Raw genomic sequence first — 144,179 nt, forward strand, 5'->3', positions numbered from 1 at the left:
CCCAGGAAACATGGATAGGGCAGCCTAGAAAAACCAGTGCCCTCCTAACCATACCCAAGAACTCTGAGTTTGTTTCCGATATCTATTTTGCTCTCCGAGTTCATGGTGACCTAGCCCTAACCCTAAGTGGAATTTTCCTCCAATGGGATTTTCCCATGTATTTTATCAGAAACATAGATAGGGCAGCTTAGAAAAGCCAGTCCCCTCCTAACCATACCTAAGTATTGTGAATTTGTTGTTGGTGTCCATTTTGCTTTCAAAGTTCATAGTGACCTATCCCTAACCCGAAGTGGAATTTTCCTCCAATGGGATTTTCCCATGAATTTTCCCAGGAAACATGGATAGGGCAGCCTAGAAAAGCCAGTGCCCTCCTAACGATACCCAAGCACTTCGGGTTTGTTGGCAATGTCCATTTTGCTCTATGAGTTCATAGTGACATAACACTAACTCTAAGTGGAATTTTCCTCCAATGGGATTTTCCAATGAATCTTCCCAGGAAACATAGATAGGGCAGCCTAGAAAAACCAGTGCCCTCCTAACCATACCCAAGCACTCCGAGTTTTTTGACGAGGTCCATGTTGCTCTCTGAGTTCATGGTGACCTAACCCTAACCCTAAGTGGAATTTTCCTCCAATGGGATTTTTCCATGAATTTTCCCACAAAACATTGATAGGGCAGCCTAGAAAAGCCAGTCCCCTCCTAACCATACTCAAGCACTCCGAGTTTGTTGGCGATGTTCATTTTGCTCTCTGAGTTCATTGTGACCTAACCCTAACCCTAAGTGGAATTTTCCTCCAATGGGATTTTTCCATGAATTTTCCCAGGAAACATGGATAGGGCAGCCTAGAAAAGCCAGTGCCCTCCTAACCATGCCCAAGCACCCCGGGTTTGTTGGCAACGTCCATTTTGCTCTTCGGGTTCATGGTGACCTAACAATAACCCTAAGTGGAATTTTCCTCCAATGGGATTCTCCCATGTATTTTACCAGGAAACTTAAATAGGGCAGCCTACAAAAGCCACTCTCCTCCTAACCATACCCAAGCACTCCGAGTTTGTTGATGATGTCCATTTTGCTCTACGGGTTCATGGTGACCTAACCCTAACCCTAAGTGGAATTTTCCTCCAATGGGATTTTCCCATGAATTTTCCCAGGAAACATAAATAGGCCAGCCTACAAAAGCCACTCTCCTCCTAACCATACCCAAGCACTCCGAGTTTGTTGACGATGTCCATTTTGCTCTCTGAGTTCATGGTGACCTAACCCTAACCCTAAGTGGGATTTTCCAACAGTGGGATTTTCCCATGTATTTTACAAGAAAAAGTACACAGGGCAGCCTTGAAAAGCTAGTCGCCACCTAACCATACCCAAGCACTCTGAGTTTGTTGGTGGTGTCCATTTTGCTTTCCAAGTTTATAGTAACCTAACCCTAACCCTAAGTGGAATTTTCCTCCAATGGGATTTTCCCATGAATTTTCCCAGGAAACATGGATAGGGCAGCCTAGAAAAGTCAGTGCCCTCCTAACCATACCCAAGCACTCCGGGTTTGTTGGTAATGTCCATATTGCTCTCTGAGTTCATGGTGTTCTAACCCTAACCCTAAGTGGAATTTTCCTCCAATGGGATTTTCCCATGTATTTTACCAGGAAACATAGATAGGGCAGCCTACAAAAGCCAGTCCCCTCCTAACCATGCCCAAGCACTCCGGGTTTGTTGCCGATGTCCATTTTGCTCTCCGAATTCATGATGACCTAACCCTAAGTGGAATTTTCCTCCAATGGGATTCTCCGATGTATTTTACCCGAAAACAAAGATAGGGCAGCCTAGAAAAGCCAGTCGCCACCTAACCATACCCAAGCACTCTGAGTTTGTTGGCGATGTCCATTTTGCTCTCCGAATTCATGAAGACCTAACCCTAACCCTAAGTGGAATTTTCCTCCAATGGGATTCTCCCACGTATTTTACCCGAAAACAAAGATAGGGCAGCCTAGAAAAGCCAGTCGCCACCTAACCATACCCAAGCACTCTGAGTTTGTGGGTGGTGTCCATTTTGCTCTCTGAGTTCATGGTGATCTAACCCTAACCCTAAGTGGAATTTTCCTCCAATGGGATTTTCCCATGTATTTTACCAGGAAACATAGATAGGGCAGCCTACAAAAGCCAGTCCCCTCATAAGCATGCCCAAGCACTCCGAGTTTGTTGGCAATGTCCATTTTGCTTTCCAGTTTCATAGTAACCTAACCTTAACCCTATGTGGAATTTTCCTCCAATGGGATTTTCCCATGTATTTTACAAGAAAAAGTACATAGGGCAACCTAGAAAAGCCAGTCCACTCGTAACCATACCCAAGCACTCCGAGTTTGTTGGCAATATTCATTTTGCTCTCTGAGTTCAAGGTGACCTAACCCTAATCCTCACTGGAATTTTCCTCCAATGGGATTTTCCCATGAATTTTCCCCAGAAACATAAATAGGGCAACCTACAAAAGCCACTCTCCTCCTAACCATACCCAAGCACTCCGAGTTTGTTGAATATCCTTTTGCTCTACGGGTTCATGGTGACCTAACCCTAACCCTAAGTGGAATTTTCCTCCAATGGGATTTTCCCATGAATTTTCCCAGGAAACATAAATAGGACAGCCTACAAAAGCCACTCTCCTCCTAACCATACCCAAGCACTCCGAGTTTGTTGACGATGTCCATTTTGCTCTCTGAGTTCATGGTGACCTAACCGTAACCCTAAGTGGGATTTTCCTCCAATGGGATTTTCCCATGTATTTTACAAAACAAAGATAGGGCAGCCTACAAAAGCCAATCTCCACCTAACCATACCCAAGCACTCTGATTTTGTTGGTGGTGTCCATTTTGCTTGCCAAGTTCATGTGACCTAACCCTAACCCTAAGTGAAATTTTCCTCCAATGGGATTTTCCCATGAATTTTCCCAGGAAACATGGATAGGAGAGCCTACAAAAGCCACTCTCCTCCTAACCATACCCAAGCACTCCGAGTTTGTTGATGATGTCCATTTTGCTCTCTGAGTTCATGGTGACCTAACCCTAACCCTAAGTGGAATTTTCCTCCAATGGGATTTTCCCATGAATTTTCCCAGGAAACATGGATAGGGCAGCCTAGAAAAGCCAGTGCCCTCCTAACCATACCCAAGCACTCCGGGTTTGTTGGTAATGTCCATTTTGCTCTCCGAGTTCATGGTGATCTAACCCTAACCCTAAGTGGAATTTTCCTCCAATGGGATTTTCCCATGAATTTTCCCAGGAAACATGGATAGGGCAGCCTAGAAAAGCCAGTGCCCTCCTAACCATACCCAAGCACTCCGGGTTTGTTGGCAATGTCCATTTTGCTCTCCGAGTTCATGTTGACCTAACCCTAAGTGGAATTTTCCTCCAATGGGATTTTCCCATGTATTTTACAAGAAAAAGTACATAGGGCAACCTAGAAAAGCCAGTCCCCTCGTAACCATACCCAAGCACTCCCAGTTTGTTGGCAATACTCATTTTGCTCTCTGAGTTCATGGTGACTAACCGTAACCCTAACTGGAATTTTCCTCCAATGGGATTTTCCCATGAATTTTCCCAGGAAACATAAATAGGGTAGCCTACAAAAGCCACTCTCCTCCTAACCATACCCAAGCACTCCGAGTTTCTTGACGATGTCCATTTTGCTCTCTGAGTTCATGGTGACCTAACCGTAACCCTAAGTGGAATTTTCCTCCAATGGGATTCTCCCATGTATTTTACCCGAAAACAAAGATAGGGCAGCCTAGAAAAGCCAATCTCCACCTAACTATACCCAAGCACTCTGATTTTGTTGGTGGTGTCCATTTTGCTTGCCAAGTTCATAGTGACCTAACCCTAACCCTAAGTGGAATTTTCCTCCAATGGGATTTTCCCATGAATTTTCCCAGCACTCCCAGAAATTTTGCAGTTCATGGTGACCTATAGGGAATTTTCCTCCAATGGGATTTTCCCATGAATTTTCCCAGGAAAGGGTAGCCTACAAAAGCCACTCTCCTCCTAACCATACCCAAGCACTCCGAGTTTGTTGACGATGTCCATTTTGCTCTCCGAGTTCATGGTGACCTAACCCTAACCCTAAGTGGAATTTTCCTCCAATGGGATTCTCCCATGTATTTTACCCGAAAACAAAGATAGGGCAGCCTAGAAAAGCCAGTCTCCACCTAACCATACCCAAGCACTCTGATTTTGTTGGTGGTGCCCATTTTGCTTACCAAGTTCATAGTGACCTAACCCTAACCCTAAGTGGAATTTTCCTCCAATGGGATTTTCCCATGAATTTTCCCAGGAAACATAAATAGGACAGCCTACAAAAGCCACTCTCCTCCTAACCATACCCAAGCACTCCGAGTTTGTTGACGATGTCCATTTTGCTCTCTGAGTTCATGGTGACGTAACCCTAACCCTAAGTGGAATTTTCCTCAAATGGGATTTTCCCATGTATTTTACAAGAAAAAGTACACAGGGCAGGCTTGAAAAGCCAGTCGCCACCTAACCATACCCAAGCACTCTGAGTTTGTTGGTGGTGTCCATTTTGCTTTCCAAGTTCATAGTGACCTAACCCTAACCCTAAGTGGAATTTTCCTCCAATGGGATTTTCCCATGCATTTTAGCCAGGAAAAATAGATAGGGCAGCCTACAAAAGCTAGTCCCCTCCTAACCATACCCAAGCACTCCAAGTTTGTTGACAATGTTCATTTTGCTCTCTTAGTTCATGGTGACCTAACCCTAACCCTAAGTGGAATTTTCCTCCAATGGGATTTTCCCATGAATTTTCCCAGGAAACATGGATAGGGCAGCCTAGAAAAGTCAGTGCCCTCCTAACCATACCCAAGCAGTCCGGGCTTGTTGGTAATGTCCATATTGCTCTCCGAGTTCATGGTGTTCTAACCCTAACCCTAAGTGGAATTTTCCTCCAATGGGATTTTCCCATGTATTTTACCAGGAAACATAGATAGGGCAGCCTACAAAAGCCAGTCCCCTCCTAACCATGCCCAAGCACTCCGGGTTTGTTGCCGATGTCCATTTTGCTCTCCGAATTCATGATGACCTAACCCTAAGTGGAATTTTCCTCCAATGGGATTCTCCGATGTATTTTACCCGAAAACAAAGATAGGGCAGCCTAGAAAAGCCAGTCGCCACCTAACCATACCCAAGCACTCTGAGTTTGTTGGTGGTTTCCATTTTGCTCTCCGAGTTCATGGTTATCTAACCCTAACCCTAAGTGGAATTTTCCTCAAATGGGATTTTCCCATGTATTTTACAAGAAAAAGTACACAGGGCAGCTTTGAAAAGCCAGTCGCCACCTAACCATACCCAAGCACTTCAAGTTTGTTGACGATGTCCATTTTGCTTTCCAAGTTCATGGTGACCTAACCGTAACCCTAAGTGGAATTTTCCTCTAATGGGATTCTCCCATGTATTTTACCAGGAAACAAAATAGGGCAGCCTATAAAAGCCAGTGCCGTCCTAACCATATTCAAGCACTCCGGGTTTGTTGCCGATGTCCATTTTGCTCTCCGAGTTCATGGTGATCTAACCCTAGCCCTAAGTGGAATTTTCTCTCCGAGTTCATGGTGATCTAACCCTAGCCCTAAGTGGAATTTTCCTCCAATGGGATTTTCCCATGTATTTTACCAGGAAACATAGATAGGGCAGCCTACAAAAGCCAGTCCCCTCCTAACCATACCCGAGCACTCCGAGTTTGTTGGTAATATCCATTTTGCTCTCCGAGTTCACGGTGAACTAACCCTAAGTGGCGGAGTCTCCCATGAATTTTCCCAGGAAATATAGATAGGGCTGCTTAGAAAAGTCAGTGCCCTCCTATCCATACTCAATCACTCCGAGTTTGTTGGCGATGTCCCTTTTGCTCTCTGAGTTCATGGTGCCCTAACCCTAACCCTAAGTGGAATTTTCCTCCAATGGTATTTTCCCAGGAAACATAGATAGGGCAGCGTACAAATGCCAGTCCCCTCCTAACCATACCGAAGCACTCCGAGTTTGTTGGCAATGTCCATTTTGCTCTCCGAGTTCATGGTGACCTAACCGTAACCTTAAGTGGAATTTTCCTCCAATGAGATTTTCCTACATATTTTACCAGGAAACATAGATAGGGCAGCCTAGAAAAGTCAGCCCCCCCCCCTAACCATACCCAAGCACTCCGAGTTTGTTGGCAATGTCCATTTTGTTCTCCGAGTTCATGGTGAGCTAACCGTAACCCTGTGGAATTTTCCTCCAATGGGATTTTCCCATGTATTTTACCAGGAAACATGGATAGGGCAGGCTAGCTTATAGGCTTGTCTCACTGATATTCCCATAGGGATGGCCTAAGGCAGTGGTGGCCAACCTATGGTACTCATGCCAGAGGTGGCACTCGGAGCCCTGTATATGGGCACACGTTCTGTTGTCCGAGCCTTGTCTCCCCCTGCGATCCCCTCCTCACCAGCAGCCCCCCTGGAGGTGAGTCGGCCTCGAGCGTGGCCCACGTGGAGCAGCGCAGCCAAGGACATGGAAGCCAGGAAGTATGGACAAGTCTCTGCCCTCCCGCCCCATCACACACAGTTGATACTGTGGGGCGTGGGCAGAGGGCGTGGCTGCCATGGCAGTGTTGGGCTGCCTGGGCAATCTGTGGCGGACCCTGGAGGCAGTGAGTGGCCTGCTAGCAGATTGGGCAGCAGCCAGTTTGGGGGCGGAGCGGGGGCAGGGCCAGTTTTTGGGCACTCGGTCTCTAAAAGGTTCGCCATCACTAGCCTAGGGAATTTTTTTCAGGATTTTCCCCCCCTCCCCCCCCGTAGTTATCATCTGGACCTAGCCTGTTAGTCTTTCTTTCGCTGCCATCTTACCTTTTAGCAAATTTGGTCCATTTCTGTTCTTGTTTTGGAGGGTTCTTTCCTACATTCCATGTTATGTTATATGGTGTTCCATGATTATATCATATATGAGATGTTTATATAAGAAAATCATGAAAATACATAAATAAAAATATAAAAGTGCAAGGAACAATACAGTTATAAATGGGGAAAAAAAGGGAGTTATTATCTCTCCTCCCTGTTTAAGATTTACATGATTCCCTTCTTCCCATATTCAGTCCTTTTTGATCAGCAAATGTATAAATTGTCAGTACATTTGTTTGCATTTTTAATAAAAAAGTGCATGTATTTTCCATTTTTTATGAGAGTACTTATTGTTTTATCCCTGATTAAACAAGTCAGTTTTGACATGTCTGTAAATTCCTCTACTTTTACAATCTGTTCCTCCTTAATTTCTTCCGTCACCAAGAAACAGGAATATTGCAAGAGTCAGATTCTAGTTCCCATGTAGACACCATTTTTAATGTTATTATATAATAAGTTGACATTTAGAGAGAAATCAAGGGGCACACCTGATACCTGTACATGGCTGTCTTCATATTCGTATTCAAAAGGGCTTTGTTCCAATATTTGTTTTTTTTTCAGGATATGTGTTCCCTCCTCGCATTTTCGTATTGCTTTTTTTGAAATGTCTTGACAGTTACACGAATATGAAGCCTCCAACAACATAAAATATGAACTGGAAAAATGCACCTTTTTAATATAACATTTATCTCCTTTAAAGAACACATGTGAAAATATGCTGGGGCCAATAAAGCAAATATTTAATAGATATGCGGGGAGAAGGGTTTCACACTGTTGCAACAAAGAGCTAATTTAGATAGTAAATGTGCCAGAAGGTGTGGGAAATGAGCAGTTTGTCCCTCCCTTTTGAATAGCAGAGGCAGAGAAGAGACTTGCATCATCTTTTTTTTATATATATAAATATTTTTATTGAGTTTTATAAAGGTAATAAAGGGATAGGGTCAAAAAGGATAAGGCAAAGGGAAACATATAAAAAGGTTAGACCAGGGGAAAGGGGTAACACAAAAGTAGGATTAATCCCACAAAATAACATCGCTTCAGCAAGTCTACCAGTCCGGGTTTACATATTAAATCTTAATAATGAGAATTGCATCATCTTGTACACTACTTCATCCTGGCTATGGAGGCTTAGATTTTTTTTTTCTTTCATACTTTACTAAATTCAAAGGTAGAAGGATAAAAAGTAACCAAAACTATTAATCAAGAAAAAGAACAGACCGAGTAAAGAGACAGGGAAGAAATGCAAAAAAATAAAAAATAATTAATTATTAATTCAGAAAATCTTGAAGATCAACCTGCAGTCGAGACCAGAAGTATTTTTATTGAAGTTGATTGATAAAAATTTAGAAATTCCACATAGTAATCTGTTTTTATATATGATAACAGCAATGAGACTCCTATGTGCTCAATAGTGGAAAAATTCATTAATACTTATAATTGGAAGAATGGCTGATAAAGTTGATGGAATTGGCTGAGATGGTGAAAATGACTGAAGAAAAGACATTGAGTCAGTTTAATGCAGATTGGAAGCCCCTATTAAACTTTTGGCATGAAACAGGAAAAAAATGGAATAATGATAGATTTGCTGATTAGTAAGATTAATAGGTTCTTTTAAAAATGGATGTTATGCTGTAACCATGGATCAAAATCTTAATGTAACTTTTATTTATACAGACTTAGATTTAAATTAGAGGGTAAGTAGAACCGAGGTATCATCCAGGAAAATCTTTGTCCTTCCTGAACTGTGCCTTGTTTCTTCTTTTTCATAGAAATATTCAAGCTTAAGGACCCTTGGACTTACTGTACTTAGAGTTAGAAATCCTTCCAAGCTGCAGCTCTGTAAATCTTTATTGGTTCTATAGATGGACAATACAGTTAGGGAAGAAAGAGGGGAATCCCCTCACCTGTTTCGACACTTAGGGAAGCAAGTTCTGAATAATTGGCTAGAGATAGGTGGGACTGATAACTAGTTTGGAAAAGAAGATAAAATTAGGAAGCCCTTCTGCCCTGTAGTAGCAAGCCTTGGAGCTTCTGAAACCTGGAGAATAAGAGCCTTTATTAGCTTTATTAGCTTTTTGCTGCCATCTAGTGATAAATATCATTAACTTAAAATTGATTGCTACTGTGTTTTATACCACTGCAATTTGGTAGACACAAAAAATGCTGGTCTGTTAATATTGACTTTGCTCAGTTGAAAATGATGTTGCTAATGATCTAAGGCAGACTGTTTATGTGCAGAAATGGTCTCTATTCTGTTATAAAATGTTTAAGTGTAGATTAAAGGCTGGATAGTCACTACTGCATTTCTTTGCTGTTTGATACCAGGGGTGACTTTACTGAGATTTGGATTGGGTAGCAAGCAAACAGAACCAGCTCTCTGTCTCTCTTCAATATACTAAAAGTATACAAAACAACAACAAATGTTAGAAAGTAAGATAAAGAGAAAAAAAAGAAAGGAAATGAAAAAAGAAAAACAGACAATTACGCCTTTCATCTTTTTTATCAAATAAATACCATCTTAATCTTTTCCCCAACCTCTTCATTCCTTTTTAATCCCCCAATCATCAATTTGATCTTTTCTTTTTTTAACAAAATGTCCATGCATGTCCATGAGGTTTCCAGTCTTTCAAAAAAAAGTATTTTTTTTTCTCTGACCACAAACAGAACCAACTCTTTTGTCTGTAACAACGTTCAATTTCTTTTTTGAAATGAGCAACTCAAAGTGAGCAATTGCATTTCAGGGATAAAGTCTGGGGTTGATCTAGAATATTGGGAGACTGCAAATGGACAGCACAAGTTATGGTTTACAGATAAAGCATGCCGATTCTAAACCAAGCATGTTGGCTTATATGAACAAGAACTGTATCTTTTTATTTAGAACAGGGGTAGGCAACCTTGGCTCTTTTATGACTCCTGGACTTCAACTCCCAGCCATGCTGGCTCAGGAATTCTGGGAGTTGAGGTTCACGAGTCATAAAAGGGCCAAGGTTGCCTACCCCTGATTTATAGCAATTGATCATGTTCTCATTTTCTTGTTTCTCTTATGACTTTCTGTTAAGAGAACAATGGGATTCAGTGTTGTGTTTATGCCTTACGCGTTAACACTTAAATGTTTTTCAGCAAACCAGTGTTTGACTCCGTGCAGTTCTCAGAGGTGTGTCCTGGCTCAGGAAGAACAGCTTCTGCAAACGGGAGACCAACAGCTGGCCAGACATGTGCTGCTGTGCCTGCTTCTCATTGTGGGCCTTTTTGCTGTAAGAGTTTCTTTGGTGGGAGGCGCAAACGTGTGATTCTTGATGTGTGGTTGTTTTATCTTACTCTCCATCACAAAGTGTGTTTTTCGTATCAGCTACTAGCGTAATGTTATTTCTAAAGAAGTTAAATCATTATATTTCATTTATTTATTAATCAATTTTATATGGTCGCCCATGTCATAGAAAATGACTCTGATACAACAGTCCAATGAAATGGTAATTGGATAAAACAATCATTACCTTAAAGTGTAATAATTATAAAGCATTAAACTATAAAACAGAACTAAAATTGGAGAAGAAAATAACAGATGGAGGGATGTCAATAATAATGGAGTTACCTCACAAGTTCACTCATCCTCTGGAGTCGCCAGGCCTGCCAGCAGAACCAGGTGTTGAGGGACCTTCCAAAGATCAGGAGTGATGAGTCTGGCCTTATCTCTTGGGCGAGAAGATTTCACAATGCAGGCGCCATAGCCTAGAGCAGGGTAGGCAACCTTGGCTCTTTTATGACTCATGGACTTCAACTCCCAGAATTCCTGAGTCAGCCCAGGAATTCTGGGAGTTGAAGTCCACGATTCATAAAAGAGCCAAGGTTACCTAACCCCTGGCCTAGAGCCTGCCAAATGTAGCTCTCCAGATAATGGAAGTCATAGCACATGTATTCCATGGGATCTGGAGGGAGAGGCAGATGAAATCCAGAAGAGGTGGTTCCTCAAATAACCAGTCCCCTGCCAGGTAGGGCTTTAAAGATTAACACCAGCTCAGGAATTCTGGGAGTTGAAGTCCACGAGTCATAAAAGAGCCAAGGTTGCCTACCCCTTGCCTAGATGAAGGGTGAAGAACCTTTCGCCTTTCAGATGCTATCAAAATGTAACGCCCAGCATCCTTTACCACTGGCACGTTGGCTGAGACCATCAGAAAGGAATTCTGGGAGTTGAAGTCCATGAGTCATAAAAGAGCCAAGGTTGCCTACCCCTGATTTAGGCAATGCTGAATTAGATACTAGGCCAATTGTCTAATGATGTCAGGAAGCTTCCTATGACTTAAGAATCAGGGATTCAGTAGACAATTGCACCTGTACTCATTGTACTTCCATCTGTTACTACAGCTATGTTAGCAAAGCCGTTCCACACAATCTCCCTAAACAAAGGGTGGGTAATTCTCAAAGTGTGTGTCATTTTAGAAGATTATTTACTGGCAGCAACTGCCCAACTACAGCGGTGTGCTTATCCGCTTTCTTTTTTGCAGAAAGAAAATGTATAAGAACTATGTATTGTCATGGTCTTGTTACCCTTCTCCAGAAAGGTTGTTCAGACCTGCTGTAAACTCTTGGTTTTAGTAATAGTAGTCTACAGGGGCAATTCACTAAACTTGGAAAGTTCTGGTGGGAAAAAAATCTGTCTTATAATCCAAGAGAAAGGCCAGTGAAAGTTGTAGCAACAAGATACTCATGGTAGCATGTGTTCATTTGGTTTTTCCTTTACAGAACCTATCAAGCTGCTTGTGGTGGTTATTTAACCAAGAGCCTGGGAGGCTCTACGTGGAACTGCAGTTTTTCTGTGCTGTATTTAATTTTGGTCAGGTAAATATTTATCCTCTGTCTCAAATTAATAATGTGAACTTGTCCATACGTATTTAATAGAATGTTTCATTGAACCCATATATAAATGTGCACATTACAGACTGGAATATGTTTGTAAGGAAGAGAGAGAAAGTGCCTGACTTATTTTTGGCCTATTTTCTTACCGTATATGCCGGCGTATAAGGCGACTTCTGCAAGTGCTAAAATTGGCACCAAAGACAGGGGTCATCTTATACGCCGAGTCGTCTTATACGCCGGAAATACTGGTAGTTTCCGGCGTATAAGACGATGTTCTAGGAATGCGGCCCGGCGACAAAGATGGGGGTCATCTTATACGCCGGGTCGCCTTGTATGCCAGCATATACCGTACCTTAAATTTGATAAAATTAAAACTGCTCATTGTGCACTGACAAATGTTGCTTGTCCACTTGTTTAAAGGGGGAAATAATCCATGTCAGTAGTTAGGGGTGTTTCATTAATAGAAGCCATCCATCCAGAGAAAATGTTTTCCAAGAGAATGCAGATTTAACTGATCTAGATGGTCAAAATGAAGGATTTCAACTGGTCTTCTCCCTAATATGTTAAAGTCAAGCTGACATCCCACTAAAATGGTCCAGTGAAATTTAACCAGGAACTGAAATAATACTCTTGTGCTAATTAAATTCCTTTCATCCTTCCCAGGTAAACCAGACAGGTAACATAACTACTGTAGATGAGTTAGTTCTACCTTATTGTAAGGCTACATTAACAGAATCTTTCATATCTGGACAGATCTCCTGTAACCACTTTTAACCACCCATTCAGTTAGGGCAGGTCCTCCCTAAGTTTTATCTCCTGACTATTAAGTCACTGGGGGCTCCTCCTTTTCATCTTATTGTTTCCCTGGCCTCTCTCTTCCCCTTATTCCCCCAAGGTCATTCTCACATACTGTTAAAATTGCACTGAAAAGGTAATTCAATAAGAAAAAACTCCAAGCACAAAAGCAAATCTGCTTCCTGAAAACATGGCAGCATGGGAAGAGTCACAGGCTTGTTCCTTAAATAATCTTACCTTTATTCTTTCCTACGGAAGTAAAATGCTTTCTGAGAGCTTCAGCTTTATTTTAATTGCACTATCTTCCCTTGAGACATTATTTTTATTTCTTTAATGTTAGCATGCCTGCCAAATTGCTTATTGTTGCTTTTCAAAATACACTGTTCATTACAGTTGGTTCATAGCCCTTAGTTTTCTTACATTCTTAAATTCTCCTTCCAGCAATACAGGTATTCCTCCCTTAACAACTGCCCTGTTTAGCATCCATCCAAAGGTGCTGAAAAAAAGCACTTTATGACCAGGCCTCATGCTTAAAACTGTTACAGTGTCCCACAGTCACATGATCCTCATTAGTGCGCTTTCAAGCAAGCTTCCAAAAACGAGAGTCAGTTGAAAAAGCCAGCAGCCAAATCACAAGTCATGGTTGTGTAATGTCTCACTTAATGAGTACAGGTGATTTGCTTAACGAAGTGAGGTGGTAAGTCCATCACAGTTGCATGATGTCTCTCTTAATGCTGTATTACTTAACGATGGAGCTGCCATTCCCAACTGTGGTTAAGCAAGGATTACCCGTGTGCCCATTTTTTTTTGTTTTGTTTTTGTAAGTCATGTATGTCTCATTATAAAAGGAAGCATGGAAAATTAAGAAACTGTAATAACCCTAGCCGAGATAAACATACAGTTTAGGAAACTGTGATATGAGGAAAGAGACATTGAAAGGAAAGGATATTTTTGACTGACTTTAAAAATCACAGTATTGGGTATTGATGCCTAAGTATTTTTCCATTTCTTGGGCTTGATCCATGCTGTACTCTGAATTTTATTTAAATAAATATAAGCATTGTAAAACAGATTTCTATTCTGTCTTTTCATTCGAATTAAAAACTTAATTTTAGGAATTTGTATACAATTGTTCATCCAAATATTATAGTATTTACTTTTTTTCTTTTTCAGGGATTCATTTCTTTTGGAATGTTTGGTTTAGACAAACATCTAATTATTCTTCCATTCAAAAGGAGGTAATTTTAGTGGTTTATATATCCATTTAATTTCAGCTGCCTTGAGAACTTTTAACTCTGATGTTGCTCCTTTTTACAAAAACAGTAATCTGGTTTATCTTGAAATTCTGCTCCTTTTAATATAGGCATGAAGCAATGCTTTTCTGGTTATTGAGCATCAATTTATATTAATACATTCTGGATTAGGGAACCATTAAATGTTATTTAATTGAATTCCACGGTATTGGTGTGACATATAGGGTTTTGTATGAGTTATTATCCATAAAATACATTTTAAGCTGGTATAAGATTTCTGTATTTACATGAGTATACCGGCTTGGAACCTAGTTATTTTTTCCATGAATGAAATAGTTCTTTCATTCATATAATGTGATTTTATTCTTTCCCTATACAGTTTTTTTTTTCTCCTCACCTCATTTTCACCTCCATCTTACTCCTCAGTAAGCTTGCTTCTGAGGGTTAGGGAGCCTTGTCAACATGTTAAATATGGGACAGAACTAAGAAATATATATACGTGAATTAGGTCAAAGTGTATATGAAAGTAGGAAAAAGAATTTGTTCCCATCCAACTCCTCTTCAGTTTAATACCTAGCTTTAATGTTTGAACTATTTTAATTCTTCAAACTTGTTGCTTAAAAAACCTGTTTGTGACATATTAACCGTACACAATAACAATAAAACTTCACAGGCAAAAATATTTGAAATCAAGTCCTTGTTTTATGCTTTTTTCTCAGACAGTATTTCAAATGGGCTTTTTTTTTTCTCATGTAGGCTTGGATTCCTTTGGGGTACTAGAACTGTGGAACAGAGGGAGTCATCTGTCCCAGAGGAGATCCGAATGACTTGCCAACAGTTTGTTAATTACCACAGAGATGTGTGTGTGAGAAGCATTGTCCAGGATAGAAGGTGGAGTTGTTCATCAGTGTCAAAAGTGATTTAAATTATTCTAATATTCTGGATATCAATTCAGAAATAAATATTTACAAATCAACAGTTTGTAAATATGGATGGGTGTGTACTCTGCATCTGTAAATACCCTTCTTTTTACTAGGAGTATACACAAGACACACGGGTTCCAAACACCACTAAGCAGACAATTGGTTAACTGTTGATCTGCAAATATTTATTTCTGAATTTATATTCTTGGTATTAACTCTTGGTGTTTATATATTTTTTTAATTTATGTATCAAACCATAACATTATCATAAAGAGATTCTAGCACGTAGTTTTAAATATAGAAATCAAAAGCAGTGTAAACAGCTTGAACTAGGAAGTTTAAGCTGATGCTGTTACGAGTACTCCTCGTACTATGGCCAGTTACTTAATGACCATTCAAAGTTATGACCTACCTGGAAAAGGGGAATTATGTCCCCGTTAGGATGGTTACCCCCCCAACACACACACTCATGTAATCACACTTTTGGCATTTGGTAACACAGCAGCATTTACAAGAGTTTGCAGCATCCCATACAATGTATGGTAACATTGTATCTGTGTTTTACAAAGTTTTTGTCAAAAACCGGAAGTTACTTATGGGTTTCAGCAAAACAGTGCCATAGCAAACAATGGGTTTGCTTAATACTGCCACATGTCTTTTACAGCCAGCAAATTTGTTTAACAACTGCCACAAAAAAGGTAAAATTGGGCAGTCATATGACCAACCCGATTTATGATCATAATAGGCAGGCTCCATTACAGTCATATGTGGAGGACTATCTGCAATGAACAAAAGCAGTCACAGAAGAAGATATTATTATCTGACTTCTTTCATGAAGTGCTCTGTGAAGCCAAGAAACTTAAGTCTAACTTGTTAATGATGTGCTTTGCAGTTTTTAGTGATATTTTGAGAAATTTGCTGGCATTCTTAATCTTAGAATCTTCCCTATCTGGTTTTCAGCTGCTGTTTCAACATATTCACATTCTGTGTCTCAAATTTAGGATTGCATATATCCCCAAACTTTCATTTTTGGATATAAAATTCTGTGGAAGTAGCAAATAAACAATTTTTACATATTTGTTCTGCCTTTTACAACTATTTTTAAATTTCTTTATATTTTTTTTTGAAGAGCCAACTTTAAAAAAAGAAAAAGGGATCAATATTGTTTTTTTTTAATCGCTACCACTGTTTGATCTACATATGTTGCAATAAGTGATATAACCCTTCCTTGTTCTCCTTTTCATCTATATTTCTCTCTTTTCTTCTCAGATGAATGCCTGGCATTAGAACGCTAATGTTTGTTGTTGACCCAGCACTGATTTTGTTATAGGTTCCCATGTTACGTTAGTTAAAATTAACATAAGATGATTAATTAAAAGGCTATCTTACATAGTCTGTATGCTGGATTGGCTTAACTTTAGATGATGGAATAGTTGCATTCTTTATGGTAACATTTAATTAGACAAAAACCCTGAAATTCTAGAAAACCCTTTGGAAGAGGGCTTCATGCATTTTTCTTCTATTGACTGAAACGTTGAAGTACCACATCCATTTCAAGGCCTGTTGTGACCATTCCAAGGGCTTCCTGACATTAAGTATGTATGTGGATGCCCAGATGACACTTCTATTGGAAGGAAGAATGTTTTTATACTTGAAAAATAGTTCTTCAATTATATGGCAAGATAGCTTGGCTATCACTGTTGGGCGCTTAGTTGAGGCAGGCAGGTCATAGAAAGACTTTCCACAAGGCATGCATTACTTTCATTGTTGACCTCAGTCCTTATCCCAGTCATGCATAGTAGACCATAATGCTGCCTGAGATACTCAGCATGGGCTTAGAGGTGGTTGCATGCGGTTTACAGTTATGAATGGAGAAAAAAACACTTCCTGGAGTCTGAAATGAATCTGAACCAATTATGCTGTTTCTCAAGATCTTTGTGCATTAGCAATAGCAATAGTACTTAGACTTATATACCTCTTCACGGTACTTTTCACAGCCCTCTCTGAGCAGTCTATAGAGTCAGCATATTTTCCCCAACAATCTGGGTCCTCATTTTACCAAACTCAGAAGATGGAAGGCTGAGTCAAACTTGAGCCGATCAAGATCGAACTCCAGGCTGTGGGCAGAGTTAGTCTGCAATACTGCATTCTAACCACTGTGACACCAGGGCTCTTCTTTAGTTAGCTTAATAAGCATTTTAGGACCAAGAGACCCAAATTTAACCTACAAGAGTGGACAAGTTGATTTAATTCTCCCTAAATTTCTTCCTTTTTAGATTGCAAATGGAAGGCTATGAATGTTTTCTCCATAAAAGAAATATCTTGAGCTTATAAAACCAAAAAAATATTTAATCAAATGCCGTACTAAACAGCATTTACTAAAGCTCTATGTACTTCAGAAATGATTCAGCCGACAACTGCTCTGAAGAAGTGTGATGAGATAAAAAAGAAGCAGCTGTTTTAAGGAGTAGCAGTTGTATTTTTTTTTCCAATTTCTATAGAAACCTGAAAAATTTTTTTATAAAGGCTCCTGAGCTCTCATTCCTTCCCAGAACATATTTTCAAAATAATTTTTGAAGCACATACAGCCATTGAATAGAGTATTTAAGCCTTTCACATGCTAGATTAGGACTTTTCCTTCTGGAATAGAATTTGATATGGTTATCATCTAAAATGTTACCATTAATTCTTCTACTACTGTACAGGTAGTCCTTGATTTATGACCACAATTGAGAACAGAATTTCCATTGTTAAGCAAAGCAATTGTTAAGTGAGTCATGGTTGTTAAGTGAAGCATTGTAGTTAAGTAAAATCACACCGTCATTAAGTAAATCCAGCTTCCCCTGTTGAAATTGCTGGGAAAGTCGCAAATGGCGATCATGTGACCCCAGGAGACTGCAACCATTGTAAATACAGGCCAAGCACCTGAATTTTGATCACAAGACACGGGATGCTCTGATGGTTGTCAATGCAAGGACCGGTTGTATGCCACTTTTTGCCACTGTTAACTTCAAGGAGTCGCTAAACAAATGTTTGTTAAGTCAAGGACTACCTGTATATAATTCCAATGGTAATTTCTGTGATTAAAGATTAATTTCAGATTTTAAGATTATAGATAGCAAACTAATAATAATTTTACACTAACCTTATAAGATGTTCTGCATATCCTAGCTTTCATTAGATGGTTGCATGCATTTTGGCTGATTAAAAAGGCGATTGAGACCTGCCAAAAAGGAAAACATCTTTAATATATACTTGGCTATTAGTCCTTCTTTTAACAACCTTCTAACTATCATGCTGTCTTTCCTTGTTTCCCCTTGTCTTCATCCAACAAGCAGTGGTGATACGAGATTTACAGAACATGTGGGTGAATCCTTCCTTTGACATACAGGTGTGGCACAAAGACTGTGACTGGAGTCTTCTTCGGCTGTGATCTGGTGAACTGGCTTTTGGAAGTTGGCCTTGCCTTGGACCGCGGGGAAGCTGTAGTGTATGGAGAGAGGCTGGTGAAAGGCGGCATCATCCAACATATTACCAATGACTTTGAATTTCGGGATGAGCGACTGTATTACCATTTTACAGCTATGACAACTGCAATAAGGGACAGCCGAGGGAATGAAGACGCCCATGGAAGTTAGCCAAGACCAAGCCCTCTTACTCACATGTAATGCACACAGTTTGAGATCCTTTTGCTTATAACGTGGCCATGTTGATCTCTAACCCAAAGAGAATTAGGTCTTGCATTCTGAATGTTGGCTAAAATGAGTTGCTTTAGGGAATTACTTCAAATTGTGATAGGCGCGTAACAGGCTTTATGCTCAGTTTTTTTAAAAAAAACATAGTTTTTTTTAAAAATAATTTTCCTTGTCAGTACAGACAATACTGTGGACAAATCAACTCATTGTTATCATGTGATGTATTATTATTATTTTTTTTTAAGGGAACAGTAGATCATTTTGGTGTGTGCAGTTCTTACTCTTGTTTTAACTGGGAAGTTCGCTTATTTGTACTGGCAAAATAACTGTGTTAAAGGATAGAAATAAGAAATCAGCAAATGAATTTTGCTGTTTATCCTGATTCTTATACGAGTAAGCCAGTTTTAATCTTTAAAGGATACAGGTCTCTGTTTATCCATCTGTTTCAATCTGAACGAGATTTAAGGCACCATAATTGCGAGCTGGAGTTCTTCTTCAGATAAAATTTGTTTCATAATTTTTCACCTTGGTTCATTAGGCACGACTACCAAAAGTGGACCAATTTATTTCACAGACTGCAATCAGTTGGAGTCTGTAGATGCCATATTTATTTTGTACTTAATAATACCAAATTAATATTTTTTAAATTGTTAAATTGTACTTGAGTACTACTCTTGATATGCAAATTAAAGAACTTGAATTGACTTCTTAAATTTTAATTTTGCAATGCAAATTTTTAAGTATTCATAGAAATATGAATGTGTGTTTTCACCATGAAAGTAATGTATTTTTAAATGCATATGTTTATTAAAAACTCTGGTAATTTTTTAATTCTTAAGCAGCATTATAGAATAATAAGAACGCATGAACATGTTATTGGCCTTTTTAAAGTGAAGAAGAATCCTTAAATATTTTTTCTGAAAGTGGTTCATCAACAATATCGTTAAAAGAAGCAATTTGTCATGTTTCTTCAACTATTAAGAAGATCTGTTGGTTATCTTTATCTAACCACTATTTTTTTTTTACCAGATGCATGGCACATTTATGTATGGATATGTTTTATATTTATACAAATATAGATTATATTTGGAAGCTGGGCTTATTAAAATTATGGCTATTAACTCATAAAGAGTTAACTCTGTAACACCCTAAAAATAATGAACCTTTTCATGTTCACAATCTTATGTATTCAGACATAAAGAAGTGGGGGGGTTAGTTTTATTTTTTTACTATCAATACAGGTGAATTGAAATACTGCCAATATTTCTTCTGCATTGCATAAAAAAGGCTATCTTCGAAAATGGGAAAAAAGGTTTATATAAAGTCTAATTTGTAAGTTATCTACAGCTCAAATGAAAAGCGTGCTGTATTACAAAACCCAATTATTTTTTTTAAATTGGGAAGAGGTATGGTGAAACATGTTCCTGAAAGTAGTAGATTGATTTTCTTGCTGTTCCAGTTACTCAATAAATACAGCTATCCTGACTTGTATAATATTCCTTGTTAAGAGTTGAAGCAAAAAGTTGCACTATATGCTTTTCACTGCTTGTGGTTCAATTCTTAAAGTATCCTTAAATTTAGGCTAGACAGACTGTGTTCAAAGATCAATCTATACACTGGGATTATTTAAACATCATTTATTAAATAAATCATTTAATTGGTTCATACAAATATTAAGCTCCAAATTAACCATAGTTTAAATTATGATTTAATATAATAGGTGGATTCAAGCTTAAAATCCAGAGTGCCACGTAGAGTATTCAATTTTAAGTTTGTGACATTCAGCTCTAGATAAATTGTATCTGCCAACATGGGAAGATGGCATTCCTTTCTTGATATTTTTGCTATTGTAATAGCAATTATTTTATTTTTCATAATATCTGATACTACATAAGAATCTTTTTTTGCTACGGATGTAATTTCTTATTAATTCCTTTGTTCTTGAATTCATCATATTTTTATATATACCAAATTGAGACATGCAACTAATTATTAATTAATTGTGCAATTTTATTCACATATTAAAACTTCTACAGTACCTAACTACCATAGGCATAAGATTGCCACCTGAATGAGTTTCTGCCCAAATTTAGGCTTTCAACTCAGGAAATACCCCCTTTTTAAAATTAAAAGTTATATTTATTTCATTAGACAAATCAGGACTTAAATGTTCCTATGACTTGACTGCATCCTACTTCATACCTTTCTATACCTGGCTCCCAATAGTCCTCCTTTATTACCTGAAAAACATTAATTTTGATTGTTTTTTAAAACCAATGTTAACATTCGGCAGCAAAATGTCCTACTTATGAACACTGGATTAATTGCTTGAGCTTTTCTTTTCTTCCACTTACTGATGAGAAACCAAAGAAGGAATGAAACCTGAACCCAACAAGGTCCTATGAAGCTTCTCACAAACATTCACTATCACAATGTTTATATGGTAATCTTTCCCATTAGCTACAAATTTTTGTTTTCTGCTGATTATTAGCAATTTTTGCAGAAGTGTGTTGAATTATATTTGACTACCACCAACTTCAGATGATTCTCCAATAAAAATAATGTATAGAAGCAGTGAAATGATGCTATTCAGTGAAGCCTATTTTTCTAATAGGGGCCAAATGCATCTAAATTTCTATTGGATTGTGAAATCCAGTGCATAATGATATTGGAAATAAATTTAACATCCTATTCAAACTATCCTGATGTATCAAGTTTTTAATACAAGCTTTTCAGGACAGAATTTTTATTCTTTTAATCCTTTGTCAAAGACTAAGTCTGTATACCAATTCAAATTATATACAAACATCACTGTATATCGTTATTTTTAGATTAAAGGCACTAGTGTTAACCATATCCACGTTTTCATACTTCAGCAACAGAACTGTACAGAAAGAAATGCTTTCTTGAATTCTTAAAGTTGTTTTCTTAAATAGTCATATTTGTATCTGAGAAGCCATTTACAAGAAAATGGAAAATGTGCTGTAGTTTATTTATTTATTTTTATTTTTAAAATTTATAAGCCGCCCCACTCCCGGAGGACTCTGGGTGGTTAACAATAAAAACACATAAAACATAACAAAATGAACAGCACAAGAACAGTCATCCAGGGGTCAGATTTTATAAACCCCAGGCCTGCCGGAAAAGCCAAGTCTTAAGCAGCTTACGGAAAACCAACAGGGTGGGAGCAGTCCTAATATCCGGGGGGAGCTGGTTCCAAGAGGTGGGCACCATCACAGAGAAAGCCCTCCTCCGCGGCCCCGCCAAATGGCACTGCTTGGCCGACGGGACCTGAAGGAGGCCCAGCCTGTGGGATCTAACCGGACGAAGGGAACTATGAGGTAGTAGGCGGTCTCACAAATAGCCTGGCCCTGAGCCATATAGGGCTTTAAAGGTAATATCCAACACCTTGAATTGGACCCGGAGACCAATAGGCAACCAGTGCAGCTCACGGAGGATAGGTGTAATGTGGGTGTATCGAGGAGCACCCACTATCACTCGCGCGGCTGCATTCTGGACCAACTGTAGTCTCCGAATACTTTTCAAGGGTAGCCCCATGTAGAGCGTGTTGCAGTAGTCCAGACGTGAGGTGATGAGGGCATGAGTGACTGTAAGGAGAGCCTCCCGGTCCAGGTAGGGTCGCAACTGGTGCAACAGACGAACTTGTGCAAAGGTCCTCCCAGCCACAGCCGTCAAATGATGTTCCAAATTCAGCTGTGGATCAAGGAGGACACCCAAGTTGCGAACCCGCTCCGAAGGGGGGTATATTTTCCCCCGCAAGAGTCAATACTGGACAGTCGACATGGTCCTTGGGAGGCAACATCCAAAGCCACTCAGTCTTGTCAGGATTGAGCCTGAGTCTATTAACCCCCATCCAGACCCTCACGGCTTCGAGGCAACGGCCCATCACATCGGCTGCTTCACTGAGAGAGCTCGGGGAGGAGATATATAACTGAGTATCATCAGCATACTGATGAAACCTCACCCCGTGCTGTCTGATGATCTCACCCAGCGGCTTCATATAAATGTTAAATAGGAGGGGGGAGAGGACCGACCCCTGTGGCACATTGCATTCAAGGGGCCTCGGGGTTGACCTCTGCCCTCCCACCAATACCGATTGCAACCAGCCAGAGAGGTAGGAGAACCACCGTAAAACGGTGCCTCCCACTCTCACCCCTTCAAGCCGTTGCAAAAGGATACCATGATCGATTGTATCAAAAGCCGCTGAGAGGTCAAGTAGCACCAAGACAGAGGAATAACCCCTGTCTCGGGCCCGCCAGAGATCATCCATCAGCACGACCAAAGCGGTTTCTGTGCTGAAGCTGGGCCTGAAGCCAGATTGAAAAGGGTCTAGATAATCTGCTTCATCCAGAGACCGTCGGAGCTGGAGCGTCACCACTCTCTCTACAACCTTCCCCACAAAGGGGAGATTGGAGACTGGACGGAAGTTATTTAAGTCAGCCGAGTACAGGGTAGGCTTCTTGAGAAGGGGCCTCACAACCGCCTCCTTCAAGGATTGCGGGAAAGACCCCTCCCTCACGAAGCGTTGATCAACACCTGGAGCCAGCCTCGTGCCACCTCCTTGGCAGCCGAGACCAACCAGGAAGGACAAGGGTCCAATAAACAAGTGGAGGCGCTCATTGTTTACAATCCTTCGTTTTCTCAACAGCCACTTTAGTCTTTACAATATTTTGGGGTTGATTTGGTTAAAACATATTAATTCCAGAATTAGTTATTTCACTTGTTTGTTTTATTTATTTTGCTTCTTGTCCAACTAGATTTTTAAATGTTGAAGTTGCTGGGAGTTGAGCAACATATAAATTATTGTTATTAACTCTGCTTATTAAATGTGTATGACACTTGGCCATTAAGTGTATGCAATACCAAACAAATACAGGCTGAAAACAAATGCAAAGTAAACGAAGCTAGTAATTTTGTAGATATTTTAAACTTTGGATGGCTGCATGTCACATTTTAAATTAACAATTATGTTTTATTAAGGCTAATGCCAATATTTTATCTTCCAGCTAGCTTACACATGATAAATGCTATTTGGCCAGAAGTAGCATTGTACAATGAATAAAGCAGTTTTGGAAAATAACACTTGGATTAATAAAAGGAAACATCTGCAGATATTTTGTCAGGCATATATACTTATTTCTTTTTCAACACAATCTGAAAAAAGATTAACTGCTTCATCAACATTCAGGAACCCATTCTGGAGAATATGTTCCATCTCATCAATCTTTGTTTTCTCCAATTTGTGGATCTGTTCCATGATCAGTTTGGCCTTTTCCTATAAAACATATTTGAAAATAGAACCAAATATAAATCTTCTGCATAGCAAATGCTTGCTACAATTAATTTTACATGAGTCAGTTGGTTCTAGTGGTTAGAATGTTAGACTATATAGAGACCCAAATTATAGTTCATCTTCAGCCATAGAAAGTCACATGCTGACTTTTGTCCAGTCATTTGCACCCAGAAAAATTTCACTGAATTGTTTACTTTATTGATGTATTCACCACATTTCTACATCACCCATCTCATTTAAGTGATTCTGAGCAGGTAACAATATAAAATTGCTGTGGAGAAAAAAAAGGAGCACCGTATACATTGTTGTGAGCTCCTGAATAAAAAGTGAGATATAAATTAAACATGTTTTAAACAAGTAACATAATGGGGAAAATAGAGGGAAAGGTTTGCAACAAATGTTGAGTCTTCAAATAAATTATGAATCCCTTAACAAGCTCCTGCTTAAGACTCCAATCAATCTGAGAAGCAGCCTCTTGCTTAACACTTTATAAATTTCTGTCTTTTTAGAACAGTGTTTCTCAACCTTGACAATTTTAAGGCATGTGGACTTCAACTCCCAGAATTCCACAGCCAGCATTGCTGGCTGTGGAATTCTGGGAGTTGAAGTCCACATGCCTTAAAATTGTCAAGGTTGAGAAACACTGTTTTAGAAGGTGTTAAATGGTCAGATGTAAGGCTAGTGGCCTTGCACTTAAAGCAGATAGTCCTCGGCTTACAGCCATAATTGGGACCAAAATTCCAATGTTAAGCAAGGCAGTTATGTTAGGCTGCAGAATGGGGCAACTGGCTGTCCCAAAGGATCTCACCCGGCAAGACCTTCCCAGATCTCTCTCTCTTTTTTAGCTTACAATCCTTCATATTCAAAGCTACACAATTGCTCTGGGGTATATGGAGGTGTATACCTCGCATCTTATCCACAGGTAGATAATAGATGATGACATAATACAAAATGTCATGAATCATTTCCTGTACTGTCATTTGACGGAGCTATATAGTCTCAGTCAACAGGGGCTATCTCTTGAGTGTAGGCCCAGCTTTTCAAGTGAAGGCATCACATTGGGAGCATTATCCTTGTTGAAAGCACTGAGGATCCTGGTAAGTAAACAATTCGGAAAGGATGACCCAATGGGGTCACATGCCTCCTAGATATTTAAAATTAAGTTTAACAACAGCAGAGATCCCAAAGGTACTTTTTTCAAAAGGCAACTGGACTTTATTTTTCCTTTAAAGATATTTTGCTTCTCATCCGAGAAACTTCTTCAGGTCTTAGACAGCAGCAGAGTTCCAATTGTGATGTGATGCTCAGAATGTCTTCTCCTACACCAGGGGTAGGCAACCTTGGCTCTTTTATGACTTGTGGACTTCAGCTCCCACAATTCCTGAGCCAGCCATGCTGGCTCAGGAATTCTGGGCGTTGAAGTCCAGAGTCATAAAAGAGCCAAGGTTGCCTACCCCTGGATTAGTCAGTTTAAAGGAGCTTTCAGAAGTTCTCCTTGTCTACTCTTCTTTCCTCCCGGGGTGAGGGGTGGGGGGGGGGAGGTATTTCATCTGAATATACATCCTGGGCACACAAAAAAATCCTGGGTAGAGCGACCTTTCTCAAACATGCTGGGTAGGGCTGATAGGAGCTGGAGATCAGAGAAATTTGGAGGCACACACTGATGTTTATACAAGGACTAGAGCAGGGATAGGCAATCTTGGCTCTTTTATGACCCGTGGACTTCAACTCCCAGAATTCCTGAGCCAGCATGGCTCAGCTTGGAAACCTCTTCCTTTCCCCTCAGCATGGCTGGCTCAGGAATTCTGGGAGTTGAAGTCCACGAGTCATAAAAGAGCCAAGGTTGCCTACCCGTCCTACACCATTGGTCCTTTGCCCTCTTGGCAGGGAGGAGGTAGGGCAGCAACAATCTCACTGCTAGATAATGCATTGTGACGTCATCACCCACCTTGTAGTCTGCTCCTCTAGGCCATAGAAGCATTCATGGAAATAAAGGTGACAGAGAGTGGCATTCTGCTTTGCAGCTCACCAGGTTTTTATTGCATTTTTTTTGCTTTTGGTATTGAGTATTTTTGGCATCCCAATCAGGTGGCAGACACTCGATGGATGTCTGTAAAACTCTGGTTGCCAGTCCTTATCTTAAAAGCAGATAAATTGTAGGATAAATGTAGAACACTAAGACCTCCCTTCTGATAAAACTTTGGGGGGGGGGGAAGCTGGAAATATCAATAATTAAATTTCTTTTTCAGACAAAGTTTCTCATTATGTTTGCAAATTTTATTAATACAGTTGTGATGTCATGCGACCTCACAAACAAGGTACTGCCTCAACTGTGAAAAAGAAACTTGTTGGCATTTGGGAACAAAGTGAGAACATTTCTGACACACTGCATCCAAAACTTTACCTCTAGAAATTGTTTTGAATTCTTTGTTGTCTGTTGTGGTATGAAAGAGAAAAAAGTTTTATGGACTTAATGAAGACTCTTCATAGGGAACATTTATGGCCAAGTATCTAGATTATTATAGATAGTTCAAGAGATCCATTGCTGTATCCCCTACTTAATAGGATTTACATTTTTTAAACAATTTCAGGATTAATATTGTTTTAATATGTTAATATTTTATTTTGTTTGTATTGATTGTAAACCTCCTACAGTTGCTTCTAGGTATGATGGGTCACATATAAGTGAAACAAATAGAATAACAGAACAGGAAGAGATCTTGGAGGTCATCTAGTCTAACCCCCTGCTCAGGCAGAAAACCCTATGCCATTTCAGATAAATGGTTGTCCAATCTCTACTTAAAAGCCTCCGGTGTTGGAGCACCCACAACTTCTGAAGGCAAGCCATTCCACTGATTAATTGTTCTTAACTGTCAGGAGATTTCTTCTTAGTTTTAGGTTGCTTCTCTCTTTGATTAGTTTGCATCCATTGCTTCTTGTCCTGCCTTCAGGTGCTTTGGAGAATAGCTTGACTCCCTCTTCTTTGTGGCACCCCCTGAGATATTGGAACATTGCTATCATGTCATCCCTCGTCCTTCTTTTCATTAAATTAGACATATTCAATTCCTGCAACCATTCTTTGTATGTTTTAATCTCCTAAATCAACTTTACTGCTCTTCTCTGCACTCTTTCTAGAGTCTCAACTTCTTTTTTTATATCATGGTGGCCAAAACTAGATAGAATGTTTTAAGTGTGGCTTCGATGTAAATAATATTGAAAAGAAGGAGCACAGTGGCTCATGTGGTTAGGATGCTAAGATGACAATTGGCAGGCTCACGTTCAAGACCCGGTTGTTGCTGCTGCGGGACTGAGTGAGCTCCTGTCACTCGCTCCAGCTCCTGCCCAACCCATCAATTTGAAAATGGGCAACCAGATGGGTACCACTTTGGTAGGCAACTTAATGAGGACATAAAAGGAGCCCCCCAGCTGGGCATCCTCTGGGCAGCGGTGATGTCACTAGCTAATGCTTTCAACCTGGAAGTGCCTTGGTGCGCCCTAAATGACTGTAGTAATACTCTGAAGAGGAAGGATCTGAAGCAGCCCATCTAGGTACTTAGATATTGCTTGAAACATCTATTAAGGGCATCCAGGATTTCAAAGGATAATATTCTAAAAAGCATCAAAACAAGCATGATAAACAGTTGGGAGGATTTGGGTAGAACCTGGTGGCTTTGAAAGAAGCTTAAGGATAGATTACTTTAAGTATCTTTAGCAAATTTCAGAGAGCATGGTTCTACTGCATCCAGAACAGGGGTGCAAGCATGGCTACAAAGATCTCTGAAAAGTCTCAGACAAGAATCCTTGAATGAAGCCAGAAACAATCTGGGAGAATGACTCCAGGAATCCATACAAAGTGTTCAGAACGGATGTCCTGAAGAATCCAGGCAATATGTGAATAAGTGGCTTGATATAGCCTTAAATCACCTCCAAAAGGAAAAGCCTGAAACATCCCATCTAAGTTTGGAGGAGTGGTTGGAAGCATCTAGACAAGGTCTGCAAGGAGAAATATTTAAAGAGATGACTTGCAGGAAAGATTCTGAAATATGGAGGACAAAAGCACACGTTTACAAAGGAATTCCTTCTCAACAGAAAACAGGTATGTAAAGAGCCAACATATATTAAAGGTGGACCAATTCCTGTTTTTTTTTCCTCTCTATTCCTTATATATTGAGCCAAAAGGGAAATTGTTTCATTTCGAGTTCTGTCTAGCAAGATTTCTTCCAAGGGGAATTAAAAAGGAAGAGGACATACCAACTATTTGTTTGAGATGAGTTTCAGGGAACAAAAATCTATTTAATCCAGAAGCAGAATTTAAGTATGTTAAGCTAAAAAATGAAAAACATAGGCCAGAGGAAATAATTAAAGCTACAACTCAGAAGTTACAAAAGGAAGAAGGAGAGCTTGAATGTGAAAGGAAGCAGACTGTGAGGACAAAAGGCACGTGAGCACGTGACAAAGTGAACTGCAGCTAATGAAACCTGATGCCTTTTAATACAAAATATTAGTCTTTTCTAAGACGTTACTAGACTCCTCCTGATTTGTCACCAAGAGTTCAATAGGAATTCTGAATATAAATGGTTCAAGCCCTCACATCACTTGGAAAAGATCTCTTTGTGAAACCTTGCAAAATCATTCCCAACAGGTACAGATTAGGAACATAGGGCCCATCATTTGTTCTTAATAATGGTACGAGACTCCTTCAGTTTGGCTATCTGGGGCTATTAGGAGTTGAACTAAAAACACAGGGAAGGCTACATGCGCCCCAGCCTTGGTGCAGAGAATATTCAAAATAAAAGAACAAGATATATTCCTTGATATATTCCTCACTAGAGGTCTCAGGGTTAAATGCTGCATCTTTCTCTTTTGAATCTCAAGTCAGAGCCCAATAAGGACTGGAGTCCCTGCATTTAAGGAAAACAGTTACTCTTTTTCTTAGACCAGGGGTAGGCAACCTTGGCTCTTTTATGACTCGTGGACTTCACCTCCCAGAATTCCTGAGCCAGCCATGCTGAGGAGAAAGGGAGAGGTTTCCATGCTGAGCCATACTAGCTAAGGAATTCTGGGAATTGAAGTCCACGAGTCATAAAAGAGCCAAGGTTGCCTACTCCTGACCTAGGCTAGGAGTGATAGAAACGCTACCTTCAGATGGCATCATTTGGCTTCCATGAAGCTTTATCCCTTCATGGGAGCTATTTTATCAGTAAATAGATCTTGTGAAGGACATCGTGAATCCCTCTCTATGCAGGAGATTCACAGATATAGCCCCACAGCAGATAATTTAGAGCAGTGGTTCTCAACCTTTCTAATGCCGCGACCCCATAATACAGTTCCCCATGTTGTGGTGACCCCCAACCACTTATACATCACCGGGTGCCAGGGGTGTGGCCAAAGAAAAGGGGGGGAAAAATGGCGGACAGCCTTGTTTGGCGACCCCCGTGAAATGGTCGTTCGACCCCAAATGGGGTCCCGACCCACAGGTTGAGAACCACTGATTTAGAGTGACCTTTCTCAAATGGGATTCTATAAGAGATCACTACGACTTTCATTATATATATATAAACTTTGTGCACCATGTAATGGCAGTAAAAAAGTTGAAAAAACTGCAAATTCAACTATTGGTCGATTTAAAATAGTTTGAATGTAGAGACTAAAAAATACAAAAGCTGTGTCTGAGGAATTAAGAAGCAAAAATGATCCGAAGATTGTCACAGGACCTCTTGCAAATAGGTGAAATCTAAGATTTGTTTTTTTAAAGTCTTGTATATAGTGGTTTGTGATATAATCTGGTAATTACTTTTACTTGGGAAGATTCAACGAGAGTTGCAAAAAAGTACTGAACTTTCTAGAGGGAGAGCCGTGTTAGCAGTCTGGAAACAGCTTTTCCGACTAACACATTTAATAAAATTAGCCATTTAATAAGATTTACTAGTAGGAAAAGGTGCTTTCAAAAAAGATTGCTTTCAAAAAAGAAATGAAATTTATCTGAGAACTGAAATAAATTAATTTAATAATGATATTAAAACCACTAAAAATAGGTTCTACTGTTCTATCAAATCATATTTAATGTGTGGCTGTTAAAAGTATAGTTATAAAGAATTTTGGGGGGAGTTTACTGAGAACGCATAAAACCTGCTCCGACTTCCATAAATTCATGTTAACCCTATGTCTGAAAATTGATATGCCAGAACAATTTTTCAATGTCTATCAGCTCATACAAACACAACAGATTCTAGACGTTCTTACTTTGAATTTCAAAATTAAATCGCAATTCCTAGATCAACCCACCTTTGAGGACTCCATCATGGCAACTGCCTGTTCATGTTTTTGATAGAGCTCATGTCTCCTATCTGGCTTTGTATGAAATCGTGGCTTCTTTTTAACTGGATCCTCAGGGCCAAATACTGGAGAGCTGGTTTTTAGAAGCTGGGTAATATTTTCCACAAAAATGAAAGGTTTAAAAACAGACCTGCAAAATAAAATGAAAATAAGCAAATATGCAAATTAGTTGCTACTTTCACATTCCAGTGCTATATTTTATTCAGCATAAGTTCCAGGAGAACCTAAATTTTCATATCAATTCTCTCAATCACAGTCTAGTTGATTGGATAGAAAAGTTTCTGGAACCAAGAAGATGGCTTACCAGCAGATAAAGAGTCCTAGCGTACTTTAAAAAAAAGAAAGCTTCCAGCCCAAAACTACTGAAGCATTAAATGCCTTTCCTGTTGCAGAATCGGCTTAAGATGAATCAGAATTTTTATCAGATTCTTTAATCCTGTACTTTTCTAAAGCTTCTACTGATCTTTACTTAGGCTGGGTCATATTTAGTACTTCTGGAAAGGTTTCAAGCCTTTTGTTTATAGATTATGCGTCTATAGATTATGTTTACTGATTATGCAGCTGCAGATTATGCAAAAGAGACAATCAACCAGCCCCAAAGAGAAAAAGATTCCAGCACCTCCCCACCAATGATCAGCACTCAGATCAGCATAGATTAACTTCAAGGTCACCTTCAGACCAACAATCAAGTAAGCAACACCCCAATCAAGAAACTGCCAAAAAGCCATTACTAAACAGCCCAACCAAAGAATCCCTACCCACACAGACATCAGCATATAAACTGACAGCAAACAGCACTTTTTACTAGCACTAATGATGATACTTATCATAGTTAGGGTGATGAAAGGTGTGTAAGAAAACAAGCAAGCTCAGAGAGCATCAAGGACCCCCTCATTTCAAGCCTTTTATTTAAAATGGCAAAAAATAAGGGAATGGTTAAGATGTTGTTCTTATGACACATTTTCTCTGCATTACCTATCAGGATCTGGCGTTCCAGTGAAGAAATGAATACAAGGGAGACTAGGATCTTGGGGAAGTATAGAAACCATGCTTCCCGTGGTCATGAAGGCACCTTCCATGTTCAGGCCGCTCTCTTTATCTCGAAGAATTGTCATCATTGTCTCAGCTGTTATGTTACCTAGATAAGATAGGTTATTTGTTTAATACTGTATATACCACCCATTTAATATTTATGCAAAATTGCTAAAAAGCAGGAATAAAGCAACTTGCATATTGGTAAGAAATGGCAACACAGTAATTTTTTTCTTTTCAACTTTAAATTTTAAAGTAACTGCTAAAGACTTACCTGTTTACTCTGGCAACCCCTGGAATTTTTGTGGCCCTGCTGTATTTGTTATGGTTCATCACACAGCCAGACAGATGTCCAGACTGGATTTGTCTGACTAACGAGTTCTTCCCAAGGACCTGATATATGCTATTACTATTACTATTATTTAATTTTAAAAAATATTGTTTTAAGCTTTTAATTGTGGTTTATTGTTGGGAGCCAGCCTAAGTACTGTGAGGTGATAGTGCAAGGAGTACCTCTAAATAAATAAATGTGCTTGGTATCTTTTTCTCAAATGAGAGGATATGAAAAGCACCATTTTGGTCTCCGCTTCTAACAAAAAAAAAAATACTGGATCACACCTGCAGTTTCTGTTGTAGAGAACAGAAGTCAAATGGGCTTCTGGTTATGCAGAGAAAAAGATAACAAAAAATCCTGCAGGAAAAAGTAAGTAGAGCAAAACAGGAAAATATAAGAGAGCAAGGTGGAGAAAGAGCTGTTCCATGAAAATGAGAGATGAAGCAGAAGGCAAGAAAGAAGAGCAGAAGTGGGAAGGAAGGAAGGAAGGAAGGAAGGAGGAGGAGGAGGAGGAGGAGGAGGAGGAGGAGGAGGAGGAGGAGGAGGAAGAAGAAGTAGAAGTAGTAGTAGTAGTAGTCAAGGCACATGATCAAGAGTTGGATGCAGGCTGGAGATTAGGCAGTCTTGAAATAATCAGCAAAATCTTTGATCTCAGGCATCTGTAAATCTAAAAAAACCCCACTTTCTTTGCATGGTGACAGTCACTTTTCCAATCTAGATTTTCAGCATCTCTTCCTGTAAATTCAGAATATTCAGTAACCATTTTAAAATAGCAATTGCAGTATTTAAAGCAATTCCTTTGTATCAATTTTAGAAGTTTTCCTCTTAAATAAATGAAAATAAAATCTTTAGAGATCAGGGAGGTTTACAGCAATGTTTTTCTCTCAACTAAGTTTAAAAAAAAAACTCCTGAACTGACTGATCACTTGATCACTGGTGTGACTTAAAAAGTGGTTCAGGTAAGTACCTGAAAAATAGGGATTTAGCAGAAATATACTAATAGAACTCCAAAACATCCTTAACCTTAAACAAGTATTAAAAAGAAGTTCATCATGAAAAACCTGCTATTTTGCCAATGAATGAAATTTGCATGATTATAGGACAATCATACAGGCAAGGAATCCCCAGTAAAATGAATATTGAAACAGAAGGGTGCAACTGTGTTTGGCTTGTTTTTTTTTCTTCTTCAAAGCACACATTCCAATTTGTATGTTGAAGCTGATAGTAGCAAGGGAGAAAATATGACCTTTTCCCTGACTCAGTCATTTTGGAAACTCTAATAAAGCTTCAAAGAAGAAATATTTCAAAGCGGTGTGTCCCAACCATATCGCTCCAAACGTGTGGTTAATACCGCAACTCCAGAATCCGTGGGTAGCAGGACCATTGATTTACACTGTCTGAGAAACTGGAGATGTGCAACCTGAGCACATGAAGAGGTCAGACTGGAAAAGGCAGTCCTAGAGAATATGTTTCTGGCAGGATATTTTTGGATAAAGACAGAAATCGTGTTCTAAATAATATAAACAGTGGGAAAGAGATGGGGCAGAAAATACGTATGGGGAAAGAGAGACAGGTGGAAAAGAGAAAGACAGAAAAACTTTAAAATTGCTAAAGGGCTTAAGTTGCCAATTCAGAGGGTATTCTATATCTAGAACGTATCGGAACTCCTTGCATAGACAAATAATAAATGAATAATACATTTTAATGTTGTAAGATCCCTTGCTGCATTTGATTCAGAACTATGTGGATGATCCAAGTTATCCAGTACATAAAACTATGGTAAAACATCAGAAAAGAGACTTAAAAACAGTATTTTAGGATCTAGTCTGGGCCCTCACTGGGACAGAGGTTTAGTCTTCCAAGCTTTTCAACTGGAGCCCATCTTCAGGGAATGTCTATTCTAAGTTCCCTGAGGATGGGCTCCAGCGTGAATTTTATCCATTTATCCTGTTCTTTCAGATTATATATAGAATATATATAGAATCTCATTAAACACTACATCCAAATCCAACTATAAAATGCAGCTATAAGATCTTCTATAACTTAACAGAGGTACCTGCATATTTCTTTAGCAGTTTATAGCCTTCACAGTATCTGCCTCTTGCAGTTGTCATTCTGGCAGTATTCACATATGAGTATGTGGCAGCAAAATCAAATACTTCTTTACCATCCCACCAGCCTTTGCTTAAAGCATAATTCCTTAGCTCTGGATGTTCACGGTCAATTTTTGTTGTGATGGATAGCTGGTTGGAAATATTCCGTGTTCCTTCTGTTTAAAAGGGAGAGGAAAACATGCTATTACACTTCTAAATGTTTCTGCCCTAAATTGACTTACTTAAAAATTATTAAACTGAGATGTCTAAATTTACTGTTAGAAATTTGGGAAGAAGCTAAATCCCACAACATGAATGTTGACTGCTTCGTGACCCACTCCTTCCTCATTTGCAATAATTATACTTGACCATAATAAACACATTGGGCCAATAATAAACTAGACTTTTTCTCCCAGCTAAAACTAAATAACCAACAAATATCAATTTAAGCACTAGCTTAAAAATGAAAACCATGACTGGAAAAAAGAAATTAAGCACATGATCAGAAGAAAGCAGCCAGGTCATGGCAACTGAAATGGGTGCCAGTTTTTAATATAATGCTGAGATTTTCATTATAACTGTTCACCAACTTATTTTTTTTAAAAAAAGATGAAGATAAAGCATGTTGCAAAGAACTGCTAATTCCCCCCCCCCTATTTGCCTCAGAGGATTATGGAATGTATCGGCAGAAAGAATAATTTCTAAAATGTTTTCCTTTTCTAACCCATTCTCTTTTTCTTCAGTGCTGAAGAAATCTGAAGAAAAGGAAGTAAGTTGCCGCAGAAGCCTTTCAGGCTTAAATGAGGATTATAGCTGCTTTTTATTTTTAAAGGTTCTGCTGGCAGAGAATCCAGATTGTAACTGAGCTGAAACAGACTTGCTTTCTTGTAAAAACTGTAATAGCATTAGTGACCTCACTTACTAGTATAGCACTGGAGAGGGAAAGGGAGAGAGAGAGAGAGAGAGAGAAAGAGAACTGTGTGTAAGTAAATAGGTAGACAGATGATAGATTAGATCAGGGGTGTCAAACTTGCCCCATCACGTGACATGTTGTGATGTATCATGACTTTTTTCCCCTTGCCGGAGCTGGGGTGGGTGCAACTTCTGCATGACACATCCGGCCTGTGGGCCGCCAGCTTGACACCCTGGATTAGATGATAACTGGTACTGTAGATGATAGATATAGACAGAGATAGACAGACAGACAGACATTGTCCACTGAGAAGTCTTAAAACTGAATAAAGGTTATTATTCATACCTTTTACTTTCTCTGCAGCCCAGTGCTTTCCAGATGTTTCCAGAATCCAAGCTTCTTTTCTGTCCGCTATCAAAAAGCTGTTATAGTAGGTAAATGTCATTTGACTCTCCATACAGTTTCCACCTTGATTATATTTGTCCACCAATTCAACGATAACATCAACAGCTTTTTCTGCAGTATCTGCTCTTTCAAGTCCAAGCCTAAAATCAAATCAAAGGGTTTTAGCATTCTGTAACTTTCTTCAACTTCAAAAGACAGAATTTGAACATGCTCATTTATTTCTCAATCTGGGCTCATGTTCAGAACCTTAAAACAAAGTTTTTGGGATGAAAACTATCACACACACCTACACAACATCCTAGCAACTACAAAACTGCAATGACACAGATGCCATGTCTGTTTGGGCATGCAAAACTTTCCTACAGACATTCTCGAACTGGTAGGCTGTCTATAGGGAAACCATATTTTATGAACTACAATTGACTTATGACCACAATTAGGAGTGGAGCTTCTCTTGCTAAATGATCTAGCTGTTAAGTGAATCATGGCTGATTTTACGACCTTTTTTTTTTTGCTGAAGTTGTTAAGCAAATCACTGCGGTCATTAAGGGAATCCAACTTCCTCCATTGACTTTTCTTGTCAGAAGTACCTGGGAAAGTCACAAATGGTCATCATGGGACCCTAGGATGGTGCAACTGCATAAATACATTCCGATTGCTAAGTGCCCATATTTTTGATCATGTGACTGTGGACCTTCCGAAGGTTGCCAATGTGAGGAACATTTGCAAATCATTTTTTTCAGCACTCACATAACTTCAAGTGGTCATTAAATGAATGGTCATGGGGCAATAACTACCTCTAATGTCTTGTAGCTTTCATAGTTTCTGGACCAGGTCAAAGTAGTTCCTTCAAAAGCTAGGTTTTAGTTTTCCATTTTAGCAGCAAAATTCTGCATTAAGCCCCCATTTACCCCATAAACTCTCCAGGTCAAATATTAGTGTTGTTTATTTTCCATCTCATACAGTAGTTTCCAGAGGTGGCTGTTTGACAAAGCACCACGAGTAAAAACAACTAATTAGTTTCCACTTGGTTTCACATCTTATCCAGCAGACTTAATGATAACCTGACAAGGTCCATGCCAAGGAGTGCTTCATCACTGCAGACTTCTTCTTTTCCCCATATGGCTTCATTCCCAATGCAGACTCCACATTCATTGGCTCCCATTTCAGCACCCCATAGCCAGGATGGACGGCTCAGGACAACTCCGTACGTTTTTGGTACTTGTTCGATTTCTATATAAGTACACTGCAGGGATGATAATTTCAAAAATATTTTATGAATTACTTTTTAAATCACATACAACAGATACAGTACTTCCCCGCGCTTTTACTGCTCTGGGACCCTCATATCTCTCACTGGAATTATAAGATTCTTTTGAACAAAATGAGGTCCTGGAATTTAGAGGTTCCAGTGGAAAGCAACGAGAGCAAAAATCTGACTGCCCTCACAAATTTGTTCGTATTGTCTAAATGTAGCAAATTATGGCCTCAAATCCTTCCTTCAACACCATTTTTTCTTATGAAAACTATATCTAAATTCAGTGGAACTATTTTCATGCAAGATTTTATGTTTAAATTCAGGATAAATGGCTACGGACCACAATTAGAAAGGAATGCCAAGAAACTGATGAAGTGTTTTTCAAACAAGCAACCGCCCTAAGTGGAAGAAAGGAGACCTATACCCCTAAAACATATTCTAAATATTCTAAGCTAGAGAATATATTTTGTTGGAATGGCCTTGAATTGTCTATCTCTTGCTGTACAAGGTAAGGAGAAAAATCATTCAAATTTAAATGTTCTGACATTCTATACCAAACCAAATATTGATGAAAAGGATTAAATGTACTTGCTTGCAAAAGTTCTTAAAATACCACATGCCTCAAATTATGGAGAACTACTTCCGTTTGGTGCAAATAATAGTAACCAAAGTCATACACATTGTGCTGAACCATTGCTTGCTTAATCATGGTTTGATTACAATTGGCTTGGATTAAATAATGAATTAAATCATAAGCCACAGTTTATATATTGTAATGGGCGAGATCCCAGAATATACAAAACCCGAATTCAGACAAATCATACCATGGTTAATTGCAACCTTGAGCCAAAACCTGACAGCTAATTTGTATTCTCCACTGATCAGACTTGGAACCAGCCAGATTTTGATGGCTGGCCAACTTCCATTCTTGGCTTACAATTTCAATCCAATATAAGTGTCTAGTAGAATCCTCAATGATGCAAAAATGATGAAAGATACATCATGACAAAATAAATCTCTTTTTCTTTTGTACCTGTGTCCAGATTTGACTGTAAGTTTACAGGTCACATAGTTTGCATCAAAAAAGCAGATTTCATCATTCCAATTCTATGTAGATATCTATGCAGGCAAGCTATACAATTGCACAAGCATGTGATTTTGGATATAAATATGTTTATTTTATCTTTTAAGTTTCTCAGATAAAACTTCCCAATAGGTTTTATGACATTTCTAGAAATGTTGCTCTTACCTCAACTTTTTGTCCCAGATCATGAACAGCAGCAGGAAAAAACACAATCTCCTGGACTTCATCAGAAGGCCTATCAGAATTTTTTCCAAAAATGACTTGGCCACCTAGTGTGGCTGGAGGCAGAGCCACAAAAGTATCACAGGAAACGGGTTCAGCAATACTATTAGCCATCCTGAAAAATAAAGTAATAAACAATCACATCTCTCTGATTGCTCAATAACTGATAAATCACTATCATATTTTCCCTTTGGATAAATATTTTACGAAAAATATAGTGTTCATTGTTCAAGATAACACATGCCCCTATAACAAATTCTCTCGCAAATATATGGACAAAAATAAATCATTGAACAGAACTATGTGTGTCTAACTAGTGTTTCCAACTTTAGCAACTTTTAAGATATATAGACTTCAACGCCCAGAATTTCCCAGCCAGCAAAGTTTAGAAACACTAATTTTAGATCTTTTAGAGACATCTACCATTCAACCGTTTTTCCCACTCTTTATTACTGACAAAATTATTGAAATTTTCATAAGTTCTAGAGAAAAGATTATCCATGATTCAATTTCATCTTAGAGTCTATTTCTCTGCCCACTTGAATTACAAAATAGGCTGCGTGAATCCAGATGCTTTTTGAGATCAGATGCCAGGTACATAAGTAAATACTATATATGAAAGCCAGTTTGGTTAAGTAGTTAAGGTGCTAGCCTAGAAACTAGGAGACAGTGCGTTCTAGTGTCTTCCTTGGGCATGAAAAACTAACTTGGGTGACTTTGGGCCAGTCACTCTTTCTCAGCCTAACTCATCTTAAAGGTTTGTTCTTATGAGGAAAATAGGAAGGAGGAGTATTGTTACGTTTGTTACCTTCTATATAAAAAAGGTAGGGGTTTTTGTTTTAATGGAATAGGCAGCAGGAGGAGGAGCCTATCAAGGGAGAACTGCAGTTGCAGATAAGAAACCAGAAGTGCGAAGTAAAGAAGGAAGGGAAAGATGGCCAGGCTAAATCAAGCTACTGTCAGAAAGACAGAGGAGGCAACTCCATCCACATTCTCCACTAGCACAAGTTTGTCCCAAACATTGCAAGGAGGTTGCTTTTCCCACCCTGGATGCTTCTCAGAACTGGGCTGGTGGAAGACCAATAGGGGAAGATTTGTTTTCAAAACAACAGCAACCTCACTGCTTACTGATTAGCTTTTAGGCAGCTTACACGAATAACAATAGATAAAACAGGCTTAGGGAGCCAAAACACGAGTTGCTAAGGTTAAGGTTTTAGAGTGCAGGCCTCCTTTCTTCCCCTTAGGGCGGCTGCTATCCCTGTTTTATTATCTTTAAGAAATACTCCATCAACTATTTGGAATTCCTTTCTAATTCCAGTCTGTGGCTCCTTATCCTGAATTTAAAATTAAAATCTTGCACGAAGATGGTTCTGCTGAAACTTGCAGCTAAATTTGCAACTACAACTCCTGCCTCTGTTCTACCCTGGGGCGTCGGTTCCCTTTTAACCATTCTGGCTTGCCGAGCCCTGTTTATGGCTTTACGTGTGTAAATCAGAGCCTGCTAGCTTGCGCAACCCAGACCCTCACCCTGAGCCGCTTTCTTGCTCCCGCAAAGCCGCACCCCGCAAAGCCCTACGTCAGACCCCACAACTCGGCCTGGCGTCGCCGCCTTTGCCTTGCGCTTAGCAGGCGCCGCGCTGATGCTTTTTCCGCCCTTCCAGTCGCCCTGCAAAGGCAGCTTCCCGGCCTTCTCCACCAGCTGCAGGAAACGGCGCTGTTTGCCGCTCTCGCCCCGGAAGCTCCGGGTCAAAGCCGGAGCTAGCCCGGGTGAAGTAAACAGAAGTTGCGCGGAGGAAGGCCGCAGGAACCGTCGCGACGTAAAAAAGAGCCGCCGCTGCAGCTCTTTCTCCGACCCCGCGGCCGGCACTGCCGCCGCCGCTTCCTCGTCACCATGGGGAAGTCATTCGCCAACTTCATGTGCAAGAAGGACTTTCACCCGGCCTCCAAGTCCAATATTAAAAAGGTGAGCTGCCGTCGGTCGGGGCCATTTCCCGGAGGAAAGCCGGAGAGAAGCTCCCCTTCCCTCCCTGCCACCCGTCGACGTGGAGGCCCGAATCAGAGATGTTTATAGTCCTCGGCTTACAGCAGTTCATTTAGTGACTGTTCGATGTTACAACGTCACTGCAAAAAAAGTGACCCGTGACCCTTTTTCAGACTTACGACCTTTGCCTGCATTTCGGTGGTCACTGCGTGACCAAAATTTGGATGCTTTGCAACTGGTTCGTTTGTTTATAGTGATTGCAGTGTCCCCGGATCATGTGAACACCTTTTGCGACCTTCTGACCAGTAAAAACTATGGGGAAGCCAGATTCACGTAACAAACAGCTGGGTTATGTGGCAATGATTCACTTAACAACAGTGGCAAGAAAAGTCGTAAATTGGGGCAAAACTCACTTAACAAATGTCTCACTTAGCAACAGAAATGTTGCACTCAGTTGTGGTTGTAAGTTGAGGACTATCTGTATTGATTAGACCAGGGGTAGGCAACCTTGGCTCTTTTATGACTTGTAGACTTCAACTCCCAGGCTGGCTCAGGAATTCTGGGAGTTGAAATCCAGAGTTATAAAAGAGCCAAGGTTGCCTAACCCTGGATTAGTCAGTTTAAAGGATCTTTCAGAAGTTCTCCTTGTCTACTCTTCTTTCCTCCCGGGGTGAGGGGTGGGGGGGAGGTCTTTCATCTGAATATACATCCTGGGCACAAAAAAAATCCCCTTCTGTCCTCCAAAGTAAATCAATAAAATCCAACATATTGCCAATGTACCCCCTCTCTTTTCCTGCCTCTGCTTTGCTTTGCTTTCCTTGGACATAATTGCCCTGGTAGAGACCAGAATTCGTTGTTTCCATTATGAGTCCTCATTACACATTTTAACAAAAGAGTGGGACAGGGTGCCCCTTTTATACTATAATGTCTTAGGCCAGTGGTGGTGAATCTATGGCACGAGTGCCAGAGGCGGCACTCAGAGCCCTGTCTGTGGGCACGTGTGCCATCGCCCCAGTCCTAGGCCTTCAGCTGGGTTTCGCTTTAGGCCTCTGCCGCCATGTGCAAAAAAAAAAGGTTCAATCAGTCAATTTAAACTCGCGGGAAAAAAAAAGATCTTGCAAAGTTGGAATTGATTGATTGAACTTTTTAGTCCTACCCAGTCTGCCGTTACCACGACAGCCCTGCCCACCCAATGGGCCACACCTACCCGGCACTCGATGATGCATAAGTGGGTTTTGGGTTGCAGTTTGGGCACTCAGTCTCTAAAAGGTTCGCCATCACTGTCTTAGGCCCTTCTTTTCCACAGTGTATCCTATTGAATTTAAAACAGGTGCCGGTTACTAGACTGTAAATTTGCAGCTATAACATGTTGTTTTATATGATTAAGAATAAAGATGGGGCAGAAATAAAGTGGAATGAAGGAATTTGCAATGGAAGGGTGTAGGAGGAGAAATTATCAAATGGATCCCCAGACATCATTAAAGCTCAATCAGGAAAACTTCCCGATACTTTGAAGTACCACTCCCATAGATCCTTGACAGCCATGCTGGCCTGAGCTGAGGAGAATTAAAGTAAAAAATCACTTGAAGTATTTCAGGTTATCTATCACTGGCATAGAGCTAGTTGTGTCTAGAGGTTAAGGCAGTGGTTCTCAACCTGTTTAATGCCGCGACCCCCCAACCAGTCGTAAGTCGAGGACTACTCAACCGGTCGTAAGTCGAGGACTACTCAATTGGTGCAGCACCGTTTGCAGAATGGGACTTTTGGTGGGCGCAGCAGGGCAGAGACAGCCTGGACAATTCCTCTTGGCTTTTGAAAGCCAATAAAATTAGACTCTATTCAAGAGAGTCTATTCTATTGGCTTTCAAAAGCCAATAGAATAAAAGGGAGTAGCACAGCTAAGGAAAAGGGGGAAAAATGGCGGACTGCGTTGTTTGGCGACCCCCGTGAAATGGTCGTTTGACCCCAAATGGGGTCCCGACCCACAGGTTGAGAACCACTGGGTTAAGGCATCAAAATAGAAACTGGGAGGCTAGGAGTTCTAATTCTCCCCTTAGTCATGAAAGCTAGCTGGGTGACTTTGGGCCAATTACTTACTCTTTTTGAGCCCAAACCATTTCACAGTATCGCTGTTTGGGGAACAATAGGAGGATAAAGGAACATTACATAAGTTTGCCGCTTTGCGTTATTTATAAATAAAGTAAAATAAAGTAAATAAATTGTAGAGAACATACATTTATACTGATGGTCAGGTTTGAAGGTGTAGTGTGCTATCTACAAAGATATCTACAAAATATTAATGGAGACTGATGCTTAGGCTGGGTTCTCACTATGATTTATCAATCCAATTTTCTGGATGTATATGACACTTTGTGTGTCATATAGTGCCAATTTGGTGTAGTAGTTAAGGCATTAGGCTATAGTAGAAACTGCGAGACTATGAGTTTTAGTCTCACCTGAGGCACAAAGGCATCTGGGTGATGTTGGGCCAGTCACACACTCATTCCTAGGAAGCAGGGAGTTGCAAATCATTTCAGAAAACACTGCCAAAAAAACCACAGGGACTAGCCCAGTCAGTTGCCAGGAGTAAAAAACTGACCCAAAGCCACAAAACAAAAACAACAGAAAGATGACATACTAAACCATAAACTAAGTATAATTGCCAGGTTTGTCATTCAGTATATTATATTAATGCAGCTTAATTGGTTCACTTCAAATGTCTTTTTCTTCCAAGAGATTGATGAACAAATTCGTTGGTTCAGCTACCTTTAGGGGTGTTTTCCTACCAACCCTCAAGCAAAAGAGTGCCACAGAGGCTCAGTTGCATAGCTTGTCATTTTACACATGTTTTGCTTCTTTTGTCAAATTGTCTCTAGATCAGGGGTAGGCAACCTTGGCTCTTTTATGACTCGTGGACTTCAACTCCCAGAATTCCTGAGCCAGCATAGCCAAGGTTATCGACCTTTACAGAGATCTTAGTATCCATAAGAGACAAACTATTATGGTATGTTCCGTGGATCATAGTGATAGTAGTCCCACAGAACATAGTGAGCTGGAGTTCATTTTCAATTTCTAATAAGAAAGCTAACTTCTGTATTAAATATTTCTGTTAAAAGGCCCATCATTTCTTACTGGAGTCTTTCAAGAACACCTGGATGGTTTGGGGTTTTTTGGTGATAATTAAAGTTACAGAATTTTACAGCAGTGTGAGTGCAATATGAAATTTCAGAAAGAGAAAGGAGGGATTTTTTCAAGAATGATACTTAAATCAATTTATTCTAACTAGGTATGGATGGCAGAACAGAAAATATCTTATGATAGAAAGAAACAAGAAGAATTAATGCAGCAATATCTTAAAGAACAAGAATCTTATGATAACAGGTGAGATGTGGCTCATTATTTTACACTTGGGTGATAAAAATCCATAATCAAAGCATAACCCTCTAAATTTGTGACTCTATTAGTTGTTATCTTTATTATACATGTTTGTTTTATATTGTTTCAATATATGATTGAAATATTTTATTTGCTATAAACATCTCTGAGAAAGATGTTGTTTATCTAATCCAGTGGTTCTCAACCTGTGGGTCGGGACCCCATTTGGGGTCGAATGACCATTTCACGGGGGTCACCAAACAAGGCTGTCCGCCATTTTTTCCCCCTTTTCTTTGGCCACGCCCCTGGCACCCGGTGATGTATAAGTGGTTGGGGGTCACCACAACATGGGGAACTGTATTATGGGGTCATGGCATTAGAAAGGTTGAGAACCACTGATCTAATCAATGTATATGGCCATTCAGCTCAAAAATGGGACTCTGGGTAACAAACAATAAAAACTCCAAAATAACCAATATGGTTGAAAATAATTATAACCAATAATCAGATATAATGTACCCAAGATCTAAAACAGTGTGTTCCATCATGCAATCAGTGACAGGCAGAAAAATCAGCTGGGTTCATATGACATCCCAGCTCCAGAACTGAAGGGAAAAGCCAGGTCTTTACGGCTTTGTGGAAGGTGAGGGCCATCCAGATCCCATGGAAGATGCTGTTCCATAGAATAGGTCATTGGGTCATTGAAGCAGTGCTATGAAGCAATTTCTACTTTATACAGTCTGCAAATCTTCCTTTGTCTCACTTCCTAGGGATTTAGTCTCAGATCACATGCAATGCTCAGATTGAAAGGTCAGAGAATAACAGTTTTTTAAGAATTGCCTTCAAAATGTGGATTCTTTTTTTTTTTTTTTTGGAAAAATGTTCTCAGCTCCATTAGTGCATTAGAAATGTACATGACAAGCTAAAACAATGGTTCTCAACCTGTGGGTCGGGACCCCATTTGGGGTCGAATGACCATTTCACGGGGGTCGCCAAACAAGGCTGTCCGCCATTTTTCCCCCCTTTTCTTTGGCCATGCCCCTGGCACCCGGTGATGTATAAGTGGTTGGGGGTCACCACAACATGGGGAACTGTATTATGGGGTCGTGGCATTAGAAAGGTTGAGAACCACTGAGCTAAAATGTTTGGAATTAAAGTTGAGTCTAGGAATACATTTTGGGCTGAATTTCCCGTGTTTAAAAAGTAATTATTGCTTAATCCAGAATTATTATTATGTACTGCAGATATTTAAAGTGTCTACTAGTAAAAAAAAATGAGCTATGTCTTATTGTGGAAACATGCTACCTTTATTTTAAAATATATTTTAAATCAATATATATTTCTTGCAATATATCATAACTTTATTATATGTTTATAAAGATTGCTTATGGGAGATGAACGTGTCAAGAATGGTCTAAATTTTATGTATGAAGCGCCACCTGGAGCAAAGAAAGGTAATTTTAGTTGTTTAGTAACTAACACAATATTTACCAACAATTGTATGGAAACTATAACACTCATCAAGGGTTCTTGATCATTTGGTTTTAATTGTGACAAACTTTTCCTGCAGATTCTTTTTACACCTGTGTTCATCATTATCTTTTCCCCCCCTTTTTAATTATAACTTAAAAGTATTAGAGAATTACAGTTAACACCTGGAGGAATAAATATTTTCCTAGCAGAAAATTTCAATTCTGGGTGTACCCAGATATGGGTGAGAAAGATCACTCTCTCAAACACAAGGGAACTGTTGCAGTTGGGTAAGACCAAATGTCTTTCACATGTGAAGATCTGACCCCATCTGATGTAATCCAGATATGTTGGGCTTCAATTTCCATTCTGGCCAGGGCTTTAGGGAGTTGAAATACAACACATCAGGGTGGTGTCAGTTTGAAGAGTGTGGAATAGCAATCTTCCACTATTCCATGATTTGACTGGGTAAAAAACAGCTTTTTTTTTTTATAATAGATGATATTCCAGACCTTAAGGGAGACCATTAGAAACTATAGCCAACAGTATTAGTAAAAGAAAAAGTTTGCAGTGATGCCCATAATTGTTGGTTTCAGAAGCCAGATCCTGTGTTGTAGTGCACGTGAATTCATATGCTATTTTGTTTGTTTCTTGTAAACTGAATCAAAACATAGTGATGTGCAGAGCATCTTATCGCTTCTAGAATTGAAAGCAAATTTATGAACTGGCAATTGCTCCTCTAATCAATGAAGTTCATATTCATTCTTACACCCCTGCTAATGTTCCATGTGTAACTATCCTCCCACAAGCAGCTGCAGTAAAGCGATTTAAAATTAGGAACAGTCTGCCACAAAATGCAGTAATAGTACCTTCTGCAATTTGCCATAGTTGGAAGCAGTGTACATCTTGTATTCAAATGAGGTGTTCATTTGGGAGGAATGGTTAACAGCCCACTGACAAGCACTGCTGGAAAAGTGGTAGTGGGCATACTTGGGACCCAGATAGAACTTATTATCCATCTGATTGTTAAACATGTCATGCAGATGTAGTCAAAGTCTCTAATCAGAGTAAGAGCCTCTAAGAAAGACTCCTTACACTGAGATGGGAAATGTTTAATTTCCCGTATGGCAAAAAAAGTCTATAGATGCTATATAGGAAGTTGGAGAGGATCCTGTGTTCTTGTCAAATATGCTAGAAGATTCCAGTCTTTGAATCATTTTAGGCAAAGAGCTGAATTTTTTCTTCTGATTTAGACTTTAACCCTTGCAGATTGATTGTGCAATAGTGGATTAAATATTCTTGTTCTTATACAGTATATTTGGTTTTGTAAAAGAAATCCTGAAATAAGTATCAGATTACTGAAGAGTAAGTCTACATGTGGTGAATTTCTTGAGTATGATTACATAAAGCTGCAGTCTTTATCATAAATCTATAACTCACACATTTGGTTATGCATAATTAAAAAGGAAATACTAAATTTTAGTAGACAAACTTTATAAAATAAGGTGTTTTTCAGAGGTCTGTGAATTGCATGATCTGAATGTTTTTGATATCCCGATTGCCTACTCATCTAATGGTCTGCCTTATCCTATTCCCTACCATTTCATCATGATCATCAAACAAGAAACTAAAGAGGTAATTTTGATGTTTAATTTCTCATGTTTTCTCATATTTCAAAATCTCAGTGTGTATATAAATAACAGCTTGATTTTATGTATTGTTGTCTAGCAAGAGGGAGAAACTGAATACAAATTTGAATGGCAGAAGGTAGCTCCACGTGAAAAGTAAGACTTATTGCTTCATACTTTGACTAATGTATTCTGAGAGCTGTTTACATATATGTGTTCTTTAAGGAAGAAGACTGTTGTCTCAAGCTGTATATTTTACAAAATAAACAGAGGCACTGCCTTTTCTATAGGCAATACCTTTTTCCACAGAAATAGATTAGCTGAATACATGAATTACTATATCAGATCTTAGAATAAAATATTAATAAGTGAAAGAAAGGCAAAAAATTACCTAAGAATATTATTGACCAAATGCTGTAAAGTGCATATTCATATCATGCTACTTTCACATGATATCTAGTATTTTACTCCAGGACTTCATGTTACATAGTTTCTCTTGCTCTTTGCTGCCTGTCTGGAGTTCCCAAATCTGCCTCAGAACACATCTCAGCCTTCTGAAGCAGATTCAGTAGGAGATGAAGCCTAGCAAGAGAGAGACCAGAGCTATTTGCAAGAGGTTCACTCCACCAGCAGACATATAATAATTCAAAAGATTCAAAAAGTATAACAAAGTTCCATATTTATAAAACTTTCCCTCTTCTGAATCTGCCCAGGAGATGGAGAGAACAATGAAATCCAAGGAAACCATTGTGCTAATACTTTTTCTGTGTATATATTGATTCAGAATGTCAGCCTATTATTTTTCTGTTGAAAAGAAAAATACTGCAGCACTCCAAACTGAAGAATATTCAAGTCTTATACAACTTAAATTTGCATTAAAACTGAAACAGCTTAACCGCAAAGAGCAGAGGCAAGAGACACATAAAATAGAACAATAAAAAAACTAAGAAGCAATGGTAGTCTATTAAAACAGCAATAATAATAAGTAGAGCAGGAAAGCACCTAAAAATGATGAAAGCAGCACCATTTTAGATCACTAAAAATCCACGAGCCTTGACTTGGTGAATGGGGCAGCTTGAACTAAAAAAGGGTGAGAACAGATCTTCCAAAGGGTAGGTAAAAGTTTGTTCTTGCCATCTAATTTAGGCTTCCCCAGGGAGCAGCAATCTGGGGGTCTTATTTAGAAATGATGTTAAACAAACTATAAGTGGAGATTTCCCTTTTTATTGAGCCTTTCTTGATGTCAGGAAGAACCAACTCCATATCTAGATGCTTTTTGGATAAATGTGAATACATTGGAATTCGGAAACATTTTGATGCTGTGGTTTCTACATCTTTAACAACTGAAGCCATAGACCCATGGTGGCGAACCTATGGCACGCGTGCCACAGGTGGCACTCAGAGCCCTCTCTGTGGGCACGCGCGCCATCGCCCCAGTCCTAGGCCTTCAGCTGGGTTTCATAAAACCTTTTCGCTTTAGGTGTCCGCCGCCATGTGCAAAAAAAAAAAAGGTTCAATCAATCAATCAATTTCAACTTCTTGGGGGGAAAAAAAAGATCTCGCAAAGTTGGAATTGATTGATTGAACTTTTTAGTCCCACCCAGTCTGCCTTTACCACACCCACCCAATGGGCCACGCCCACCCAATGGGCCACACCCACCCAATGGGCCATGCCCACTCGGCACCCGACAATACTTAAGTGGGTTTTGGGTTGCAGTTTGGGCACTCCGTTTCTAAAAGGTTTGCCATCTTTACCATAGGCTGTATCTTGTTTGAATCCCCAGTAACTAGTAATTGTAATTCTTTTTAATGCATAAATAATATAAGTATGCATCTTTTTTGTATTTAACAGGTATGCTAAGGATGACATGAACATTAGAGACCAGCCATTTGGCATCCAGGCAAGTTTTATGCATTGCCTTCCTTCTATTTAGGATGGATTTCATGTATTCTGTAGCTTACAATAAATTACATTAGGTTTGTATTATGAAAACTTTGCTTTGGATATAATGGGATAAAACATAGTATTGAAATGTGAAATTAAGTTTATATGAATCATTTTCAGGTGAGGAATGTGAGGTGCATTAAATGTCACAAGTGGGGCCACGTAAACACAGACCGAGAATGTCCTTTATTTGGCCTTTCTGGAATTAACGCAAGCTCTGTTTCCAGTGATGGCGCAGGTAGGTGTTTAAAATGTATTTCAGTCAATTTATCAAATAATGTTGAGTTATATTTATATTTTATTGAGTTCAGCAACAACTGGGTGTTTAACTTTGCAGGATTCAAACTGAAGGTCTTCTGTAAATGCTTTTAGGTATCTTAGATAAAGAGAAAGTCTTTTTGTGTGCTAATGAATTTTCCAGCCACTGTGATTCAGTCAGCATTCCAGTGCTCAGGGTTTGCATGGAGTTCTCTATGAATATTAGAACCACCAAATTGTAATTCATGTTCGTATCCCACCTACAAACAGGTAACTGATTCCATGGTAGTGTTTCAGATAGAGTGATTTCAGGATGATTACACCCAAATATTGAAAAAATATCTGTAAGGAAATAATGAGAACTCTTTAAAAGTAGTCGTTAAAAGCAAAACGGCTCCATACCAAGTAACCAAAAGAAATAATACTCTATTGTAGACATGTCAAACACAAGGCCCGGGGGCCAGATGCGGCCCGCGAAGTGGTTTCATGTGGCCCGCGAAGCCATCCTGAAAACAGTGAGGGAACGGTCTCCGCTGCCTTGACCCTGGCCCAGGCCAGCCAGGAGCCAATGTACAATTTTGTGATGGCCATCTGTGCTGAAACGCATTCAGTCCTAGCTCCACAAGGCCGGCTGGAAACAGCGAGGAACTGCTGCTGGGTGCATGCTGAGCTGCGTTTCTTGTCTATTTTTCTCCCTCCCTCATCTCAAATATTTTCTCACCTGTACTTAGGAAGGAAAGAAGGAGAGGGAGGGTCTGAGGGAAGTCCTGCCTTAGTTCTGCCCTGCTGCCCTTTTCACCATCCCCTTGCCCCCTCCTCCTGCCTATCCTGGGGTCTCTCATCCTATTGCTAAGGAAGCTTTGGATACAAAGCTGGGTCTCCTCCCATGGAGAGGGAATGGGCCTCCCTCTGACTTTGCCCTCGTACCCATCATGTGCAACCTGGGTAAGGAGACCAAGCACAGCAGCAGCAGCCTTGAGGAGGAGATAAGTGCAGCTGGGTGCCCCCTTGGGGAAATGGGGCTGGGCTTGGTGCCGCAAGTGCTCGAGGGCCAGGGTGGGCGTTTGATCTCTGCTGCCCAGGGCTCTGGGCAGCTCGCACTACCATCCAGCCCCCCCCCCCCTGCATGGCCTGAGAGGAACAGTGAGGTTCCTCCAGTGGACCATGCCTTGGCACTTGCCCTGGTCCCACCCCCTTCTGCCAGAGACCCTCAGATCTGTCCCACTCCTGCCCAGGCCCCCATAGGCACCCTTGACACGAACAATGTAGAGCTGGCCACGCCCGCCCAATAGGCCACACCCACTCTGTCCACACCCACCCAGTAGGTCGCACCCACCCTGGTCACACACACACACACCCCGAGGGCAACTGCAATGCTGATGCGGCCCTCAATGAAATTGAGTTTGACACCCCTGCTCTATTGGGATATGACTTTTCTTCTTATTTCCTCAACTGTAATGCTACTCTATTTGTCAATTCAGACTTTTAAAAATATAATCTTTCCACTTTCAAAAGTCTCCTATTGAATAATATATCTTGCTGGTGAATGGAGATTATTTTTGCAATAAGGCAATTTCACTGGATGTGGTTTTCATGGGATAATCACACCCCTGGGGTACAGCCTTGGCTGTAATCTCCCAGGACTGTAATTATTTCATGACAACTGTACTCCCCCCGATGATGCATTTATTTCCATTATGAAATCTTAGTTCGACATATAAAGTAACTTACTTTGATCATTGGAAACCATGGTAGTGAGAAAATGTTCCAGCTGTGCAGTTTACCGAGACCCACTATAAGATTTACTACATCCCTTTACAAAGTTAAATTAGGCAATCAAAATGCTGTTTTATCCTAAGCTGTTTGGTTTTTTTTTTAAAAAAAAAATACTGATATTAACTTTTAGGGTTCCTAATAAAAAAGGCAAAACTTTTTGCTCTACTTTTCTACATGAATTGCTTGGCATGATGTGTGAGCAGTTAAGCAAAGAGTTTCCTCACTGAAAGCAAACATTTGCTTTCTAATGAACTATTGGTATCTGTTAGTTATTATTGTTGCCAAATCATGACAGGAATACAGCTTCTTTCAGAAGTTAAACTGTCATTGCAGATCAGATGCTGATCATCCAAAGCATCTCTTTCTCTATTTGAAAATAAGTGATGCCATGTTGTTTCTCATGGGGGTGGAGGCATTAGTTTTGCGGTTGTCTTAAAATTTGCCATAACACTTAGTTTAGTCTTAGTTTTACATTACATGGGCACAATTAAGTAGAATTTACTATTTCTAGCAGCTTCTTTACCAGATGTACACACCTATCCCGAGTGAAGCTTTTACTCCAGTTCTTCTTGCTATAATACATTCAATAGCAGGAATAATTAAAATAAGAATGTACCCCTGCATTGGATTGTAATATTTTTCATTTTGCTGGGTAGGCTGATAGGAGCTGGAGATCAGAGAAATTTGGAGGCACACATTGATGTTTATACAAGGACTAGAGCAGGGGTAGGCAACCTTGGCTCTTTTATGACTCGTGGACTTCAATTCCCAGAATTCCTGAGCCAGCATGGCTCAGCATGGAAACCTCTCCCTTTCCCCTCAGCATGGCTGGCTCAGGAATTCTGGGAGTTGAAGTCCACGAGTCATAAAAGAGCCAAGGTTGCCTACCCCTGGACTAGAGCAACCACCCTTATTGGAGAACTAGAATGGAAAGTAATGGTATCAGTCATTTTAAGAACTTCGCCTTTAAATGGGGTGTGCGGCACTATCTCAGCGCAAAATGATACTGAGCTATTGTGCATCTTTAGGACACCTTTTCTCTACCTTCCTGTATGATAGCAAACACTCATTTTTTTCCCCTCTCTGCTACCTATTCACTCTGTTATCTATGATTCTAGAAAAGTTATTTTTCAGCATTTAAAGTAATGTGAAAATTCTGAAAAATATACAAATATTTAGCAAAGTAGTAAGTAGAGCCAAAGTAGGGTTCTGAATTTTTGCTAGCAAAACCAGAATAAATGATATAATATAAGAGAAATTGGTCAAAGTTATTCTACAGCAAGTCAAAACATTCTATTTTTTGGTACATATATTTGAATTGTCTGGATGAAGACTTTTTTTATTTTTAATGTGGTTTTTTAAAAAAGGGTGAATAGTCTTCCTTCAGAAGGCTATGGTGATGACCATTTCTTTCCTTTTAGGCTCCAGCCAACCAGATCCTAATCCAGTGTATTAAGTGCAATATTCACAATTAATCTCAGAAATACAGGTTTTAAGGGGACCTTCGAATCATAATTTCTGTAGATACTCCGAATTATAGCATCCACAATAAATATAAATGACTGATCATTGCTGATCTCCAGAAAGGAAAGCTCCCTTGCTTTCCTGTCAAACTGCTCATATAATTAAGAATTTTATCCCAAATTTCTGCAATTTTTCCCTCCTATGCTTTATGTACAATAAATCTGGCCAAACAGCTGTTCTTTGTTTGATAAATCTTGTAATGCTCTCCCTCACTAAGTTTTCTCCAAACAAATTATCAGCCCATCAAGATAGGCCAAGTCAGGAAACAGATACCGCAAGGAGGCACTAGGACAGCTTGGCAGGGAAAGTCTTTGCCAGCAACAAATATGACAAGATGAAATAGTCTCTGACATCTGCTCTCCTTCTTGGCCACCAGAATTTCTGAGCACCCAAATGTTTTGAATACTACCCCTGCACCTGCAGCTTATGGCAGAGCCGTATTTATTCTGTAAAAGAAGGGAAGTGTTTTAAATAGCTATTTTGAAGCCACTGTTCATTGACAGAAGAGGGGGCTTTCTCTGGAAGTCATTCATCCGAGCCCTGTTGTTGCTGTACTCTAATCTGATGTGAAAGATGTGGTTATTTTGGGAGCGGCATCTATGACATTTCCCAAAGGCTAGGTGTTGGAGCAGTTTGGGCAATTGCTTACTCTGTGCCTTCAATTCCACAGCTGATTCAGATGTTGGAATTAATAAAGTCTTGGCTGGGGCTTCTGCATTTGCACAGGTCTCTCTGCTCTTTTAATGCTGAGGACAAGAAAGTTTTTATTGCTCCTATTTGCATGGGTTCTCCAGTGCTGACATCCAAAGAGGCAACAGTAGGGCGTAAGAGAGAGAGAGAGGGAGGGAGGGGAGAGAGGGGAGAGAGAGAGAGAGAGAGAGAGAGAGAGAGAGAGAGAGAGAGGCTGTAAAACCTCCCCTTACTATGAAACCTTCCACCATGCCTCCCTTTTCTAATCACACCTCAATTAACATGCAATATTGGAACAGCTCTTCCCAATACCCTAGTGTAACTTCACTTACTAACTCATCTCTCATTTCATCAGGTCCTTCTCAAACCGGGTCAATCTCTCTGGCAGATAATTGAAAATCCAATATGTTCTCACAAACTCTGTGTTCAGCTTTTAGAACTCTCAGTCTGGGGTTTGTCTCAACTGAATCACCAGATACAGCTTTAAATCTTGGCATAAAGTTCTGATAATTATCCAGCCTGGATCACTGCTCTCATTGAGAAGCACAGACCATTAAATTGCCCCTTCCTTTGGCAGACCCACAACAAAAGCCACCCCCCCCCAACCTGGAGTGATCTGTAGGAAATTCTACAGAATTTGATCTAAACAATTCACATCTGATCTAAACAATTCACATTGTTGTGAAATTGATCTCAGGCTTCCAAATTTTTCTTTCAAATGTTCATAGGAGTGAAGAAATTCTGTTTGGGCTGTTGGTTGATGAACCTTGTCTCAGTTGCTCTGTTAATTATATCATGACACTGTACAGGATTGTTAATTTTACAGCTGCACAGTTTGTTGTATTGTAACAGTACTTCAACAAGTTGTGCTGTGAACAGCAGAGTGTCCTGAGGATCTGATGCCATTTTACAACCAAAGGCAAGGTTCAGTGCATTTCTGAATAGAAATGTAATGACCTCCCTTAGAGGAGGTCACCACAAAGTCTAATGAAACCCTAATATCTTGCTGTGAAATATAATAACAGAAACCTGAAAGCCAGCTAGACTTTCCTCTGCCTCCTTTTATGCCCAACAGAATCAAGGCAAGTTTATTTTGAGTCTCTTTCTTACACTCTCTCCTTTCTCAGACCTCAAACCTAGTTTACAATCTGCTAATAGTTCTTGCATACTTTTGCCAGGGTTTTCCTCCACACAAACATTTTTCCTCCTCCATTTTTCCTTTATTTTTTAACCCAAGAAATTGTTTTTCGTATTTTTGTTCATCCAACATGGCTATCTTCTAAGCCTGTTTCAGTTTGTCTATCATTTTCTTGAGGTGGCACTCAAGACTCCAGATAGAAGTCCAGAGAAGAACCAATGTGGTGGAATCAGAAAATACTGTAGTGCTAGGATGGAAAGAGTCTGATTCTAGTTAACCATCCATCAAAACGTGAACCTGCCATATCCTTCTTGGAATGTTCTTTATTTGAGGGTTAAAATAATTAGGAAAATAATTTGCTTGTAATCTTGATCTTCTGGTGGAAAGGTATATTATAAACATAACAAATAATGAAAGAGTAATAAACTGACATTGCTTCTTATCGCTTGAAAAATGAGATTTTGTTAATATGGATGAAAATTTGTATTAATCTTGTTTTCTAATGGCATCACACTGTTGATTCAGCTGGTGATTAACTATAACCCAGTCAGTTTTTCCACAGCTTATAGTTGTGTACAGTGATAGTGCAGTGAATTAAAAACTTCACAGCCAGAAAATGGGATCAGTCTGATAACTTGCTGTGAAATAACCAAGCCATAAGAAGATGCTTAACTCTCAGCAAACTTTCATGCTGTAATTTAATGTAGCACACTTAATATTTTGTATACTAAAACAAAAATTAAATTCAGAATTTCTTATATAGGAATTGCTTTTCTACTTGCAATGGTACCACTTTAGATTGAGTCTGGGGTGCTAATTATAGGATAAATAAGGCAAGTTGGTTAAGAAAACATTAATCTCATTAAAGTAAAGTTTCTCTGCACAGTATGTAGGAAAATAAAGCCAGTGTGTAGAAATCTCTTCAGTTAAAGGAAAAGACAAATGTATATTGTTTTGGAGCAGAGGCAGTAATAAGAACAAACAAAATGATTTCTGAACACTTTCATAAATACGTAAACCTTTAAATAAACTTAAAAGCATGAGTACACCTTAAATAAACTTAAAAGCACTAGCTAAACTTTAAAAGCAAAAGTATTCAATCTTAAAATGCCTACTATGTACATATATAAAACTTGTTTAAATTTTTAAAATTATTTTCATCAAGGATTTATGCTAGACTAAGGCTTTTTAAAATCTTTAACACTTAAACAACATATCTAGTTTTTATGTTTTAAAAGGTGCTTTAAAAACCATTTGGATTTTCAGGCATCGTGGTAAACAACACCTGATTGACTTTGAATAATTTTGGAAAAAACTAAGCAAGACTGAACTACATTAACACCATTAGGAAACACTAGGCTATGAATGAGAATGGAAAGTTGAGAAAACATACCACGTCATTGTCAAAAACTACTCAGCATGGTGATGTTCATGAAATCCCAAAAAGCTGACCTCAGTTTTATCCTATGTTAGGAAAAATTATATGAGAGTGCAAGGATGAAGACCACCCCTTGTTACCGCCCACCCTTGATCTTTTCAACATTTGCTACATAGAGATTAGATGCAGTCCCTCAAAAACAATACTTCTTTGGGAGTATCTTGATCCCTTAACAAGATAAATGAATTTGTCTGACACCATAAATAGAATTATTTCATTGGGTTAAGGTTAGAGCAGAAATTAAACATGTTGCATACTTTTAATAATGAATCTATCTATTGCCAAGGGTTCTTTTGACTTTCCAATCCTATAGCTGCCTGCTGTAGAAACACTGTCTACTCTGGTTCCTGCCTGAATTGGAAAAGGAACAGCAGAGCCCAGGGTAAATTGTAATAGGGAAGGGTTTGTTGTTTTTTTTTTTTTAAAAAAAAAACCGTGATTCTCTAATGCATACTTTTGATGCCAGAAAATGTTTTAAGTTTGAAAGCTGGCTTGTTGTACTTCAATTTATGTACTTGTATCAAATGCTTACAACTAGACGTTACCTATAAATATATTGTTTTCAATGTGACAAAGTTACATAAGAAGAGAATCCCCCTTTCACTTAAAGAAAAATGCAATTATTTTCTATTCTGAATCTCCAGACTGCTGTTTTAGAAAATCGTATCTGATTATTTGCTCAGCAGAAGATTATTGCGTTGATTTAGCTATGATTTTACTTAACAAAGCTTCCACTGAATTTCCCACTGTGTAGTCCAAAGAAGGTAGAGAGATATAAATGATACATTCAAACTGTGATTTTGGTGAACAGGGCCATCAATGCACCCCTCAGAGCTAATAGCGGAGATGAGAAACAGTGGGTTCGCGCTGAAACAAAATGTACTGGGGAGAAACTTGACCGCAAATGATCCATCCCAGGTAATGATCTTTTTATCAGTAAGCTGAAAATGTGTGCAAATCTAAATGTGATTGGTTGTGAATTGTTGCTTAATGTTTTTGTAATATGCATAACCATAGGGACGCCAGATAGGTAGAGAAACCTTTGTGTCTGTTAAAAATACTGTCTGTTTTCCCACTTTTTTGTTAGCTGGTATGATAGTCTAGAATTCGTCCAATCCATAGTTTAATAAATGAAAAGCCTCCTGCAGGTTAGTAGAGATTTATTATCTACCAGAGAAAATGATTTTGACTTTTCTTTACTTGCTTATGATAGTAGCTGCTTTATCTAACTCTACCCCTGGGTGAAAAATAATGACAGTGCCGTTCAGGGGATGCCATACTTTGGCAGTGCAATTCGGAATACTACCCTGTGTGTTGCTAGAGATTGTATCATTTCTCTCTGCATGGCTACCAGAAGGGAAGCTTGACAAATGTAGGGTAGACTCCTGCTTACCGGAGAGGGGAATATATCACCAAAGCTGGAGTTGTGCTGCTACATTTCTTTTGTTACTGTCCTGCTTCTTGAATTTTACCTCACCTACAGAATAGTTAAACCACCTTCAGACATCAGACAGAAGAACACGATGCTGCACTTATCAATCAGAAGCCTTTCTCATAAAATGGAGCATCTTAATAGCAAGATAAAGGAGAAATTTGTAGCTTGGAACAAAGGGTCCTTGGTGCTCTCTGAGCTTGGTTGTTTTCTTGCAGATGTTTCATTACCCAAACTAGGTAACATCATCAGTGCTAGTAACTTAGTCCAAAAACACCAGGGGATTTCTAGAAACCTGCACTCTGGCAAATTTGCCATCAACAGACACATAGACACTAACACATCTATAGACTAAGCAAAAGAGACAATCAACCAGCCAAAAAGACCCAAGCACCTCTCCACTAGCAATCAGCACCTAAATCAGCATAGATTAACTCCATGATTAACATCAGACCAACAATCAAGTAAACAAGACCCCAATCAAGAAATTGCCAAAGAAGCCAACAGTAAACAGCCCAAGAATCTGTCAGACCTCCCCCACCAACACTGACAGGGCAGGCCTCTAGAATACAAACTGACAGCAAACTGCACTCCTTATAGCACTGATGATGTTACCTAGTTTGGGTAATGAAACGTCTGCAAGAAAACAATCTCAAAGAGCACCAGGGACCCCTCATACAAGTTTCTAGATGCTTTGTGTCCTTCTTGTAGTGTCTCACACGAGCTCCACAGCATAAGTTCCTTGTAAATGGGACCGTCAGGTGATACTGTTTGAACATGGTTTTTCTAATGTCCTCCAAATTGGCTATTCAGGCTGGAAATTCTGAAAAAAAAAGCATCTTATGGGTCCCAGGCTCCCTTTAAACTACACTACACATGGGGACAACGTACAGATAGTCCTTGACTTACAACAGTTCATATAATGACTGTTCAAAGTTACAATGGCACTGAAAAAAGTGATTTGTGAACATTTTTCACACGTATGACAGTTGCGGCATTCTTACAGTCATGTGATCGAAATTCAGATATTTGACAACTGACCCATATTTGTGACGGTTGCAGTGTCCCGGAGTTATATAATCACCCTTTTGCAACTTTCTAACAAGCAAAGTCAATGGGGAAGCCAGATTCACTTAACCATTTTGTTACTAATTTAACAACTGCAATGATTTGCTTAACGATTCTGGCAAAAAAAAAAAATCATAAAATGGGGCAAAACTCACTTAATAGCTGTCTTGCTTGATGACAGAAATGTTGGGCTCAATTGTGGTTTTAAGTCAAGGACTACCTGTAACATTAGGATGGTTGCAGATTAATGCACTTAAGCCTTGAACTGCTCCAGCTGGATAAAAGGGTATTTAAAAAAGAGGGGGGGGAACAGATATGGCTGAAAGGAACTAACCCCCTTAACTAAGCCAGCCAGTTGATCCTATTCCTGTGCGTTACCTTGGTGCTCTTTTCTTTGTTGCAGCATTAGATGTTCTGCCCCTCAAAACAATATTTTATTCAACTATCTTTTAAAATGTATTATTTATATTCTGTAATGTATATACTGTCCCTTTTGCCCATGTTCTGTAGCTATATTTCCCAATCTCTTTTTTTTTAGGAATACGTTGCAAGTGAGGAAGAAGATGACCCAGAAGTAGAATTTCTGAAATCCTTGACAACTAAGCAAAAGCAAAAACTTTTGAGGTAATCATATCATGAGGATGTAGAGGCTACTAACAAGGGTTATTTCAAAGTTAAAGTTTTGATTTTATTTATTCTAGAATAATTGTGTAGAATATTTAATCGCTGTTTATCCTTCCCCATGATTTTAAGTCCATTATCATTCACTGCTTATTTGAGTGGGATTTGCTGAGAGCTGGGGGCTATTAGGGTTCTGAAATCCCTTCCTCTTGCTTTGCTATGTAAGTACTGTAGCACATTCTTGAATCTTTATATACTTGGCATTTACAGAATGCGATTGCATGATCCTTAAACGGTTCCCGTTATAATACTATTTTATATGCTAATTTGTTATGAGAAAAGACATAAATTACATTGAGTAATTCTATAGTGCAGCTGAAAGATAATGGATTATTTTTTTTTAACAAAAAATAACATTGGGAAATGTGTCATTTGTCCTTAACTAGATCCAACATTAACCTATTCTTATTCTACCGTAGTTGATAGAATTGGCTTTTAGGAAAGTAGAGCTTGTACTTAATTGATCCATTTGTTTTATATTTTATGTTTGTACTACTCTGATTAAATACCTTGTACCTAGTGAATCAGAATCAGATAAATTGAGGATTTAAATCAGTGGTTCTCAACCTTTTTAATGCCGCGACCCCCAACCGGTCGTAAGTCCAGGACTACTCAACCGATCGTAAGTCGAGGACTACTCAACTGGTGCAGAATGGGACTTTTGGCGGGCTCAGCAGGGCAGAAACAGCCTGGACAATTCCTATTGGCTTTTGAAAGCCAATAGAATTAGACTCTATTCAAGAGAGTCTATTCTATTGGCTTTCAAAAGCCAATAGAATAAAAGGGAGTAGCACAGCTAGGGAAAAGGGGAAAAAGATGGCGGACTGCGTTGTTTGGCGACCTCCGTGAAATGGTCGTTTGACCCCAAATGGGGTCCCGACCCACAGGTTGAGAACCACTGGTTTAAATGATAAATAAATATATGCACTCCAGTGTAAGTGTGATGTCTAGGACAGAATGCATGTATCCCTTTGATTATCTCCTCTGCGGGGAGAGGGAAATGAGGCACCCTAAGCAGTGCTTCCTCCACCAGTGTATTAGTGGTAGTTTTTCTCACGAGCTTCCTACAGGTACAGCAGTAGCTGCTAGATCTGGCTGGGAACTCATGTTGACGAACATGTTTCAGTTCACACATTGCTTAGTCCAGGGTTAGGCAACCTTGGCTCTTTTATGACTCGTGGACTTCAACTCCCAGAATTCCTGAGCCAGCCATGCTGAGGGGAAAGGGAGAGGTTTCCAAGCTGAGCCATGTTGGCTCAGGAATTCTGGGAGTTGAAGTCCACGAGTCATAAAAGAGCCAAGGTTGCCTACCCCTGGCCTAGTCAAACTGAGATAATACAGGTAGTCTCTTGACTTACAACCGCAGTTGAGCCCAAAATTTCATTTTTTAAGTCAGACATTCGTTAAGTGGGTTTTGCCCCATGTTACAACTTTTGTTGCCACAGCTGTTAAGTGAATCACTGCAGTTGACAAGTTAGTAACCTGGTTGTTAAGTGAATCTGGCTTCCCCATTGGCTTTGCTTCTCAGAAGGGACACAGCAAAAGTTATAAATATGAACCAGTTTCCAAGCACTTGAATTTTGAGCATACAGTCATGGGGGTGCTGGAAAGGTTGCAACTATGAAAAACCATCATACGTCACATTTTTTTCAGTGCTGTTGTAACATTGAACTGTCACTAAACGAACTGTTGCAAGCTGAGGACCACCTGTAGTGCTCTCCTTTTATAGCAGTCACGATATAAAAGCATGCTTTTTTTTCTGTGATAGGAGTGGAGCCATAATAGTTGGTATCTGAACATTTTAGTGCCTTAGTTTGCTCTATTTTTTTTTTTAAATCACGAACATATTTATTAGATCAGGATATACAATATCAAGGATATTGTAAAAGAGGCAAGTTTGGGGTTTGATTCTTTTTTTAAAAAAAAAAAAGGATTGCACTGTTATATCACCCTGTTTCACTGCTCAATTTTTCTGTGTCCAAAATCAAAGAAAGCTAGATCGCCTAGAGAAGAAGAAGAAGAAGAAGAAGAAGAAAGACAAAAAGAAGAAAAAGCAGCAGAAGCGGAAAAGCAAAAATAAAGACAGAAAACATAAGAGCAGATCCTCTTCCACATCCTCCAGCGAGTCCTCAGCAAGCAGCAGTGATTCTGATGAGAAGGGGAAGAAAAAACTTTACAAAGATCCCTCCAGCAGCCATGATAACAAGGGCAAAGATAGAGAGAAGTCTCGGCTTTTAAAAGAAGGTCCTTCTTGGGAGAACGACAGATGGGGCTCCAGTGAGAGCAAAAGAAATCCCACAAGCAGAAAAGGAAACTCAGAGGGGAGAAAAGAATCGGAACGACCCGGACACGCAAGCAGGAGCCACAGCAAGGGGGAGAGGAGCAGGCAAAGCTCTGATTCAAGGCAGCGGGCGCACAGTCCCCGTGAGGAACGAGACAAGAGTAAGGAAGTAAAAAGCCACAGTTCAGAGGTAAGCAGAGAGCAAAGGAAGCGTAAAGAGAGCCACCCTGATGAATATGGCAAGAGGGAGCACCGAGAAAGAAGCAAAGAGAGGAGAAAATAGAGAAAGTGGATAGCCTGTGCATTTTTTTTCTTTCTTTATTTTTTTTACGCCTCTTGGGAAGGACTCCTGTTGTGCTCTTCTACGTCTCATAAGTTCTCAGAAAAATCTCAGCCTCCTGCTTCAAACATTCTTGAATATATGTTGTATCTATTAGGTAACAAGTAAATAAACACAAACCAGGGTTTTCTTTTGGAATCATTTAATTGAGGAGGTGGAGGGGAGAGGGAAGAAAAGTTATTTGGTACATCTAGCTTTCTTTTGCAATTGATATTAGTGTGCAGAAAAAGGAGTCAGTACTGAAGTTTCAACAATAACATGTTTCTTTCTTTAAAATAATACATCTAGACAAGCCTTGCAAGAAGCAAAAGAAGCTGTTCCAGAGACATGGAATTATTTTGTTTGCATTTAATGTGGTTTGGAATAAAATTCCAGTACAGAGGCATAAAAACTGGGTTATTTTGATCTGAACTTTTAGTTTCTTTTTCGCGGACGTTTTCCTAAGTAAAAGCAACAGAGCAGCATTGTTCAACATATGCCAATATGTTTTGTCCTTGTGAAAGTATATCTTCATCACAGCTATCTAAATATGTGAACTTCCATTGTCAGTTATTTTGCAGCGCTTGAGAAAAGTATTTTTTGTGTTCAGAATTTCTAAGTAATGTGTGCTACAGAAATATAATGTCCATTCCTATCTTATTAAACTGCAGATTGTCATTATTAAGATGTGAAGGATGTGATAGTCCTCATCAGTCGGACATCAAGCAATTTTGCTGTCTTGCTATAGTTTAAATTTTCTTTATTAATGCTTGTTTTTCTGTATTGTTTTGTATCATCATGCTGAGATTTTTGCATAAAAATGAAATGTGACTCACTTTGCAAAACTGAGCTGTGATGTATGTTACATCTTTACCTTTTATCATAAGTTTTATAATAAAACTTATACAATTAAACTCCGTGGCCTTTGAATATGAAGTGGTAGTATTTTCACAGAATGAAAATACATTCTATGGCCTTATTAATATTATCAATAAAAATAATATATAAACTAGATAGTGCTGTTTTTCTCTCTTACTTGAAAATTACAATCCTTGACTTTCTTGTAAACATTGGGGCTAGTGGTGAAATTGAACAGTTCTTATTTCTTGTATACAATGTTTCTGAATGATAAAATGCATATCTAGCCTATCCCAGTAAGTATGAAAACATCTATCACATTAGTTTAAAATAATAATAGTAGAAGTTAATATTAAGAGAGGATCTTTCAAGGAAACTCACTACTGTATCACCACCACTGTTTGTTATTGCACGGATTCCTTTGTCAGCAATACTGAAAAAGTCAGGCCATGGCTATCAAACATCAAAAACACCTTCCAGACTTTCCCACTTGCTTTACATAGATGACCTGAAGCTCTTTGGACAATCACCATCTGAAAAAGAATCACTTCTCAACACTGGTCATATATACAGCCAAGATATTGCAAAGGAGTTTGGATTGGAAAATGTGCCACCCTCACCATCTACAGGGGAAAAATAGTGAAAACGGAAGAAATCAAGATGCTCTATGGAAATAACATCAAGAGTCTGGACGAAGAAGATCACTACAAATATCTGGGCATTGTTCAAGCTGGTAACATCAAGCAGGCCGAAGTCAAGAAGAAGCTTGATCTTAGTCCAAATTCAGTGGAGGAAATACCATCAAGGCAATTCCATTTATTAGATACACAGCTGGAATAGTGGATTGGACTCAAACAGAACTAAAAGCCCCGGATAGGAAGACCAGAAAAATAATGACAGTGAATCATGCCCTTCATCCACACAGCAATGTTGACAGACTCAACTTAAAAAGGAAAGTAGATGGATGTGGAATGTTGCATAAATACACCAGATAGTTGAAGGCAAAAAAAAAAAAAAAAAGGATATTGGAAAAATATCTGAAGGACTGAAGAAACTGCACTGAAGTTAGTATACCATGAAGATTTACTGACTATAGAAGAGATCAACCTGGCCTACAAGAAACACCAAATGAAAAAGAGAAGAGACATGTTGGTTTGTTTCTAAGATGACACAAGGGTAAGCATTTAACAGGAAACAACTGTGGCTTATTTTTCTGGCTTGTATATTTGAGAACACAGAAGAGAGGAGGAAGCATTGTTCAGCAAAATCTGTGTTTCAGCCCTGTAAAATGTTGTGACCCCACTTTGAAAAGGCCTTTGGAATAACAGATAAGTAGTACCAGACATCTTATTTCTTTTTCTTCGCAAAGAATAGCTCTCTTTTTTTCTCCCATTCATGCAGCATATATATACATATATGTGGTAGGTAGAAAAGGGATATTTGTTTCAGCCTTGTCTGTGCTGGCAACATGCCACCCAGCTGCTGCTGTAACATTTCTCTCACACAAGAGGATTAAGTGTACTGGTCCTTCTATTCTTAGCACGCATTTCTCTGTGTTCTGTTCTTGGTTACTGTTTAGGTCAGTTTAGAGAGATGTGGGTGAGCATGTGCCTATAATTTTGTGCTCCTGTTGAATAGAAAGCCTTGATTCTGCCATTCATCTGTCTCCTTCATTCACTAAGCTGGGTATTTCTCTCAACAGAAACCAGACTAAAAATAATGCCCAGCGTACAGGTAACTTTGGCATCCTAGAACTGAGAATCTTATGCTATACAAGGAACTGCTGCCATTCTTGTATTTGCCTGATTACTTTCCAAGATTCCCTCCAGTGCTAAGCAGCAAACATTCACATCCCCTAAGGAGGTGTTTTTTTTTTTTTTGACAAAGTGACACCCTGAAAGATGCTCAGATATTTTAAACACACTTTGCAAGGTTGCTCTTTCAATATTGAGAAACCTTGGAAGGTGATTTGGAAGAGAACATCGAAGATTTAAGTGCAAAGGCTTTATTTTAAAGATAAAAGACTGTGGCATTAGAAAACTGATTTAGACTAGTACTGTAACAGAACTTATCTCGTGAAAGAGGTGAGCTGGTAGTGATGGATGATACAAGGCACTGAAGTTCCAGAGCACGCATTTGGATTTCTGATGTTTTTTGCAAATCTAACACTGTGATTGCAAGTACTTTGTTAAAAATCAGCTGTAGACAATGGTTGAAAAAAGAAGGAAAAAGAAAACGGACACAAAATTGCCTCTTTGGAGACTTGCTGCCTAGCTGTATGAACTTGACAATATCAAATTAAACCCTGTAGGAGGTGCTGTTGGTTTACAAATGTGCAGAAGCATCTCTGATTAGAATTAGAATTTGTTTAAAACTTACAAATATAGCAGTCCCGCTCCTAGCCACAAGATGAAAGTGGTGCATGGTACATTTTTGGCAGATCTCTACCCACAGAACACTTATGAGAAAACAGAACAACCTGCAGTAATAACTTTCTGCACCTAACTTTAAAAAAAGAGTCCATGATAGCATCTCCTAAATATACAAATCTGAGAAGAAAGGATGTTCCACAATCTTTTTTTCCGCAGAAAAAATGCTAGATATGGTTCTTGCTTCAGTCTAAACAATACCCCAAATGTATTGTTTTCCTAGACATGTTTTCTCTTCTTTATTTTAAGTATGATTGCCTTCATTGACCCAATTTTCTGAATTAGCAGAAATAGTACACTCTGTACGTACAGGCTAGATTCACAAGGCTAACACTGAAATCTTCTGAAGCAACTTCCCCCAGTCCCCAACTTGAGGCCTAGTTGAAGATGTTTGGGAAATTCCAGAATCTCCTGATCTAGAGATACTCGGAACAGAAATGCTACTACACATCTAAAAGGTACAAGGTTGGAAAATTTCTCCAGGACATATTTACCAAATCTACATGTACTTCTACATGTACATTGGGCTTCTAGTTAAGCTAGAGCAGAGGTAGGCAACCTTGGCTCTTTTATGACTCGTGGACTTCAATTCTGGGAGTTGAAGTCCACGAGTCATAAAAGAGCCAAGGTTGCCTACCCCTCAGCTAGAGTCTTCTGCTTCTTGACCGGCTGATGCCATTTGGTTATTCTGGAACAAGGATCTTGAGACACTGTTCCTTATTAGGCATCAGAAATTAGATAACCCGAAGGTATTTTTGTGAGGGGAGGGGGCAGAGGGCATTTAAGTTTTAGTCCCCAAAGCATCAAAACATCTCGACTCTTGGAATCCTGCATACTGCTTAAACCGGCTTCATGCTAGCTATTTATTTATTACGAGCAACTCTAGGCAGTTTAACAAGCCATGGCTGCTGGTAATTGCATTTTAGGAGTCAGGATTATTTCTTCCTGGCTATGCTAGGAACTTCAACAAGTATTTGCAGGGCAAATCAAGGGGCCTGGTCCTCAAGCTCATAGGAGCCCTCACATTTAGACACCTGTTTTGCCTTTAAAACATTCAAATTAATTATTACTCTAGGAGGGTAACAGCTCTTTACTATGATCACTGTACTTCTGTTTTCACACTTAACACGGAAAGGCTGGGAAATAATTCCTGGTTTTTCTGTCTGTTGTTTACTGAAGGATGAGCGCTGCCGGAAAGCAGCGAGGAGGTTTGTCCTTCTGCATCTTTCTAAACCCGATTCCAAAGTCAGCCAAATCGGAGTTGCAAGAACACCTCTTTGTTCGCAGGTATGTCAAGAGAAGGCTGCCTTTTGCAGACTAGATATTAACAGATTTTAGAGCGGTGCTGAAGACAAAAAGGGTGCCTGCCGTTAATTCTCTGTAGAGCCTGGCAAAGGAGGAGGAATTCAGCCGACAGCGCCAGAATTTAGATGGTAAAGGAGAATGAATTATTACTAATTGAAAGGTGAATAAACAGGTGACTTTTCAGCTCAGATTCCCTCTTGGATCGTTGCAATAAATATCCCCGAAGGAAACTCTCTATTTATGTTGTCATTGATTAATGCTCGCTACCTCATTTGATTTCGATTTAGAACGATTTGATTCTAATTTAATTAGCATGTAATTTGGATGTACATAATTACTGTAATTATGACGTTCAGGTAAGGCAGCTTTAGGCTGAAAGGCAATTTAAAAAAAAAATAATCTTTCGTCCCCCTCTCCCCGCAGCAAAACCCTATTTTGTAGTAGGGAATGGACAAGGACTTTGCGCCCTGCTCTCCAAGTATGTAATTAACACATCTCGGAAACAGGCAGCTCCAGGAGATGGGCTTTAAAACCGCGGCGAGCCGAGCCCAAATTCGCTCGGGCGCGCCGGAGGAGGCGGAGTCTGTTGGGTGGAACCACTCCGGGTTGTTTTCATAGATGACCGCCCCGCGAAGCGAAGCTTCCGCCGACCTTCCCCTCGTGTGGCCTGGCTGTGGAAACACGGGGGGGGGGGAGTTGCTAAACTCTGCGTGTAATGCTGGCTAGGGTTCGGAGAGCGACGCCGGCAACGGTCCGCTCTGATCTTCCTTAAAGTTTAGAAAGTGAGGGTTTTTTTGCGCGCGGGGGGGGCGGGCGAACGGAGAGCTCCTCTCCTCAATTTAAAAAAGAGATAAGCGCGACGTTGTCTCCTTCTAAGCAATCTATGACGCTTGTAGGTGGAGAAGAGGATCCACAGCGAGGGAAATGGGGTTTTTTAATAACTAGCACAAGTGTGGCCTTTCTTACAGAAGACCCGATCTCCTGTCAAGCGATTGGTCAGGTTCCTCCCACCTCCACCCCATATTCTCTTCCGGCTTCCCCACAACTTCTGCTGGGGCACCATGCGCTCCTGGGGAATCAATGTCTGCCGCCCGTTTATCTAAAAGCTAGCACGGAGACTTTCGTCGGGCTCCGATTCCAAACTCTGGGTTGTTCAAGGGCGTGAGGCGTCAGTGGAAATTGGAGGCGCGCTTCCTTGATAGAATTCTGAAATGTGCAGGGTTTTGGGTATGTGTGTGTGTATGTTAAGCAAGGAATTACAAAATCACCTCTTAATTATAATTTGTCTCCCCCCCCTTTAATTTGGCACAAAAACTATATGGAGGGGAAATAAGCAGTGGGGTACCACAAGGTTCCGTCTTAGGCCCAGTACTCTTTGATATCTTCATAAATGACTTTGCAGATGACACTAAACTGGCAGGAAAAGCCAACATCCCAGAAGACAAGCTCAGGATCCAAAAAGATCTTGACAGACTTGAACAATGGGCCCTATCCAACAACATGAAATTTAATGTGGAGAAAAGCAAGGTTTTACACTTAGGCAGGAAAAACCAAAGGTACAAGTACTGATTAGATGAACCTGGCTCAAAAACAGTAACTCTGGTTGGGACCTTAAGAGTCCTTAAATATGAGCCAGCAGTGTGCAGCAGCAGCCAAAAAAGCTACCATAGTACAATCCTTGGTTGTATAAACAGGCACAGAATCAAAATCATGTGAAGTATTAGTACAGCTTTATAAAGCCTTAGTAAGATCACACCTGGAATACTGCAGCCAGTTTTGGTCACTACATTACAAAAAAGATATTGAGACTTTGTAAAAAGTGCAAAGAAGAGCAACTAAGATGATAAAAGGCCTGGAGACTAAAACATGAAGAACGGTTGCAGGATTTGAGTTTGGCTAGTCTGGAGAAAAGGACTAGGGGGGACGTGATAGCAGTATTCCAGTATTTGAGAGGTTGCCACAAAGAGGAGGGGGTCGACTTATTTTTCAAAGCACCAGAGGGAAAAACAAGAAACAATGGATGGAAACTAATCGAGAAGCAACCTGGAATTAGCTAACAGTGAGGACAATTAACCAGTGGAACAGCTTGCTATCAAAATTTGTGGATGGTTTATCACTGGAGTTTTTTAAGAGGAGACTGAACAGTCACTTGTCTGAAATGGTATAGGGTCTCCTGCTTAAGCAGGGGGCTGGACTAGAAGATCTCCAAGGTCCCTTCCAGCTCTATTCTCATCTTGATCTGCTTTGGTAAGAGAGGCACTTACCTACCTGTTTAACTCCTATATCGTAGTAATATTGTACATGGGGCACGTCAGAAGGTCCATCACTTGCTTTGGGAAACACTCGTTTTGCTAGAGCACCTCTCAGGATCAAATATTGCGCTATATAGCCCCCACCCCTCTTCAGGGAAGTAAAGGAATTATAACCATATCTTAACATAAATATATTAATCAGGTGGGGCAGGGGTGGAGAAAATATTTTTTTAAAATGCTCCAAGGTTAGGATTTAAAAGATTTTAATAGTTCCTAACGAATTCTATAAACAAATTATCGTCTGGAAAAAGAATATCTATCTTCTCTGCTTCACTTCAGATTTCAAGGCGCTGATCTGACTTGTCTTTAAAAAAAAGGATTTATATCTCAATTCTTAATCAGAGTAGGGGAGTGCTGCTTTCGGGACGACATGTGCTCTAGATGGCGCCAAAGAGTCGGGAATTACAAACCACCTCCTTTCCCCTCCCCAATGACTCAGAAGTGACTGTCAAACATAAAAGCAAATCAGAGTTTGCGGGGGAGAAGAGATTTAATATGTTAAGAATGTTATTCCTTAAGAAAATTTGTAGCTAAATTATTCTCACTTAAAATAAACACTTAGTATACCAATTACTCAAATAGGCCGGATTTTCCGTTGCGTTCTCTTCATCTGCATTTATGGAACATAGAGAAGTAGCTGGGGTAAATACAGATAGAGGCTGCAAATAAAATAGAAGCCTCCACGTGTGGATTTTTTTTTAAAAAGGAGGGAAATTTGATCAGTTATCCAAGCTGTACTATTTACAACTGCCTAAGGCGGGAACATGGAAAACCCCTAAAAGAGAGAAATGGCGGTTTTAAAGAAGGGGGCAGAATTCCCCGCTTCAGTTCCTTTTGTCTCTCTTTAGATACTGTGGGAGCCTCCCTTCGCCGCCTCTTGACGCGTCTCTTAACTTATTCTCGCCGGAAGGAAGAATACCCAATATATATATAAAATGGCCAGAAATCGTTTGCTTTGCCATCTATGGGACGCAATGCATTATTGTCCGGCTGAAAAGAGAGGCGGGCCGAGGGCTGACAAAGCCTCTCTCCTTCACCCTGAATGGGGTACCTGCGCTTTCCCGCGCATTTTCTGGATTTCCGGCCTTAAGAGCGGGTAGTGTGTGTGGGGGGGGGGGAAGGGAAAGCCCCACTCAGACAAGCGCTTCTTGTCCAAGCTCCTTCCAGGCGGCCCCGCTTCTCCTTCATTATGCATTCAAAACCTGCCACTTCAACCCTGTCCGGGGATCGCCGGAGGATTCTTTGGCGCTTTCCCCTTTGCCGCCGGTGGCTCGGCTGGCCCCGAAGCGAAGCGTTCAGATTCCCTTCTCTTCCTTTCTGGGCAGTCTGTCGATGATGGACGTTTTCTGACCCCCGGGGGCAGCGGCGAGGGGGTCCTTGATCACCGAGCTGAGAACTGTAACCCTGACAGAAACTGGACCTCAACGAAAAGGCCTTTGATCCGGTTTATTAGGGACTGAAAACAACACTGCCCCAACGCCCAGTGAGAAGGAACGCATTGCTCAGAAAGCCCACAATGACCGCCCCGGCCGAGGGAGGTGGGTGGCCGGGCGGGCGGGGAGAGAGGAGCCGCATCCTGTCGCTGGCCCAGCTCTGCTCCCTTCGACCCGGCTGGAGCACGTCCCCCGCCACCCCCCATGCCCGATGCCGCCGTCTCCTTCCCCCGCCAAGTCCAGAACAAAAAAACGCTCCAAAGCAAACAAACGCTGTGGCGGAGGGAGCGGGGAGGGGTTAGGGAAAGAAATGGACGCTCGCAAACTTCACGCCGTTAGGTCGTCTTCTGCAAGTTTAGGCTTACGGCCGAATCGCGAACCAGCGGATCAAATCGGCCAGCCGGGGGGAAGGAGGGAAAAATGGTTCACGACTCTCGCCTTAACCAGATTAAAGAGGAAATAATGAAAGAGGAAGAGAGAAAGGGAATGGCCACCAATGCATAGATCAAAACTATCCTTCGATTCCCCCAAATAACCCTTTCCCAAACTCGTTTTTTACCAGCTTTGGGAAATATTTTAGTCCGCATCCTGTTGTATTTTAGCACAATAACGACGGAAAAAACTCAGTGCGAGTTCTGCCCGGGAGATGTAACAGATGTTTTTTATTCAGAGCCTCCTGGCAGCCTGGTTCTTCTTCCTGATTGTCAATCCGTTTCCAGAAGAAAGAAATATATGTCTGCCTACACATACACAGAAGCGTCCTCTCTTTCCCTCTCTCTCTCTGTGTGTGTGTAAATTTCCATAACCAAATGGGCAGAAAAGCCGCAAGTATATTTTAGCCTTTCATTCTGAAATGTTCAATTTAAATTTTCTTTCAATTTTTTCCCCTTCCGCTCGTTTCTCTCCCTCTTTAAAGTAGCGCAATTAAAGAGGAGGCGATTGGAGCGATTTTCCTCTTTTAGAAATGCGCGGTGGCTGTTAAGTTGGTGGTCAGAAGACAAAGGGAGTGAAAATAATTTTCATTTCAATAATTGCCTTCTGGTCAATTTAACTGTGCCTTATTTTGAAAGAGACTGTCTAAATGAGATTCCTGTCCCAAATGTGTTCCCAGGCCTTATCCCAGCCTTTAATTATTCCCGAGGTCCCCTCCCCACCCTTTTCTTCAGAATAAGACGCTGCACTGCGTAATCACAAAGAAGTCAGAGAGCATCCTCGAATCTTTTCAAGGCAGAGCCACTGATATTCAAATAACATGCAAGGGGCATTTGACTGCAGAGGGACATAAGCATTTCCAAACCACGATTTGCATAGATCAGCTATCTTTTGAAAAGAAAAAGGAGCAGTTGTCCTCCATAACATTAAAAAAAAAAGAGAGGCTCAGTTATCAAATCAAGTGCTGAATTTGGAAGGCTTTTAAAACGATTACATTTTATCTCGCGCTGCCCTTCACCGTTTGACATGCAAATTTGGCTGCAGTTCATTTCAACAATTAAAAGGATCTTCCAGGGAAGCTTTGTCACTGAGAACGTTCTGAGGGGTTTTCCCCGTGGACCAGCTGAGATAAAGTTGGCCAGAACAAATGATGTCTAGGAGATTAATTAGATATTTGATAAGACATGAATCTCTAATAAGGGAATACAAGGCACAGGGGGCTGCTATGTGCTCCAAGTCAAAATTAATAACATTTAACAAGATTTTCATTTAGGCATGAAATGTCTCTTGCGGTTTATTCCCCGTGGGATTGCCTTCTGTAACCTGAGCCACCTAGCTGTAAATTTCACATGCTCGCTTTAATAAAATGTTTGCTCGGCCCATGTTTATCATTTCAAAATCTTTTCTACCTGCTCTCAGTCTTATGAAAATAAGCGTTGAGATCCGGGATGAGTTTTAGAGGTTTTCTCACGGCTAGAGAGCCCAGCAAGTTGTGCTCCATATATGGCTCTTTCAGACATTCAGATCAGTGGGACTTGGGAACTGGCTTAAAAGGGGTTCGGTCCCATTTTTCTCCCATAAGGCAGTGGAAAATTGACTTATTTAAAATTCTGGCACCCAGCATTTGGGAGGCTTCTTCACTGAAGTTTGATCTTTAGTATGAATGTCGCATAGTACGTTAATTCACCTTTAATCGCAATATAATCACAATCATAAACCTGTTTATTCAAAATAAGTTGTACTGGTTGTAATGGGATTTATTTCCCAATTGATCTGTTTAACATTGCAACTATTGCTTTAATCCCGTCAGTGCAATGTCTATGATGAGGGGGGTCAGATTGCAATAAAAGTAAATAAACAGCGGGATTGTCTAGGCTAGGGGAAAATGAAACCCCAGAGCGCATTGTTCAGAATCCTTTAATAATACCAAAATGAAAATATTATGAAGATTTTTTTTCCAATACAGATAAACGCATTAAATCTCTTTAAACAACCTTAAATTACTGGTGTGAGTGAAATGTTAACTCAACATTTTAAATATATTTTACATATATACTGACCTCCACAAAGTGCATCAGAAATAATAATTTAAAAAAAAAAGAATTCCTCTGAGTTTCAGGAATTCACCCCTCCCCCCCAATCAGAACTGACATTTACAAGGGGAGAAAAAGAGAACACAGTGGGGGGGGGAGTGTTTTGGGATCCTACTTATACATAGCTTTGATGAATTAGAGATAAACCGTCTCCGGTTTTCCAGTTTGGTTTCTCACCTTGAGCCTTTGTATGCGTGTCTGGGTGTGGGTATTGCGCACAAGCGCGCAACGGACGATTACCGTCTTTCAGATTTAAATATAAAAGCGCCATTGTAGAATAGTTCACCAAGTAAGACTTGCTGTTTGTCTGCAGTAAATTTAGATTTATAACTATACTATAATCACTCCAAAAGACAGCACCGTAGTCCTGGGTGGCGAGTTCCGTTTTTATGCGGTTGTTCGTTTGCCTCTGGCGAGTCTGTTATTTTTTGGGGGGAGGAAGGTGAATGCGCATGACAAGGAGAGGGTTGGAGAGAGGGGGAAAAAGATAAAATTTCCGGCCACTTGTATTGCTCTTCGCCAGGAAGATTAATTAAGGTCGTTGTTTATCCTTGTTCGGGGAACTGTTGTATTGTCTGCGTCTCTGCCTGGAGGGCCGGGTTCAAGGTCTCTCCAACAGTCTTAACAGCTCGCCCTCCGCGTCACCTTTGCACCCATCCCACCCCGGTTTTTTCCCCCTAAAAACTCCCGGAACAGCCGAGCCCGAGCGGCCGGCAGCCGCCTTTGGCTTCTCCCCCGCGCGTCTCCTTTCTCCCGCCCTCTTAGTTGGCGGGCTCCCGTCCCGCCAAAACTTCTCCCGCCGCCGCCGCCGCCGCCGCCGCCCGCTCTTAAGAGTCATTGGGCCCCGTTGTGGAGTCCTTGCCTCGCGCCTCGTGCAGAATGAGATCTGGCGACTCGGATCTGGGCGTCTCCAAGTTGCTGGCGTCCGTGTCGCTGTCGCTGCCCTTTTTGCCCCCGCCTCCCCCGTTGTGCGTTTTAATATGTTTGCTCAGGTGGTCGCTGCGCATGAAGCGCTTGTTGCAGACCGGGCAGGCGAAGCGCTTCTCGCCGGTGTGAGTCCGCAGGTGCCGCTGGAGTTCGTCGGAGCGCGTGAAGCGCTTGCCGCAGAAGAGCCAGTTGCACACGAAGGGCCGCTCGCCCGTGTGCCAGCGCAGGTGCGCCTTGAGGTGCGACGTCTTGCCGTAGACCTTCCCGCAGCCGGGGATGTGGCAACTGTGCAGCCCTTTGCGCCTCAAACTGGCGCCCGCCGGGCCCAAGCGCTCGGCCTCCTGGCAGTTGGGGCAATCGCAAGTGGCCCGGCCCGAATAGCGCCGGGCGGAGCGCGCCGAGCTTCCTCCAGCTGCCGCCGCGGCCGCAGCTCCTGAGATCATGGCGCTGGCCGCGGCCACGGCGGCGCTGGAGTCCGTGTAGGAAGGGAGCACGGGCTTGAACCCCTCCTGGGTTAGTAGGTGCTGGCTGGTGGAGAGCAGGTGCGAAGCAGCCGTGGAGCCCAGGCCGGTGGAGCTGAAGGCCGAGTGGGTGAGGGAGCTGAAGTCGGCCGGGTTATAGGTGCCCAGCTGGGAGTGGAGGGAGGCCTGGGGGGCGCCCGAGTGCAGCGAGCTCTGCAAGCCTCCGGCCGGGTTCTGCACCTCCAGCCACGAGCTCGGGTTGGTATGCACGTCCCACCACGACGAGGCCGCCCCGTTAGCCACCTCGCCGGCCGCCAGCGTGGAATGGAAGCCGGACTTGTACCACGATTCGTACGGGTGCGCCATGCCCACCCGCGGATACAGGCTATCAGCCGCCGAGCTGTGCACTTTGGAGATGAAGGCCGACTGCCCGCCGGGCTCTTGCGGGGACACTCCCGTCGCCGCCGAGTTGGAAAAAAGGCCGCTGTAATCGCTGCTGAAGGCCGAAGAAGTGGGCGAGGTGGAAGCCAGGCAGAAGGCGCTGTTGGCTGTGCCGCTGCCGCTGGCCAGCCCGCTGGAGCCCCGGCTGGTAGCCACAGTGAAGCCGGACAGGCTGGAGCCCAGGTTGCAGCTGGAGGTGGAGCGTTTCCAAGGGTGGAAGCTGCCCTTGGCGAAGGCGCTTGACTCCGGCAAGGTAGTGAGCGGGCTGGTGTTCCCGATCTTGTTGCAGGTGGCGGCCAGCATGGCCAAGGGCGTGGTTCCGAAGCGTGGCTCTTCCTGTGGGGGGGAGACACAAAACGAGCCCGTCAACCTCGCCCTCTAGCCCCAAGCGCGCATCGGACACGGCCCAACTTCCTTCACCCGCCGCGACGCTCTCAGGAGGAGGCCCCGGATGCACCCAAATCAGAGGCGTCCTCGCCAAAAGTTGGGCTCAAAGGATTCTCCTTAAAAAAGCAAACAAAGGAAAAACTCCAGGTTCAGTCTCGTCCCGCCTAGGTCGATCCAGACAGTCACTTGATGATGCTGAGCGGAAGGAGAAGGCATTTAAGAAAGAAACTCCAGAACACCCTAGGCCAGACATAAATGAAATGAAGAAAGCCCCAAGCAAAACGCATAACGGGTTTTTCTTAAAGAGAAAGGCTGAGGTTTGTCCATTTCTCTCATAATGATGGCTGGCCAAACCGATCTTAAAATCAAAATCAAATATCCATTGGAGCGGGCGACGGCGGCACTCTGCTCTCTCTCTCTAAAGGCCTTAAGAGAGGGCCACCTTGCTAAATGGAAGCGCGACGAACCCGTGCATGCGGGCACAGGACTTCCCTATCAGGCCGCCAGTAAATCTGAGGCTGCGAGAAATTGCTACGGGGTCAGTTTAAGATAATGGAAATTGGGGAGGGGGGCGGGAGAGAGCGAGAGCGAGCAGTGAATGCCAGGACAAATCAAAGCAGCGAATAAAGAGGGTCGTAGGCTGAAACGGGAATTCAAAGAAGCCCTGAAGGAGAGGATTGGCTTTCTTTTATCATCCAGTTTATATAACCTCCTCTCCTGATTGCAACCACAAACTGATTCCTGCTGGATCAACACTGTGGGTCAAAAATGGGAGAGGGGGTGGAGACGACAACGAAAATCGACCTCCACGAGTATAAGAAGCATCCCCTAACTTACCCCAAGGATAGACGTAGCCATAGCCAAGTCGCTTGGCTGGGTGATCGGATCGGAAAGAGGGCTCTGCCTTGAAGGGAGGCTGGCGAGTGCGCGCGACGTCCTCCCAGCTTCCCGCTGTACTCCAGCGCACTAAGTACGCTCCTGTCTCTGGACCGCTAAACTCAGCCTAAGTGCAGAGAGCGCCCGCTTTGAAGTACCGCTGGCTGGGACTCTTACCCAATGAGGGAGGAGAAAGGACAAGCAGGAGTTGCCCCGCAGCCAATCAGAAACTTGAGATACAAGAACCGGGGCTCCGAGCGCGTGCCAGTCAAAGTCGTGCTGGGGGGGGGGGAGGATTCTACTAGTGTTCTTTAGTCTTTTAAAAGCATTATACTGCAATTAACTCTTTTTTAAAAAAAAAATAAATAATGCCTAGGTTGAAATACCGCTAAGGTCATAACAGGAACGAACAATAGAGATGCTACTCCTGCTTTTCGGTGTTGGTTTCTACGATGGGAGCACAAAGGGCAGGGTGTAATGGCAAAAAGGCAGCCGGAATGGTTGAGGTTCAGGTTATTTCTCCTCCCCCCCCTCGCTTTCGTTTCTCCCCCTTATATCCCGAATATTGCACAGCTCATTAATTCTCCATTCATTAAAGTAAAATAAAAGAATAATCATTCACTCTATCAAGCCTTTTCCTTCACCTTGCTCTAGCCGCCTATAAGGGTATAGTCGCCTATAAAGCATGTGGTGCAGAACATAAATGGAACTGTTACACACAACTTTATCTCAACTATTGGCAGCAGGTTGGCAGTGCTTGCACAGTGTATTTGTTTCGAGTGGATATTACACGGAAGGATGTGGGACGGAACCGCCTGCATCTAAGCTACCAGTGCCTGTAAGATTCCTCTACCTGCAAAGAGCAGGTATGTAAATTGTGAAAAAGCAGACCCAAAGTCAAATTTGCTGGCGGCATTACATTTCCCACTAGCCGCCACTAACCGGGTGGAGAAACCATCCAGGCTAATCAATCCTCAAAGCGTTGAACAAAATATGTCTCGTTTTTTTCTTACAAGGGAGAAATCGAATTAACACCATACCAGCTCTCTGAATTTTGACGAGGGCAAGCGGGAGATTATTCCAGGAAATTTCGACCAACTCGCCAGTTTGGCGCCTGACTGAAAGTTTAACTATAAAACAAACGAATGAGCTCTCATCTGCAATGCCATGGCCGTTCGCTTTTGTTTATAGATCTGCCCAATTTTCCCTGCTGACAGGAGGGACGGAGTTAGGGAACATAGGGAAATTAAAGTGCCTTTATTTTTTTCCCCCGTTAATTCTTCCCTACTGCCACATCTGTTGCGTCCGAACCTCCTCAGTTCGCAGATGCAAAATACACGCGATTCATAGGCAAGCAGAAAGAATCACAATTTATCTCCATCCGACCCTACCACTTGAAAACCCTTCGTCTGTGTTTAAAGAAGGCGGGGGTGGGTGGACGGGGAGGGGGGCGGCCTGCGCGGAGATATTCAAAGAAGAAACTAATTTTGTCACTCGCAGTAAACTCAATAGCGCAGCGGCAACGTGGCTGTGGCAACCTCCTTTGTAACGTTTGAGCCCTAGCTTGCTCCGTTTTGTTGGTGGCTGGAGAAGTAGACAAACAAAAGGCTGAAATGTGAATAGAGGGGAGGGGAATCCATGCCTCTCTGGCTGTCCCCAGACCTGTGCGCCATCATTTTTACACTTAGCAATGACAGTGGGGCACGTGGGGGGGAGGAGGAGGAGGAGGAGGCGGAAGAGGAGGAGGTAGAGGGTTGAGCAGCGAAAAGCAAAACATAATTTAAAGAAAATTGAGCAGTGAAACCTCTCCCAAGGCTGACGTGTGTGTGTGTGTGTGTGTGTTGTTGTTGTTGTTGTAGACTAGCCACCGATATTCAACAACGCGTTGAAGGGGTGTGAAGAGATGGGGAGGGGAGTCCCATGGGACCTCGGTCCAGAAGCCTTCACCCAACAAGTGATAATCTCCCCCCCCACACACACACCCAGCTTTAGTGAAGAGGAAGAACAGTTGTCGAGTCTAGTGCTAGAATTCGCCCCTGCATTTGCTAAGGGAAGGGAGCGCTAATGGCACTAAGGCTTCCTCTCCAACTGAGGCAGCTGGAGAGGAGGAGGAGATGGGCAGATAACGAGATACACGAAGACCCTCTTCTGTCTGAGTAGCTGAGAAAGGAAGGTGAGATATTTGTTCGGTCCAGTTAGACATCTTTTAGTCACTGACTTCAGACGAAGCTCTGGGGGCACCACCCGTTTCCCTCAACAAAAGCACGCGCCCTGTCCCCGAACTTCATCACATTTTCGTCCGCCTAGTTTTCAGATGTGCAGGGCGCTGGGTGGCCCCGCAAATTAAGTGACCGGGCAATTCTTCCCTTTAAGTAAAAGTGAGTGAAATGAACTAGAACCGGAGCAGCTTTGGCGCCTGTCTGAAAAGAAGGGAAGCCACCCAGCGTTGGAGGAACAAAAAAAAAAAAAAGCCTCTTCCCATTTTTTTTTTTTTTTTTGTGGTGGTGGGTTTCAAGCGTTTTCTGTCAGATTTCTTCATACTCCAAAAAATTAGTTTTTAAACACAGATCAGCGTGTTATGTTGAAGTGTTGAGTTGACTGTTAAAACATTGGCGAAGGAGGGGGGGGAAACAATGTTTGACAATGTAACAAAGGGCCTGGTTTGGAGTGAATCATCACCCTTTTAAAAGTTAAAGCAATTTCCAGGAGAATGGCTTTCAGCAGCCGCTTTACATTATTCAAAACGGCCAAATAATGCTCTATTATAGCGCCTGAATGCTGCCAGTCAGCCCATAAGTGCAATTTGTGCAGAGGCTCGGTGCCTTATCTCTACTTCTTTATAAAGAGGTGAATATAAAACAATTTCTTCCAAACCCAGACAGAGAGCATGAAAATTGCTTCCCTTTCTGCAATCAGGGCAATTTAACTGGAGTGCAATTAGCACTATTAAATGTCGATTCTGCATAAACAAATCTGACTAAGAAGCGAAAGTGGGGTGAGAACCTCATATAAACTGAACTGATTTTTTAAAAATTATGTATCCGGGTCCTTTACAATTGATCCGTGACGGGATTTTTTTTGTCTCGGAATATATTTACATCGTAAATAACACGGTGGCTAAATCAACATGCAACTCTCTTTTTTCCCTCCCTTCCCACAAATCTCAATATGAATACTAATAAAGAAGAATGGACTAATTAAAAACATCGGCCCAGCTCCCTTTCAGCAAATTTGGTTTTTTCCAGATTCCCCCTTTCCCTGCGCCTTCCGATCTGCAGCGACTCTGAAAGTTGCAATCTTCAGGAGGTAGAAATACGAAACAATTGGTTCATTAGAGATGATTGAGCTGGGGGAGGAGGGGAACAACGCGGATTCATATTCAAGAGGCCTCGGATGAAACGGCTCTTTTCGCACAAACGGGGCGGGGGTAGCTATTGCAAATCAATCGATTGAAGAGCAGTTGTTAACACGCCCGAGAACCCGAAGAGGAAAGAGTTCCTACAGAGATGGGGGTGGGCGAATGGCGCGCTCGTGCCAACCTTTCTGAAAGGAGCATCTTCAGCCAAACAGATGGCGGAGGGGGGGGGAAGGAAAGCCCCCAATCATTTGCACCAATAATTGTGCCCCCTTTCTCCTTAAGCAACAAGCTCTCCCCCCTTCCCCACCCCATCCCCGTCTCGGCTACTCCGCGCGTTTCCCCGAGACAAAACTGGCCAGGGATGCGCCCAGGGCGGTTCCGAGGAGAAGACAGTCCCTCCCGTGGAACCGGACGAACTCAGGAAGTATAGTTGAAGGAAGGCCCTCTCTCGATCCCCTCAGAGGTCGAGATAATAAAAAGGAGCACACTAGACAGGTGCCCTGGGGTTAGGGAAGCCCCGATGAAATATTTTCTTTCTGGTGGAATGACGAATCCTCTGGAGGAAGAATGGCCCGCTTAGGTTTAGAAGGAAAGGTCTTGTTTTCTGGTTAAGTACAGAGGGTGGGAGCGAGAGACAAAAGAGAAGGGGTCCTCCAGGGCTCAAACTCTGAAAATTAAAGGAGGCGGTGATGGGGCGCTCCAGACTTCCCTGCACCCAGACACCCCTTTCCTTTCCTGCTTTTGTGAATCTTATCAGGCTTCCAGTGCCTTCTCGGGCCCTTCGGACGGCAGATCGTTCACCTCCGCCGGGCTGGCACAGGCACTACAGTCGCCTGGCGAGGCCGAGCTGTGGGGTGGCGCTTGGGCCAAGTGGCGGGCCAGCTTCCAAATGCCCGGGCTTCCCAGCGTCCCCTTTCACTAATGGCTCAGCTCGCCTGGATTGGAGCGGGGAGGGGAGCTGGCTGCGCGCGTCCTCCCGCGCCCCTCTCCCTCGTCTATTGAAGACACGTGAACAATTAACAAGGGAAGGCTCTGTTGTGTCAAACGAAGGTGACTGGATGATGATTTTAATTACTACAATTACGAGAGATTATTCAACAAAACGTCTTTAAGAAGCTTGTTTACTGCGCAGAGAAAGACCCCGTCGCTGTCGTTTAACAGAGTTTCCGGAAAGTCCATAGGCCACAAGTCGGAGGCGCTCTTCTTTGCCCGGCCTAGAAGGCGGGAGCCAGGCCAGGCTGGCGCTCCTTTAACTTTGCCAGGCGGCCTCCACTCCCCGAGGGCATAATCCCTCTCGCCTTCGGGTTGGCTGAAGGTCCGGCTTTTTTCCCCCGCAGGCAGCCGCTGTTGGCGCTTATTTACTCCCGCTGTTTGTAAGGACGGCTCCTGCCAGGAGGGCCAAAGGCTGGATGTCGAGAAAGCCTCCTCGCAAACAACTTGCGGCCTTCCCTACAACTCCCAACATCCGGGCCCTGCATCCGGGCCCTGAGGAGGAAGGCGGCAAACGTAACTCAGCAGTATTTGGAGGCCCTGAAGTCGCTCACCCTTTGTATAAAAAGGCCTAGTTTGTGTCTCCCCCCCACACACACACACACGCCTTTTCGATGTGATAATGAGTCCTTTCGGTCCATGGCCGGCATAGCAGAAGTCCGACGCCTGGCTTTTGGGCACCCTGGCTGGAGAGAATGGCGTTTCAATACACTTGAAGGGCACCAAGTAAGGAAGATTATGTCCAAGGTTGGAATAGGAAGATCCTCCTTCTCTGCCTTTAGTCATACTGGCTTGGAAGCTGTTGCTCACCGCCACCAGCTCTCAGCTCAGCCTACCTCACAGGGCAGCGATGAGATCTTCAAATAAGAACCTGCCGCTGAGAAGTGGGCGGACTCACCTTTCTCTGCTTGGCTTTCCTGGTGGGCTTTTCCCAAAAGGAACACATAATTACAAGGGTTGGGGGGGGGGAGAAAGAAGGAAAAACACTCTTAAGAAATTACCTTCCCACGAGAAAAAGGAGGTGGGAGAAAGAAAGAAAAAACTCGAAATGGCCTTCCCTAAGAAGCCTGATTTTAACAAACAGCTGGGCGTGAGAGTTGGACTCTTTGAGTTTCGGGCTTTTGGGTTTCAATCAAACAGGGAACCTGAAAGGTAGGGAAAGAGGCTCCATGGTAGCCGCTGCCCTCTGGCGCATGTCTAAACTGCTCTTCCTTTCCTATGCAGAGAAAAGGATTGCTGGCGCCACCATGCAGCGAGATCAGATAGTATGACATAGTGGATAGAGTATCTGGCTTGGCACTGAATGATCAGGGGGTTTCTTGGTGCTCTCTGAGCTTGGCTGTTTTCTTGCCGACCTTTTATTACCCAAACTAGGTAACAGCATCAGTGCTGACGCTGTTACTTAGTTTGGGTAATGAAACCTCTGCAAGAAAACCAAGTCGACAGCACCAAGGATCCCTCATTCCAACCGGGGGCTACAAATATTCTCCTCTAACGGTACTGATAATAATCACTTAAGTTTTTGGCTCCCTCTAAACTTGCTCCAGAGAGTTCAGGAAAGAAAAGGCGGGGCGGGGAACCCTTTACTGTGGGAGAAAGGTTGGGCAGAAATTTCTACTTCTAAGATCCGGGGAGCCCTGGGGAAGCTTCCGCGGCTTGGCTTCGGGGGTTTGGTTACGTCTTCCCGTCAGGCCGATGCTGCGGCCGGGTTATTGGCTGGGCCCTTTGCGGGGCGACCTTCCCTTCCCTTCCCTTTTGTGCCCAAGTCATATTGGACGCTTCAAGTGAATCCCCCCTCCGGCTCCGCAGCCCTTCTCTGCAGCAGTTTCCTCCTCGCGGTAATTAGGCGTCTATTACGAGCCATTAGACGGATCAATGTACCTTAAACAACGCGAATGATTTATGCCGCCGAGAGCCTCACCCCAACCCCGCACCGCCAACCTTTGCTTCGCGCTCTTTGTAACGTTTCAGCAAAGCAACCTAGCGCGGGAGGGGCCATCCATCAAGCTTTCAGCTGCGGGAGAAAGCTGTGCGGAAAACTTGCCGGGAAGGATCCGGCACAGGCCGGCGGGTCTCCCTGTGTGGAAGAGATTTAATTCGATCCCACACCTCTTCCCGTCGCCCGATCCCGTCTGCATTTTGTCTTGGTGTTGCTTCCTGCCTTTGTAAAAGGAGCGTCAGGCGGGGAGAGGAGGGAAAGATGAAGGGTTCGGACACTTGGTTTTCCAAACAAGCCTCTGAAAGTGTGTTTACCTGGCTGTTGGACCGCCACCCTACCCTCCAGAAATGGAAACCTCTCGGGCCTTCATTAACATTTTTCAGCAGTGCCAACGATTCCTCCTAATCTGGAGAGCATGGATTTTTTTACCCTGCCATCGCCACTCGTTTGGGAGAAAATCCCACTGAATTCAATGGTTTGTTTGTTTGTTTGCTAAGGGGGACGTTATGAGTCGAAGTTTCTTTATTTGAAGTGGTGACAAATAAGAAAATGCCAAAAAATGTGATCTGCTGTATTCCCTTAATCACTGAAGCTATTACAGCAATACTTTCCAAACTTTTTCTTTTATTCAGTGCCCCCTCCCTTTCTTTTGTAAGGGTGACATTGAGAGTCTAACTTTCTTTTTTTGAAACGGTTATGAAATAAAAAAAAAACGCATCAGGCTGAAACCAAAAGGTAGACTGCTATATTCCGTAAGTCACTAAAGCTGTTGGAGCAGTACTTCCCCCAAGTTTTCTTCATTACCCCAAAGTGGTTTTAAAGTCTTACCAAACTTTTAGGATCCCTGGTAAGTCACTTCCTTCAGCAGCATTGTAACGTGCTGAAAGACTGGTCATAACTTCAGGAACTATCTGTACAGTATCATAAAAACAACATCACTGAATTATCTTTGTCAATTTTACAAATTACCATTGATAATTTCATTAATTTATCTAAGTAAGAATAATCTGGGAGATTTTCAAATGTATCTTATCTTAGTACATGTGGCAATCTTTAGCGCAATTTAAATGTCCCTATTGTGATGGGCAATGGGTTCATGTGTCATTACCCAGAGAAAAATGCTTTTACCCAATTTTGGATAATTTACCCAAGCTTGTGGTAGAGCATCTACTTCTTAGTCAGGTCTTCCAGCAGGCTTGATTTATGGAGAGATTCCTGGCTGCTTGCAGCTCTGCCCTCATCCCTCAGCTCCCTTCTAAAGCTTCCTCCCTTCCCCCTCCAAAGTGCTTTGATAAGATTCAATTTCTATTCAAGTAGCATGGAAGGTTTGAATAGCAAACATAGCTGTTTTATTTATTTATGAGATTTATATACCGCTTTAAGTGAAAGCACTCTCTAAGCGGTGTACACCAGTAAGCAATGTATATATATATTTGCATTGCCCCCAACAATCTGGGTCCTCATTTTACCTACCTCGGAAGGATGGAAGGCTGAGTCAACCTTGAGCCGGTGAGATTTGAACCGCTGACCTGCTGAACACAGTCAGCTAAAGTGGCCTGCAGTACTGCACTCTAACTGCTGCGCCACCTCGGCGCAGAAATGTAGTTAGTAATTAGAAATGTAGTTAGTAATTCATTAGCCAGTAAGAAATTTAAGACAGTCCTACCAAGACATTTTTTTCATGTTACAAACACCATTCCTAAACCCAGTTACCCAAGAGTAACCATCATTCTATGAGTAGATACAAGTAGGAAGGGCATTGGTAGAAGATGCCTAGCAAACACAGACAACTCTCTGTAGGCATTCTTACTATAGCTCCCCAAGTTCCTTGCTGTTGGACATGGTGATAGAGCTGATGAGTGTTGAACTGCAAAATCTGTGAAGGGCTTAAGATTGTGCCATGTCCCATTAAAGGAATAAACCTACCCCCAGAAATGTCCATCATGCCTTTGAACAGTCACTAAGTGACCAGTCATGGCAATAGCAATAGTATTTAAGCTTATATTGTATACTGCTCCATAGCACTTTATAGCACTCTCTGGGCAGTTTACAGTGTAAGCATTTTTTGCATATTGCCCCCAAAAGTCTGGGTACTCATTCTATCAACCTCTGAAGGATAGAAGGCTGAGTCAACCTTGAGCTCCAACAGGATCAAACTCCTGCTGTGGACGGAGTTTGCCTGCAATACTGCACTTTAACCACTGTGCCACCAGAGCTCTTCATAAGTCATAAGTCAAGGACTACCTGTAATTCAAAACATTTGGAGGGCATCTGATCAAGGAAAATCTCATTGACTTTATTGACGGAGCAAATGTCAATGGGCCTTGTTTCTGAACAGATACGTAATTGCATTTAAAGGACATCTCACTAGACCAGGGGTAGGCATCCTTGGCTCTTTTATGACTCATGGACTTCAACTCCCAGAATTCCCGAGCCAGCCAGGAATGCACTAGTACCTAAAGTTCAAATCAACATGCTAGGGCAGTTTAAACCAGCTTTATCCAACCTGATTTCTCCAGATGTCTTAACTTTGGCTCCTATATATCCTGGGCAGCATGGCCAACTCTAGACTGAACCTTACAGTGCAAACCTCTTAGGTGCCTAAGCAAGGATAGCAAGTTCAACAGTCTTCCCTGTTCTTAAGTCTAGTACTGTGGCCTTCAGCTTCCAGCTGAGAGGAAAAAGAAGTATGTCCTTCTCACACCACATGAGAGGTGACAGTTTACTTTTGAGTATATTGGCATAGATTGGCCTGTTCAAAGGAAGGGAGGTGGAGAAAATTTCAAGAGAGCCCTGCCAATTGGCTGCCAAATTTCATGGGAAACAAGAAATGCCTTTCATTTCACAACTAACTACAGGTAGTCCCCGAGTTCTGATCATAATTGATCCCAAATGGATGTTGCTAAGTGAGAAATTTGTTACATGAGCTTTGCCCCCTTTGACCACTTTTCTTGCCACAGTTGCCAAGTGAATCACTACAGTTGTTAAATTAGCAACGTGGTTGTTAAGTGAATCTGGCTTCCTCATTGACTTTGCTTGCCAGCAGGTCGCAAAAGGTGATCACATGACCCTGGGACACTGCAACCGTCATAAAGATAAACCAGTTGTCAAGCATCCAAATGTAAATCATCTGACCACGGGGATGTTGCAACAGTCATAAATGTGAAAAACGGTCCTAAGTCACTTTTTCTGGTGCTGTTGTAATTTTGAACAGTCACTGACTGAACTGTTGTAAGTTGAGGACCACCTGTACTTCAACTCTCCAAGATGGGCTCCTTGGTTTACAGTTTCTTTTTTAATGGATGAAGATCCAACCATAAGATCCAATATAACTGGCAGTGAGACCAAGAGTGAGGCTGCGGATTGTTCTGAGTATCACAATATTGGCAGCACTATTGTTAATTATTCTAGTACACTTTCACAGTTACGGAGCATGAGAGGTGCCTACGGAGTTTTCTGCTCCATGGCTTTGGAGTACTTTTGACCTTAAAATGCCAGGTATTGGTACGTGAGAGAATGTGATAACTTGGTTTGCAGATGAGTTTAGCTCTATTGCCCACTGACTGGGCCTTTCATGGCAGACACGTGTTTGCCTCTATGTGCCTCGTGGCTTTGTCTTAAGATAGCCTTTCCCAACCTCATGTCTTCTAGCTGTATTTTGACTTCAGTTCCCAAATTTCTGAGTGCTCTAGGCCAGGGCTTTTCAACCTTTTCACCCATTGTACCACTTTTAGGATACGGCAATATCCTAGTACCACCAGTTGCCTATCAAGGTGTCAAAAACTTGATGACCAAAAAAAAAAAAAGGAAAAAAGTGATGAAGTACAGGTAGTCCTCGACTTACAACAGTTTGCTTAGTGACTGTTCGAAGTTACAATGGCACTGAAAAAAGTGCCCCCAAGCCACAGTCTGACTACCTGCGGTGCTCTTCCTCCTGTCCAAGGTTTTCATTGTTGTGAGCATTTCTGTTGAGGATTGGCAGCGGGGGGGAGGGGTATTTGGTTTTATTCTGCTGGGTGGTTACAGCAGGTTTTGGTCACTTCACATGACCTTGGGACACTGTGACCATCATAAATATGAATCAGTTGCCAAGCAGCTGAATGTAACTCACAAGACCCTGGAGATGCTGCAACATTCCAGCTGATCGGCGCTTCTTCTGGGCTCAGCAGAAGCACCAGGATCAGTGCCGCTTTCCAGCTGATTGGTGCTTCTTCAGGGCTCAGCAGAAGTGCCAGGATCAGTGCCGAGCTCCAGCTGGAGCCTGGCGCTGATCCTGGTGCTTCTGCTGAGCCCTGACAGCCCTGCAGCTCCAGCCATCTCTCGCTCAGGCTTGTGCGGTGCTGCCACCGGTTCAGCTCATTCCCCTCCCCCACTACCACTTTTCTAGGATGGTCGCGTACCACCTGCCAGGTGCCAATGTACCACAGGTGGTACCCGTACCACTGGTTGAAAAGCCTTGCTGTAGGCGGTGATTATGATGCCTTGTCAGATGTGCTTCCTGTATCTTTCTTTTTAGGTTGTTGCAGCCCTGAGACTCTTGGCTGTTTATAAGGAATAAACATCCATAGTACAATATTATTATAATAATTCTACAATAAAAAAGGAATGTTCATATTTTGGTTCAATCTGCACGGTATAATCTCTGCAAACTACAAGTAGTCCTCGGCTTGCAACAGTTCATTTAGTGACCATTCGGAGTTTCAACTGCACTGGAAAATGTGACTTATGACCGTTTTTCACACTTACAACCATTGCAGCAGCCCCCATGATCGTGTGCTCAAAATTCAGACGCTTGGCAACTGGTTCATATTTATGACCATTGCTCTGTTCCAAGATCTTGGGATCCCCTTTTGCGACCTTCTGAGAGGCAAAGTCAATGGGGAAGCTAGATTCATTTAACAGCTGGGTTACTAATGTATCAGCTGCACTGATTCACTTAACACCTGTGGCAAGAAAGGTCGTAAAATGGGACAAAACTCAACACATGTCTCACTTAACCACAGAAATTTTGGGCTCAGTTGTGGTCGTGAGTCGAGAACCGCCTGTAGTCATTATCACATCTCCAAAGGTCAGTGGGATTATCCAAAGGGTCGTTGTCGTTACTCATAGTACTATTACAATAGTATTAAATTATTTTCATATAATAAATATTGGGGGGTCAGTGAACAACCTGACATTTCATCAAGGCATCAATGAGCCAAAGAATTTAAGGACCTCTGGCATAAGCAATTCCTATGGCACTATCCTAATCAAAAGGACCCTCCAGAAAAGCTGTTTTAACCAATTCCAGAAGACAAACAGGATTGAGGCAAGCCTAATCTTCAGCAGTGGTTGACTGGGTGCCAAGGTCGACCAATGAAGAAGCAGCAGAGCAAGAATCTTTCAAACATAACTAGCTCCTGGACCCCAAAGTCAGGTGTCTGAGGGGCTTGTTATAACCAGGAATTTAGCACTAAACAGTGTTTTAAACAAGCTTTCTAACAGACTGAATGGATCAGCTGCTTGGTAAAGCAGGATATCTCTGCTTTCTTGGGCAACTTCCTCATTCAGCGCACCAACCTATTGGTGGAATGGTTTGGATAGCAAGTTTATAGCTTGAAATCTATAGAATGTTGAAAGGCCTGAAGGGAGAACAAGCCCATCAAACAGCTGATGGAGAAGCTGTATGATAAGGTGGGAGAGCTGACTTTCTTAAAACCTTGGAAAGCAAGCTGGGAAAGAGGACGGTGTTGCCGTCCTCCAGCATCTCACGGATGCCTTCCGTTCATTAACATCCACCCCAAGTGGCATCTACTCTCTCTTTTCCTAATAGCAAGGGCTCCTCCTCTTTGCCATCTTCCTTCCTCCCACTCGTCCTCCACAGAACACAATGAGCCACCTTCCTACTTGTCTGGAAAGGAAGGGGAGTCCCCCCACTGGGCCAGAGCTACAGAAGGCCTGCCTGTGTCTCTCCAGACGTGGCTTTTTACATCTGGCTTGCATTGCCCTTTAATGATCAGCCTTTTCATTGTGATCAAGTGAACTTTGGCTAATCTCGCTCCCCCCTCCACCCCTCCTCCTGTATTGTACAGAGGAAATGGACGCTGTGGTTCATCAATGAGGGTGGGGGGCCAATCAGGGAGCCCCAGCAGAGAGGCTCCTCCAAGTAACTTAAGTCAACTGTAAAGAGTTCAGCCAGGGTCTAATTACAGAGGAAGGCGAAACTGCTCTCTTCAGACTCACCCAGGATCTCCCTCAACTGCATTAGGGAAGGCTCCCACTTCCCAGCCTTCTTGCCCCCCCTCCCCAAGGTCAGGGGGGTTAAGAAGCAGCAGCTACTCCACCCCAGGTGAACTTTAGCAGCTCCAATCTTGCTAGGTGAGTGCTGGCAGCCAAGCAGTGTACTCCCCAGTAAGGGTGGCTGATAAAAAGTGTGTGTGAGTGTGCGTGTGAGAGAGAAACGGAGACAGAAAAGATTGATTGCATCTTGGCCCTACCATTAAATGAGCCATTATCAGGAGAAGCTGCAATAATGCATACAGTCAACTTGAAAAGAAAAGCAGGTTTCCTTGGCGAATACACCTATTATTTCAGCAGTACTCCAGCAGTGTTTCAATAGTGTCCAAGCTTGCTGCTTATTTGAAATACATTTGAATTGAATACATAGATACCTAGGCTTACAGGGAGGGGAAGGGGGGGGGGAAACACAGAAAAGGAAAGAGAAAAATAAAAGTGGGGGGGGGGGAGGAGAGAGAGCCAACAACGCATTTTTGCTGGAGAAGTAAGTGCCTGAAGTTCTCATTAAACTTAGCATTTGGAACAGACAGATTAAAGCAAAATGGCTTTTTGAGGAAAAATAGACCAGGAAATGATTTTGGCCCTTTGTGATCTAGAGGGGGAAAAAAAAAACCCAGGTGGTTTGACAGCTACCCAGAGATATTTGTCCTGAACAGGATTTGCCTAGCTTCAGGAGCTAGGCATAAGAAAAACACTTTGTGTTGCAAGACACCCTTTGTTTGTTATGAGAGATAAGAGATAGCAAGTAATAAGGGAATGTTAGAGTTCTTTCCCCATGGGCACAGATTATGCTCCATGTGTCTAGGATATTTGTTAATTTTTGAAAAGGGGGTGCAACATTCTTATTTTTCTTTGCATTTCAGTTTTGTTTTTTAAAATATTATTGGAACAGATTGATAACTTAGAGAATACTTATAGCTCAAGGTTGAACTATGGGGTCTTTGATGCTTTCTGAGCCTAGTTGCTTTCTTGCAGACATTTTATTACCGAACTAGGTAATATCATCAGTGCCTGAAGGGTTTACTCTCATTTTATATACTATATACTAGTGGCTTGCTCTGTCAGTATTGGTGGGAGTGTTCTTGGCAGTTCCTTGAGTAGGATGCTGTTTACTTATAGCTTGTTTGTCCGATAAATCCACAATCCTAGTTTAGAACGTATTATAAAATAGACTGTTTGCACAGTCAACAAATTAATAATTGAGGCTTCTGACAAAGAAGGAAGTACATATTTTTAACCTTTCTCTTCTAGGAAGCTTTATAAGTATTCGGCTTCATTTTTACTGCAGTTACAAGCATCTGTCAGGGATCCCATTTTCCTTTCTGCAATAATAGCACAATGGTTTTGTTTCAAGAGGTAAATTTGTTGTTGTTAGTTGCAAAGTCGTATCTGACCCATCGCGACCCCATGGACAACGTTCCTCCAGGCCTTCCTGTCCTCTACCATCTTCGGGAGTCCAAGAGGTAAATACCATGCTTCAAAATACTCCCAAACAAAGTTCGCAGGATATTTAAACAGCTATGAGTGCTTCTCTTCTCCCATGCAACATGGGAAGTAGTTGAAAATGAAGTGGCCCTCCTTATATAACAAATATCTCCTGAATTGTACTATCACAGAAAAGAGAAATTAGTTGGTCATCATCTTGCAATACTTTCTCACCTTGCATCTTTAAATGCAACAAACACAGTCTGGGCATTCACCAATGCTTCATTGGGAATCTGTCTTATCTAGAGATTTGCTCTTGCTAACCTTTGATTGGTTCTTGAGTGGTAAACACATCTTCCATTAATCCAATTTATGGTTGATATCATATGTTTAGAACCAATTAAAACTACAATGATTTTTTTAAACATTTTTAAAATGTTGCATCTCACCAAATATTTATACAACAGATATAAGAGCTGCTATTCCCCTTTGTCCTCTAATTCAAATTCTTATTGCAAGAAGGAAGCAGGAAGAATGAGGGCAAAGAAGCATGAGCCTTTCAATTCATTTGCCCCATCCTTACGCCCACCATCGGTATCTTTTCCTGCATAAAGCCCATTGTGAAACAAAGTAATTGCTTGACCATTTCTGCAGATGGATTTTCAGCAAGGCAATATTTTGAGCTTTGCTACAGTGAAACCGCAAATAAAAGCTAGTGGATAGCAGGGGAAAATAAATGTTCTTAATATTATCAATCTTTCCAAATCACAGCCATCTCAAATACCCTCTTCCTTTTTTATTTCTAAGTTACATAAGTGAACAAAATATTAGATCAAGCTTCTCACAGCAGCAATGCTGAACTGGAAGGGGAAACTCCAGTAGACTGTAATTTTTGGCCTGCTGTTATTCATTTGCAGATCAATGTTCCTAAAAGCTTCTAGTCTATTGTCCTGGGTCTGTTTTAGTCATTTTTTGAAATGATGGAAAAATTAATATTATGAAGTTTTCCTTCAGTCACAGCAAGGGAGAAAAAAAATTAACTACATGTGATAAACCCCAAGCTTTTGAATGCCACAACAGTATATCCTAAAGCATATGATAGGTTGTTTCCATGCTGAGAAGACTGAATAGACAGAATTCATCTTCTGTTTTCTAAAACAGTCTCTCCAATATAATACTTTTCATACAGTGGCATAATTGGTGAAAACGTGTCAGCACTTTTAGCATTCAACCAAAAGTTGTTATGAAATAGGTTCACCTTCTGAATTTTCTGATGTGCCATCTGCACCCAGGACACCAGAAATGGAACATTTTGCCTGACTCGGCAAAGCACCAGACAATCTTCCCAAATACACAATATGTCAGTTATCTGAGGGTATTGCCCTTGAAAGAAGGAAGGGAGGGAGGGAGGGAGGGAGGGAGAGAGAGAGAGAGAGAGAGAGAGAGAGAGAGAGAGAGAGAGAGAGAGAGAGAGAGAGAGGAAAGAGAGAGAGAGAGAGAGAGAGAAGTTAGAATGACCTGTCTAGCCACATTCAACCAGATAATTGTTCGCCAAGCCTCTATAATAAATTCTGAATCCCAATATATATTCAAGGAGGTAACTGCTAATGTAACCTGTATGACAATGTTTATTTTATTTGGAGTTATTTGATTGTGGTTGTTGCCTTACTTTGTTTCTTTTGTGTTCCTCCTGTACATCTAGTGATTTGGCTTCAATGGCTTAATAAGGAATTTCTCATTAAACCTTCCCCACGTGCAAGATTGTACTGTTCTACAGCTGCCCATTGGGTTCATGATTGGATGTTCAAGCCTCTTCCTGTCCATTTTCCTAGAGTTGTGCTGAAGGGAGAAGCCCTTGATAGAAGGGCTAAGAATTCCTCACCTAAACAGACTAGGATGTTTCAGAATATGCAGTCTATTGTACTTGACTTTTACTGGGAATCCTAGGAAAAAGAGGAGTGCCAGTGTGAAACACTGCACACACAAGAGGGATTTCTCTCTTATCAAACCTTCACTTGGAAGCATCTATTTCAAAGATTCTTATTGGCAAACCATTATGAAAATTGTGTCATGAATATGGAATAATTCATACTTCAGGCATAAATAACGACCATACAAGTATTTCATATCTTGTCAACATAGCAGTGGTGGACTCTTGCATCCCCTGCCTGATGCTAGACTAAATTTACGGTATCTCACAGTACAAGCAGTCATTCTGTATCAGATGTGCGGGATCATCTCAACTAATGCACACATACCGCAGAATGTTTTGGATACATCCTGGCACATCTCTGCTGTCAAATAAAGCTAAAGTAACCAAACATGAATTGTAAGGCTAAAGTCTCCTCTGAGTTAAGTTCAAATCTCAGGACCCTTTGCAACGATTAAGGGAATGGCTTAATTCTGCCCTCTTCTAGGATATTTCTTCACCTTTCCATTTTAACTATGCCCTTTTTTTCTCTGGTGTTACAAAACCAAGGCCTGAAAAATCAGTTCTGCATAAAACAGGAGAGGATGATGTATTTCCCATAGGAAAGATACATGCCTAAATATTAAAGATGGGACCAGATGATATTAATCCAGGATCTAAGGCAAAAAATGAAGAATATATAATCTTAAAAGTTATTGGTAGCTTGTTCCTTGGCCCCAATAAGTAAATTCTGTTAGTTGCCCCTCCAGGAAAAATAGATAGATAAATTGCACAAAGTAGGTAATAACTTTGAGCTTTCACTTCTAACAGAGTGAATCTACTTGGTGGTACCCAGATGGCATTAAATACCATACATGATGCTGAAATTAATTCATTTGCAGCTACTTATCATTTTATTTTTAACTCTTTTCCCCATCCAAAGCAGAGAAAGGAGAGTATCTTGGTACAGAATCTTCTTTCCATATAAAAAAATCAGCTTTATTGGACTTATTCCACAGCAGAGAAGTAAGCTCCACTCACCACACTGAGTGAACAAATCAGCATTGTTTTGCAAGGAAAGATCCTATGTATTTGAGAGAACAATATCTGAGAGAAGCCCACTTTTAGGAGATCAAACACACTGGCTTTTCAAAAAGAATCAACATTTTCATTTTGGGGGGGGAAACATTTCTGTTCTTTTGGGATGCAGAGAAACTCGTATGAATGTAAATAGCTTCAGTAATTAGGTTCGTTGAATATGTAGTACTGGGAAAAGTAGAATTCATGAAATTTTCATATCAATGAGTAAACGATATTTGACATTTTTTCAAATGTGAAATTATCGTGTTTGTATGCATAGAATGCAAATGGGAAAGGGAACGTAAAATTCACCTCTCTCATTTTTACAGCATGATTGCCCGTCACTTGCTGTACTTTAAAGCAAGTCCTAAAGACGAAAGCCAGGCTTGGTGGGATCATATTGCCAGAATGCTGATATCAGCACGGTCACATTTACTTTGATCCACAAGAAAAATGGATTTAATTCTCAGTTTACACTACATTTTTCAATTTGTTAGTATCTTGTTGTGGTTAAGGTATTAGATCAGTGGTTCTCAACGACTGGGGTCCAACGACCATTTCACGGGGGTCGCCAAACAACGTGTCCGCCATTTTTTTTCCTTTTCCTAGCTGTGCTGCTCCCTTTTATTCTATTGGCTTTTGAAAGCCAATAGAATAAACTCTCTTGAATAGAGTCTAATTCTATTGGCTTTCAAAAGCCAATAGGAATTGTCCAGGCTGTCTCTGCCCTGCTGAGCCCGCCAAAAGTCCCATTCTGCAAACGGTGCTGCACCAGTTGAGTAGTCCTCGACTTACGAACAGTTGAGTAGTCCTCGACTTACGACCGGTTGGGGGTCGTGGCATTAAAAAGGTTGAGAACCACTGGTTTAGATTATAGAGCTGAGAAAGGCCCAGGTTCAAGTTCATGCAATTTGCTGGGTGACCTTGAGCCAGCTGCTCTCCCTTATTCTATTCGTCTAGCAGGAAAGGAATGTGAGGATAAAATGAGCAGAGATCCTTTTCTAAGCCATCTTGAGCTTCTGAAGGAAAGGTGGGATAGAGATCTAAGAAACAAGTAAATATATTCTCCTGATAAGCAGCTTTGATGCTGCAGAGACGGCTACATAATGACACAGTCAAGTATGTGCTTTTAGACGAATGATGTATTTACTGGTTTCGATGGCAATCGACTCTGGGAGAAAAGGGTGAAATATTATAACTACATTAATTATCTTTGTAGGATTACCAGTCATTATGGACCTGTATAGTCATTGTTAGAATATGAAGAGGCTCTCCTCACTCAGATTGCTACTCTCCAGTTTTCCACCCATACTTTTTCACTGGGAAAAACTGGCTTTAATAATGTTTGAAATTCTTCTTGGGCTCAAACAGGCCATTGACTGCAGAGAAGAAAAACAAATCAAATCAAACAAGCTGGATGGAAGGCAATGTAACAAGTCTCACAATGACTAGATTCATACCAAAGTTAGACACTCTGATATTCTTCAATATTTGGGAATTCAATTTCCATCAGTCCCTAGGCTAGATCAGGAAGCCGGCTCCATAAATTTGCCTGGAACTATCCTTTATTCATATAGGCTCTAGTAATAAAATAATGAAATCCTGATTTTCTCCTCCCTCTTATACTATAGTGAATTTAGGACGGAGTAGATATGAGCTGCTTTTTCATTCTTTCACCATTTCTCAGACTGAACTATACTTTTGTTTATCTAACCAGCATTGTTTCCACATAGTGATCTCTGTGTCTCTCTACACACCATATGAACATGTTTAGTCTACGGAAAAGTCTGGGGGAAAGTATGATGGCAGCCTTAAAATATATGAAGGGTTGTCCTACACAAGGAGGAGTGCGCTTACTTTCCACCAAGCCACAGCCAATAAGTTAGAAGGAAGGGAAGGTTAAACATCAAGAGAACTTCCTGACTCTACCAAGTTGTCAGTAGAGTGAACTGTCTTAGGACATGCTGAGTTCTCCTTCATTAGAGGTCTTCAAAATAGACTGGATGATCATGGTCGATCTATACTGAGGAAGGGGCTGGACCAGAGGTTCTTCAAAGAAGCTTCCAGCTATGTGATAATACAATGTGTGAAATGCAGTCCAAATTTCTAGAGCAAGGGTCCCCAACCCCCAGTCTGTGGACCAGTACCAGGCTGCAGTATGCCAGCAAGCGGTCCACACAAACAAGCAAAGCCCCATCCGTGGGATGAAGGCAGCACACAAAACCACCACCCCCTCCGGTCTGCGGAAAAACCTCTCTCCACGTAACTGGTCCCTGGTGCCCAAAAGATTGGGGACCTCCGTTCTAGAGTATACCAAATTGCCCAGCCCCAATTCAAACATTGCACTCATTTGGTTAGCCATGATTTAATGGTAGCCAGAACTGATTACATTCACATAATGTGTTAAACCCAAACCAAGCAAACCACATTATATCTTAACATGCAGGAATATGCCAAACAGAGGCAGGACAAAGACCAATTATTTTGACCAAAATACTAAGAAATGAAGTTGGGAGCTTCCTAAAATGATTCCAATAAGATTTTCCATTCAAGTCCCTGACATTCCCACTTAGCTTTTCAAGATCAGCTAGGGTGCCACTCAAGGCCAATAATTTGAATGAAAGTATACATTGAAATACACCTTTGACAGCATGCTTTGGTACCTCCAATCCTGCTTCCCCAAAGGCTGCAGTCGTTTCTCTCATTTTCTGTTTATGAAAGTCAAAGAATCTCAAGAATTTATTAGGCCGTTCTGACATTTATTTTTTCTCAGTATGGGCTAGATTCTTTGAGAATAAATCCATTTAAAGCAGGAGTAGGAAATCATTTCACAGCCAGAAATAGATATTTCTTATTTGGTTACTTCACTTGGGTCTAGTGGCAGTGACAAAATCACACCTCGGAACATAAATGTTTTGACCCTTTTTTCTATGCTGGTCAGAAAAGAGCATCCTTCAAGTCAAGGATTTTTTCAATAACTAGTGATCTCATGGCCACATTTATGTTTCTTTCTTGGCTACGATACAGAAAAGGTTTGCCAATCTATATGGGTAGTCCTCGACTTACAACAGCTCATTTAATGACTGCTCAAAGTTACAACGGCATTGAAAAATGTCCTTTTTCACAGTCATGACCATTGCAGCATCCCCATGGTCATCTCATCAAAATTCAGATGCTTGGCAACGGGTTCATATTTATGACCGTTGCTGTGTCCCAAGGTCATGTGATCCCCTTTTGCCACCTTCTGACAAGCTTCATTTAGCAACTTAGCTACTAACTTATCAGCTGCAGGGATCCACTTAACAACCGTGCAAGAAAAGTTGTAAAATCATGCAAAACTCACTTAACAAATGTTGCGCTTAACGGTAGAAATGTTGGACTCAGTTGTGGTTATAAGTCGAGGACTGCCTGTATTGAAGGCTGTTAATTGTTTGTTGTTAATTTCCCAGTCTAGGCTGCAGTCCTGGGATTCCCAGGTAATCTTATCATCCAGATTCTTATCAAATCGAATCCCCTACAGCTTGGTGAGATTGGTTAGTTGTGCTACCTCTTTGGGGCCATTGGGATTATTATTATTTTATATAAAATTGGTGTACTAGAAACCTATGGGGAGGATTTTAACATCTTTTTCAGAAAGATTCTCTCCTAGTTTCTGTAAAAAGAATTTTCACAAGTGCCAAGCTGGGTAAAGACAATGCATCAGCACAATCATATACAACTGCAGTTTAGAACGGTTAAGTATAATTAGGCAGAGAGTTAGAGTGGAACTTCTTTATTACATAATTGTGTTTTTAAAAAGAATATCCTATGAGGATTTTTTTTAAAAAAAAATAGCATAAGCAAATATAAATACATGGATTTAATTAGAACAACATTGAGACAATATTCCAACAAAAGGAACTCTTCTGGATAGTCAATAATTTGATGCAGCCGAAAGATCTCAGAACTAAACACTGGATACAATTTTTTCAAGTAAATTGTAAATACCTTTGATCTTCCTTTATCTAGTTAATCTTCCGTTAGAGAATCGTGACCTGAATATATAATTCCCATATAATATGATACCCTTCCAAGGTTACTTATTTTTTATTATTTATTTTGCACAATTAATCACTTTAATGATCAAACTCACAATGGCATACATGAGGTTTATATACTGTCTCCCATCCAGTTTTAGAGCAGATCTACACCAATGTTGTCATGTACCTACAAACACACACCTTACACTTGTTCCAAAGCGATACCAGGGATCAGAACTATTTCCAACAACAAAATAAGAGACCAATTCTTTAGAGATCTATTTTTGTATTAACTCCTTTTAAGTGATTTTAAAATAAAAAGAATCTCATCTCATCTGCATTAGGATGCTTCATCTTGCTAAATGTTCTACTTTCCCCAGACATTTAAGCATTTGTATTCCCCTTTTGTTTATGCTATTTTTGTGCTGCCGTTATAGACTGCTGGTTTTATCGCATGTGTTTATTTATTATATTTTTAGTCCTGTGCAACAAATTCACCTTATTAATTTATCTAAAGAGTAGAATATACATTGTGGATACAATTTTAAGTTGCAGGGATCATAAGTAGAAGTCAATTACAGTGAGGTCTTTGGGGATCCCTGAGTTGGTTGCTTTCCTGGAGACATTTCATTATTAAACTAGGTAACATCATCAGTGTTAGAAGGGAGTGGAGTTTGCTGTCATTTTATATGCTAGTGGCTTGCTCTGTCAATTTTGGGGCGTGTGTGTTCTTGCTGGTTCCTTGATTAGTCTGAGTTGCAACATCCTGTGATCATGATTTGCAACTTTCCTTGCTGGCTTCCCATAAACAAGGTCAGGTAAGTGGCCCACACTGGGCAGCCTCTCTCCCAACCCCTATCCACTCATGCCATGTCTCCCCAGCCATTTGCATACCCTTCCTGGCCACCCATGCATCTTCCCTCAACATCCCCCACCCTGCAACAACACCCCAAGACCTGATGCATTAGAGCTACAACTCCTCCATTATTCGTGCGCCCTCCCACACCTGCCACGCTCATTTTGTATCTTCCTTGACACTTGCACACCCTCCTAAGCCTCACTGTGCTCACATCATGCCTCCCCAGCCACTCGCACTCCCTCTCCCACCCATGGCAGCCACCTCCAAACTTGTACCATGCCTCCCTGGTCACTGGCACTTCCTTTTGCTCCATGTCCCACTCAGCCACAGCCACTTACCTCCTGCTGGCCTGCTGACAAACTTCCAGTGACTGGCAACTTCCTGCCGGCTTTCCCATTGACTTTGGTTATTGGAAGGTGGCAGGAAGTTGTGAGGAGGTGCTCACTGAACGACAATTTCCACTTAACAATGACAACCTTGAATTAAGGAGAAACTTCCTAACAGTGAGGATAATTAACCAGTGGAACAGCTTGCCTCCAGACGTTGTGGGTGCTTCATCACTGGAAGTTTTTAAGAAGAGACTGGACAGTCACTTGTCTGAAATAGTATAGGGTCTCCTGCTTGAGCAGGGGGTTGGACTAGAAGACCTCTAAGGTCCCTTCCAGCTCTATTCTGATTGATTGATTGACTGAGGCAAGCTCCTCTTTCTTTTCATAGCGTTCTTTTTCTTCCTCCATGTTTTGGTTTATTGAAGAGAATGGTTCAGTAAACATGAGTTTGTGAAGCAACCTAAAATAATGAAGGAGTGTTTAGCATATTTAACTGGTTAGGGGTTTTGTTTTGTTTTGTTTTGTTTTTAATAAAAATCCATCTGATATTTCCAAAGCCCCCTGGAAGAGCTCCCTCCCCCACTTCATGTATGGGACCTGAGCAACTGTATCTTCGAAAATGCCCTGGTTCAGCTGTACTGAAATTGTAGCTTATTAGAAATTGGAATTTCAACTGCCTAAATATTGGCCTAAACCTTATATGCTGTACTCATGGTAGTATGGTTTATTTAACTATTTTAGCTCAAAATCAATTAATAGTGATTTAATATCCATATTCAACAAACACTGCAGCTTCAAACTTTTTTAAAAGACAAAATTGCACCTGTGCTTTTTTTTTTTTTAAAGAAGAATCTTCTGTTTATTTTTTCCCTCCCAAACCAAACTGCTTTTTCTATTATGGAAACAAATTCTGACTAGCTATTACATTTGACAAAAATGGCCTTTGTGAAGGCACAATATGTTGTCATTGAAAATGTGCAAATGCAGCCCTCCCATTGACTAGCTATAACATAATGATTCCAACACAAAGGATGAAATGCTGCATTTGAGCCATTCAGGCATGCAATCGTCATTGATATCAATGGGAAGTTGGCATACGGACTGGAAATAATTATAAGGTCATACAGATGCGCATGGTTTAGAGAGACGTGCAGCACGGAAACAGACTTTGTTTTTGGCTGGTAGGTTTTATGCCTTTTTTGCAAAACCACATTTCTTCCTCTGAGCGCTGGTAACTGCTTCTGAAAGATGATGCAACAGTTTAGGGATGAAAACAGTGGAATTTCAAACATTTTAACAACCTGCAGCTAGATCTGAAGCCTAATCTGGAAAAGGAAGTCAAATGCTCTTTCCCAAATAGGAATGACCAGGCAGAGCTGAAGGAATCAGTGCTCAGTCATTGCAGGGTGCAAATATGGCTGACTGCCTTCACAGTGTTTATTCCTTTTATACAGGTATTCCAAATAGCATAAAGTAACATGGCATCAGCATAGTAACAGCATTTCTATTGATGAAACCCCTTGCCAATCCTTAAGAATATACCAGCCAGGAGGCCCCAGCCAGGGAGCAGTTTCTACCACATCCTGTTGATGTAACCTAGCTGATATCAGGTAGGTGAGGTCATTGTATCAGCCTGGGGTAGTTTCCCACATTGCCATGGCAATGTGAATGGATGAGATCATGTAGAGAGAAGAGGCACGTAGGCTTTGGAAGGGCAGTTTGCTGCTCACGACCTCTACCTGGCCCCTATCTCTACACGGAGCCTGAGAGAGCGTCGAAAGTCACGAGTCACTATGCACCTGCAAGAGATCTAAGTCCAGCCCCCTTTGAATGCCTTCTTATCTCCCGCTCGTTTCCCTTCACCCCTAGTTGGTCAGATTCTTGTAAAGAGCTTAAGTTTGCAATAAATCTTTATGCTCATTTGAACTGCCTGAATCTCCTGATGTCCCCAGCTCTTGACAGCTGCTACTGTACGGTCTTAACTAAGCAGCTTATGTCATCACACCAACAAACCATGCCTTGTATCTGCAATCTGTTCTCGTTAATGGCTCATATCCGCTCTGCTCTACCAAATGCTACAGTTTAATTTAACTACAGATGGTCCTCCGCTTATAACCATTCATTTAATAATTTAGTTTCAAAGTTATGATGATATTCCAAAAAGTGACTTACAACCACCCCTCACACTTATCATTGTCACAGCATCGCCACAACCATGTGATCAAAATGTGGGCGTTTGGCAGCCAGCATGTATTAATGATGATTGCAGCATTCTGGAGTCCTGGGATCACCATTTGTGACCTTCCCAGCTGGCTTCCAGTAAGCAAAGTCAATGGTGGAAGCCAGGTTTGCTTATTGACCCCAAGATTCAGGTAACTGCAGTGATTTGCTTAACTAGCATGGCAAAAAAGGTCATAAAACTGAACTCACTTAACAACCATCTTGCTTAGCAACTGAAATTCTAGTCTTAATTGTGGCCATAACTCGACAACCTGTATTGTCTTGGTTTCATTGAGATAATTTCACCAGATGCTGCTTGTTCAAACTACCGTGGCTCTTTGCTCTGGATTATTCTTGTACATGAGCAAATACTCATAGGGTGACTATAAGTAGAGTAATATTTTTTTTTAAAAAAAAATGCTTCCACAAGATGTCTGGCAATAGAGAATTATGGGCCCTTCCACGTGACCTATTTTCATTTCCCAGTCCCTCAAAAGCAGCTCAAAACTGCTCATAGTTATCCTCTTTGCTGTCCGTCTCAAAACATGGAAAACCCCTTATGAGGTTCTTCTATGTCAGGGGTAAGCAACCTTGGCTCCTGTATGACTCATGGACTTCAACTCCCAGAATTCCTGAGCGAGCCATGCTGAGGAGAAAGGGAAAGGTTTCCAAGCTGAGCCATGCTGGCTCAGGAATTCTGGGAGTTGAAGTCCACGAGTCCTAAAAGAGCCAAGGTTGCCTACCCCTGCTCTATGTGATCAAAAGGAAAGTGAAAAATAAAATGTCGTTAAACCAAAGTTTATCCTGTCATGCTTTTAGTTCTTGTTGTCTTGTTTGGTGAGGGGGAGCTGCAAAGCCACCATGATGCCATACCTTAAAAGATTTGTGAAATAATAGTATGATGGCTGATCCTTTATAGGGAAGGAAGAAAGCTTGATTTCAGGCCAGTAATCAGGTGAAGAGGTGAGGCAAGATCCCAGCCAATGGGAGAATGCCCACTTAAGAGCTCTGGAGTGTTTCTGCAGTTGGAAACATTATCACTGAACCCACAATAAATAGGGTCCACAGCAAAACTGGAAACCCTAAATGTACAATAAATAGGATCAACTGATAAATACAACAGTAGTGTGGAACCAGCTCAGTTGGACAACTGATTTTGGAGCTGTGCAAAAACCTTACATTAAAGTATCTTAACTTAGTCTTAGCAAGCTGTTTCTTCTAGTGTGAAGGAACTAACAAGATTAATCTATGGTAGAAAAACATGACTATTCTTCTTCTATCCTACCAAAAAAGAGGAGTTGCTCCAGTATCCTAATAGAATCACATTTACGATGCATTTATACTGGTTTAAATTTTCTTGATTTCCTTCAAAGAACGATAGTTTGGTTAGTATGTATAAATAGAGATGGAAACGATAATATCCACCCAAGATAAATGAGTATAACATTTTTAAAATGCAAAACATAATCTGTCTTTTCCCCAGGATTTACCTGATGCTTGCAGGCATTTTGTCTCAATATCAATCTGGTGCAGTGTTTCTCAACCTTGACAATTTTAAGGTATGTGGACTTCAACTCCCAGAATTCCACAGCCAGCAATGCTGGCTGTGGAATTCTGGGAATTGAAGTCCACATGCCTTAAAATTGTCAAGGTTGAGAAACACTGATCTGGTGGGAGATTTGGTTGAATTTTTCAGCTAGGACGAGACAATTTGTCTTCTCCTTGATTGACGTTGGTTTTCTCTCATTTCTCCAATCTCTCCTTTCTTCTCCCTCCCTCCTCTCCTCCTTTCCAAACCAAGTTCTGGCCTAACGTCCCTCCTATCTTCCTTCCATTCCCCTAAGATAAGTCTGCTTGGAAAAATTGCTGGGATTTTTCTACTGTCCCACATAACATACTCTAGAACTTCTTCCTGTTCATTACAACAGTTCATTTAGTGACCGTTCAAAGTTATGGCACTGAAAAATGACGATTTTTTCACACAACCATTGCTGCATCCCCATGGTCACATGATCAAAATTCAGATGATTGGCAACTGGTTCATATTTATGATGGTTACCTGCTCCTGGGGTCATGTGATCAGCTGTTGCAACCTTCTGACAGGCAAAGTGAATGATGAATCCAGATTCACTTGACAACCATGTTACTAACTTAATAACGACAATGATTCGCTTAACCGCGGCAAGAAAAGTCGTAAAATGGGGCAAAACTTACTTAACCAATGTTTCACTTAGTGACATAAATTTTGGGCTCAACTGGGGTTGTCACCCGAGGACTAACTGTATTCATTCAGCACAATGTTCAAGTGTTCAATGCACTACCATTGCCAATTGGACCAAGTAGCCATCCATTACTAATAAAAGTCAAACAATGCTTCTTTACCAACAGTTCTTATAAGGTTCATCCTTAGTTGGACAGTGCATTAGCTTAGTTATTAGATAATTTGGTCCAGCAGTTCCCCCCCCCCACCTCCACTTATGCCTGCCTCACCATCTAAGATCCAGGTCTAGTGACTACTTGCAAATGAATGGGGAAGGCAGTTCCCATTCAGCTCCCTTTCATTCCTTCATCATCCCCCAGGTGGGAAGATTTGCCAGATGTTCTGTAATCAGTATTGTTAACAGATGTCAGGTAGTTCAGCGCCATAGAATTTCTCTGAATGGAAATCTTGTATTGAATGAAATATTGCAAGATCCACAGTACATCGTCCATTATTTTAAAAGTTTTGATGTGCAGCAGTCCTAGCCAAAGGACCATTATGTTACCTCAAAAAAAAAAAAAAAAAAAAAAAAAGAGTGGAGCCCAAAGTTTGCTTTAAAATGGAAAATTGACTGGAGGTTCATTATCTCTGGCTGGGACAGAGGTTTGGGGGTTAGATTGAAAGGGTTTTTTTTTTAATGGAAGTAATACTGACTGCAGGAAAATCTTAGTACATTTTTATGTTAAAAGTATTATAACACTCTTGAATCTATGGCTAGGAGGATCTTGTTTGTATGCTAAAATAAAGTTAGGATGAATGATTATTATTAAAGTTAGGATGAATGATCTAGTCTCTGGAAGATTATTAATTATAAACAGTACATGATTCAAAGTTCATAATCATAAAGGAAATCCTTGTTTAGCGGCTGTGTCATTTAGCATCCATTTGTAAGTTATAATGGTGAAGAAAAAGTAAGTTGGTGACCAGTCCTCTCATTTATGACCATTCCAGGTTCGTAAAGCAGAGGAAAGGTGAAGTAGGATCATAAACATAGTGACGGTTTCACTTGGTGCCCACTTAATGACTAAATTGCCGATCCAACTGTGATCACTAAAGAAGGAGTACCTGTAATTATATTTGCTTTGGGTTAGCAAGCAAGGCCAGTATGTAAAATTAGCCTTCAGCACATATGGCAAGATATAGCCCCCCCCCTCTATTGTGGTAATGTTCCAAGCTTTACTGATTGTTGGAATGAAGAATTCAGAGACACACTAAATGCTTAAACCATGATTCAGTAGCTCGTGAGTCCAAGAAGACTGGGCTTGCCCTTTCAAATTCAGTGAGGTAAAAAAGCAAACACTGTGATCTAAAAGAATGTATCAGATTAGGAGCTGAATTCTTTTGCTATTAAAAAAGTTTGTGATTCTTTTGGAAGCAGGCTCGATTTAGTTTTTCAGAAGGACCTTAAGTGCTGATATACTTTTGGTCAAACCAAAAGAGTTAAAACTGTTGAACTGTTCTATAAATGAATAAATGAATGGGATTAGCTGGAAATCATATTTTGGTTGATACAACCCAGTGCTCTCCACAGCAAAGCCTGAAATCCTAAATGTACTATGTCTGGAGTCCCTTCCAGAGTCGCCAGCAAATTGTAATTGTGGAAGGAAAGGGTAACAATCAAATATGGCCACACGTTGGTACCCTACTGCTTTGAAACTCATTGAATTTGGTACTCCACACATTTTCACATGACAATTTTATCCCAGTACTCATTGTTTCTTTGGTACTCAACATGAAAGACAGAACTTGCCAGTGTCATTTGCCTCATGACTCTTTTCCAGCTGAAACAAAGGGTCATATGGTAGTCCTGTGTTTTGTTTGGTACTCATCATTTTAGTACTTGTTGTGCATCCCAGAACCAATTAACAATGAGTACCAAGGTATCAGACTATATTGGGAACAGTTAGATTAACTGAATGTAATCAGATGTAATTTTACAGTCATAAATAGTTGCTTTAGCACCAACCACTACTTGGTTCTATTGTTTGCTACTCTGCAAAAAATGCATCCTGCAGAAAACTATGGAAAGTCAAATACAACCCTTGATTCCCAAAAAGTTTGTACAACCTTGGCACATAGATACCAGGCACAAGCAACTAGAACCACTCATGCATAAGCCCAAAGAGATATTGTCAATGCTGCAAATATTGTATATTCTTGCTTTTGACAATATGCAGAACTGTCTGGTATTTATGGGCTTAATACAGAGCAGGAGGGCAGTGGGGGTAAAGCCTGGGAAAGAAAGAGGAAGAAAACCTATGACCTTCACACTACTTGGATAATGTGATATATGACGGGAGCAAATATGCTGATAATTTAACTGCTGATAATTTAACTTAGATCTTAGCATCCCTCCGTTATGCCTGTGCTGACATTTTGTAACAATCACTGACTTTTAGGAAAATAAATGCCTGGAAGTTCTTTGAAGTGTTTCATTAGCCGGAACCATAACAACATGCTAAGATCTAAGTTCTCTTCCTCTGAGCAGTTAAATTATCAGCATGTTCCCTCCCTAAATTAGCCGTCATATATCACATTATCCAATTAGTGTGAAGGTCATAGGTTTTCTTCCTCTTTCCCCCCCCCTTTACTCCCACCACCCTCCTGCTCTGTATTAACCCCATAAATACCAGACAGTTCTGCATATTGTCAAAAGCAAGAATATACAATATTTGCAGCATTGACAGATATTTTATTGCTGATCACCTATATTACAAGAATCTTGCCAGACAGTCTTCCTCCCTTTCAGATGTTCAGATCTCAGATGTTCCCTCTCCTGCATGAACTCTAAGCTGGAATGTCTCTTTACTTCCCCTGGCAGGGGGCCTTCTCCTTCAGCCACCAGTTCCACCACAATATCTGTATCAATAGGCAGCTTATTTTAAGATAATATTTTAGACATGGCTCTTTCCTTTCCTAGAAATCTGGGCAGTTTTTCTGGAATGGATAAAATGATTATGTCATTAATTATGTCATTTTTTTACTTTAATATACTCATTATAGCACATGCACTTCTTTTAATCTTTCAGCAGAAACCAATCTTTAGTTGAAGTCAACTGCAAGAATCTTCTGGCTTGAGGAATTTCATATTGTATCTGATGACGATAAAGAAACCAGAGAGATATATTCCTCACTGCAGTGCTGGAAAAGAAAGGTGAAAAGGTTATGCATCTAAGGACTTTTGAGAATATCACAGATAGTTTTAGTTCTGTATTGACAGAGTGTTTTTTTTTAAAAAAATCTTCACATACTTATGACAAAATCTAAAACACTGATTTGGAAGTAAGCTCTATTAATTTCAGCTGGATATCTCTGTGCATAGATTAGGATTGTGATTTTACTCAGCATTTAATAAGAACGTAGCAATGCTATTGTTGGAGAGCAAACATAATTCAAGCTGTTGAAATAAGTTGGATTGGATTCACTGTTATTTGCTTCCCAATTTTCTCAACGATGAGAAGACCAAAGAGAAAGCAGTGCTGCAGGCTGCTGAAGACTAATGGCATTTTTGTGATATTTACCTTCATAGAAAGAGAACATGCATGATAGAAAACAGTTTGACAAGACAGCAGATCTGACACTCTTCTTCAGATGCCTCCATCTTTGTGCATTAAATTACCAGAAGTGCAACTTTTTTCTTCCTCTTCCAGCTGCAAGCAGATGTTGGTCTGTCTCGCACATGTTCTCATTCATATAGGGTAACATACATAGGCTATGGAAAAAGAAACTCTCTAAAGAACATTTGTTAATAGTCTTAGTAAGCGGAGAGGAAAGCACATTTGGATGGGTCCTAGCCATTGCCCAGATATAGGCAATCACTTTGTGTAACCCTAAAGACCCCTTCTTAAATTGCTGATTTGATGGAGAGTTTGTATCTTAGCTAAATAATAATATAGAATTAAATACATTCCATATTCGCCATTATTCTAAGGGTTGATATTGCTTCCTATCGTCTGCTTCTTCCTAGTTGTAAAACCTGGTAGGGTATCCAACTGAAGGCTCTTTGCTTACTCAGCTCTGCTGCAATGAGGCACAGATAGTAGTCCACATTGGCCTGGGATTTTAAGATCAAGGCTGAATTTCAAAGCAAAATTTAAGTCAATTGTAACCTAGGAAGTCAATTACTGGCAGGTCAATTTTTCATATGAGTAGTGTTTGGGAGGAAGCTGACTAAGTGGGAAGCAGAACATCTGAGAAGAGAGAAGGTGGTTTTGTTAACCATATACAGATAAATATAGCTAAAAAAAAAAGCCTGAGAAAAGAATGTAATGGGGAGAGAAGGAAATGCACGGTTAAAATCTTAGGTTATTCCTATAGAAAGAGCAAGATACTAGGGTTCTGTAATGGCTGATCTTCAAGGTGAGGGCTAATTATATCTGCATGAAGCTGTTCTATCCATGCTTGCTTGGATGAAGCTGTTCTATCCAAGTCCTTGCTTGCCATGAAAGCTCTAAGTGTGAATAGAAACTCTTAAAGAGTGATTTATTGCAGTACAGAAGCTGCACCCACCCTATTTGGGAATAAGTCTCGCTGGTCTTTTTTTTTCTAAATAGATATGTATAATATTCATGCTGTGTAAAGTCTCGAGCACATTCTTAATCTTCCTTTTTCAAACAGGGCTTTGAAAAACAATAGCTATTGATTGATCAGACTGGGCAGGGTGTTCAGTGATTTGGGGATGTGGAAGGCACCTGATTGCAAAAGGGTAGCATAAGTCTTTTTTTTTTCATTTAAAATACCATTAACTTTTGCAGATACAGTCTATTATGCATATTTTTATTTTTCTGTAAATCTTTTCTTGTGCTAAACTAAGTCCCAGTTTTGAACCGGGATCCAAAGTAATAGAAAGGAGGCTTGAATAACTGAAGACTGATATTGCAAGTACTTAATTTATATTTGGCGATATTGTTTTAAAGGCATTACTTGGCATTACTCTGGAATACACAGAACAGAATGTTACAGTGCTATATATTCTGAGGTATTGGGCTGTGCATGTGTGCCCCCTCTTTCTATATATATGAAAACACTGCTGCCTCCATTTGTTCATAAAATATGTCATTATTCAAGAAATTTAAGCACTTGGATGATGGAAAATCACAGAGAAGAAAAAGAAACATGGATTTAGTCAGAAAAAAGGGCTACATTTTTTATTCAAAAGGTACATAATGATGGAAAATGACAGTGGCAAGCCTAGACAAAACAGAGATCCCTTAAAGGCTGCAGCGTTCCCTGTGAATACAAACAAGAGACAGCAGTCATCGTAAGTCCACACAAACGTGAAAACCAAATTAAGCAGAGTAAAGTTGAATGAGAGAAGCTGAAGCAAAGCTCTGAAACAAATCACCCGACCGACTGCGGAAGATTAATTTCCACAAATCTACTGCCAAATAAGTCAGGAGACCAGACCCATCAATATTAATGAAGCTGAAACTCCGAATGGCGACTAGCACAAAGTGGAAAGAAGAGACATTTTCTTTTAAATAGACTGCAGATTGGATCACAAGACCATCAAGAAAATGAAGGGTCCTTGTGTGTATGTGTGCGTGCATATGCAGACACATACTCACACAAACATCATTTCACAGCTGCAAGGAAGCTTATAAACAATTACAACATAAATCCTGGAGGTAAATGGAAGAAAAAAATAATCAGCCTCAACCTCTTCCCAACTGCAGCAAACAAGATGGGAAGAGGCAATAGATGGAGGAAGCTATTATCTGGATATGTAGTAGTTTGAATTATTTTATGCCAATGTGAACTATAGTCTGCCTTTTCTGCAAATCACCTTTTAAGGTGATCTTATATAGTTTTAATATGGGTTCATCTCTATCCATTCATTCACCTCTCTTTAAACCTTAGTGAGTGTGGCTCTCAAAGCACTACTAAAGTTGCCCCTAAACTGTAGATTTTTAAAGTGAGGAAGAGGCTGTGGAATTGTTAAAGTGCATATGAAGGTAATGTCGTATTTGTTCTAATTTAAAATCTCATATAAATTAATTCAAAATGTCATAAATTTCATTAACCTTATTTTTTAAAATGGTTTCCATCCCATCCTCTATTTTCTCAAGGTTTCAACAACTTTTTGGCCTGCAGCCTGCTTCTCAAAGTCACTTCAGATTCCACATCCAATTAGAGATGTTGATGTCAGCATGAAGGAGATTTTACTTTCATTTCTAAGATTTAAAACCTGATCATGTTCTCTTATGATAACTTAAATATGAAACATTTGAGTTAAAGTTCCGATTTTAAATCAAATACAAAACTCTGTGCATGAGAGAGACCCTGTCCAAGATGGGTTTTTTTTTCCTTACACCACTGTCCAAGGTGCTGAAATCTGCTTTTATCGAAAATACTTTGAATAGAATAGAATGGAATGGAATACTGTGAATAGAATGGAATGGAATGGAACGGAACGGAACGAAAGGAAATGGAACAGAATAGAATATTCTTTATTGGCCAAGTGTGATTGGACACACAAGTAATTTGTTTCTGGTGCATGAAGTCTCAGTGTACATGTAAACAACAAAGTGATAAATCATAAATCATAGGATACAACTAACAAAGTGATAATCATAAGATATCAAGAGGAGCAGGTAATAGGAAAGATGAGAAGGATGCTGAAGATAACAACAACAATAATAATATCATTTGCCTGCAAGCAAGAACTGGTGGGACCATAAAATAGAGAAAGTCATAGAAAATGAAAATGTTAAATTGCTCTGGGACTTTAGAATTCAAACAGAAAAGCACCTGCCACATAACACCGCGGATTTAATAATTGTCGATAAGAAAGACAAATAAGTCTGGATAGTGGACATGGAGACAGCAGAATAGAAGAGGAAGAACTGGAGAAGATAACAAAATACAAAGACCTACAAATAGAAATAGAAAGACTGTGACAAAGGCAAGCAAAGGTAGTAATATTATTACTATTACTATTACTACTACTACTACTAATAATATTAATAATAATAGTAATACAGCCGTACTACATGGTTAGATATCCTTAGGCATAAGACAGTGTTATGGGAATTAGGTATTTAGCAGAGTTAGGCCATGAGGAAAAACATGTCTCTGTGTCTAGTTGTTTTGGCATGCAATGCAATTCCCTATAGTATTGTCCTGAGGGGAGCAGTTTAAACAGTTTACGTCCAGGATGTGAGAGGTCTGTAGATATTTCTCAGTCCTCTTTCTGGCTCATTCAATATATAGGTCCTAAGTGGAAGGCAGGATGGTTACAATTGTTTTTCTGCAGTCCTAACTTTCCATTGAAGTCTGTATCTGTCCTGTTTAATGGCTGTACCAAACAAGGCAGTTATAGAAGTACAAATGACAGACTCAATAATTCCTCCATAGAACTGTATCAGCAGCTCACAATGAACCTGTGCAAACAATTTACTGGGATATTTTTTAAAAGAGGGAAACTACCATCTCACAAAACAAAATGCAGCCTATAGCATCATTTTTATTATGCTTCTTGGTGTATTATAAAATGTATCTAACGTACTGCACATCGTTCAGATTCTAAGTTAACAACATGGCATTATCTACATTTAAAAATACATATTGATTCATATTTCCAAACTACACATCTCTAATACCACAACAAGCATTCTTTATACTTTTATCCATAAATATATTAAGCATCCAAGGGACAACATTCTTGTCTTACCACCTTCTCAATGTTGAACCATTTCCTGAGTATTCCATTTCTTCTCACCCATAATTCATCTCCATTATCCATGCTATGCTTATCTTATTCAGCAATCAACCTTCAACTCCATATTTGCTCAACGAATTACATAATCCAAGTCTATTCACCTTACCATGTGTTTTACTAAATCAACATATGTAAGGTCTGACATTTTTTGATGAGCTGCTGAAGGACAAAATTCTGATCTGCACACCTTCTTCCTGGTATAAAACTGTACCACACTTCAAATGCTGTTCATTTAATGCCTCTCTTAATCTTTCAATTAGAATTCTTCCAAACATCTTTCCGGAAACACTTCACAAATTTATTCTCCTGTAGTTTCTGCATATTCACTCTTGTCAACTTCACCTTTGTCTAGAGCAGGGGTAGGCAACCTTGGCTCTTTTCTGACTCATGGACTTCAACTCCCAGAATTTCTGAGCCAGCATAGCTGGAATTCTGGGAGTTGAAGTCCACGAGTCATAAAAGAGCCAAGGTTGCCTACCCCTGAGCTAGAGGAACAGTAATAGGATAGGCAAACCTTGCTAGCTATTTCCTACCAGAACAAGAGTTAAAGAACATGTGTTCTGTACAGGTATGCCTGGGAAAAAAAAGATAAAGACAGAAGGAAGTGATATCAAATTAAGCAATTATTTTTGGCAAACGGTTGGCTGAGTGATAAAGAGTAAATCCTCAATCTTCAGCCCTGTTCCTTGCTCTCTTTGAATACATACTTTGAAACTATATTTTTATTCCTATATAAATGAAATTTTGTAGTAGTTATAATTCATGTATGTTCCCCCCCTCATCTACAGTATTTTACTTCATCAGCCCACCAAGTATTCTTTCTCATATTTCCTGTCCATGGAACTCCCCATACCTCTATGACACAGTGTAATTTAGTTCTTTTCATTCAGTTCCAAGCAGCTTCCGTATCCTTTTATTTAAAGATAATTTCCTATTCATTCTTTGGGAAGATTAATCTACCTTCTAATGCTATTTCATACAGGACTCTTAATTTTTCTTCCTGCCTTTGTTCTACATTCATGCTCTTTCTTTCACTTCTGTTTCTCCATGTCCATTTGTGCCCAAGTTCCATTCTTGACACCACAAAAATTAAGGTCTGCTCTATACTCAGAACTTCTCATCATCTTTAGATTCCTCACTAATTCTCTCAGCATTTCATAGTAAATTATCACATTAATTATGCTTTTGGATTCATTCCTTTTCCATGTGCACATATGAATAAATATATGATGGTTAAACCACATGTTTGAAATTAACAGATCTTTTTCTAAGCAGATACTCTGAAACAGCCAACATCTTATTCATTCTTGGGTCTCTGAATAGTTCCAAGTTTGACACTTTAAAGCAGGTCTCCCCAACCAATGGCCCATGGGCCATTTGTGACCGTGGACAACTAGTAATGCACTAGACTATAAATTTTTAACATTATTTTGTGATTTATATACATTAAAATATATACCTTATTTGTGGCCAAAGACAATTCCTCTTCACTCAGTGCAGCCCAGGCAGGCCAAAAGGTTGGCTACCCCTGCTCTAAAGTGAGTAGGCTTGAGCTTCTGTGCTTTCTTATGCTTATGTGCTACGGTATTACACCTACACAGTTTCCCCAGCCAATAGGAATTAAGAAGGCAAGGAGAGGTAATGCTCTGCTGATGAAGATCCTTGATCCAGCAGGAGAAGCATCAAGAAGCATCACAGATGGAGAGAAACAGGACAGCATTTTCCACCATCACCAGTACAGAAAAGCTATTGACTCACCTTGTGCATTAATGCACTCGCAGTGCATTAATTCTTTCTATGTTTTTCATGGACAAAACAGCCCATTGAATCACCAGATTTCCTAACAAGATACTTGCCTGTGAGACGAGGCTTCTTGGGGATGATCACTGCCTCAGTCCCTATGCTTTGAGCAGCCTTTCTCTTCTGTTCCTCCCTGGAATGTCTCCATCCGGATGGAGACTTGTCTGCCCACTGCCCTCCTCCTTTCGCAAGACACTTTGCTGCTCTAATGAGTAAGGCTACCAAACCGTGTGGCTGGCTCCTTTAAGTGCACTAGGCTGACCTCTGATAGCATCCAGCCAGTTTTAGTCTCCATCATTATTGTGGAAAGTGCTACATTTTAAGCAGCGCAGCTGTGGCAATCTAGGAAGAGCTCTGACAGACCTATAGAAAGCTCCAGCCTATTTCAGATCTTATCAGATTCAAATTGGCCTTTTTGAAGGATGTTCCTTTGCCGGCTCTGGTTTGGTATTCATTTCTTTTCACAGATTCACCTCAACTGTGAGAACTATAACTTTATATTACAAATCAAGTTTACGTGCCCACTTCTTAAGCATTTTAAAAAGCTTTTGTTATACCTCTTGTGATTATTTCAATCCTTGACATAATTTGTATTACATTATATATTTTGTGGCAGTTGAGCTTTGATTAGGTACTTCTTTTAAATGGTAACTAAAGCATCTTTTTCATTCATAAAATGAAACCGCCAATGTTTCAAGGAAAGCTATACTGAACTTATTTTAAATACGTCAGTTTCTTTTACTTAACCCTTTCACTAATTCTCAGGCCAGTTATTTTTTTTTTCTTTCTGTTTTCTGACCCACAAACATATCACTTGTATCACAAAAGGATATTTTTTATTTTTTGATTGATTTATAGCAGTGGTGGGATTCAAATATGTGAACAACTGGTTCTCTGTGTGGATGCCACTTCTGGAAGTCCATTCTGGGCCTGGGCAACAAAAAATTAGTTACCAGTTCTGCTGAACTGGTGCGAACTGGCAGAATCCCACCACTGATTTATAGCCTGATTCTTCCATAATAGTTCTTGATCTGTTCCAATAACTCTTTGTAAAAGTGGGAGATCAGAATTTGAGTGCCGGTGGAAGGGCAGCAGATTGTTAGTGGTTTAATTTATGATAATTACGTTTTTAGGACCTAGCCCTAGCCTAAAATTTTCATTGGTGGAAATCGGTATCAAAATAACATGTCTAGCCTAATTTTGAGGGAGACACTAGAAACAGGGCAGGGAACTTCGGGATCAGCAGTGAGGTTCCTACTATTCTGAGAATTTGAGGGTTATCTGGTATTTGGAATGAGAGAATGAGAGAAATGAGAGAGAATGAGAGTAATGAGAGAATTTTAGGATGTGCTGAATGTTGCACTTTTTTCAAGTATATTTTTACCTCTGTTGTTGAAGAGCATGTCCTAACAAGTATCAAACAAGTATCTGTAACAAATGAAATATTTTATAATTAACAAGTATTAACGGTGAGATACAATGCATTGGTCTATTGGTTAATAATCTTAATAGAATATGCACAGATTTGTTGCATGTATTTCAGAAGGTGAAATAAATGGATGAAATATTAACAGTAGAAAGATGTGTTGGGCAATAAGACCTGATAGTCAACAATGGCTTATTGAAGGTACTACAATTGCTTGATTTACACAACATGCTAAGCTATAAACTTGATCTTTGAGAACTGGTGTTTATTCTTCTCAGTTATTTTGTTAATTCACATAAGATGCTAATCAAAATGCAGACAAACCACATTATGGATCAATGCAACATGTAAAGTCAATCAGTTAATGAAAATTACTGGAATGGGAACATCTTAGTATTCAATTAGAGTTTAGCTATTTACTCTCAGCCTGGTTTTCTCTTGGTCCCTTCTTACTTTAGTGAACATAAGGATCTTTGAGATTCTTCAGATGTTGATGGACAACATCCCTATCTTATATCTTATCCTATTCTCACTTCTGCATCTCCAAGACTCGGCTTTGGAATTTCAGAGCAATCTAATTGCTGGGTCCTAAAAGGGGCATCCTTAGTCACTGGGTTCCCACCTGGCAAACATCATGGTGAGATCTGTTTGTTTTGTTTAGTACAGTGGTTCTCAACCTTTTTAATGCCGCGACCCCCCCCAACCGGTTGTAAGTCGAGGACTACTCAACCGGTCGTAAGTCGAGGACTATTCAACTGGTGCAGCACCGTTTGCAGAATGGGACTTTTGGCGGGCTCAGCAGGGCAGAGACAGCCTGGACAATTCCTATTGGCTTTTGAAAGCCAATAGAATTAGACTCTATTCAAGAGAGTTTATTCTATTGGCTTTCAAAAGCCAATAGAATAAAAGGGAGTAGCACAGCTAAGGAAAGGGGGAAAAAATGGCGGACTGCATTGTTTGGTGACCCCTGTGAAATGGTCGTTGGACCCCAAATGGGGTCCCGACCCACAGGTTGAGAACTGCTGGTTTAGTACAACTATGGCCTTATACCAGGATTCTAGGTCTGCTTAATGAATATGAATGGGGAGGACATAGGATAGAGAGCCAGTTTGGTCTAGTCCAGGGGTAGGCAACCTTGGCTCTTTTATGACTTGTGGACTTCAACTCCCAGAATTTCTGAGCCAGCCATGCTGAGGGGAAAGGGAGAGGTTTCCAAGCTGAGCCATGCTGGCTCAGGAATTCTGGGAGTTGAAGTCCACGAGTCATAAAAGAGCCAAGATTGACTACCCCTGGCCTAGTGGTTGAGGTTCCAAGCTAGAAGCTAGGAGACCGTGAGTTCTAATCTGCCTTAGGAATGAAGGCCTGCTGGGGTGATTTTGGGCCAGCCATTCTCTCTCAGCCCAACCCACCTCACAGAGTGGTTGTTGTGGGAAAAATAGAAGGAGGAAGGCGTTTTAGGCATGCTTGCTGACTTGAATTATTTATAAAAATAATAAAGTCTAAAATAATGTGTGCACAGAATTCTAGCTCTAGTTTATATCATCACGCAGCCACCATCTAATGAAAGGTCACCTTTCCTTCTTGCCTTATGTCTCCCAGCTGGCTATAATAATGATCACCGTGGGGACCCAGTCTTCAACGTTCTTGTAAATCTTCAAAATAATAATAATAATAATAATAATAAAATAATAATAAAAACCCACAGCAAACCTATTTCACTGTTAATTTTGGAGTCAGGAAATTGATTTCTGTATAAAAGAAGGCACAAACTTCAAGGTTTTGTTGTTCTTGATGTTACAATAATACCCTGTTGCCTGAAACATTGTACTGAATGTACTGAATTAATAAAGGACAGTGACTTCAGCATGTCTGCAGAGTAAGCTTTATCTCTCATGCTGCTCTGGAGACTGACATTGGCCTTCAGGTCATCCTCTTGAGCCCCCCAATAGCATTTCCTTAACTTCCACAATAAGTTGAACATTTCCATTTCTAGATTTCTTGAGATACAGTGCTTTATGCTGTACACTAAGGCTGTGTAGTGCTTCAGAGCGCAAGAGTGAAACACCTTTTTGGATGCGAATTCGAAGTATTGTGCAGGGTATTGAAGACATGGGTGTAACCACTGTTATAGATCATATATAATACCATTCCTCTGAGAATCATTGGAAATCAAAAGTATGCTAAAGAAAAGGGTTGAGCCTTAGACTGTGGTTGCTGGGGTTTGCAGTGGAGTGGAGATCTCAAGGCCATTGGATCGAACAGTGTTAGTGACTGCTGGTTCCCAGTGAGAAAACATCTGGAATGGTTAGGGCTACTTTATGGACTGGCGTTTGGGGGAATGGGCTAAAGAGGATGGACTTTCCTGCCACTTTTTTTGCGGGGGGGGGGGGACTTTTACCTTCAAAACTCACAAAAGGTGAAACTCTCCTAATCACCTGGTGATTAGTTGAATGGAGGGAGTTGGGAAGTTAAGTGTGGATTGGGTGATGGGAAGGGAGATCCTCTGACCAGGTTTACGTTGCTCTAGCCCTCTTTGTGAATGAATGTTAAGAAGGATTCCTTTGCCTTGTGGGAGGAGGAAGAGAGGGATGTGAGGCTGATGGGTGAAGGTGGGGTGAGGGCAGAGGAAGGCACTGTGGTGGTGATAGATATGGGAAGATACAGTGGGAGAGAGGGGGCAGGCTGCTCTCGGAGAAGACAACCTCGGTATTTAAGACGAATACCACATTCTGTGGTAGTGTGATGGCTCAGTGGTTAAGATCATGGGCTTGTCAGCTGGAAAGCTGGCAGACTAGGTTTGAAACCCGAGCATCCCATAACAGGGTGAGTTCCTGCCCCAGCTTCTCCCCACCTAACAGTTTGAAAACATACAAATGAAAGTAGATAAATAAGTGCCACTTCAGTGGGAAAGTAGCAACTCCCCAAGATATCATGGTGGCCCCATGACTGTGGAAATGTCTTTGGACAGTGCTGGCTCAATGGCCTTGAAATGGAGATGAGTACCCCCCCTATAATTAGTAACTAGTAGGGTAAAATCCACAGGGACTCCTTTATTTTCTTTTAAACCACATTTTTGCCCCCCCCCCTGTGCTTAGCATCTGGACCTGGTTTCCAGAGTTTTGGTGGCTCTGGACTCTGGATGCTACTGCTTAATGCCAGGTCTGGCATAACCCTCCCTCATCCATGGCTCAATCATGGATGAGAATGCTAACCTTGCCTGTATCATTGAAACCTGGTTGGGCATGGAGAAGGCATTCCCCTCTCTGAAATGTGTCCTCCCAGATTTCAAATGTGGCACCAGTTGCAACTCCAAGGTGGGGAGGGTGGTATGGCTGTTGTCATTTATGAGTCTCTGGTGGCCACTAGTGGCCCTGCCCCAGACATTGTCAGATGTAAGACTTTTTTTATGAGATTGGGCCACAGGGATCAGTAGGGATTGCTGCTCATTTGTCTTTCTCCCTGTGGTGTAGCAATATCCCTGTCTGTGCTCCTGGACTCTGTGTCTGGGCTGGCAGTGGAGTTCTCCAGGCTCCTGAAGGTTCTGGAAAATTTCAATCTGCCACCTCTGAGCACAGAATCTGAGGTAGCACAGGAATTCATGGCCATCATGGCAACCATAATCTTGGTCCAGTCATCATCCTATTCATAGTCCTATTCACACAAGGGCCATACATTAGATCTGATGTTTGCCTTGGGGCAATAGTGTTATCTGGATTGGGGGGATATTAGCATCAATTTCCTGGCATTCCACTCTCTCTTGGCCCTAGAGTTTCCACAATGAGCCCTCTCTGCAGGGAGCTGGAGATATTTGATTGGATGACCCCAGGCATCTGATGAACCATGTGTCATTTCAGAAGGAACTTAGGATTTTTTTCCTGAAACTGTGGCACAGTTTGGCAGAAGCTTTGGGCACAGCTTGGAATGAGCAGGTGAACAGGGGCCATGGACCGACTCATGCCTATGTGGACTCTCTGTGCACGTGGATCTCATAGAGTGCCATAGTTTCCTGAGCAGTTCTGAGCAATGAAGCGACCTAAGGGATGCCTAGAGTGCCATTGGAGGAAGACAAAAACCAAACCTGACTGAGCACATATTAGTATTACTTTGTGGTGAATAAGGGCGGTGAAGCATAATTATTTCTCCATTCTTATTGCATCTGCAGATAGCTGACCAGTGGTCCTGTTTGCCAAGCCCTGGGTCAACTCTTGGGTAAGGAGGAGCCAGGGGACCCCTTGCAGTGTCACTGAGAGGAATATTCTCAACAACTGTCAGATAAAGTTGCTTGACTTTGCTCAGAGTTGGAATGGTTGGGTAGATCCTTTGGAAGTAATGGAGACACGTCTAAGGCATGTTATCTGAGAAGACTTTGAGTCAGTTGGTCCTTTGGAAGTAATGGAGACACGTCTAAGGCATGTTATCTGAGAAGACTTTGAGTCAGTTGGTCTTGAGAAAGTGCACGGGGTCCTTGGGCTGTAAGCTCGGCCACTTGTGTTCTGGAACCAGGGCCCTTCTCATTGGTTAAGATCTTCCAGGAGGTAGCATGTAGTTGGAGCCAAGTGAGGATTAATGCCTCTTTGCATGAGGGGATGGTACCCTCTGTCTTGAAGGAGGTGGATGTGTGCCCCCTTTTCAAGAGGCCATCCTTGAATCCAGAAATGTTAGAGATAACTTTTGTCCAGTTTCCAACCTTTTTAGGGTGGGTGGTTGAGAAGGTGATTGGCACACAGTGACAAAAGGCCCTGGATAAAGTAGGTAGATTATCTGGATTTTTTACAGTTTTGTGTTCAGTTCAGACCAGGTCACAGCACTCAAATGATATTGTTCCCACTTATTGGTGATCGTTTGAGGGCTTGAGTTGGAGGTTGTGCGATCATTCTGTCCTCCTTAATCTGTCAATGGCTTTTAAAACCATTGACCATGGTGTCCTTCTTGACCAGCTTTACAGGTTATTTGTGGAAGACACTGTATTACGGTGGTTCTTCTCCTCTTTCAGCTGGTTCCAGTAGGTGTTGGTGGAGTGATCAAACCCTACACCTCTGCAATATGGAGTGCCTCCTTTCTTTTGCCTTTCCTTTTGCTTCTCCTTTCCAATATCTACATGAAACCCCTGGGAGAAATCAACCACCAATATCAGATGTGGTATTATCAGTATGAAACTGTAGCAATAACATTTGACCTGAATCTCTTTCTGATTTCTTCTCTCTTTCCTTGGCTTTTGCATTACCTAGCCCAATTAAGAGTGTCAAAATACCAGAAAACACATGTTCTTTAATGATACTTTGATAGGTCCTAATAACAGTGTTTCCCAACTGTGATTTCTCTTCTGATGTGCTCTGCATGGACCAAAATGGCTAGCTCTAGGTTTATTTGTTTGTTTTTATGTTTCAGAAAAAAGTAGGTTTGGATATTTCTGAACTGTTTGCCTGCTAAGAAAATTGAGGGACACAAATTTCAAAAAAACCCCAAACCCTATTCTTGGAGTACTGTATGGCCTAGTTTACAGCTATGAAATAGAATTGTCAGGAAAATTGTTGTGCAATTGTCAAAGATAGAATGTAGCAAGAAAATACATTATCTACGGGTATGAAATCTGGAGGCTGAATTTGTTTTGTTTAGTATAAAAAGTCTACATTTCTACTAGCATTTAATTTGAAATTAATCCTGCTCTGAGGTGTTAGCTACAGATGACACATGTTGAAAACAGAATTGAAGCTCAAAACTAATAGAAATGAAGCCATGGTATACCTCTTTAAATCTGCAAGATGGGATTAATTGTATTCTAAAATATTCAAGGAATTAGCGGATGATTCTAGCCAAACCCTTATAAATTATGTTGAAAAATCAGGAAATTTTAATTGTCTGCAAACTGAATATGAACCTGTAGTGTGATATAGCTGCAGGTTAAGCAAATGGGGCTGCATCAAAAGACACATGTTTTTCAAATCACAGGAAGCAACCCCGCTATTTTATTCTGCTTTGATCAGGCTCCGTTTTGAGTACTGTGTTAAATTTAAAGTACTATATTTCAAGAAGAATTCTGAGAAATTATAACAGTTTCAGAGAAAGACAACATGGATGATCGGAAGAAGAGAAACAGAAGTCCTTAAGACTGGAAAAGTCCTTGAGAAAATACAGCTGTGATGGTGTATGATAATAGTGTTCAAATAAGCAAAAGGATGTCACAGAGAAGATCAGCACCTAATTCTTTCATTCCATATTGTAGGACACCAAATAATGGTTTTAAGTTACAGCATGGCAGATTCCAGCTGAATGTTAGAAAAAACTTCGTAATAGGAAGAACAGTTTGACAATCAATTATTCAGAGAGGTGGTGTACACCCTTTTATTGAATGTGTTCAGAGACTAAACAGCCATCTACTGTCTTAGTTTGGATTCTTGCACTGAGCAAAACGTTGGACTCAGTGGCTGAAATAGCCTCTTTCAACTTTATAATTCTGTCATAATTTGTAAAAACATCATCATGTATAGTACAGTAAAGTTGATCAAAGTATTTACAGTTAACAAGGCACACAAAATGGCTACGCTAAGTTGCAATTTTCATTTTTTTGAAGGATTAATAAAAATGGCAAGTATATTAAACTGATCTTAAAATGATTTTTTTAAAAAAATATGATATCAGAAAATCCTCCATGATCTTAGCAAAAGCGAACAATTGGGTTTTATGTAGCTCGTATATCATTGTATGATGATAGTGCCATGTTTTGGTTCCTCTAATGGCAAAACTCTAAGAGCTGAATAATAATTTGATGCATATTAACATGCCTATCAGTCCACTAGCTGCTACCGGTAAAACATAGACATTCGTCTTATAGTATGCATGTGGGTGCCGGTCTATTAATGGAGATGCAGACTACTGTAATAACCATGCAACTCCTTTATCCACAATAAGTTGTAAGTCCTAGCTGATGTGTTTAGATAATAGCACAGATAGTAAATTTTAGTCTCTGGTCCTAAAGATCTTGGTGGTGTGTATGTTTTACATGGACTTAAGATAGTTATGGGAGCCATTTACGTTGTTGTGATTATGACTTCATTTCAAAGCTATGCAAGTTTACTTAGAAAAGATCTAAACCATCTTAAAATGAGCAGCTTGATTGTAGGCTTGCTTAATTAAAAGCAAGACCTACCAGAGTTCAGTGGGACTTACTCCCCAAAAAGGAAGGATCGATTACATCTTAATTAGTCTGCTCTGATCTATTGCTAATTTTTGACATTTTATGCCCAGAAGTTATGCACTGATAAACTCAGCTGGAATAAAATATTCAGTATGTTGCAGAAATGGAAACAGATTACTAGGACAGAAGAATCTAATAATAGGAAGCTATTATTAGAGTAAATTATATTGAACAAAGAGCCAAAATTAGGAGAGAGGTCTGTCAAGGGTGCTTGCTGTTCCCTGCATCATTTAACATATTTATAGAGAATGAAATCAATAAAATGGCAAGGAAGTAAATTGACTATGCTTTGCAGATGATCAGTAGATAATGACAGATAAGTAAAGAAAGCTGCATGACATACTAAATACACTAAATTTATTGTATTAGAATTTCAACCTAAACATACATGAGAATAAAACAAAAATTTTACGGGCAAACCTTGCCATACTGTATCTGTGCTTGTACATATATATATTATGTAGTGCAAGTAATATATTTGGGGTTAAGCAGAATGTTTGGAAGATCTAGAACAAAGGCTGAAACCAGAGTAATTTTGGTAAAACATACATTTACAGCAAAAGTGCATGAGAACAGGTAAAAATAAGTTTAATCCTCTATGAAATATGACATTAAAAATCATGGGAATACAGTTACATTTCACTTTTCTTTCTAATGAGAAGCTTTTTTTTTTTTACAATGGCAACAAAGAGCTATAAAGATATTCAATATCCTGAAGTATAATTCCCCATGTGGAGTGCAGTATCCATTTAGAAATATAAAAGCATAAACATATACTAAATTTATGCCAGGCACTACAGTACTTTTGGATTTCAGCAGTTTTGTTCTTTGCAAAATGTTGCTGATGGGTGCAGAAAAACAATGAAAGGTAAGCTGCCCTGAAATGATAACGACAAGGTCAAAACTGTTTCTTTGCACATCTGAATAGGTAGCTTCAAATAGCTGAGGGTTTTTTTTCCAGTGATGGGAGAAATAAGTACGTCTTGCAAAAACCAAAAGATACTTTTTTTTGAAAGCAGAATCAGATGTTTAAAATGTTGCATTGGGGGGGTGGGGGGGAGGGAGAATGGAGATTGCCCATGCAATCATATGCATGTCTATGCTTGCAAGTCCCATTCAGTGGGGACTAAATGAATTTGGGAAACAGGGGAGAAGCCATTTCACAAAACTATTTCTTCTCAAGTGGACTTGAGAAGAATCCTTTAATATTTCAACTATTTTTTTAAATTATTTCCCAAACACAAATTAGCGTTTTCTCATCAGTTGCCCTAGGTATTTTTGCTTTTAACCTATATACTGTTATGTGTTTTAAAATTTCAACCCAAAGGAACAACAGGACTAAAACAAACATTTTAATGTTTTTCTTGCCCTTGCTCTCCAAAACACCAAATCCTGCTTCTTTGCCCAGTCTAACAAAGGAGACCCAGACCTGAAGGCACCGTTCATGCTAATTTAGCTGAATCGGAGATTGCCAGGCTAAATGAGAACGCTATCCAGGACCGCATCTGAGCACTGATGTGATCAATGTGAACTGCGCTGCTTTCCAAAGAAAACATGCTGTGGATGATTTCATTCCCCTGTCCAGCTTGGGGTTTTCCATTAACATCTGATTGGGCGCTCTGGGGAGCAAGATGCAGAGAAGAGAGTGTCCCTTGCTCCTGAGACTGCCTGACTTTTTTCTGGCTTGAGATGGATTTACGAAGCATTCATTCCACTGAAAGCAGATTGGAGTTTATTCTAATGTGCAGCTGGACACATTTTCTTTTTTTTAGAGAGGGAAAATGTGCAGAAGGAAGTTCAGTTCTGTGCAGCTGGGCAGATACAATTCACAAAGGAACCGAGTTCTTTTTAAACATGAAACAGCGAAGAATAAAAAGGATAAAAATTAAAAGAGAACTGTTTTCTTGCTGTAATCTTATGTTGATACTGGAGCCTCTGTTTACTCCCCAATGCTTTAAAAGATATCTCCATTTGTTTTCCTTCTCCCCCTTTTCTTTATTTCTCGTTTTTTTTCTCTTCTTGCGCCATTTTTGTTCATATTTGCTTTCTTTCCCTTCTCCCTTTCTAATTGTTTAAAATGTTTTATAAAAAGAAAAGAAACAAAGGAACATTGTTAGTGCCCATCTGAATTTGTTATCTTCCTCAGAAGTAGACAAAACTGATGAATATAAATTAATCAATCAGTCTGGGACTTTAAACTCTGAGAAACCAAGTCCCATTGACCAGATAGAACAGACAGTCAAACACAAGGCCCGGGGGCTGGATGCGGCCCGCGAAGGGGTTTCATGTGGCCTGCAAAGCCATCCTGGAAACAATGAGGAAACGGCCCCCGCTCCCTTGGCCCTGGCCCAGGCCAGCCGGGAGCCAATGTACAATTTTATGGACCATGCCTTGGCACTTGCCCCAGTCCCACCCCCTTCTGCCAGAGACCCTCAGATCTGTCCCACAGGCCCCCACAGGCACCCTTGATGCGAATGATGTAGAACTGGCCACGCCCACCCAGTAGGCCACACTCACTCCATTCACGCCCACCCAGTAGGCTGCACCCACTCTGGCCACACCCACCCAGCCCCCCAAGGGCAACCTCAATGCTGATGCGGCTCTCAGTGAAATTGAGTTTGACACCCCTAAGATAGAGGCTCTATTCCTCCCACCCTAGACTTTTAACTAAGAACTGGATACAAGTTCCCCAGTGCTTAGGGAGATGATGGAAAGTGAGAAATCAGCCAGGCCAAAGTAGTGGCAGGCAACCAGGCAAGGATTTGCAGAACAAGATCCTAGCAAAGTCAAAGCTGTATAGCTTTGGCTGCTTCTTGATGGGGACTGCAGAATCCTTGGGTAATTAAAATGGCTTCAGAAGGCAGATATGTTACTGGATCAACTTCAGTGACAACTTAATCCTACAGTTGTCTACCTTATTCCTGGCTGTGGACTGATCCTTTGAACCCTGGATGTGGATTGCTTGGTGGAATCTGAACACAAATCTGATTTCAACACTGCTAGGACTTGTTGCCTTGGACTATAGACTATAGCAGCTCTTCCCAAAGGTGCTTTTTTCAGGAGGCAACTGGACTTTCTTTCTTTCTTTTCTTTGAAGATGTTTCGCTTCTCATCCAAGAAGCTTCTTCAGCTCTGACAAGATGGCGGGGAGCAGAAGGATTTATATTGCTTGCAGACAGCTAGTCATTTGCATTCTTTCAGAGTTGTTGAAGCCATTTGGAGGTTTACTTGTGTCCTCAGGGTCACCTGAGTAGTGCAAATAGGTGTGGAGCCTTCTTGGCTGCAGGATGTTTTCTGCCTGTGTCCGTTCACTGTTGAAGACAGGTGCAGGCTGTTGGGGATGAGTCTGTGTTGTCTGCATCTCAAACTGGAGCACAAATGGTTCCTGTAGCTTGCAATATTTTCTGAAAATCCATTCATACTCCGGCACCATTCGAAGGGTGTTCTTCCCAAAGTGCATAGCTAAATGTCTATGGAGATTCTTAGTCATCCAGGTAAGGTTGTCCCATCCTATCAGAGCTGAAGAAGCTTCTTGGATGAGAAGCAAAATGTCTTCAAAGAAAAACATGAAAGTTCAGGTGCCTCCTGAAAAAAGCACCCTTGGGACAACCATGACCTGGATGGCTGAGAATCTCTGCAGACATCTGCAGCTCATAGGATCCCAAGTGAAAAAGTGGTTTGAGATGGAATATCTGTTGCCTACTAGTGTTGGGTTACTTGGTCAAGGACAAGTTAAATCTTTTAATTCTGGAGAAGGCTATAAAATAGCTAAGGGAGCCAGTCCACATCTAAACCTCAAAAAAGGTTTAAGTGAAAGTATTGCTACTTGGCACTTCCCAGGAACTACTACTCAATAAAAGATTCATCATTTATTTATTTATTTATTTATTTTCAAATATTTATATGCCACCCAATCCCAAAGGACTCATGTAATCCTATTAGATCAGGGGTGTCAAACCCAATTTCATTGAGGGCTGCATCAGCATTGCAGTTGCCCTTGGGGGGCTGGGTGGGTGTGGCCAGGGTGGGTGCAGCCTACTGGGTGGGCGTGGATGGAGTGGGTGTGGCCTACTGGGTGGGCATGGCCAGCTTTACATCGTTCGCGTCAAGGGCTTGGACTGGAGTGGGACAGATCTGAGGGTCTCTGGCAGAAGGGGTGGGACAGGGGCAAGCGCCAAGGCATGGTGCATTTCTTCATTCCTCACAAAGGGTGACACCTCCCCAGCATGCATCCAGGGGACGGGGCCAATGCAGCAGAGGCTGGTTCCTTGCTGTTTCTGGATGGCCTTGTGGAGCTAAGACTAAATGCATTTCAGCATAGATGGCCACCACAAAATTGTACATTGGGTCCCGGCCAGCCGGGGCCAGGGACAAGGCAGCAGGGGCCTTCCCTCACTGTTTCCAGGATGGCTTTGCGGGCCACATGAAACCACTTCACGGGCTGCATCTGGCCCCCGGCCCTTGTGTTTGACATGTCTGTATTAGATATTTGAAGATTCTTTTCTCAGGTTTTTCAACAGTTGGATTCCCAATAATATTAAGTTAGCATGACCATAAAGATTAAGATGAAGCGGTGATGTTATTTATCATATTGTCTTCATATAGAAGGTGGGAGAATCCATACTTTCCAAGGCAGTTAGATCCTGGTCTATATAACTTATGTATACTTATTCCATCTAGCCAATAAGGGCAGTTTTTAATAGGGAAAATACTGTTATTAATAAGAGAAAGAAGATCAATTTTATTGTCCAAGCTAACAGCTGAACTTTTCTAAGTGTAAAGCAAAGGAAATTTTTCCTTAAATAAGCATCTTAAACCATACTTTTTTTTTTTGAAAATACAGTTTAGGAATACATAAAGGAATACAGCATATGGTATAAATTACTTTGGGAAAGCATTCATTTGTAAAGTATTAATTTTGTCTCAAATGTTCATTTTAAATGACGTCTATTATCCAAATCTGTTATTAATTCTGATAGTACTATGTTTAAAAACAATTAACATAAATATTCATCTCAGGTGATAATTTCCACTCCAGAGAATTACTTCTTGAAGGATCTACTGAAACTGTTCATAAAATTCTGATTTTGTCACTCACTATTTCTTAAAATCATCCGTCAGGATTTATACCACTTACCGTACTATTGTACATTGGAAGGGCCCCTAAACCATGGGTCCCCAATCTATTTGGAATTGAGTCATGCGAATGGCTAGCTGGAGCACGCATGCACAGCTTAACTTGCTTAAGTAGCAAGCTGATGGGCAATCATGCACATGCATGCTGGTCTGTTGCTCATGCAAGTCAAGCTGCATGCACGGCCCAATTACCCTCGTCCCTCCCAGCCGGGCCTCCAAGCTGCAAAGGTTGGGGAATGCTGCCCTAAATAATTTGTTAATTTTATTAATTTGGATATGGAAGATTCAGATTTGTTAATGAGTGGCAAGATATCGTGTGCAATGGGAATACTTCATGTTCCTTAATTCTTCATCAAACAATGGCTCTTGCTACTTACAGGAACCAAATATACACCAGATAATAATAGAGAGACAGCACAATCCTGCCATAGATATCTGCCCAATAAAAAATATACTGTAGACAAGCGGTGTCAAACTGCCAGCCCACAGGCCGGATGCATCAGAGCGAAACCGCGCCCACCCCATTGCCGGCAATGGAAAAAAAGTTGCGATACGTCGCGACACGTCATATAGACTAAAGAAATTGCTGTAGACTAAAGAAACTGCTGTAGACTAAAGAAACTTTTGCTCTTCCCTTGCATTTTTGGAAAATAATAACAATTGAAATCCATTTAAAAGCTCCTGAGTAGAAGATAACACTGACAGACAGGTGCTGCCAAGATCTTCTCTGCATCCAATGAAATAATTACGGCAAAATCCACCATAATGTTATTTAGAGCTATAAGAGTTATGAATCTCACATTTTCATCCCCTTTTCTAGGATATATAAATCCTGCTTGGTTAGGATCTTCTTAAATTTAAGAGTGTTTTCTGTGCAATCCTGAAATAAGCTTCTTTCTTACCTGGTCCAATACGAGAAGCAAGTCGATGAGCAGGTAACAAAATATCACATTCTGATAAATATGTAAATGTTTAGAAGCCAAAAGATTTGTGTGGGATTTGTATCATTCTAAAAGAAAACCACCTGGACTGGCATTTTACCATTCCTCATATTGTCAGTAATATATTTGGTTTCTTCTGCTTGGATAAGCTCAGATAGTGGCTCATTTTGTTGACTATTGAAACATAGAAGATTCATCACGGAAAAGAAAAACATTAATTTTCAAATCTGTCTATGAGTTATCTTTGAGGATCAGAATATATGTATCTATCCACGATGGATTGATTGAGTTTCCTTCTTTCCTGCTCTCTTCTTTCTTCCTTTTTCTTGTTTGGTCAAAGCAATAATAACAAAAAACTATGGAGGGAATAAGGCCATGGACTGGATTTCAAAATCCAGTGCTTTTTTTCTAAAAAAAAAAAAAAGGTGCCGGAACTCACAAACGTCATACAACCCGCCTTACCTACCCTACAAGGTTCCATCCAAAAAAGGTGCTGGAACTCCGTTCTGGGAGTTCTATGAGAAAAAAAGCCCTGTCAAAATCTGTAAGAGAAAATTTGCAGGCAGGATTTAGTAATAGTAATAGTAGTAAAGTTGGAAGGGACCTTGGAGGTCATCTAGTCCAACCCCTTGCTCAGGCAGGAAACCCTACACCATTTCGGACAAATGGCTGTCCAGTCTGTTCTTAAAAACTTCCAGTGTTGGAGCATTTACTGCTTCTGGAGGCAGGCTGTTCCACTGATTAATTGTTCTCACTGTCAGGAAGTTTCTCCTTAGTTCTAGGTTGCTTCTCTCCTTGATTAGTTTCCACCCGTTGCTTCTTGTCCTGCCTTCAGGTGCTTTGGAAAATAGCTTAATTCCCTCTTCTTTATGGCAGCCCCTGAGATATTGGAATACTGCTATCATGTCCCCCCTTGTCCTTCTCTTCGTTAAACTAGACATACCCAATTCTAGCAACCGTTCCTTATGTTTTAGCCTCCAGTCCCCTAATCATCTTTGTTGCTCTTCTCTGTATTTACGTTTTATCAAGAAATAAAATAAATGTTTCCTAACTATGTCGGGCAAATGTTAGGTCAGGCAGCTGAATTTGCTCTTCTCCTATATATTTAAATTGATTTAAGGGCAATTCTTAATTCATTATTTGGGAATTTCTAATGCATTATCTCTCCACCTAGTGCATTATCCCTGCATCTTCCTCTGTCTCTGCATCAGAGGATTAAGAGACTTCATACACCCCATAGCCCAACCATTGGCTTATTTGGCCCTACAACGCAGGATGCAGCCACTGAAGCCCCTGAGAGAGGATGGCTACTCATCCTTTGCTTTAATACTTCTGGAGAAACAACGTCCACCACAATCTTTAAACTATGGAGTTTAAAGCAGAGGCCTATGATCTGTGGCTCTAGAACCATATGTAGCCCTCTGAAATCCGTAGTTGCCAAGACCCTCCAAAACCCCCATAGTTCAACTGTACTTTCTAGAAGAGAGAAATGACCAGATTCAAGGGAAAATTAAAGTCCAGCAAATATTTTGTACTTTTCAGCCTGATCCCCAAGTTCAGCATGGAAATGTTTGCACCTACAACCCTTTCCTGCCAATATTTGCTTGAAGAAGCAGGGTGGGGATTCTGTCCTTAAAATAAACTCCAGGATTTCTCTGCATATCTTGGAATTCTTTCTGAATAATAAGGATCTCTCTTAGCACACTCCCCCCCCCATTTGGTCCCCAAATATTGGATATCCCCTTTACAGGCAGGAGCACTAATCCAGCTTTCTTTAAATGTGTTTAAGAGTATTGTTGCTGAGTCTAACTTTTCCAGAACTATAACGTAAGCTATTTTTCAGTTGTACTTCAAATATATTGCAGACCACAAAACAAAAGGAACATGGAAGTGTATTTCTCACTTGGTGGCACACAATATTTCTCTCTAGGTTAGCCGGCCCTGACATTTCCTTTTCATTTAAGTTATTGTTTCCCGAAGTGTCTAGGCTGCTGTTCACTGTTTCCTTATAGGCAGTAATCATCTCAAAAAGCTTTTGGAGATCACAGTTGCTGAAAAAGTCTAGATAGAAGGATGTCCTAAATAATAGCATCATGTATTTTGACAGGGCCAATTTAGGTGGAAAGAATTGCTGTTTACTTGCTGAGCGCTTATTTTACTTGGCATATTCTCTGAAGGACATGACATGTGAACTGAGAATCACAACTGAAGCCATTTTCTTCTTAAATCAAATACTCTAAAAATATATAGAGAATCCAAACAATGCAGAAACATGCATGTTTTTGGAGGATGTACTTTGAAAGGAATTTAGCAAAGTCAGAAAGAAGTTATCTCCCTGAAACAATTTGGACTGGAGGCAGCTTCTCTTAGACTCCAGAAATGGAAGGTTTGAAATAGGAGAATGCTGTTTCTGATGTGAATATTTAACCTATTTTATTATTTAAATAGTGTAGATGTATATATTGTTTCAGGACTATAGTGGCAGATATAAGCAAATCATTCTGACAGGAACAGTTCATGTCTGAACCCTGCACAGCAAGAATCCCTCAGCTGCAAACCTGACAAACATTAAGGGAAAGCTTAACCTCCCCAAAAGAAAATAACAGCATTTCTTTCAGAGAAGGGGGAAAAAAGTATATAGAGGTCCAGTTTCCTTTTCTTAGCTATCTTTTGCTTTAAATCTCCCACTCAATCCTCAATTCCTTTTTTAAAGAAGAATAAAGGAAAAAAGAATAAAAAAGGAAAATATATAAAGAAGTGATTTCCAACCTTCATCACAAGTATGAACAAATTTAGCAACTTTTCGTATCTGATAAACAAATATCTCTCCATTCCATACCCTACCCCTTATCTATAAGGCATCAACGTTTCAGTCTTGGTGTTAACAAAAAGTCCACAAAGGATCACCACAACTTTGGAAAAATATCCTTATTCAACCTTGATCAAATAAACCAACTTTATATTCCTTCCTCTTACTTTTTCCTGTATATTTCATATTCTTTACATTCTTAAGCTTGTAATTAATTTTTCTTCTGTGAAGAATTGAGGATAAAACTTTTCCAATAACTTTTCAAATTTGTCATTCTAAAGGTCTCTATTTTTAAATAGTAATTTCATTAAGAATTATAGTTACAATAAAAACTAACTAAAAAAGTGCAAAAAAGGGAAAAAAGTGATTTCCCACCCTCATTACAAATATAAATAATTTTCATAAGCCATCAATTTCTCTTAAAATACAAAAAATGATCTCTTCTTCCCATATCCTTATCTACAAACAAACCACGATCTTGTAATTTTGCTGATGTCAGCAAAAATCTTTAAGCATAACCAGAGATAACAATATATCTGATTTGATTCATTGATCAAATGAATCAACTTTATATTCCTTCCTTTTACTTCTAACAAACTTGATTTTTAGTCCCTTCAAATAATGTCATAGAACCCGTTGTTTTTTTTTTAAAAAATCTTTTTCCCTTCTCACAAAGTTCTTTAAAAGTTTCTTTTGTAAATCTATTATAGGAAAATTATTTAGGTCATTCTCTTGGTTTGTTTTTTAATTATTAAGACATCAGCCAGTTTCTCCTGTATATCAATTTAATATCTTTTTCCATATCATTCTTGTGATCTATCATTTTTAAGTCTACTTTCAACTCAGTCTCAAGCTCATCATATAGAACTTGTTCGTCTTCCATAATGTCTTTTGTTATGGCAGACACTATTAAAATTAATTTTTCGGTCCATTATTTTAACAATATTTTTCAATGTATCCTGTTATCTCCTCATGAGAAGCAATCATCCAGAATACATGTAAATAAATCTTCCATCCTCTTGTTACCCAGAGAGGTTAGGTTCTAAAGAGCTGGTCTACACATTGGTTCCTAGGTCTTTGCTTGGTTGTTGACTTTTGCAGAGACATCTTTAATTTGCTGTACCTTACCAGAATTCCCTGCTTCTAGTTCCCAAAGTTATAGCATGAATCCAGTAGGGTTTGTATTACTCTTTTAGTTACAGTCTACTTTAATCACAAAATTGGGAAAACTTAAGATGCGTCCATAAGACAAAAAGCTCTGTTACACCTTAGGTTCTATGAGAGGATTCTGACAAGACTTTTTGTCTACTCCTTAATGCAAGCAAGTAATTATACTTAGAGCTTGATGTGAATGTAACGTTGGGAATTACATTTTACCTACTGCTCTTTCAAATTAATTACATGTTTTATTTTTTTATACTCTCAGTACTTGTATTTTCCAAGGATCTCTTGAGAAATAATTTCTCAGAGATGATTTTTAAAAAGGGAGCAGGTTAAAACAGTTGGGAACATTTACAGTTGCTTTCCACTGAATCAGATCACTGGTTTATTTAACTCAATATTGTTAGCAGCAGCTCTACAGAATTTTTGAAAAGAATTTTTCTCTCCCCCCCAGGGATAGTTGAAAATTTCTGCATGAAAAATGTGTGCTGCACAATTGCGCAGCCAAAAGCCAGGCATTCAAGCAGAGCAAATGCCAGCAGAGGTTAAACATTGCACTTCAGAGAATTTAAAGGACACAAGTGTTCAGAAAATCTGCCTTCTCCAGTACCACTAAATCTTATCAGAGGCTGGGTTGGGGGCTTCCCTGAGAAGATTTTTGCCACCACTGAACTTCTATAAATAAGAAAGTCCTCAGAGGATTCTTTTTTGGGATAACTTTCTTCACATTAATACAATGTGAAGTGACTCTTGCCCCAAACAAGATCTCTGGACATTTCTCTTATCTAAAGGATTAAAAAAAAATCTCTTTCAAGGTAAAAAAGTTTCATAGAGACTCTTGCCTTAACCTTTACCAAGGCTCCCTGGAGGAAAGGCTCTGAATTAGCTATCTCTTCTGATACGTTTCTCAGCAATTTTCTCTTTTTGTCAGCCAGCCACTTTGTCCTTCAATGTTTTTTCTCCAGCTTCTTCATCCATTTTGTTCCATTTTCTGACTAGCTGCTTCATTCCAACTTTCCTTCATCACCTGAAGGAATCATCCTTATAACGTGGACAGGTATTCTGCTATTATTTTATGTTTGTCTACAAAGATTTGACCTCTTGCAATGAAGCTTTCAGCAATTTAATGTGTTTTGTGACTAAACAATTTCTTTGTATTTCAAAGGATGCATTTAAAAATATTAATTTGGATTGAAATTTCTCAGTGATTAGCTTATGCTGCTATAACCGCAACTGATTACCATAAGTATATTGGTAGAAATTCAGTTTTATACTTATCCAAGTCTAGGGATATTTCCATGGGGGCACAAGCATTGTCCTTCATATCCTGAACTGCCACTCTTGTGTCCTGATTACCTCGGTCTCTTGCATTGAGGTGGCTTGCACAACCTCCTACTGACCAGAGCATCCAGGAAGATGCGAGGGAAGAGCACCAAAATGCCACAACATCTTGGCTTTGCAAGGGTAGATGAATTCTGAAGAGAGGGAGTGGGATAATTGGGATTTCTTATCAATGGGAAACCAAAAGAGATCACACAAATGATTTTTATAGTGTCATGTCAGGACTAACACCTGAGCCAAAATTAATTTGCTTGATTTATAAGAAAAATACAAATCCTACAGGGTTTGTAGAAACATAAGCGTTGAGGAGGAAGATGGAGATAACCTTAATGAAAAAGGGAAGAAAAGCAACAACTCAATCTTGGTCATCTTCCTTCCCTGAAAGGAAGAGACTATTAATGCTTTTTCAAACCTATGTCGAAGTTTGTGTATAAACACATCACCATTTCCTGATGTTTTATGTAATGTAACTGTTGTCCATGCTGGCTAAAAACTTGCTGAATGCTCTTGAAGGATCCCAAAATGGGGATTATTGGCATTATTACAGGTAGTTCTCCACTCATACCGAAGCATGTTGGTATGAACAGACATTCTAGACAAAGTTTGAAATACACTCACACTATATATAAAACATTTTTACTTTCACCTTCAAGTCACAATGTCCATCTAACAAGAAGGGACAAAGAATTTTAGCAATTCTTTGCTCTATTTGGAGCATTAACTTTGTGGCCATGAAAAAGAATAGAAAGAAAGTCATCCAGAGTGCAATGGCCATATAAAGAAGCCCAGAAAGACTGGATGTAGCCCCGGGACTTTAGTTGGCACCTCAGGCTTAAATACGATTAGTTATAAAAAAAAAATACATGGGATGTAACCTATAGGACTTCCTGTCATTCCAAATTACCCAGAAACCTGTGTTCTTCCCATTTGTGCAGAATGTTTTAAATTGCTGATGGTACCTAGAAAGTGACAATAAATTGAGATCTTTGATATTTCAGCTGTCATATCTCTGTGTTAAACTGCCAGTGCTAGGGTTTGTTATTTTTAGAACTGATTACTGTACAAAGTGGGTGTCAGAAAAGCACTTCACATTTTGCCATTAAGGCTTTTCTTGTTAGCAGGTATCCACCATATGCATGTGTTTACAGTATTGGTACTGATTCACGGTCACACTTCTAGGTTTAAGAGGTTGGGCCCTTGGTTTGAATGGGGTTCTGTTGCTCCAACATTGTGTCTTACAAAATATGATTACAGTTATTATGAAAATCAAGTGAATAGACTTTGAAAAAATGTATGATGTTTATGAGATGAGTTAATTATGAGATACAATTATGACATACAAACCACTATCTCAGGATGACTAAATGAAATCTCCTGTGCAGTCGTTTGTATGGGATCTATCATTAGTACTGTAATGATTCCCTCCCCCCTGGATCCCTTTAGAAGTCCCTAATGCTGGTAGAGATAGAAAGAGAAGAGAATGACCAGGAGCAAGGTGGATGGTCCCGTTCACCGTGGTGGGTTGCTAGCCCTTTCAGGTAGACCTGACTAGGAAACCAAAATTATGAATGCTAATGCTATTTTTATTATAAGGTTACAAAATCTTTTAAGTCTGAATGTGCTGCCTCCCTCTCTCCCTTTATCTTTAAGATAACTAGGGACAGAGGTTACTCTTACATCCCTTTATATGGGGTACCATTGGGACACCTGTAGGGTCAAGGTTAACAACCGATCATCCAGGAGAAGATGTATCTGTGATGGCACACATAATCAATAAGTCAGTCAAAGCTTCTGGAAGTAGAACTGGGAAAGAAACATCATCATTTGGATGCAGAGCAGCTGTTTTATATCATATCAGAACAATTATACTTCTAATGTAGCCTTGTCTAGCTTAAAGGATATAATTTGTTTCTTTAAAAAACTGTGGTGCCTTTTACATTGAGAGAGATATATAAACTAAACTGGAAACAAAGTTCAAAACGATTCCTTTTTCTGTTGCAAGTTGTAACTTCCAATAATTTTTCTGAAGAAGTTCACCTAGTGAAATATTCAACATTTCATTCTGATTTATTTTTAGTAAGACCTCATATTGATCAGTGCTTGTGTGACCCATTTTAATTTTCATAGCCTTAAAAGTTTGTGCATGAATGCAAGAATCTCTAAGAAATGGAAAATGTTAATACAAATAGGCAAAGAACTAATTCAAGTCAGAATTCTCAAATCAAACACTGTACTGCAAGACGAGTTAAGATTTAAAGATACTCAGGGAACATTATAAAAAGAAAGTCGTGGTAGGAAGAAATTCAGAGTGTCCCTTATGTCTGATTACTTACCTTTATTGTAGATTTAGCTGCATTTATATTTATCTATATCCTTTCCTCTGCTGGCATAATAGCTTTCCTCTTCTCTCTTGGAATTAAGATTTATATGTCATTTCCCCACCAAATTCCTGCCTGCCCAAATAAACTTGATTATCGCATTCATGTCTCACTTGCACCCTTGCTATTCGTGGTAGTAATAAAGTTCTCCTCATTTTATCCTCACAGCTTTGTAAAGTCCGCTGGCCACTCAATGAATCCCGAAGGCATTGTTCATTGCCTTAACTACTGGCTTTTGCTCATTCAATGTGCAAAAAGTTAGATCTACATGTAAGATATCTTACACAAAAGCACTTCTGTTTCTTTTTTAACTCAGTCAGCCAAATCTACAAGATAAAAGAGATTGCTCTTTACTGTTATGGCAAAAAAAACCACAGCTATCTTGTGGCACCTTATTACTTACATTTTTGTGACTCACAATCCAGTTCATCGTATTTTAAAAGTACCATCTAAAGCAGTGGTTCTCAACCTTTCTAATGCCACGACCCCATAATACAGTTCCCCATGTTGTGGTGACCTCCAACCACTTATACATCACCGGGTGCCAGGGGTGTGGCCAAAGAAAAGGGGGAAAAATGGCGGACAGCCTTGTTTGGCGACCCCCGTGAAATGGTCATTCGACCCCAAATGGGGTCCCGACCCACAGGTTGAGAACCACTGATCTAAAGACATAAATGAGCCTGTCTCTCTTTCGAGATTTTGAAAAAGTCAACAGATATGAAATCTTAATCCATTGGAGTCACTATTGAGAAATCTTATATCTCAGTTTTTCTCACAGTGTAGGGCTTCTTTAGAATATTCCGTCCTAAAATTTACCAACTTACCAAATGAGTGGGAATGATGCTCTGCTCCCATGGCAAAAGAATATCTAATTTTAATTTTGGGCTGGGTCATAAAGAAGGTTTTTTGAGAACTTATAGTGGCACTGAGGGAGACGCAAAGCTGTAGAAAAAGATCAAGATTTAAATTGGTACTGGCTTATCTGTAGAGTTCCCAGGTTTTTGTTTATCTAACCAAGGTCAGGTTCTGCAATCTCAATACCAGAGAAAGAAGATCATGAGGTTTTGGTGCCAGGTTTTGATAAGACCCGAGTATTGCCCTTTTGGGGGGGATCTTCTACATAGACATAGTGCTGAGTGCTATGTAACTTCACTGCTTTGGGGTCTCTCCACTGTTGTTCCACTGGGAGTCCCAACAGCTGAACAAGAGTTTTGTTATTCTTTTGCTTGGTATGCTATGCTTTTGTGTTTGTGTTAAATCTGCCTGCTAAAGTTAATAATAAAACTTAAAATCTCATTTACTAGTGTGTTTATTGTCTCTAGATCCTCAATTGACTTGCATTTGGCCACTGCCTGTCCCTTAACAATACAGAACTTAGCCCCAACCTAAAAGAGGTTCTAATGGCTAAAACCAGCCCTCTGTTTTGGGCCTGGAAACAAACAGGCAGATGAATCAGAAGACAATAGACCAACATAGTCATTTAAGGCAAATTTAATGTTATTAAAATGAACATTGTCCTTTTTTATGTTTTTGGAAATATCCTACCAAATAAATATTTCCTGGGGATAAATTATTGAGGAAATGTATTTGTTCTTGGGCATCACCAAAGTTTTCTTTGGCTAAATTGAGATTATTATTTGAGGAAGGTGTCTTTAACGTATCTAATTTGCAAAAATATCATTGGGCCAACATTTTATCAGCCATCTGCTGGTGGAGTGAAAATATAACTGAGTATCAGCCTTCTGGGCTAAGTTGGAAGTTATTATCTATTACTTTTGCAAGCATGGAAAGTGCTTTGGAACAACAAATAGCAGAAAAGGTGTTTAATTTCTGGGAGTATAAGCAGTGAGAAATCATTGGGCCATAATGGGATATAAACTGAGTTTTGATAATGAGAATTATGAATATCATATATATATATATATATATATATATATATATATATATATATATATATATATATATATATATAATCTACTTTAAAGGTGATGATATATAATTCTATTGGAAGATTTGGGCAGAAGCTGGGATAATGACTTTAACTCAATGGCTATGAAATAACTATTTTAAGGATTTTTACTAACTTCAAACTGAATTTGTCTTCCCAATTTGCAATAATGGAAGCATTTCCAGCTTAAGTATCTTCTAACAGATCAATACATAATAAATACTTTGGCTGCTTCACAGGCATCTGAGTTGCTTTCTTACATCAAGGTCAATGAGGAAGCTAGCAGAATGTTCCAAATGATCACATGACCACAGGATGCTTTGATCACAGCAGATTTACCTAAATTAAGATAATGAACTGAAACTGCAATATGTCAGCATGTTCACATGACATCACACCTTATGATCATGTTGCTTAGCAACAGACTTCTCCTCCCAAATACTGTTGGTAACTGAGGACTACCTATATTCCATAGTCAAAGAATGATTATTAGAAATGTGTGATTTATCTGTATGGAAGATGCAGTATTTTCTATCAATCAAAAGATGCAACCATATGTGTACTATGGCAAAGTTTGTGATATCTTATGTCATATAATATGTATTCATATTATTAGCAGAAAATTCATTAGCGAACCCATGGTTCTTGATAAATATTAAATATAGGGTAGATTTTTTTCTTTCTTAGTCTGCATTTTAGTCAATGCTATATTTTTTTAAAAAAAGCAATTATTTTTCTTTTAAGATTAAATATTGTTTTGTTAAACACACACACACACACACACACACAAATTAGATGTATAAATTAAATGAACGATTTTTTTTAAAAAGGGCAGTGTTGTGCAGAAACCCTTACAATAATTAAGCTTGGATAAATTGTGTCCTAACTGCTGCTTAGCAAGTATCACTCGTCCTGGATACTAAAGCTGTCCACGCTTAATCCAAAGGAGGCTCCGCTCGCCCCCTCCCCCCAGCAAAATATTCAGGGAAGAGGAAATAGAAAAGATTTACGACTTGATCTTGAATCAGACCTGCCTAAGCGGTTGCACATTAAGGAGGCCCAATCACAGCTACGGTGCAAAAGCAAGAGTCGCTGGCGCGCACGCGGGGAGGGGACCCCCCCCGAGGAGCAGCTCCGTGGGAAGAGTCATCCCCTCCCCACCAACCGGCGGCTCCCTTCTTCGCGCAGGTCCACGCGCCCCACTTTCAATCCCCGTGACCTTTCCCCTCTGCCAGTCTCCGCCCCAGAGGGAAGCGCGTCCCTCCCGTTCCGCCGGCTGCTTTTGCCTGGGCAGAGCGTGGCCGGGCGGGAGGCGTTCCGCTTTTCCTGCCGCTTCTCGAAGCCTGTGGGGCGCCCCTGCTTGCCTGGCAGCAAGGTGAAGGCGTGGGCGGGGAGTGGGTGGGGGGGTCGTGGCGCCGGCTGGGGAGGGCTCCGCGCTCCATTCTGTATCGCGTGCTTGGAGGAGATTGGGGGGGGGGGGCGAGGTGTGTGCGGCTGGAAGAGGCCCGGCTGTGCAGCTCCTCCCCAGCTCCCACCCAGGTCTCAGCGGCCAGCTTGCGTCCCTCCGCTCCGCTGTTTTGGTGGAGTGGGGGCGGGGGAGGGAAAGGAGGCGAGGAGCTCCTGCCACGCGGGAAGGTGGAAAGGAAGGTCCGGGCAGAGGCCTGCCGGCCTGCCGTCTGTCAGAGGAGGCGGGGACCGAGGTTGCGGCTCTGCTAGCTCGCTCGCCCGCTTTCGGTGCAGTTGGGAGCCCAAGCGGGACCCTTCAAAGTGGCTGATTCGTGCAGGCAACGAGGAGGGATGATGTGGGGCGCACCGAACCGCCGGTCGATGCCACACGCAGTGCGCGACCCGGAGTATTGTGGGTGCCCGGATGATTGAAGGTGCCTTATCCTGGGTTTGTGAAGCTCTTTGGAAGGAATGCTGATGACCTCTGGCTCGCTGCTTTTGATGAGTCGGAAAGACCGTCACTTGTCGCTTAGAAGAGAAATTGCCTGCCAGACGAGGAAAATGCTTAAGAGGGAGATGGCACGCAGTGGCCAGCTAGCCACCCTCTTGTCTGAAGCGCGATGTATAGGGAGGCAGCTGGTGCTTTCCTGTGTTTTGGGGTAGCCTCCCCTTCAGTTGGGAGACAAGTTCCCAATACATCTCGAGGGAGGAGTTTGAATGCTGCTCTGTGGAGTCCTCCCGCCTGCTCGTTTGACTAGCTGGGAAGTCTCCGCAGCTGCCACTCAGAACAGAAAACGTCAGGAGAAATTGGCGGTGCTGAATTTCAATCCCTTCTTGGGCACTGAGATGGTTATTTTAAGCTCAGCCTTTCCAGGAGCTTTGCAGAATCCGATTCAGCTACCAGAACTGTGGCACGAGAAGGGTGCCATGTACAATGGTATGCCTGGCTGCTGCCTGGCTACTGCCTCTATTCCTGTCTCTTGGGCATCCCCAAAGCCTTGCCATGTTGGGCTGTTATGGCTCCCAAGAAGGTATTTGACATACAGTAATCAGTAAAATGCACATTTGCATTTCTCTTATTTGTTAGAAATGGCCTTGCTAGGGTGTAAGAAAAGGAGTTTGGGATGTTAGGCTTTCATGCGGTCTTTATTTCTAATTTCAGATGCCCCCCAAAAAAGGAGGTGATGGAATTAAACCACACCCAATCATTGGAAGATTTGGGACATCCTTGAAAATTGGCATTGTTGGTTTACCAAACGTTGGGTAAGTGATTAAAAGTCGCTAAACTTTGCTTAATCATCCCAAAGCTTGAAGGCCGTTTTGACTGAATCAAATGAGAGTTGTACATTGTGTAAAGTTGTTGGTCTGAGATAAGGATGTCTAATCCAGCATTCATAATTATATTTTAGAAAATGGATGTTATTTTTGAATTTGAAAATGTCAGATTGCTGAACGTGCTGTCTTAAAATAGCAGATCATTCAACTAGCTCTTTATGTGTTAAATAAAAATAGCTTTTATTAATTTGGCATTTTCTTCTGAAGGTTTAGCTGTAAAGATGCTTCATTTTTAAAAATAAAAGGAATGGTTATATTTCATTGAAAACATGCATTAAAGGGTATGCTACATTTAATTTTAGCTAGCTAGATCATTTTTGAAAGATGTGAAATATTAAATGAAACGTAAAATTTTATTTAAAAACAGTAATGCACTGGAAAGTAGACTGTCTTTTAACATATCTCACACTGAGTTGCATAGGACACTAAGTTTTGAAGGGGAAAAATAAAGAATTCTATCATTCTGTTTTTTCTATTTGCAAAATATTTAATTACCTTTATAATTATACTTTATCAGAGTATATGTGAGGAAAACAGAGTTTATACTTTCTCTCAGATATAATTCGTTCTTTTAGCTGGTGACACTTCCCCTGTTGAGAGTTTGTGAAGTCTGTATAAGATACGATTAGAAGAGAAGATTCCAAGATTGTTTGCTAAATACTGAGAAATGGTTAGATAGCAGTAGAAATACCAAGAATGCAATGTTAGGATAGTTGAGGAATGGCTTTGTTCAAAATATTTTGAAAAGAAAGAGAAGAAAGATTTGATAAATTCTGCAGAAAAGACCACTTTCAATATTGAAAGCAATATAACTGAAAGTAAAGTGATGTTCAGAGGAGGAGGTAGATATATTGTAGAAAGAATAAAGATTGGTGTTTAAATTGAAAAAAAAGAGTTAGTAAAATTGTATGTAATACAATTTACTGCCATCATGTTTAATAAGAAAGTTAACACAGGTAACTTTCTATTTATTTTGAAGTTTGCTTTAGAAGTTGGAAACAAGTGCTTTGACTTTGTAATAGTGGATGTGTACAGTATTATTTAAATGTTAAATCAGAGTGTTCTGGCAAACTGTTGAATTTTCCCACTTGAGAATCGAAAATGAACACAGATAATATATTTCTTATTATAATAATATCCTGCAAATAAAAATAGAATGTGGAAAAAGAAGGCAAAGGCAGTACCAATAGTAATAGGTGCCTTGGGTGCAATCCCAAAACAACTGGAGCACCACTTGAACACTGTCAGCATTGACAAATTCCCCATCAGTCAATTGCAAAAGGTAGCTTTACTTGGAACAGCTGACATCCAGCAATGATATCTGTAACTCCATCAAACATCTACATCTGCCTATCCCAGGTACTTGGGAAGGACTTGATGGGTGGACAAAAATGCCAAATTCACTCTGAACATCTGGCTGACTGTGTAACAAACTCACACATTCAGTTTGAGTTTGAATTACTGTAGGCTTGACAATTTGGTGTTGTGGAAATATGGAAAAACTGTTACCCAGGAAAGAAGGCCAAATCATTTTTTTTAAAGTTCAGAATGAGATAACATTCAGAAACAGGTTAGACAGATACCTCCCTAATTACATAAGTAAATGAAATAGAGAGTGTGTTTGGTGTATGGGTAGTCCTTGACTTATGACTGGTTGCTTAGTGACCGTTTGAAGTTATGACCAATCAGAAAATGGGACTTATGGCACAGATACAAAGTTCTTATGGTCAGACTCCCTCCAGGGTCACATTACTGAATTTCTGGTGCTCAGCAGTATGGCCATATCCTCTTTGCAGTGTCCCGTAGTCACATAATCACATTTTACAATGGTTTTGCCAAAAAATTGACATTCACATCTGGCTTTTTGTAAAACTGCACCCATATCGAATCACTGGACTGCTACCAAAGTTGTAAAATTGGGCTGGTCACGTCATGACTGTTACAACATACAGTGGTTATGGACAGGCTTCATTACAGTCATATGTTGAGGACTACCTGTGTTAGTTAAAATAGTAGCACAGAAACCAGGAGAATGTGAGTTTTAGTCCCACCTTAGATGTGAAAGCCAGCTGAGTGACTTTGTGCCAATCTCTCTTAGTCCAACTCACCTCACAAGGTTGCTTTTGAAGGGAAAATAGGAGAAGGAAGAAGTGCTACATAGGTTTATCGCCTTGAATTACCTATAAAGTAATAAAGGCAGGATAAAAATCTAATAAATAAAAAAGTTTGAGAAGGAGAAGTAAGTGCAGCACATTCAGACTTGGAAGATTCTGATTTTATACTTTTATAAAAGTAGTTTTAGCCTTTTCTGTGGAGTTTTATTTTCTGGCCTGGTCTATTTAGTTAAGTTCTTCCTTAAGTAAGGAAGATGGCTGGGTCACTTTGAGCATAAACCGTGGTGGCACAATGTTTAGAATGCAGTATTGCAGGCTAATTCTGCCGACTGCCAGCAGTTTAACTTTCACTGGCTCAAGGTTGACTCAGCCTTCCAACCTTCTGAGGTCAGTAAAATGAGGACCCAGATTGTTGGGGACAATAGGCTGATTCTGTAAACCGCTTAGGGCTGTAAAGCACTGTGAAGCAGTATATAAGTCTAAGTGCTATAAACAAAGCCACCTTCTTTCAGGCCAAGGAAGCACTATGAATACTGCTTTAAGTTGTACTATATCAGTGGTTCTCAACCTTTTTAATGCTGCGACCCCCCAACTGGTCGTAAGTTGAGGACTACTCAACTGGTCGTAAGTCAAGGACTACTCAACTGGTGCAGCACCGTTTGCAGAATGGGATTTTTGGTGAGCTCAGCAGGGCAGAGACAGCCTGGACAATTCCTATTGGCTTTTGAAAGCCAATAGAATTAGACTCTATTCAAGAGAGTCTATTCTATTGGCTTGCAAAAGACAATAGAATAAAAGGGAGTAGCACAGCTAAGGAAAAGGGGAAAAAAATGGCGGACTGCGTTGTTTGGCGACCCCCGTGAAATGGTCATTCGACCCCAAATGGGGTCCCAACCCTCAGGTTGAGAACCACTGTACTATATAAATAAAAAATAAATATTTATCTTGCACTTTATTTTTGTTTTATTCTTTCATAAAGTTGGAAGTTATGATTTTTTGTTTTGTTTCTGATTGCTTTGGAGAGACATGTCAGATCCAAGGTTGAATAATAACACGTTGTCCATATTTTGTTAAGCTGTTCTTACTAGTAGTAGGAACAAAATAGGAGTGGTTGAATTGGGTATAGTAGAATAGTGATTCATTTGTGTTAACCCAAATTTCTCAGAAACTCTGCCTTGTTATGATTTATTTATTTATTGCTTATATCTATATCCCATTTTTTTTGTCAAAGTGTATGTAGTATACTACATGTGGGGAATATAGAGCTGAAGGACAGTGACTGACTGAAAGTCACTCTATAAACTGTACAGACTTAGGTCTCAGTTTTCCCATCTTGGCCCAGCACTTTAACCACTACACTCTGAACCTTCAGCATATCTTTCTAATTATTTTTTATTTCAAAAATAATTGCTTTAGCCTCAATGCTGATTTGCTGAAAAACAACAACAACAACAACTTTGTGGTCATTATTACCAATGGGCAGATGATGCAAAATAAAATGGGAATGTGAGATAACTTCTAGGCTCATCTATAGCATTTGAATGACATCTGATGTGTCACTATCCCAAAAGATTTTTAGAGCTAATTTGCCATGGCTGTTCCGATGTGATGAATAAAATCTGACTATTTTGTACATAGCTGTTTGAAGACTGGATTTAATCTATAAATATTCCTTCTACCAAATGTGAAATTTGAAGTATGCATTCAAACATGTATCTTGAAAATGAGATTTATGCTAATTTTTTTAGGGAGCTGCTAAGAGATCTGTCAGAAACTAGAAATATATTACAGTGGTTCAAACAAATTAGAAAAGGTTTTTTTGTAGAAATATGGAAATCCTTTTTTTAAAGCGCTCATCATTTCTGTGCAAAAGAAATGCAAAATCCTGACACTTTCAAAAGATCTTTATGGTGTTCAGTACTCAGTAATAATTAGTGCTGTGTATATTGTGGATTTTGAAGACATGAAAGTGCTTTGGATCACATGAAAACATAAACATCCACATCCTCTACTTCTTAAGGCAGCCATGTCACTTCCTGGGATCATACAATTGGTTTACAGAGTCAGGACAGATACTACTGTATGTTTGAGACTCAGCATCCTTCAAATCCCTTTCGGACTGATCTTGAATTACTGCACAGCCATAGTGGGGATATATCCTTCATATGTCATTTAATGAGTGACCAGTGTCAAATATGGCAACTCTTTTTTTTTAAAGGAAATCTACGTTTTTCAATGTATTAACCAAGAACCAAGCTGCAGCGGAAAACTTTCCCTTCTGCACTATTGATCCAAATGAGAGCCGAGTACCTGTGCCAGACGATCGATATGAATTTCTCTGCCAGTACCATAAGCCTCCAAGGTAAATATGTGAAGTATCATCAGTTGTTTGTTTCTGGTTAAAAACCTACCTTTCTCAGTATTGCTATTTAATAGGTTTAAACTCTGCAACTTTATATCGAGAACATTAAAGGTTTTATAATGGTGTCTTTATTATTGAAGATATTTTAAAACATTATTTTTCAAGAATAATATATTTGAGAAGCTTTTATACCCATACACATAGATATAAATTTGTGTGTGAGTAAACGACTCACTGATAACGGTTAATGAAAAATGTTCTGTTAAGAAGTAAGGCAAGTTTTGAAACTAATTTTATCTTTTGAGGGCGTGAGAAAACCCCTGAGGTTTTTCTTTTTTCTTTTGCTTCAGTTGAAAGGTGCTAATTTTCCTATGCATTATTATTCTTTATTGAAATTGTAAACAAATAATTGCATTTTTAAAGCAATTACTCGATTAAAGGGTTTGTTTATAATTAATGCTGATTTAAAATATAAGGACAGTTTAGCAAGGAACAGCGAGCAGGAGAACCAAACCTGATTAGACTCAACTATTGTAAAATCACATAAACATCACATCTGTTTTTTCTCCACCCTATTCTGCTTTTTATACACTTATACATACACACACACATACACGTACACACACATACATACACACACATGTACATATATATACATATATACATTCACACAACACATACGTGCATTTATAAAAAATTATATGCCCTCCATCTTGTCCAGAGATGACTCTGGGTGGCTTACAAATATTAAGCATGCATGAGATTCTATGTAATACCACAAATGTTATGCTCAGTTTCTGTCTCCCCTCTAAATTATAACAATCTTATAGTTGTGGGAAATTCATGCTATAACCTGAAAGGTACTTTTTATAAAATGTTTTACTTTCGGTATATGATTCTAGAAAAATTGTCTAGAACGTATAATGATATATGAACAACATAAGGGTCATTTTATAGTGCCTGGTGGATTTGTAAAAAAGCCAGAAATTTCTGTGTTCAGATACGTATTGTACAAGATACGAGAATTTTAAATATCAGCATTCAACTGGAATCAGAACTTTTCTTGCTCGCATTTATGAATAGCCAGTTAGAAAAGAGCTATGGAATATTATTTTTTATATACGATTATTGCTGCGCGACTATTCTACGCACAAAAATGGAAAACTTCTGAAATATCTACAATAGAGAAGAAGATGACAGAAATAACAGAGATGGTAAAATTAACTTGTTTGATCAGTAGCTTCATAAATCAGTGACTGGAAACCCCTTGTGGACTTTTTGTTGAAAAAAGAGAAAAAAATGAATTTGTGATTTATAGGTTTGAGGATTAGAAAGCATAGTTTATGTAAAGAGGAAATTAAGATGTAGCCTTAGAGAGGGTAAAATAAAAATTAATTTATAACTACTATCAAAAAGATAGAAAGCTGCTTCTTTCCAATCTTTTATATTTCTTTTTATATTTTCTATCTTACTTATTCACTATTCTTTCTTATTTTTGTTATCTGTTAATACTTGTATATTTTTGATTTGTTAAAGTTTTCAATATAAATTATATTAAAAACCATTGTGGGAAAGACACACTGTTTGATTTAGAAACATTGGGTACAACAATGATTTCAAATGGTATATAAATATTTTTTCTTTACTGTCTTCTTAATTTATTGCTCAGCATATTTACACTGTAGATAACTACACCTTGGAGGTATCTTTTTCAAGTAGTGAGCATCATCAGTGTGAGTTCACTACTGCTAAAAATAAAATATAATTTTTTGGGATGATCTATTTATGAATATTTTATATGCTTTTCATCAGGTAAAAGAAAACCTAATGATGATAGCAGTAGGCCATCCTCTGAAATTTCGGTTTTTTAAAAAAATATTGAGGATAGTTGGTACCATGTAACAGTTTGATGCTGGAAAGTCCATGGATGCTTTATGGCCAACGACTACTTTATATTCTTCTGTGTATATTGTAGATAATTGCTAGTTTATAGTAACATGGCCATATATTG

General features: G+C 40.5%; 5 protein-coding genes across 10 annotated transcripts in view; 3 read left to right on the forward strand and 2 right to left on the reverse strand.

Annotated features, from left to right (window-relative positions):
• Positions 1–9,973: 9,973 nt before the first annotated feature.
• Positions 9,974–21,023, forward strand: LOC120318765 (integral membrane protein GPR155-like). Its single transcript, XM_039366817.1, has 5 exons — positions 9,974–10,177; positions 11,664–11,759; positions 13,746–13,810; positions 14,582–14,716; positions 18,140–21,023. The coding sequence occupies exons 1-5, from the start codon at positions 9,989–9,991 to the stop codon at positions 18,384–18,386; spliced, it is 732 nt and encodes a 243-aa protein (XP_039222751.1). The 5' UTR covers positions 9,974–9,988; the 3' UTR covers positions 18,387–21,023.
• A 2,152-nt stretch (positions 21,024–23,175) lies between these two features.
• SCRN3 (secernin 3) lies at positions 23,176–39,123 on the reverse strand. Of its 3 annotated transcripts, none has more exons than XM_039366814.1 (8): positions 38,962–39,120; positions 37,378–37,549; positions 35,935–36,116; positions 34,811–35,010; positions 33,516–33,728; positions 31,069–31,231; positions 30,043–30,223; positions 23,176–23,739 (listed from the first exon to the last, which is right to left on the reverse strand). In XM_039366814.1, the coding sequence occupies exons 2-8, from the start codon at positions 37,546–37,548 to the stop codon at positions 23,584–23,586; spliced, it is 1,266 nt and encodes a 421-aa protein (XP_039222748.1). In that variant the 5' UTR covers position 37,549; positions 38,962–39,120; the 3' UTR covers positions 23,176–23,583. The 3 variants fall into 3 exon arrangements, with proteins under 3 accessions (XP_039222748.1, XP_039222750.1, XP_039222749.1); XM_039366815.1 differs by lacking the exon at positions 23,176–23,739 and adding an exon at positions 25,694–25,895 and having other exon boundaries at positions 38,962–39,123; XM_039366816.1 differs by lacking the exons at positions 35,935–36,116; positions 37,378–37,549; positions 38,962–39,120 and adding an exon at positions 35,782–35,915.
• Positions 39,124–39,185: 62 nt separating this feature from the next.
• Positions 39,186–61,452, forward strand: CIR1 (corepressor interacting with RBPJ, CIR1). Of its 2 annotated transcripts, none has more exons than XM_039366812.1 (10): positions 39,186–39,397; positions 42,702–42,796; positions 44,171–44,244; positions 45,777–45,895; positions 45,989–46,044; positions 47,741–47,789; positions 47,954–48,071; positions 55,469–55,575; positions 57,696–57,781; positions 59,829–61,452. In XM_039366812.1, the coding sequence occupies exons 1-10, from the start codon at positions 39,326–39,328 to the stop codon at positions 60,400–60,402; spliced, it is 1,350 nt and encodes a 449-aa protein (XP_039222746.1). In that variant the 5' UTR covers positions 39,186–39,325; the 3' UTR covers positions 60,403–61,452. The 2 variants fall into 2 exon arrangements, with proteins under 2 accessions (XP_039222746.1, XP_039222747.1); XM_039366813.1 differs by having other exon boundaries at positions 45,885–45,895.
• Positions 61,453–72,127: 10,675 nt separating this feature from the next.
• SP9 (Sp9 transcription factor) lies at positions 72,128–74,374 on the reverse strand. Its single transcript, XM_039366810.1, has 2 exons — positions 74,354–74,374; positions 72,128–73,465 (listed from the first exon to the last, which is right to left on the reverse strand). Exons 1-2 carry the CDS (start codon positions 74,372–74,374, stop codon positions 72,128–72,130), a joined length of 1,359 nt encoding a protein of 452 aa, XP_039222744.1.
• Positions 74,375–136,128: 61,754 nt separating this feature from the next.
• Positions 136,129–144,179, forward strand: part of OLA1 (Obg like ATPase 1) — a 98,864-nt gene continuing 90,813 nt past the window's right edge. The window contains exons 1-3 of one of the 3 annotated variants that reach the window (XM_039366821.1): positions 136,129–136,286; positions 137,520–137,620; positions 142,025–142,168. In XM_039366821.1, coding sequence (XP_039222755.1) covers positions 137,520–137,620; positions 142,025–142,168 — 245 coding nt within the window. In that variant the 5' untranslated portion in view covers positions 136,129–136,286. Of the gene's footprint in view, positions 136,287–136,767; positions 136,792–137,364; positions 137,389–137,519; positions 137,621–142,024; positions 142,169–144,179 lie in introns of those variants that run through there. The other 2 variants (XM_039366822.1, XM_039366820.1) reach the window with 2 other exon arrangements.

Source organism: Crotalus tigris, unplaced genomic scaffold, assembly GCF_016545835.1.
Source record: "Crotalus tigris isolate CLP2741 ecotype Arizona unplaced genomic scaffold, ASM1654583v1 scf7180000020397.568083, whole genome shotgun sequence".
Taxonomy (NCBI): domain Eukaryota; kingdom Metazoa; phylum Chordata; class Lepidosauria; order Squamata; family Viperidae; genus Crotalus; species Crotalus tigris.

What these genes read in the sequence shown, in the direction of transcription:
- LOC120318765 (XM_039366817.1), top strand. Translation starts at nt 9,989, where the DNA reads ATGGGATTCAGTGTTGTGTTTATGCCTTACGCGTTAACACTTAAATGT. An exon ending in CTGTATTTAATTTTGGTCAG is followed by an intron (nt 11,760 to 13,745) that starts GTAAATATTTAT and finishes TTTCTTTTTCAG; the next exon opens with GGATTCATTTCTTTTGGAAT. An exon ending in ATTCTTCCATTCAAAAGGAG is followed by an intron (nt 13,811 to 14,581) that starts GTAATTTTAGTG and finishes TTTCTCATGTAG; the next exon opens with GCTTGGATTCCTTTGGGGTA.
- SCRN3 (XM_039366814.1), bottom strand. Translation starts at nt 37,548, where the DNA reads ATGGCTAATAGTATTGCTGAACCCGTTTCCTGTGATACTTTTGTGGCT. An exon ending in CTTGGCATGGACCTTGTCAG is followed by an intron (nt 35,011 to 35,934) that starts GTTATCATTAAG and finishes ATTTGATTTTAG; the next exon opens with GCTTGGACTTGAAAGAGCAG. An exon ending in ACTGCTAAAGAAATATGCAG is followed by an intron (nt 31,232 to 33,515) that starts GTACCTCTGTTA and finishes TATCTTATCTAG; the next exon opens with GTAACATAACAGCTGAGACA.
- CIR1 (XM_039366812.1), top strand. Translation starts at nt 39,326, where the DNA reads ATGGGGAAGTCATTCGCCAACTTCATGTGCAAGAAGGACTTTCACCCG. An exon ending in TCAAACAAGAAACTAAAGAG is followed by an intron (nt 45,896 to 45,988) that starts GTAATTTTGATG and finishes ATTGTTGTCTAG; the next exon opens with CAAGAGGGAGAAACTGAATA. An exon ending in AAGGTAGCTCCACGTGAAAA is followed by an intron (nt 46,045 to 47,740) that starts GTAAGACTTATT and finishes TGTATTTAACAG; the next exon opens with GTATGCTAAGGATGACATGA.
- SP9 (XM_039366810.1), bottom strand. Translation starts at nt 74,374, where the DNA reads ATGGCTACGTCTATCCTTGGG. An exon ending in TGGCTACGTCTATCCTTGGG is followed by an intron (nt 73,466 to 74,353) that starts GTAAGTTAGGGG and finishes TCCCCCCCACAG; the next exon opens with GAAGAGCCACGCTTCGGAAC.